At 43.5% G+C, this 142,139-nt stretch overlaps 9 protein-coding genes and 1 long non-coding RNA gene across 20 annotated transcripts in view; 5 read left to right on the forward strand and 5 right to left on the reverse strand.

The window, feature by feature from the left end:
• Positions 1 to 1,484: 1,484 nt before the first annotated feature.
• Positions 1,485 to 3,145, forward strand: LOC139563872 (ankyrin repeat domain-containing protein 9-like). The gene has a single exon (XM_071382852.1). It carries the CDS (start codon positions 2,041 to 2,043, stop codon positions 2,905 to 2,907), a length of 867 nt encoding a protein of 288 aa, XP_071238953.1. The 5' UTR covers positions 1,485 to 2,040; the 3' UTR covers positions 2,908 to 3,145.
• A 364-nt stretch (positions 3,146 to 3,509) lies between these two features.
• Positions 3,510 to 45,172, reverse strand: LOC139563867 (tectonin beta-propeller repeat-containing protein 2-like). Of its 2 annotated transcripts, XM_071382843.1 has the most exons (20): positions 44,999 to 45,172; positions 44,328 to 44,571; positions 44,024 to 44,152; positions 43,310 to 43,441; positions 42,325 to 42,482; positions 37,432 to 37,738; positions 36,937 to 37,069; positions 36,262 to 36,732; positions 35,297 to 36,054; positions 34,864 to 35,047; positions 32,959 to 33,132; positions 26,423 to 26,609; positions 25,885 to 26,026; positions 22,985 to 23,225; positions 22,608 to 22,697; positions 22,126 to 22,359; positions 15,249 to 15,397; positions 10,601 to 10,742; positions 10,268 to 10,417; positions 3,510 to 5,190 (listed from the first exon to the last, which is right to left on the reverse strand). In XM_071382843.1, exons 2-20 carry the CDS (start codon positions 44,547 to 44,549, stop codon positions 5,039 to 5,041), a joined length of 4,155 nt encoding a protein of 1,384 aa, XP_071238944.1. In that variant the 5' UTR covers positions 44,550 to 44,571; positions 44,999 to 45,172; the 3' UTR covers positions 3,510 to 5,038. The 2 variants fall into 2 exon arrangements, with proteins under 2 accessions (XP_071238944.1, XP_071238945.1); XM_071382844.1 differs by lacking the exons at positions 44,328 to 44,571; positions 44,999 to 45,172 and adding an exon at positions 43,767 to 43,933 and having other exon boundaries at positions 44,024 to 44,148.
• A 1,735-nt stretch (positions 45,173 to 46,907) lies between these two features.
• Positions 46,908 to 52,121, forward strand: znf839 (zinc finger protein 839). Of its 2 annotated transcripts, none has more exons than XM_071382845.1 (8): positions 46,908 to 48,018; positions 48,243 to 49,163; positions 49,424 to 49,627; positions 49,828 to 49,920; positions 50,170 to 50,316; positions 50,554 to 50,664; positions 50,815 to 50,908; positions 51,025 to 52,121. In XM_071382845.1, the coding sequence occupies exons 1-8, from the start codon at positions 47,182 to 47,184 to the stop codon at positions 51,711 to 51,713; spliced, it is 3,096 nt and encodes a 1,031-aa protein (XP_071238946.1). In that variant the 5' UTR covers positions 46,908 to 47,181; the 3' UTR covers positions 51,714 to 52,121. The 2 variants fall into 2 exon arrangements, with proteins under 2 accessions (XP_071238946.1, XP_071238947.1); XM_071382846.1 differs by having other exon boundaries at positions 48,246 to 49,163.
• On the reverse strand, positions 51,896 to 61,323 carry LOC139563873 (cyclin-dependent kinase 2-interacting protein-like). 4 transcript variants are annotated; one of them, XM_071382853.1, is made up of 5 exons: positions 61,112 to 61,323; positions 53,385 to 53,568; positions 53,070 to 53,202; positions 52,692 to 52,821; positions 51,896 to 52,476 (listed from the first exon to the last, which is right to left on the reverse strand). In XM_071382853.1, exons 1-5 carry the CDS (start codon positions 61,116 to 61,118, stop codon positions 52,274 to 52,276), a joined length of 657 nt encoding a protein of 218 aa, XP_071238954.1. In that variant the 5' UTR covers positions 61,119 to 61,323; the 3' UTR covers positions 51,896 to 52,273. The 4 variants fall into 4 exon arrangements, with proteins under 4 accessions (XP_071238954.1, XP_071238957.1, XP_071238958.1 ...); XM_071382856.1 differs by having other exon boundaries at positions 51,896 to 52,473; positions 61,112 to 61,262; XM_071382857.1 differs by having other exon boundaries at positions 51,896 to 52,473; positions 53,385 to 53,565; positions 61,112 to 61,248.
• Positions 57,372 to 61,101, reverse strand: LOC139563874 (uncharacterized). The gene is made up of 2 exons (XR_011672659.1): positions 57,918 to 61,101; positions 57,372 to 57,720 (listed from the first exon to the last, which is right to left on the reverse strand). It is a non-coding gene; the product is annotated as an uncharacterized lncRNA (long non-coding RNA).
• Positions 61,324 to 61,360: 37 nt separating the features above from the next.
• LOC139563871 (ADP-ribosylhydrolase ARH3-like) lies at positions 61,361 to 69,503 on the reverse strand. The gene is made up of 6 exons (XM_071382851.1): positions 69,070 to 69,503; positions 68,700 to 68,796; positions 68,392 to 68,599; positions 67,922 to 68,115; positions 62,094 to 62,197; positions 61,361 to 61,907 (listed from the first exon to the last, which is right to left on the reverse strand). The coding sequence occupies exons 1-6, from the start codon at positions 69,254 to 69,256 to the stop codon at positions 61,552 to 61,554; spliced, it is 1,146 nt and encodes a 381-aa protein (XP_071238952.1). The 5' UTR covers positions 69,257 to 69,503; the 3' UTR covers positions 61,361 to 61,551.
• Positions 69,504 to 69,980: 477 nt separating this feature from the next.
• On the forward strand, positions 69,981 to 99,455 carry LOC139563866 (zinc finger MYM-type protein 4). 2 transcript variants are annotated; one of them, XM_071382841.1, is made up of 27 exons: positions 69,981 to 70,498; positions 71,052 to 71,535; positions 71,682 to 71,786; positions 71,939 to 71,988; positions 72,099 to 72,263; positions 72,394 to 72,457; positions 80,614 to 80,926; positions 81,083 to 81,260; positions 81,405 to 81,617; positions 82,455 to 82,602; positions 83,456 to 83,571; positions 83,856 to 84,200; positions 84,623 to 84,773; positions 87,377 to 87,537; positions 87,825 to 87,987; positions 88,129 to 88,245; positions 88,362 to 88,553; positions 90,441 to 90,586; positions 90,852 to 90,978; positions 91,237 to 91,422; positions 92,834 to 92,928; positions 93,349 to 93,505; positions 93,859 to 94,013; positions 97,658 to 97,772; positions 97,895 to 98,137; positions 98,317 to 98,440; positions 98,636 to 99,455. In XM_071382841.1, exons 1-27 carry the CDS (start codon positions 70,463 to 70,465, stop codon positions 98,865 to 98,867), a joined length of 4,581 nt encoding a protein of 1,526 aa, XP_071238942.1. In that variant the 5' UTR covers positions 69,981 to 70,462; the 3' UTR covers positions 98,868 to 99,455. The 2 variants fall into 2 exon arrangements, with proteins under 2 accessions (XP_071238942.1, XP_071238943.1); XM_071382842.1 differs by lacking the exon at positions 71,682 to 71,786.
• Positions 99,456 to 108,246: 8,791 nt separating this feature from the next.
• On the reverse strand, positions 108,247 to 114,058 carry gjb9a (gap junction protein beta 9a). Of its 2 annotated transcripts, none has more exons than XM_071382536.1 (2): positions 113,899 to 114,058; positions 108,247 to 112,734 (listed from the first exon to the last, which is right to left on the reverse strand). In XM_071382536.1, the coding sequence occupies exon 2, from the start codon at positions 112,723 to 112,725 to the stop codon at positions 111,916 to 111,918; it is 810 nt and encodes a 269-aa protein (XP_071238637.1). In that variant the 5' UTR covers positions 112,726 to 112,734; positions 113,899 to 114,058; the 3' UTR covers positions 108,247 to 111,915. The 2 variants fall into 2 exon arrangements, with proteins under 2 accessions (XP_071238637.1, XP_071238638.1); XM_071382537.1 differs by having other exon boundaries at positions 113,894 to 114,058.
• Positions 114,059 to 114,917: 859 nt separating this feature from the next.
• On the forward strand, positions 114,918 to 118,250 carry ptp4a2a (protein tyrosine phosphatase 4A2a). Its single transcript, XM_071382200.1, has 7 exons — positions 114,918 to 115,069; positions 115,571 to 115,699; positions 115,942 to 116,464; positions 116,637 to 116,729; positions 116,949 to 117,079; positions 117,250 to 117,324; positions 117,882 to 118,250. The coding sequence occupies exons 3-7, from the start codon at positions 116,369 to 116,371 to the stop codon at positions 117,991 to 117,993; spliced, it is 507 nt and encodes a 168-aa protein (XP_071238301.1). The 5' UTR covers positions 114,918 to 115,069; positions 115,571 to 115,699; positions 115,942 to 116,368; the 3' UTR covers positions 117,994 to 118,250.
• A 900-nt stretch (positions 118,251 to 119,150) lies between these two features.
• Positions 119,151 to 142,139, forward strand: part of ppp1r13ba (protein phosphatase 1, regulatory subunit 13Ba) — a 45,500-nt gene continuing 22,511 nt past the window's right edge. Inside the window, exons 1-4 of one of the 4 annotated variants that reach the window (XM_071382156.1) lie at positions 119,151 to 119,460; positions 129,145 to 129,292; positions 131,624 to 131,743; positions 133,401 to 133,471. In XM_071382156.1, coding sequence (XP_071238257.1) covers positions 119,452 to 119,460; positions 129,145 to 129,292; positions 131,624 to 131,743; positions 133,401 to 133,471 — 348 coding nt within the window. In that variant the 5' untranslated portion in view covers positions 119,151 to 119,451. Of the gene's footprint in view, positions 119,461 to 129,144; positions 129,293 to 131,623; positions 131,744 to 133,400; positions 133,472 to 141,312; positions 141,871 to 142,139 lie in introns of those variants that run through there. The other 3 variants (XM_071382158.1, XM_071382159.1, XM_071382160.1) reach the window with 3 other exon arrangements.

The following is a 142,139-nucleotide window of genomic DNA, read 5'->3' on the forward strand; positions in this document are numbered from 1 at the left end:
CATTGAAAAGGGTACTCTAAAATATTATGTGCATGTATTCATAGCAATGTGGCAATGCAGTTGCAAACTATGCCCTCCAAAAATATCTGGCCAGGGAAGTCAAACAATATTTGGGGAGCTCAATAGCCTACTTGAGCTAGACTCATATTTTGCTAAATGGGGGTCCTCCCATAGGTATAGGATATACTTTCTATAGGCTAATTCTTTACCTGATCTTAATTTATCTCATTTTTTTTTACTTCACTGGCCAAATACTTCTGGAAGGCACTGTATCTGTGCAGATACAAGAATAAGATACGAAATGTGTTTGTTTTTTCCTCTGCTCTTATGCTTTTTCCATTGTTATTCCCACACAGATGTGGCGATAACAGATTCTGAAGTATTTCATTCTCCGCTTAACATTAATTTAATCAAAAACTCATCCATCATGCTTCTTCTGAACTGTAACGTGGCCTATTTTATACAGTATAGCCCAGCCCTATCTAGCTGCAGAAGTCATGCTCACATCTATACACTAAATCTAAATATTATCGTCAGTGATCTTCAATTTCTCATTACATAGGCTACACAGATTACCCATGCCATAATGTCATGTTAGTAGGGTTGGGTTTATGACTATGGAACATCACTGTGTCTGTTTGCATCGTCACTGGGACATAGTCACTGGGAAATGAAGATTGCTATTACTCAAAACCATGCTCAAGTAGAATATGGAGAACAGTAGAAGCCCATGCAACTCCACACCAGTATGGGCGGAAGGTAGCCTAGTGGTTACAGCATTGGGCCAGTAACAGAAAGGATGCTATAATAATATATTTTACTACATATTTTAATTAGCTGATTCAGAACCAATTTTACACTGATTTCCCACGTCATAACCCATTTTAAAGTGCATTTACACTTCTGCATGGCTCATAATAAATAATGTCAACAGGTCAGATTTGATCATACCATGATGTATGGACATATTGTAAGCTGTATGTTTGAAAATTAATTTAAATGGGTGAAGAGGTGAAGATGATGAAGATGAGCATATGCTACTTTGTCAATTCAAGGTTATTTATGACATGTAATTACACGTATTCACCAGACAGGTGGCGTGGTGGACTATCGAAAATACGCCTATAATTGTCTGTCCTATACTGAAGCTACTAAAACTAATACGTTATATAACACATACATTTGACTTTTTCACGAACCTACAAGCTGTTACACAATTTGAGGTTAATTTGAATGTCAACGTTTAAAAAACACTTTCAAAAACCTACATTGTTGCCTGTCTAGACCTGTAGTCCATGTTATTGATGTGGTATATCTTGTTTTATAGGTCTACAGTCGATAGATTTAACCTAATCCTGACGACACAACACGACCTAAACAAGATGTAAATTCCTTGAAATTATGAAACCAAGGCGGCGCGTTGCACCAGACGCTCAATTACATAATGCACTGCCGACCCACAACCTAACGTGCGTCCTGTACACCGGACGGTTCTGTACGCACTGGGGACATTCGATAGGGGGGCGATAGCACGTTGCCCAAACAAATCGCTCACTAAACACATACTTTAAAGTTAACGGCACTTGGAACTGAGGACGTCACATTTCATCTCACCTTGGAGTCGTCATCAGACAGCCAATGGGGATATTTGTTGACGCAGTGAGCGACCAACGAGGGCAGTCGTGAAGGAAGTTCCACTATCGTTCGTCACCAGCAAAGGTATATAAACTGCCGATGGAGTCTGAAGAGGGTTTGAAGCAAGTCAATAACAGCGGAAACATACTGAACACAGACTCCAAGAGCAGCGAGACAGACCGTTACGTTTGCTATAGGCTTTCATTTTTATTTGAAAAACTTTTTGCCGTGTGTAATACAAGTTCCCTAAATTCAGCTATTGATTATTTTATATATTTATAACTGTTGAGAGAGAGAGGGCGCATCCTGTGTTGATGTTAACAGAGCTGGCACAGAGGTGCTAGGCTATACCTTGCAAAAAAAGGTATATTCAGAAATTAAAGGAATCTGCCGAACACAGTAGCAATGCCTTACGATCTAGGTGTGTTTGACAGCCGAGCCGATTATAAATCAGAGAAACAGTGCCAAAGAACCTCCTTTGCCTTCTACCAAGCAGTGCGGGACCTGTTACCAGTATGGGTGCTCGAGGACATGCGGACAATGGAAGTGTTTCATTGGGAAGAAGGGCGGGCGTGCTCTTTTACTCCACCCGAGGCTTTTCTGTATGCACTTGTTCACGACCATCAACAATACGCCAAATTCCTCCTCAACAGATACTCTGTCGGTGCACTGGAGATGCCCAGTCAAAGCTTCTGCTGCTGCCAAGCATCAGCAACACCGCATCTCACAGTAGCTGTCCGCTATAATCGTATTACTATCCTGAAAATGATCATGGACTCCCTAAAAGACTTCTCTCATAGTGAGCGCCAGAGCTACTTGAACACCCGTGGATGTTTTCACATGCAAGGAGGCAAAGACGCATTGCATCTGGCGTCCGAACTGGTGCGCCCTGAGTGTTTGATTATGTTACTAGGACACGGTGCATGTCCTTATGTCACAGACCGAGATGGGAACACCCCCTTGGACTGCCTCCTAAATCAGATACGCCAGGGCGAGCCTGACATGCGTAGCAAGCACGTCTGCCTTGGTTACCTCATTCTCTTCATGCCAAAATTCAATTTTCAAATGAAGGGACAGTTGCAGAAGAATCCAGGGCTGTGGCAGAGTCTTATTGGAGAGCAGGCGTTCCAGTGGCTCTTAGAACTATCGCCTCCCTCTCTTTTTGTTCAGGCTATGCATAAGATGACCCAGTCTATACCTGTTAAACAGTTGGACTCTCTGCCAGACTTTCTGAAACCACTGGACTTCAGGCTACACCAGTATGCCAGATAAAGATTCTCTCAGACAAAACTACCTGACTGACTACAGGACTCAAAGGTTTCTTTTTGGCTATGGTGTGAACGATTTAATAAAATGCAGTATGCAGCTTTGTAAATAGCAACAACTCAAAAGGTTTTCATTTTGATGTTTAAAAACAATGCACTATAGAATACACATCTTGACTTGTCATACTTTAAAGTAGAGTGAATTGAATGTTGCAATGTAAATAAGAGTATTATTGTGTACACAAGAGAACATGTTGCAGTTGTTTTCTTTCATCCAGAATATACCCTCGCCATTATCTGGTGGTTGTGGAGTGAAGCAGTGCAGAGAATGTTATTACACAGGCAACTGAGAAGTGTTGTGTTAGACCTACAGAAACAATAGTAGACTAGGTCCAAAACTGAACGTTTCACAGCATGGTATCACCCATAACATGGCACAATGGTTTGAATGTGCTTTTTGCGCACGGCTCATGGTCAGAAGGAAAACATTCTCAGCTCCAGTCCTGTCCTAGGCCCCCACAATTTTGTTCCAGATCAGCACTGTGTTAGTGATGGGCTAAAGTACAAATTTGCAGTCCTATGGAGGTCATACAGCACCATCAGGCAGAGTCACTGTAAACACCTTTATTAAGGAAGTTCATTCATTACTGAGGAGAGGCATGGATTCATACAACAGGATTCAGTGGACTTGCAGTGCTCTATATCCCATGGAATCCCATATAGACACACAGAGGGGATACTTCAACTCGATTTTTGGGTTTTCCTGTCTAGTGTAAAACATCTGTCATTCAATCTGGTTTTTCATCTCAAATGGCACCCTATTCATCTATATTGTGCACTACTTCTGGCCCGGACTTTGTCAATCTGAATTGAACTGGCAAACTCCTAAGGATTAAATAGCACAGTATTCAGAAGCAACAATATGATACCATTAAATGCACGATTCCCTTAATTATACAGTAACTGTATTAAGACTGAATAAATTATTTGGTTCGTTTCCCTTTCTGGTAGTTATACAAAATACACGTGTTATAAATCTCCCAGAACAAACTCCTGCAAATATCCCTTCCTTAGTGAGCACAGTATTCCACAGTAAAAAAGGAAGCATCAATCAATATGTGCACAGTAAGCACCTACACTTATATGCTACCCTTGCACTGTGACTAACATGATACATTTCTCCATTCAAGTACTTCCAGTCACGTTACATCTGTGTTATTATAAACAGTAAAAAAAACTAAATGGATCTCCTTCATACTACCATCGTAGTTTCCTTTAAAACAACATGAAAACATAATTCAAAGACCATGGCCCTATATAACTCCTGTGATAGTGGTTCAACTGGACTAGAGGTATGACAGATCTAAATATTTAATTGAAGATACCCTTTTGGAAGGCTCTAAGTGTGTTGTGGTACGTACAGTATTCATCGGAATAAATCGATATGTAAAAAACAATACAAGAGCTACAGTAAGTTCTTTGGGAGAGGACGTTTTCTAAGAAAACAACAGACTGTCTTAGGGTATAAAGTCTAGACTAACGCTGTGTACGGTCTCAGGGTAGCAAGTCTTGACTAGTGCTGTGTATTGGGAGTGCAGTTACCTTCCCACTTCAATTAAAGTGCAAACTAACTAAAATGAAGGAAAAAAATTGCCTTCCTAAAACGTCACCAATAAAAAAAATATTAAAACGAATATAACAATTCATTCCTTAAATTAAATTCAATAGGGATTGGTTGGGTTAGGTTAAAAGTAAACACTGGTTGTACACAGCATGAGGTGGTCTGGGAGACACCCCGTTCCCTTGGTAACACCAATTATCCCATCCTGTCTGTCCACAAAGCCATTGTGCAATCCGTACTGATTCATAAGCACCAAGCAGTTGCCTTAGAATCTACTGTGTACATAGGATGATAACATTAAAAAGACATACAGTAGGTAAAGTGCCCACCAATAAATGCAATGCAGCCCATTTCAGTAGTGAAAATGAATATTAATAAAGAGTGGTTGTTTCAGTTGGGGAAAGATGTGAGAAATAGTACCCTATTCCCTTCATAGTCCATGACTTGACCAGGGCCCTATGGTCCCTAGTCAAATGTAGTGCACTATATAGGGAATAGAACACAATTTCAGTCTTCTTTAGATGACCTCCCACTCCTCTTCCAGGTCCTCTCCGCTCAGGGAGCCTGTGTTGACATGGGAATTGATGGTGTTGTGCACCAGGGTCTCGGTGAGCCGGTGCCTCAGACCTCCAGAAACACTCACAGCCCACAGCTCGTCCATGGGTGTCACTGTGGGACAATCAGCATGTTGGAGGTGATCAGTTTGAGCAAGGCGAAGCAGAGGCACACAATTTTCTAATGTTGATCCCCTAACAAGTAGTTATTTGGGATGATTTGTATATCAGTATTCTGACTGCAATGTAGTAGATCTCAAATGTGCACAATGGAATAGCAAGCCAAGCATTAACAATGCCTCTCATCACTCACCTATCACTTTCTCTCTCTCTCTCTCTCACCCACCTCTGGCGCGCTCTCTCTCTCACCCACCTCTGGCGCGCTCTCTCTCACCCACCTCTGGCGCGCTCTCTCTCTCACCCACCTCTGGCGCGCTCTCTCTCTCACCCACCTCTGGCGCGCTCTCTCTCTCACCCACCTCTGGCGCGCTCTCTCTCTCACCCACCTCTGGCGCGCTCTCTCTCTCACCCACCTCTGGCGCGCTCTCTCTCTCACCCACCTCTGGCGCGCTCTCTCTCTCACCCACCTCTGGCGCGCTCTCTCTCTCACCCACCTCTGGCGCGCTCTCTCTCTCACCCACCTCTGGCGCGCTCTCTCTCTCACCCACCTCTGGCGCGCTCTCTCTCTCACCCACCTCTGGCGCGCTCTCTCTCTCACCCACCCCTGGCGCCCTCTCTCTCACCCACCCCACCCACCTCACCCACCCCTGGCGCACTCTCTCTCGCTCTCTCTCTTGCACTCTGTTTCCCTCTCAATGCTCTCTCCCTCTCCTTCGCGCTTCCTCCCTCTCGCACCCTCTCCTTCGCGCTCCCTCCCTCTCGCGCTCCCTCCCTTTCTCTCTCTCTCCCTCTCTAATCACTCACCTCTCTCTCCCTCTCTAATCACTCACCTCTCTCTCCCTCTCTAATCACTCACCTCTCTCTCCCTCTCTAATCACTCACCTCTCTCTCCCTCATCACTCACCTCTCTCTCCCTCATCACTCACCTCTCTCTCCCTCATCACTCACCTCTCTCTCCCTCATCACTCACCTCTCTCTCCCTCATCACTCACCTCTCTCTCCCTCATCACTCACCTCTCTCTCCCTCACCTCTCTCTCCCTCACCTCTCTCTCCCTCATCACTCACCTCTCTCTCCCTCATCACTCACCTCTCTCTCCCTCATCACTCACCTCTCTCTCCCTCATCACTCACCTCTCTCTCCCTGGGCCTAGTCAGGCTAGAGAAGGTGGTGTAGCGGAGGCTGGGTCTAGTCAGGCTAGAGATGGTGGTGTAGCTGAGGCTGGGCCTAGTCATGCTATGGATGGTGGTGTAGATGAGGCTGGGTCTAGTCAGGCTAGAGATGGTGGTGTAGCTGAGGCTGGGTCTAGTCATGCTATGGATGGTGGTGTAGATGAGGCTGGGTCTAATCAGGCTAGAGATGGTGGGGTAGTGGAGGCTGGGTCTAATCATGCTATGGATGGTGGTGTAGCTGAGGCTGGGTCTAGTCAGGCTAGAGATGGTGGTGTAGCGGAAGCTGGGTCTAGTCATGCTATGGATGGTGGTGTAGATGAGGCTGGGTCTAGTCAGGCTAAAGATGGTGGTGTAGCGGAGGCTGGGTCTAGTCATGCTATGGATGGTGGTGTAGATGAGGCTGGGTCTAGTCATGCTATGGATGGTGGTGTAGCTGAGGCTGGGTCTAGTCATGCTATGGATGGTGGTGTAGATTAGGCTGGGTCTAGTCAGGCTAGAGATGGTGGGGTAGCTGAGACTGGGTCTAGTCATGCTATGGATGGTGGTGTAGATGAGGCTGGGTCTAGTCATGCTATGGATGGTGGTGTAGCTGAGGCTGGGTCTAGTCATGCTATGGATGGTGGTGTAGATTAGGCTGGGTCTAGTCAGGCTAGAGATGGTGGGGTAGCTGAGACTGGGTCTAGTCATGCTATGGATGGTGGTGTAGATGAGGCTGGGTCTAGTCATGCTATGCATGGTGGTGTAGATGAGGCTGGGCCTAGTCAGGCTAGAGATGGTGGTGTAGATGAGGCTGGGCCTAGTCAGGCTAGAGTTGGTGGTGTAGCTGAGGCTGGGTCTAGTCATGCTATGGATGGTGATGTAGCGGAGGCTGGGTCTAGTCATGCTATGGATGGTGATGTAGCGGAGGCTGGGTCTAGTCAGGTTATGCTAGTGGATGAGGAGAGTATAGTGGGGAAGTGTAAGATACTGGGGGGGAGGAGGAGGGTATCAAGCGGAAAAGGAAAAAGGGGAGGAAGGAGGTTGGAGGGGAGAGGCTGGGGTGGTCAAAGGCACCATGGAACCTTTTCCTGGTGCTGGGGGGGAGGCCCTGACCAGAGAGGAAGGGCAGGTGGTCAGGATGGGAGATGGAGATGAGGAGGAAAGTGAGGAAGAGGATGATGAGTTATTTTTTTCAGACTCCTCTTCAATGCATCCGGAGCTAACAGCCAGTCAAAGCAGAGGGGTCAAATTACACGAGAGAAATGACAACGTTCCTGAATGAGACCAAGGGGAAATAAGTCGATCTTAATTCTGATCCGAGAAAGTTTGTAAGATCAGTACAACATGCTATGAAAAATGAGGGGCATGGTGTCCTCTCACCCAGGAAACGGTTTAGGAAGTGGGTCACAACAGTGTGTAAGGGTCTACCTTCAGACACTGTTTAGATGTATAGTTTCCTTCTGGCACTGGGGCTGTTTGAGCTTTGCTATTGGTCTCTTTCTTTGTTGGCTTTCCTCTCACTTCTTATGGAGACTTCGGGTAGGATCGCTCAATATAAATCGCGCCAGAGATGCGGGAAAGAGGAGTGTGTTGGGTGAATATGTAAAACCAAAAAAAGTACAGGCGTTGTTTCTGCAGGAGACGCATAGTGATGTGGTGAATGAAGTCGATTGGGGGCTCTGGTGGAAAGGCACAAGTGTGTTGAGCCATGGGACAAATTTTAGTGCAGGGGTGGCAGTCCTTTTTGTACCGGGTCTGTCTGTAAAAATTTGCTCCTCAAAGGAGGTGTGTACAGGTAGGCTGCTTGTTGTAAAAGCAAAAATTAACAACATGGGTTTTGTCTTTATAAATGTGTATGCGCCTAACACAGGGAGAGAGATGGGGGTTCTATTTGGGAGTCTTAGACAGGAACTCTCACAGGTAGCGCCTGAGGAGACGCTGGTGGTCGGCGGGGACTGGAACTGTACAATGGATTTTACGAAAGACAGAAATGGGGAAGAGCCTCATTCAGTGTCAGTGGGAGTGTTAAGGGACATCATTAATCAGTTCGACCTAGTGGATGTTTGGAGAACTAAACATCCCAACACAAGACAGTATACATGGGTGAAGGTTTTTGGGGTTAAGGTGTGTGCAGCACGACTTGATCGTTTTTACATGTCCAGGAATCGGAGCAATAGGCTGTTAGACACTACCATTCTCCCGGTGGGGTTTTCGGATCACTACATAACCATGGCTCAGCTGTCTATTTCATCAGGGCCCCGGCAGGCATCCTATTGGAAGCTTAATGTAAAGCTCTTACAAGATGCCACTTTTTGCTCAGGTTTACAGACCTTTTGGGAAAGGTGGGGGCAGCGAAGAGAGGAGTATGAGTCTCTGAGTCAATGGTGGGATGTGGGGAAAGTCCAAATTTGGCTTTTCTGTCAACAGTATACAGCTCTCTCATCCTCAGAGGCTAGGAGAGTATTGGGGGAACTAGAGCATAGTATCAGTGAGATGGAGGTAGAGATGGTGGGGCAAGGCAATGTAGGCCTCCAGGCTAATTTAGCTGAATAACGTAGGGACCTGGGCAGTTTTTTCCAGGTTAAAGCAAAGGGAGCATTTGTAAGAGCTAGGTTCTCCATGCTCAAGGAGATGGATGCTCCCAGCTCCTTCTTTGGTTCGGAAAGACAGAGCGGCTGTCTGATGGGCTGGTGACCTCTGTGGTGGGGGAGATCCGAGAGCGAACTGTGGAGTTTTATACTGAGTTGTATAGGGAAGAAATGTGTGATCCTACGTGTGCTCAGGTCTTGTTCGCAGGACTCCCTAAGCTATCTCTGGCACAGAGGGATGAAATGGACATTCCTCTGTTGTCCCATGAACTGGCAGAGGCCGTAACCCAGATGTCCCCTGGTCGTGCACCGGGGATCGATGGACTCCCAGTGGAGTTCTATAAAAAATTCTGGGAAATAATTGGCCTGGACTTCTTTTGCGTGAATGCGTCGGGGTAGGAGAGTTGCCGCTGAGCTGCCGTCAGGCTCTCCTGCCCAAAAAAGGGGATTTGTGTGAACTTATGAACTGGAGGCCTGTGGCATTGCTCTGTGCGGACTACAAGATATTTGCCAAGGTCCTCTCTAACAGACTGAAGTCCCATCTGGACCCGATAGTACATAAGGACCAAACATATTGTGTACCGGGATGCTCAATCACGGACAACTTGTTCTTAAATCAGGGACATGTTGGACCTGTCGAGAGGTTCTAATGTGAAATTTGGACTGGTCTCTTTAGATCAAGAGAAGGCTTTTGATAGAGTGGAACATGAGTATCTGTTTAATGTGATGTCTGTGTTTGGGAAGAGTTTTTTGACCTGTGTGAAGCTGTTGTATGCTGGGGCGTCATGTATGGTCAAGGTGGGAGCGGGGCTCAGTAGGCCAGTCTGGGTGAGACGGGGCATTAGACAAGGATGCCCTCTATCTGGGCAGTTATATACACTAGCCATTGAGCCTTTTTTGGGACTGCTACGCAGGAGACTGCAGGGAGTGTGCTGGACAGGCAAGGATGTGGTGATAGGCATAGTAGTGTCAGCATATGCAGATGACATTTCGGTGATGGTCAGGGATGGTCAGGATATGCAGGCACTAGAGACCTGTCTAAAGGTGTACGAGGAAGCTTCGTCAGCTAAGGTAAACTGGGCAAGAGCAAAGCTCTGTTATGTGGGGCATGGGGGGGAACAGAGCCCCTCTACTTCCAGGGGGTTTGCAGTGGGGTTGTGAAGGGCTTAAAGTGTTGGGGGTGTACCTGGGCTCCCTCATCACTCACCTCTCTCTCCCTCACTCACCTCTCTCTCCCTCATCACTCACCTGTCACCCTCATCACTCACCTCTCTCTCCCTCATCACTCACCTCTCTCTCCCTCATCACTCACCTCTCTCTCCCTCATCACTCACCTGTCAGCCAGTTGAGCAGGCCTGGTATCTTCTTCCAGTAGTCCCCTGCTGGGTTCTTGTCAGTGATACCATAGCGCCTCGCCACCTCCCCGTTGGGGCAGCGCACCCAAACAGTCTTCACACTCAGCACCAGCTGATTGGCCTGCAGGCCTGGGAATAATTTGGATAAACGAAAGGAAAAATTATGATCTAGTCTTTGGACAAAGGTTTTATGAATGGGTGTCTGATCTTCCGCTTATGAATATGTAGATTACAAAGTCTTTGAAGTCGGACAAAGGTGTTATTAATTATCATTGGGTGTCTGACTAGTCGGTCAATCGTCAGGTAATTTACCTGGAATGTGTTCCCAGTCTGTGCCGATAGGCATCTCGTCTGTGATTCCCGTGCGGACATGTACGTTCCCTCTGTTGTCCATGGCCCACAGCATTCTGTCGTTGGGACTGGTGTGGATTCTAATAAAATGCACTCCTAGTGGCTGATGGAGCAGGAAACCATGACGGTGTCAACAACACAGCACAACAGGAGATATCATGGGCTGAACTATAAACTCAGTGTGAGGGTCAAATATTTTTGTCTGGTATGTCTCCAGAATTACTTTATCATCAATATCTATAGTAAAATGCTAAGACTATTTTCTTAAACATTCTGAAGATATGAGGATTGACTTAAAAATAAAATACATAAGCAACCATCACTGTATTAATCAAATGCAGGCAGATGTACAATGTAGGCAATCATATTGGTCTTTCTATAAATAAAAGGGGACAATTTGTGACATCAGGGTCAACACTTCAAAATGGTTTGATATACATTTAAATATGATTTTCTTGCAGCTTCACATGTAAAAGGAATATGAGTGTATGAAAGGCACAATGAGACCATAACTCCTAGCAACAACAAAACATCTACATGTAATTCAAATGTCACATCTAACATGGATACTGCATGTTTTTTTTGTCATGCCTAGTAGCCAGGTCTGTTTGTGCTTTAGTCAACTTCTCTATCATTTATAGCCATGCTTAACCTTCCATTAGAATGAAAAAGATAAACAGCATCTCTATTTTCTAAAAGTCGATATAATAATATAATACAGTGGGTTCTGTAAACAACATAATTGACAATAATTATATCCAATAACTAAATCATTATAATTAGTAAACTCTTCAAGAAGTGTGTGAAAACTAGACATCCCGTTCTTGCTTCCTCTATCCTTATTCCCTCCACTTCTTGTCTCTCCTTGAAAGTGCATTGAAGCCTAAGAGGAAGAACCTTCCCTCCTCTACCCCAATGTGCTTTGAGAGGATGGTGAGGAACGGAGGAAACATCCCTCACCCATCACTCTCTAACATGAGCGGCACAGCGGTCTAAGGCACTGCATCTCAGAGCTAGAGGCGTCACTACAGACCCTGGTTCGATTCCAGGGTGTATCACAACCGGACGTGATTGGGAGTCCCATAGGGTGGTGCACAATTGGGCCAGCATCATCCGGGTTTGGCCGTAGTAGGTTGTCATTGTAAATAAGAATGTATTCTTAACTGACTTGCCTAGTTAAATAAAGGTTAAATAAAAACAAATTTTAAAAAACTGTTGCATCACTCACCTGTCACACTCTCTCGGTCTCATCACTCACCTCTCACACTCTCTCAAGTATTTGACAGCTATTACATGTTTTTGACAGTGCCAGACTGACTGACTGAGCTACCATAACACCCATAGCCTGTCCAGAAACAACCCATAGCCCCGACTGCCCAGAGTCTAGACACTTGTGGAGATCTGAGAGGGATTGATGGGTGGTGACATGGTGAGAGCTCCACCTAACCCTCTGATAGGCTTGGTGGAATTTTGGTGGTATAGCTTACACCTGTCCAATTCTCTGGGGCTAGGGGTTGTTTCTGGACAGGACCCCACAACCCTCTGCGTGTGTGGTGGATCTACAGAACAACTCCTGAGGCATTGGTTGGATGTTTAATTCCATTGTTATGCACACAGATTTGCACAGGTGTAAGCTGGACACACCCACAGCACCCTACCAGGCTGATCAGACAGGTCTGGGTAGCTGGACACACCCACAGCACCCTACCAGGCTGATCAGACAGGTCTGGGTAGCTGGACACACCCACAGCACCCTACCAGGCTGATCAGACAGGTCTGGGTAGCTGGAGACCAGCTGTAAACAGTGATAGGATATGTTTACACCCTTGCTTCATTCCTGCTAGTGAGATGTGCAACCAAAGACTAACTATAGCTTGGGGTATATCTCTAGTCTAGCAACATATACTGTTGTTTTGGCTCCATAGCATCATTTAATAAGATTACCAATGGTTAGCTAGGATATATCAGTACACTAACCATTTACAGTAACATCAGTTCATTAATAAGTCAATACACACTAAATCGTATGCAGGAATGGAGAAATCTTACTTTATCTTGCCATTGTGGCACGGTATGGGCAGCTGTTAAAACTTCTTTGGGATAGGGGGTAGCATTTTCACTTTTGGATGAATTGGTGCCCATAGTGAACTCCCTCCTACTCTGTCCCAGATGATAATATATGCATATTATTATTACTATTGGATAGAAAACACTCTGAAGTTTCTAAAACTGTTTGAATTATGTCTGTGAGTATAACAGAACTCATATGGCAGGCAAACTTCCAAACAGGAAGTGAGAATTCTGAGAAGGGCGATGTGAAAGTCATCGCCTATTCAATTCCCTGTAATATATGGATCTGTTTGCACTTCCTACGCCTTCCACTAGATGTCAACAGTCAGGAGAACGTGGAATGAAGCCTCTAGTGTGATGTGGGGCTGGATGGGAGCTATTTGAGTCAGTTGTCTGGCAGAATGCTAGTTCCTGGTCATGCGCGCTAGTCATGGAATGGCCATGTGTGCCATTACTTATACAGACATGAAGAAATGCTCCGGTTGGAACGTTATTGGATATATGATAACAACATCCTGAAGATTGATTCTCTACTAAGTTTGACCAGTTTATTCGACTTGTAATATAACTTTTTGAAGTTTTCGTCCGACGTTTGCCTGCATCCGCGTCAGCGTTTGGACACGTGTACTACACATGCTAGCTAAAGTTTCTAATTGGACATAAGTAATGGACATTATCGAACAAAAAAAAAACGATTTATTGTGGAAATAGGATTGATTATCTTCATTGCATTCTGATGAAGATAATCAAAGGTAAGGGAATATTTATGATGTAATTTCGTATTTCTGTTGACTCCAACATGGCGGAGAAATGTTGTTAAATTGAGCGCCGTCTCAGATTATTGCATGGTGTGCTTTTTACTAAAGTTAAAAAAAAATCTGACACAGCGGTTGCATTAAGAACAAGTGTATCTTTAATTATATGTAAAACATGTATCTTTCATCAAAGTTTATGATGAGTATTTCTGTTCTTTGACGTGGCTCACTGTAATTACTCCGGATATTTTGGAGGCATTTCTGAACATGGCGCCAATGTAAACCGAGATTTGTGGATATAAATATGCACATTATCGAACAAAACATAAATGTATTGTGTAACATGATGTCCTATGAGTGTCATCTGATGAAGATTATCAAAGGTTAGTGATTAATTTTATCTCTATTTCTGCTTTTGTGTGACTATCTTTGGCTGGGAAAAATGGCTGTGTGTTTTTTGGATTTGGTGGTGATCTAACATAAATATATGTTGTGTTTTCGCTGTAAAACATTTAACATTTAACATGTAAAACATTAATCTACCCATCGGACACGATGGGTAGATTAACAAGATGTTTATCTTTCATTTGCTGTATTGGACTTATTAATGTGTGAAAGTTACATATTTCAAAAAAATATTTTTGCATTTCGCGCACTGCCTTTTCAGCGGAATGTTGGGGGGGGTTCCGCTAGCGGAACGTGCGTCCTAGAAAGGTTAATCAATGAATTAATAGATTTACAGAAGTTAGAAGGGTGACTTACTTTGAAAGGACATAAAGTGTTGGCTGTGCACTTGACCAGGCATTCTACATTAAACTCCACCCAGATTTGAACATCAAAATATCAAGTTGTTTTTGAGGTTTATATGCAAAAAAATACAGTTAACTATGGAAAACAAGAGATCAAAACGTACATGGACCGTAATCTTAACACAGGTATCTTGATTTAATGTTGTCCACGAATTAGGCTAATTATATTGACCACCATAACAACATAGACACAAAAATGTTCTGTCAATCCTTGAAATAAACATTAATTCCCACACCTTGGCAGTTGTTAAATCACATGCAGTATCACACAAGCTCTTTACCACTTGAATGTCATTCAAAAAATCCTTTCCTGAATCAGCTGATGTTGCACGATAATGTCCCCATGTAACTAAACAGCTAGATATCAAACGTGCATCAAATAGCTATTGTGTAATTATTGAAGAACCCTGTTAATGACAGTATCGATTTTTGCTTTATTAATCATATTAAAGTTACTCTTTCTGTTTGAAGCATTGGATTTTGCAATCACATACATCATTTTGGATATGTGTGCCCATGAAACTGTTTTCACACCATAACATAGAGATACGAAATGATACCAGGTTACAGTACACTTCCGAGATCTCCATACAAAACAAAAGACAGCAATATCCAGGAATTTCACAGGATCAGGGTCAAAGTGTAATTCAATTCTTAAAAGCTTACAATATAACAAACAATATCATAAATGTAAGGAAAGAAAGGTAGTGTTTTATGTCACATGATTTTTGCCAAATCTGTGAAGACTCCAAGAATGAGAAAGGGTTTAAACATATGTTTTAATTCAATTTATGAATTATATTGAATGTATCCATGTTCCTCCTTTATATCTTAATGCATTCACATACATTTTATTTATTTATTAATGACTTTGTAAAAGCTCCAAACAGTTGTCCAATAAAATAAATGCTCACTGGTACCCTAGTTCATAGAAAAACCCATATAAACTATGCACTGTGGTTAGACTGGCTTTACCTGCTCTGGTGGTTCGATACAGATCCAGGCAGGAAGCATCATGCTGGGGTTGAGGGGTTGCGTACCGACGCGGAAATAGACCATCCCATAGCCATCACACGCCCACACGTTCTGGCTGCCACAAGATACGCTGACCAGCCTTACCTGATCTGCAAGACAAAGCAAACCAAAGTCAGTTCTTCAGCTTCTTGGAAGTCTTTCTTCATGACATTGAAGAAGGCACTACTGTGCAGAAACATTGGTTCAGACATCTAATAATAGCAAAGATATTTTACATAATGTTGTAACCGGCTTTGATAATAGGCTAATTTTAACTGGGAGTAATATAGAGTGTATGTACAAGTCTCTATTACTATTGTTTAGTAAGCAGCGTAACACAGCAACCACAGCCATGGCTATTGCTTTTGCAGCACAACACAACACAGCACAATAAGCCCATGTGACAAAACACTATTATGTCACAGTAATCTCACACAGATTACAGAATCTGACTATTGGGATGAGCGACCTCTAAACAAACAATGACCTAGCTACGTCTACTTTAAACATTCTGTGAGTGACGTACATTGCCCTGCCATTGCAGGCCTTGAAATGTACGTGACAAATGTATAGGTCAAGACCTGTCACTGGACCATTCTTACAGCACAGCCAAGCAGAATAACTCCTGGAACTCGTACCTTGGTCTATTTTTCCTCTGTAAATAAACTCCCAAACAGGGTTTCTCTCTTACCAATAATTTTCAATAGCTCACATTTGCATAAAACAGCCAGTGGAGAAGCGTGATATGATTTACCTTTCCCAAACTTAATAGGGCATGTGATGTTGCAAAGAGGATATGGACATAGGCATGCAACCCAGAGAGGAGGTCAACATGTCTGGATGTACTCAAAAATATATATATACTCACAGACAACTCAGGGCAGGAAGTTGATTAATTTAACTGGTTTGTTAAATTGTCATACTAACCTTGATGCTCCTCTATGATATCCTATCATATTGATGACATCTGTTGGGCAGTCCTTTTAATCTAAACACATCGCTTAGAACAGGAGGAGGCATATTGATGATGCAAACACTTCAAAGAGTTATCTGAATGGGAGTGATGTGGACGCCAAGGAACTAGAAGCTCTCAATCTGCTCCACTACAGCCCTTGTCGATGAGAATGGGGGCGTGCTCGGTCGTCCTTTTCCTGGAGTCCACATTCATCTCCTTTGTCTTGATCATGTTGAGGAAGAGGTTGTTGTCCTTGCACCACACGGTCAGGTCTCTGACCTCCTCCCTATAGGCTGTCTCATCATTGTCGGTGATCAGGCCTACCACTGTTGTGTCATCAGCAAACTTAATGATGGTGTTGCAGTTGTGCCTGGCTATGCAGTCATGAGTGAACAGGGAGTACAGGAGGGGACTGAGCATGTACCCCTGAGGGGCCCCCGTGTTGATGATCAGCGTGGCGGATGTGTTGTTACCTACCCTTACCACCTGAGGCCGGCCCATCAGGAAGTCGGATCCAGTTGCAGAGGGAGCTGTTTAGTCCCAGGGTCCTTAGCTTATTGATGAGCTTTGAGGGCACAATGGTGTTGACCGCTGAGCTGTAGTCAATGAATAGCATTCTCACGTAGGTGTTCCTTTTGTCCAGGTGGGAAAGGGCAGTGTGGAGTGCAATAGAGATTGCATTATCTGTGGATCTGTTGGTGCGGTATGCAAATTGGAGTGTGTCTAGGGTTTCTGGGATAATGGTGTTGATGTGAGCCATGACCAGCCTTTCAAAGCATTTCATGGCTAAAGACGTGAGTGCTACAAGTTATTTCATAGTTTTGATGTCTTTACTATTATTCTAAACTGTAGAAAATAGTAAAAATAAAGAAAAACCCTTGAATGAGTAGGTGTGTCCAAACTTTTGCCTGGTACTGTGTGTGTGTATATACAGTTGAAGTCGGAAGTTTACACACACTTAGGTTGGAGTCATTAAAACTCGTTTTTCAACCACTCCACAAATGTCTTGTTAACAAACTATAGTTTTGGCAAGTTCTGTTAGGACATCTACTTTGTGCATGACACAAGTCGTTTTTCCAACAATTGTTTACAGACAGATTATTTCACTAATAATTCACTGTATCACAATTCCAGTGGGTCAGAAGTTCACATACACTAAGTTGACTGTGCCTATAAACAGCTTGGAAACTCCCGAAAATTATGTCATGGCTTTAGAAGCTTCTGAAAAGCTAATTGACATCCTTTGAGTCAATTGGAGGTGTACCTGTGGATGTATTTCAAGGCCTACCTTCAAACCCAGTGCCTCTTTCCTTGACATCATGGGAAAATCAAAAGAAATCAGCCAAGACCTCAGAAAAAAAATTGTAGACCTCACAATCTGGTTCATCCTTGGGAGCAATTTCCGAAAGCCTGAAGGTACCACGTTCATCTGTACAAACAATAGTACACAAGTACAAACACCATGGGACCACGCAGCCGTCATACCGCTCAGGAAGGAGATGTGTTCTGTCTCCTAGAGATGAACGTACTTTTGTGTGAAAAGTGCAAATCAATCCCAGAACAGCAGCAAAGGACCTTGTGAAGATACTGGAGGAAACTGGTACAAAAGTATCTATATCCACAGTAAAACGGGTCCTATATCGACATAACCTGAAAGGCCGCTCAGAAAGGAAGAAGCCACTGCTCCAAAACCGCCATAAAAAAGCAAGACTACAGTTTGCAACTGTACATGGGGACAAAGATGGTACTTTTTGGAGAAATGTCCTCTGGTCTGATGAAACACAAATAGAACTGTTTGGCCATAATGACCATTGTTATGTTTGGAAGAAAAAGGGGGATGCTTGCATGCCGAAGAACACCATCCCAGCCGTGAAGCACAGGGGTGGCAGCATGATGTTGTGGGGGTGCTTTGCTGCAGGAGGGACTGGTGCACTTCACAATATAGATGGCGTCATGAAGAACGAAAATTATGTGGATATATTGAAGCAACATTAGTCAGGAAGTTAAAGTTTGGACGCAAATGGGTCTTCCAAATGGACAATGACCCCAAGCATACTTCCAAAGTTGTGGCAAAATGGCTTAAGGACAACAAAGTCAAGATATTGGAGTGGCCATCACAAAGCCATTACCTCAATCCTATAGAAAATTTGTGGGCAGAACTGAAAAAGCATGTGTGAACAAGGAGGCCTACAAACCTGACTCAGTTACACCAGCTCTGTCAGGAGGAATGGGCCAAAATTCACCCAACTTATTGTGGGAAGCTTGTGGAAGGCTACCCGAAACGTTTGACCCAAGCTTAAATTGTTTAAGGCAATGCTACCAAATACTAATTGAGTGTATGTGAACTTCTGACCCACTGGGAATGTGATGAAATAAATAAGCTGAAATAAATCACTCTCTACTATTATTCTGACATTTCACATTCTTAAAAATAAAGTGGTTATCCTAACTGACCTAAGACTAGGATTAAATGTCAGGAATTGTGAAAAACTGAGTTTAAATGTATTTGGCTAAGGTGTATGTAAACTTCCGACTTCAACTGTGTATATGTGATGGGATGTATAGACATTATGGACAGTATGTGATTAGAATATGTAGCATATAGGTAGGATAGAATAGTATATGTATAGCAATAGTTTAATAGGATGGCCTTGAATAGAATACAGTATGTAAACAATATTAAAGTGACCAGTGTTCCATTATTGAAGTGACCAGTGTTTGATTATTAAAGTGACCAGTACATAGGGCAACAGCCTCTAAGGTGCAGGGTTGAGTAACCGGGTAATAGCCGGCTAGTGACAGTGACTAAAGTTCAGGGAAGTGTACTGGGTGAAGGCCAAGGGGTTTTAACCAAGGCAAATAAGCCAAATTATTTCAACTGAACATAAAATGGCTTCATCCCTCATCCCTTAAAAACATCGTAATTTCATCTTTAGGTAAGGTTGCGGAATCAAATTAAGTGAATTGATTTGTGAAGAAGGCTATGGAAACAGAGGCATCAAAGTTGCTTGTCTTTAGTTATTTTGTGGAATGGTTAATGGACAACCCTTCCTGAGGCAAGTCATTGCTCTTTCCATGTATCACATTATCACTATTTGATTAAGCTATTTGACATTCTGTAACAAAAGTCTGTGTGGGGAGAGACTGGGGCAGGGGGCAACTTCTAAACTGTAGATAGGTAGCTGTCATATGTGCTGGGACTTCTTTAACCATCATAACCCGTGCTAATATCATACTTAACCAGCCTGTCAGAAGATCGGGATTTCCACCTCTCCAAATACAGATAACCCAGGAAGACCTCATATGTTAATCATTGATAACGTATAGAAATACTCCTGGAACTTCTGGGCAGAATACATTCTAAGATTAGTCCTAAACGTTCCCTGAGTCAAAGACTATAGACACATGGACTTCAGCCATGTCTCAGGGCAAGGCCTAAACATGTCTTTGTATCTTTCTGAATAGTGTATATGGTGTTGCAGCTTCTATGCTTGGCTGCTCAGAGTGGTCTTCAAAGCTCAGGTCAAGGACTAATGTTTTCTGGACATTCATGACCTTGGACATCACCCTTTCAACTCTGACCTCTATAATGGAAATCAACCTTTTATAATAAATGTTCTACACCCAATGAACATCTTACGTAAAGAAGCTACACTTTCTAAACTACCCTTCATGAACTATAATGAACTGTGAAAGGTGTCAAAAACACTATGTCCCTGTGCAGCGTTTTAGTATGGAGACTTAGATCATGTGTTCAATGACACTAACAGAACAGGGCTAAAAATGAGTGCACTCTCAGCTCCTTCCCCGCTCATGTTACATTGTGATGCACACAGAGCCCAATAGGACCTGGCTACAGCTGTCTGCTGTCGTCACATGGCTGTCTATTTGCACCCGCCACTTTCCAGCAGCAGAACATATACAACCTGAACCACTTCAATAAACAAACACTGAAGCTTCTACCAAGACCCTGGTGGATCTAGCCAAGGGTAGAAACCTATCTGCTATTAGATCATTTAAAATCCATGGAAAGCAAGCTAACACTGAACTCTAGAAATGGAGGGTTGGGACTAGGGTTGGTTGGGCGATATTTGGGTAGACCTATTCCAAGGTAATGCTACTTCCAAATATCACTGGAATCCGATATCGTTTTGCGCTGTTAATGAGTAGTAAATCATTCCAGACTGTGCAATTTTTGTGCTTATTTGTGACCTTATAGTTGCCTTCTCATAAATAAATACATAAAAAATAGATAATTCATTAGACTATGAACATTGATACAGCCTAACTGATAAAACTGCCCCCTTTTGATTTGTAAAGTTCAAATATAGTATCGTCTTGCACATCACAATATCTCAACCATATATCGTCAATGTCAAAAGATCCCTGATACTCGATATTATCAAGCCTAGTAGGGACTGAGTTGATAAAGATTAGGCCGTCTGCCAAATGAGAGTAACACATCAGTCCAATATCTGTTTAGGATCATGTGTTTTCTGCAGACATGTCAGCTTACTGCTTGAGATGTGGTGCAAACAAACAAAATCTAAAGGCCATGTAAACAACACTTCAACCTAAAATCAGATTAGGTCTTTTTCTTTGGTGAACTTATCTGAGTATTGACAGGTCAGTCTCAGTGATTGTACCCTTGACTTGATAATTTCCATACCTAGCCTGAACTTTGACACCTTGCTAAAGGAGGACCTTAATACAAAACAAGTCTTATGTGAGTACCAGCTGCCAATACCAAGAAAATCAACACCTCCCTCGTAAAAGTGGGGAAGCGAGTGACATCTGACACCAGCCTGTAGAATCTGTCCGCGGCCAATCAAGAGGACGACAAAACGGGTCTTCATACACTGTTGTAAGACAGTCTTTCTACCTACCTGGATCGTACCTTTAAAGTCCAGATCCTCTGCTTCAGGTGTGCTAGTTTATTGCTCTCCCTGCATTGCCAAAGGATGTGACTAGGACTAGAAAGACAACCGCATATAGACCCCTTTCTGTGTTTACAAACATTGTCGCAAGAGGGCGATGTGCACAAGTTGGTGGCAGAACAAGGGGAAGTTCTTACAGAAGGCCAGCATAAAAAGCGTCTCTTTACATGTTGCTTACGGGTGCATTTCACACTACATTTGGATTATAATTGGATTTTAAGGCTTGTATGAATGTCCTGCTTAATATAATGTTTGTTTGTTGAATGTGCACAGATGGAAATGGCTTTCTTATTGCCGCCAAGAGTGGCGCGAATCTGTGTGTGACGTCAGTATGTCGTGTACTGGAAAAGGGTCAATAGAGACGTGAATTAGGTCAGAGTCAGACGGTCGGCAGCTAGGAGGCGTCAGAATCGTAGCCGACCGGGGGACACAACCTGAGCTGGTAGGGACACTAAGATGGCCGTATGAAAGTATGCAGCTACACGCAACTGACACCAAAAGACAGGCTGACATTTGACAGACTAGACTAGACATACAACATGTGCTAGATACAACATGTACTAGAAACGCATGTGAGACTAGGAACAGATGTCCTAGCCTGATCAGTTATGTAATGGCTATAAAAAATTATGCATTTTGCCAATATATACACAACTAAATGTTCCTTTAATATCTGCAGACCAAATTAATGAGTTACTGCAGTATAATGAAATGTGGCAAACATTTTGTTTTCCCACAAAACAGAGAGGAAACACCACAGAACTACTGCAATCAACCTCCCTGTGAGGGAACACAATCACCAATGCGCCAAACAAAATCATAAAATTATTTCTGCATTGAGCATCTAGCAGAGCCATGTATTAGCAGAGCCATCTAGTCTACACTTAGCTACCCTAGCTTGTGATCTGCCCAGTGTTATTTCTAAATGTGAAGAGGGTGGCCTTACCGAGCTGGCTGAGGTCCAGTAGGTTCCAGTGCATGCCGGTGGGGCAGCTAGTGGAGAGGGTGCGGATGTGGACGCGGCCGTGTTGGTCCAGTCCCCACAGGGCATCGCGGCAGGCAGAGAGCTGGACCATCTCTGTGTCCTGGGGCAGTTGGACTGTGGTGGGGTGCATCTGACCATCCTGGTCCCAAACACAGAACAGGTCTTTCCTGCTCTGGCCCAGCCACAGGAAGCTCCCTGCAGAGACACAGAGACAGTCAGTCACATATTGGTGATGTACAACACAGACACAGATAACAGCGACAGATGTCACTACACAGAGAGACACAAATAACAGCGACAGATGTCACTACACAACAGGGAATGGAATGTAAATGTGGTCTTCCTTATTTCTGTTAATATATTTGAGATGGGTTGTTGCCATCAGGTGGAAGGTGGGTAGGGCGTGTTATGTTTGTATTACAATATTGTGTTTTGTGTATTACCTTCTTTACTGAGTACAGCCGAGGAATAGACGAATGCCCACTTGGTGGCTGAGACGGTTCCTCTGGGTACCACACCCTGCCAGAACGTACCTGTGGGGTCACAACACATCACTGTCACACTGAACACACTGCAGTATTCACACAAAAGTCCCTGTCCACCACACTGACTTAAAACAGAGAAGGTGCCAATAAAGCAATGCTTAGCTGATTAAGTTCTGTGAAGTGTAGTCATGTCAGAAAGTGCATTCCATAAATTGCATTCCAATGCAGAAAACAAAAATTCCTCATGACTGAGCATCTGTGTTAACCCACTGAGCTAAAGCCTTGGCATTAGCTTGGAAAGCTAATGCAAGTCTTGATGTTTCATAAATTCATACCGCTGAGGCTGCCCTTGGCGACATGGAAGTTGTTCCTGCCGGATGCAATCCAGACGCCGCTGGTGTTGGAGGAGACCAGGCTGGGCTGGCACTGGAACTGCTGGGACAGGAAGGCCATGCGGAGGCACTCTGCAACCCGCACCACCGGGGCCTTGGTGGCTGTGGCCATGTTCTGAGTGGCCTGGATCAGAGTCTGGAACAGACTGCCCTGATCAAACACCACATAGTCTGTGATGCTCACCTGAAAAGGAGGGGTGGGAGGAAGGGAGAGGGAACAAAAGGCCAGAAATGTATAAGCATTAGAAGTTGTGCCATGGTTAGCAGATGTTAATCTGAGTGTAGCGAAAAGCTTGGGCTTCTGGTTCTGACAGTGCAGTAATATCTAACACGTAATCTAACAGTTCCCCAACAACTACCTAATACACACAAATCTAAAGGGATGGAATAAGAATATGTACATATAAAAATATGGATGAGCAATGGCCGTGCGGCATAGGCAAGGTGCAATAGATGGTATAAGGTACAGTATATACAAATGAGATGAGTAATGTAAGATACGTAAACAATATTAAAGTGGCATTATTTAAAGTGGCATTGTTTAAAGTGACTAGTGATCCATTTATTGGGTGTCAATGTAGGCAGAAGCCTCTCTGAGTTAGTGATTGAGGTTTAGCAGTCTGATGGCCTTGAGAAAAAAGCTGTTTTTCAGTCTCTCGGTCCCAGTTTTGATGCACCTGTACTGACCAGGCAGTGGTGGTTGTTGTTCTTGATTATCTTTTTGGCCTTCCTGTGGCATCGGGTGCTGTAGGTGTCTTGGACGGCAGGTAGTTTGCCCCCGGTGATGCGTTGTGCAGACCGCACCACCCTCTGGAGAACCTTGCGGTTGAGGGCGGTGCAGTTGCTGTTCCAGGCGGTGATACAGCACAACAGGATGTTTCGATTGAGCATCTGTAAAAGTTAGTCAGGGTTTTGGGTGACAAGCCAAATTTCATCCCTCCTGAGGATGAAGAGGCGCTGTTGCGTCTTCTTCACCACACCGTCTGTGTGGGTGGACCATTTCAGTTTGTCTGTGATGTGTACGCCGAGAAACTTGAAGCTTCCCACCTTCTCCACTACTGTCCCTTCGATGTGGATAGGGGGTGCTCCCTCTGCAGTTTCCTGAAGTCCACAATTATCTCCTCTGTTTTGTTGACGTTGAGTGAGAGGTTTTCCTGAGGGCCCTCACCTCCTCCATGTAGGCTGTTTCTTCATTGTTGTGTCGTCTGCAAACTTTATGACTGAGTTGGAGGCGTGCATAGCCACGCAGTCATGGGTGAACAGGGAGTACAGGAGAGGGCTGAGCATGCACCCTGTGGGGTTGAGGGTCAGCGAAGTGGAGATTTTATTTCCTACCTTCACCACCTGGGGACGGCCCGTCAGGAAGTCCAGGACCCAATTGCACATGGCGGGGTTGAGACCCAGGGCCTCCAGCTTAAAGATGAGCTTGGAGGGTACTATGGTGTTGAATGTGGGGCTGTAATCAATGAACAGCATTCTTACATAGGTATTCCTCTTATCCAGATGGGATAGGGCAGTGTGCAGTGTGATGGAGATAGCATCGTCTTTGGACCTGTTGGGGCGGTATGCAAAATGAAGTGGGTCTAGGGTGGCCGGTAAGGTAGAGGTGATATGATCCTCGACTAGTCTCTCAAAGATTGAATATGTCCGTAAACACACCAGCCAGCTGGTCTGCTCATGCTCTGAGGATGCGGCTTGGGATGCCGTCTGGGCCAGCAGCCTTGCGAGGGTTAACACGTTTAAATGTCTTACGTCGGCCATGGAGAAGGAAGGGGGCCGCAGACCTTGTTAGCGGGCGGCGACGGTGGCACTGTGTTTTCCTCAAAGCGGGCAAATTAGGTTTTTAGTTTGTGTGGAAGCGTGACATCGGTGTCCGTGATGTGGCTGGTTTTCTTTTTGTAGTCCGTGATTTACTGTAGAACCTGCCACATACGTCTCATGTCTGAGCCGTTGAATTGCGACTCCACTTTGTCCCTGTACCGGCATTTCACTGGTTTGATTGCCTTGTGGAGGGAATAACTACACTGTTAATATTTGGCCATATTGCCAGTCCTCTTTCCATAGTTAAACGTGGTGGTTCGAACTTTCAGTTTTGCGTGAATGCCGTCATCCATCCACGGTTTCTGGTTAGGGGTCTTCTTCCCAGAGACGTGTTTATCTCTGTTGGCGCGAGGTCTGCGGCCCCCCAGTGGCTGAACCGATTCCGACAACGTCTCCCGAGAGCCATGTTTCCGTGAAACAGAGAATGTTGCAATCTCTGATGTCTCTCTGTAAGGCAACCCTTGTCCTAATTTCGTCTACCTTGTTGTCAAGAGACTGGACATGGGCGAGTATTATACTCAGAAGCGGGGGGGCGGTGTGCACGCCTACGGAGCCTGACCAGGAGGCCGCTCCGTCAGTCTCTTCTGCGGCGACGTTGTTTTGGGTCGGCTTCTGCGATTAGATCCACTGTCCTGGGTGGTGGTCTGAACAAAGGATCCGCTTTGGGAAAGTCGTGTTCCTGGTCGTAACGTTTGAAAGTTGACGTCGCTCTTATATCCAATAGTTCTTCCCGGCTGTATGTAATAAGACTTTTAAGATTTCCTGGGGTAATAATGTAAGAAAAAATACATTAAAAAAAGGTTAAAATAAAATACTGCATAGTTTCCTAAGGACTCGAAGCGAGGCGACCATCTCTGTCGGCACAAGACCCATACTCATCTCAGGGTGAAGTCTGTAATGCAAACCATCCTAAATTTGACTTTAATAATACATGCTCTTAAAAAACGATCATAGTGCAAGATAGACGACGTATGGAAATTATGGGTGTGAGTAACATTGAACACAGTCTGTAGGATACCAACCTGCCACCAGTGGTCATCTTCCCCTTGGGGCTTCCTGGCAGTGACTCCAGTCCTGAACCACAGACTGCCGCTGGTGTCCAGAGCCCAAGCCGTGTTGCTCTCTCCCAGGGCTATACAGATGGGCTCCAGACCCTGACTCTCACTTTGGGAGGAGGAAAAACACATTCACACGAATATGTAATGATCAGCAAAGAAAGCTAACATTGCCTGAGTCCCGAAGACTTGCATTAGCTCCCCAAGCTAATGCCTAAGAGGCTTTAGCTCAGCAGGCTAACACAGTCCTGTGGCGTGCTGGAGATCTGGATTTGAACCCTGGTCGGTCATACTAACTAAACGTTCACTGCTACTAGGCCTCTATGACACACATCTTCATTCCTCTTTTCAAAAAAGGTGAAAGAATCCCTGTTGAATTACAATTATCTGGAATGACCACACCACAACCCACAGGGGTGTCACAAGAACCGAGCAGAGCTAACTCGACTATCACTGTTACTGGGGCCTACGACACACAGGTTATCTTTTTCAGAAAAGGTCCTACCTGATTTTGTCATACTTCCACATTTCCCCCTCAGAGCAGTAGCTGCTGAGGCCATCGCCATCTCTGTAGAAGACGGCCCTGTGTTGGCTGAGGGCCCACACCACCCCGCCACGCGCTGCGATCTGGGCCATAGGACACGGGCAGTCCACCTTCACAGCTCGTGCACACGGACGGTCCACACTCAAACCTGCAGAACGGGATCACAACCACACAGTCAAGTTTCACGGTCTGTGAGTTAAGGCATTTGTTGTATTTGTTGTTTTTGTGAGTTAGTGAGGGGCCGGGAATGTCTGTATGTAACAATGTTAATCATGCTAAACAATAGCAGTATAGCAGTCTCACATTAGTTTCTTAGTTAATCATATCGAATTCAAATTTAATGTATATATCTCACATACATACAGTGCATTCGGAAAGTATTCAGACCCCTTGACTTTTTCCACATTTTGTTATGTTACAGCCTTATTCTAAAATAGATAAATACTTTTTTCCCACTCATTAATCCACACACAATACCACATAATGCCAAAGCAAAAACAGGTTTTGAAATTTGTGCAAATGTATTAAAAATAAAAAACAAATACCTTATTTACATAAGTATTCAGACCCCAGGGCCTCCCGGGTGGCGCAGTGGTCTAGGGCACTGCATCGCAGTGCTAGCTGCGCCACCAGAGTCTCTGGGTTCGCGCCCAGGCTCTGTCGCAACCGGCCATGACCGGGAGGTCCGTGGGGCGACGCACAATTGGGCTAGCGTTGTCCGGGTTAGGGAGGGTTTGGCCGGTAGGGATATCCTTGTCTCATCGCGCTCCAGCGACTCCTGTGGCGGGCCGGGCGCAGTGCGCGCTAACAAAGGGGGCCAGGTGCACGGTGTTTCCTCCGACACATTGGTGCGGCTGACTTCCGGGTTGGAGGCCGGCGCTGTGTTAAGAAGCAGTCAAATCAAATCAAGTTTATTTTAAATAGCCCTTCGTACATCAGCTAATATCTCGAAGTGCTGTACAGAAACCCAGCCTAAAACCCCAAACAGCAAGCAATGCAGGTGTAGAAGCACGGTGGCTAGGAAAAACTCCCTAGAAAGGCCAAAACCTAGAGAGGAACCAGGCTATGAGGGGTGGCCAGTCCTCTTCTGGCTGTGCCGGGTGGAGATTGCGGCTTGGTTGGGTTGTTCTTCGGAGGACGCATGGCTTTCGACCTTCTTCTCTCCCGAGCCCGTACGGGAGTTGTAGCGATGAGACAAGATAGTAATTACTAGCGATTGGATACCACGAAAATTGGGGAGAAAAGGGGATAAAATTTAAAAAATAATAAATAAATAAAAAATATATATTTTTTTTTTAAGTATTCAGACCCTTTGCTATGAGACTCAAAATTGAGCTCAGGTGAATCCTGTTTCCATTAAACATCCTTGAGATGTTTCTACAACTTGATTGGAGTCCACCTGTGGTAAATGTAATTGATTGGACATGATTTTAAAAGGCACACACCTGTCTACATAAAGTCCCACAGTTCACAGTGCATGTCAGAGCAGAAACCAAGCCATGCGGTCAAAGGAATTGTCCATAGAGCTCCGAGACAGGATTGTGTCGAGGCACAGATCTGGGGAAGGGTACCAAAAACTGTCTGCAGCATTGAAGGTCCCCAAGAACACAGTGGCCTCCATCATTCTTAAACGCAAGAAATTTGGAACCACCAAGACTCTTCCTAGAGCTGGTCGCCTGGCTAAACTGAGCAATCGGGGGAGAAGGGCCTTGGTCAAGGAGGTGACTAAGAACCCGAAGGTCACTCTGACAAGAGCTCCAGAGTTCCTTTGTGGAGATGGGAGAACCTTCCAGAAGGACAAACATCTCCGCAGGACTCCACCAATCAGGCCTTTATGGCAGAGTGGACAGACGGAAGCCACTCCTCAGTAAAAGGCACTTGACAGTCCACTTGGAGTTTGCCAAAAGGCACGTAAAAAGACTCTCAGACCATGACAACAAGATTCTCTGGTCTGATGAATACCCTGAATGCCAAGCATCACGTCTGGAAGAAAACTTGCACCATCCCTAGTGTGAGGCATCGTAGTGGCAGAATCATGCTGTGGGGATGTATTTCAGCGGCAGGGACTGGGAGACTAGTCAGGATCGAGGCAAAGATGAATGGAGAAAAGTACAGAGAGATCCTTGATGAAAACCTGCACCAGAGTGCTCAGGACCTCAGACTGGAGCGAAGGTTCACCTTCCAACAGGACAACAACCCTAAGAAAACAGCCAAGACAACGTAGGAGTGGCTTCGGGACAAGTCTCTGAATGTCCTTGAGTGGCCCAGCCAGAGCCCGGACTTGAACTCGATCAGACATCTCTGGAGAGACCTGAAAATAGCTGTGCAGCGATGCTCCACATCCAACCTAACAGAGCTTGAGTGGATCTGCAGAGAAGAATGGGAGAAACTCCCCAGATACAGGTGTGCTAAGATTGTAGCATCATACACAAGAACACATGATGTAATCGTTGCCAAAGGTGCTTCAACAAAGTACTAAGTAAAGGGTCTGAATACTTTTGCAAATGTGATATCTGTTTTTGTATTTTTAATACATCTTCAAAAATTTCTAAAAACCTGCTTTGCTTTGTCCCTGTGTGGTATTTTGTGTAGATTGACGAGGGAAAAAAACGAATCCATTTTAGAATAAGGCAGTAACATAACAAAATATGGAAAAAGTCAAGGTGTCTGAATAATTTAAGAATGAACTGTATATCCTTCAAACACCGGTTTTGAGGGCATTATCACTTTCACAGTTTACCAATATATACAGTTGAAGTCAGAAGTTTACATACACTTAGGTTGGAGTCATTAAAATTTGTTTTTCAACCAGTCCACAAATTTCTTGTTAACAAACTATAGTTTTGGCAAGTCGGTAAGGACATCTACTTTGTGCATGACACAAGTCATTTTTACAACAATTGTTTACAGACAGATTATTTCACTTATAATTCACTGTATTCCAGTGGGTCAGAAGTTCACATACACTAAATTGACTGTGCCTTTAAACAGCTTGGAAAATTCCAGAAAATTATGTCATGGCTTTAGAAGCTTCTGATAGGCTAATTGACATAATTTGAGTCAATTGGAGGTGTACCTGTGGATGTATTTCAAGGCCTACCTTCAAACTCAGTGCCTCTTTGCTTGACATATGGGAAAATCAAAAGAAATCAGCCAAGACATCAAAAAAAAAATTGTAGACCTCCACAAGTCTGGTTCACCCTTGGGAGCAATTTCCAAAAGCCTAAAGGTACCACATTCATCTGTACAAACAATAGTACGCAAGTATAAAAACCATGGGACCACGCAGCCGTTATACCGCTCAGGAAGAAGACGCGTTCTGTCTCCTAGAGATGAACGTACTTTGGTGCGAAAAGTGCAAATCAATCCCAGAACAGCAGCAAAGGACCCTGTGAAGATGCTGGAGGAAACAGGTACAAAAGTATCTATATCCACAGTAAAACGAGTCCTATATCGACATAACCTGAAAGGCCGCTCAGCAAGGAATAAGCCAAAACCGCCATAAAAAATACAGACTACGGTTTGCAACTGCACATGGGGACAAAGATCGTACTTTTTGGAGAAATGTCCTCTCGTCTGATGAAACAAAAATAGAACTGTTTGGCCATAATGACCATCGTTATGTTTGGAGGAAAAAGGGGGAGGCTTGCAAGCCGAAGAACACCATCCCAACCGTGAAGCATGGGGGTGGCAGCATCATGTCAACCATTTTGAAAAGAAGGTCGACGACATCCGATCCTCGTTTGCTATGTCAAACGACACCGCTGGTTCTGCTCACACTGCCCTACCCTGTGCTTTGACCTCTTTCTCCCCTCTCTCTCCAGATGAAATCTTGCGTCTTGTGACGGCCGGCCGCCCAACAACCTGCCCGCTTGACCCTATCCCCTCCTCTCTTCTCCAGACCATTTCCGGAGACCTTCTCCCTTACCTCACCTCGCTCATCAACTCATCCTTGACCGCTGGCTACGTCCCTTCCGTCTTCAAGAGAGCGAGAGTTGCACCCCTTCTGAAAAAACCTACACTCGATCCCTCCGATGTCAACAACTACAGACCAGTATCCCTTCTTTCTTTTCTCTCCAAAACTCTTGAACGTGCCGTCCTTGGCCAGCTCTCCTGCTATCTCTCTCAGAATGACCTTCTTGATCCAAATCAGTCAGGTTTCAAGACTAGTCATTTAACTGAGACTGCTCTTCTCTGTGTCACGGAGGCGCTCCGCACTGCTAAAGCTAACTCTCTCTCCTCTGCTCTCATCCTTCTAGACCTATCGGCTGCCTTTGATACTGTGAACCATCAGATCCTCCTCTCCACCCTCTCCGAGTTGGGCATCTCCGGCGCGGCCCACGCTTGGATTGCGTCCTACCTGACAGGTCGCTCCTACCAGGTGGCGTGGCGAGAATCTGTCTCCGCACCACGTGCTCTCACCACTGGTGTCCCCCAGGGCTCTGTTCTAGGCCCTCTCCTATTCTCGCTATACACCAAGTCACATGGCTCTGTCATATCCTCACATGGTCTCTCCTATCATTGCTATGCAGACGACACACAATTAATCTTCTCCTTTCCCCCCTCTGATAACCAGGTGGCGAATCGCATCTCTGCATGTCTGGCAGACATATCAGTGTGGATGACGGATCACCACCTCAAGCTGAACCTCGGCAAGACGGAGCTGCTCTTCCTCCCGGGGAAGGACTGCCCGTTCCATGATCTCGCCATCACGGTTGACAACTCCATTGTGTCCTCCTCCCAGAGTGCTAAGAACCTTGGCGTGATCCTGGACAACACCCTGTCGTTCTCAACTAACATCAAGGCGGTGACCCGTTCCTGTAGGTTCATGCTCTACAACATTCGCAGAGTACGACCCTGCCTCACACAGGAAGCGGCGCAGGTCCTAATCCAGGCACTTGTCATCTCCCGTCTGGATTACTGCAACTCGCTGTTGGCTGGGCTCCCTGCCTGTACCATTAAACCCCTACAACTCATCCAGAACGCCGCAGCCCGTCTGGTGTTCAACCTTCCCAAGTTCTCTCACGTCACCCCGCTCCTCCGCTCTCTCCACTGGCTTCCAGTTGAAGCTCGCATCCGCTACAAGACCATGGTGCTTGCCTACGGAGCTGTGAGGGGAACGGCACCTCCGTACCTTCAGGCTCTGATCAGGCCCTACACCCAAACAAGGGCACTGCGTTCATCCACCTCTGGCCTGCTCGCCTCCCTACCTCTGAGGAAGTACAGTTCCCGCTCAGCCCAGTCAAAACTGTTCGCTGCTCTGGCACCCCAATGGTGGAACAAACTCCCTCACGACGCCAGGTCAGCGGAGTCAATCACCACCTTCCGGAGACACCTGAAACCCCACCTCTTTAAGGAATACCTAGGATAGGATAAAGTAATCCTTCTAACCCCCCCCCCCCCCCTTAAAAGAGTTAGATGCACTATTGTAAAGTGGTTGTTCCACTGGATATCATAAGGTGAATGCACCAATTTGTAAGTCGCTCTGGATAAGAGCGTCTGCTAAATGACTTAAATGTAAATGTAATGATTTCGACTGGCTGACAAAAGCTGCCTGCCTGTCTGTCTCTTCCCGACTCCCGTCCGACACGTTCAATATTATGGGACAGCTGGAGATCGAATTTCAGTATAGGAAAACATTGCTGTAAATGTCAGAGAGACAGACAAGGTTTATACAAATCTCCCCTGTTGAAAATCAAACGCTAGTCTAAAAGAAGTGGGAGATAATGTCAATATGCTTTTTACAGAGTAGATCAAGTTTATAAATTGCCTGGCTGGGCTGTTGAGACAGTGGATTGCGCAGTGAGATGAAACAGAGTAAATAGGCATTTCAACATCATAGCTTTAGCCGGTGGTAACTTGTGGAATAGACATCGGCTGGAATGCGGTTTTAACCAAACAGCATCCAGGATTAAACCCACCCATAGTATAATAATATAATACTTGTCATGACCAGCAGGGCAGGGCCAGCGAGTGTGTTACAATCCATCACAACACCAAAGGTTAAATATTACTTTCTAAAAGCATGTTTTGGATTTACTAGGCTTCATTATTTTGATCCTTAATATGCCATCCGTACAGAATTATGATTACCTCTAAGAAGATTTAGCCAGTGACTGATGATACTATTTACTATGGGCCTGAACAGCGCCATCTAATGGAGAATGGTTAAACTCAGGAACTGATTTGCTGAATTGAGAGTTCAGACTTTGCCAATAAACAGGATTGTGATATAATATTCTTAATACTCTGAGGCCACCTGGGGCTGAAATCACAAAGTCTTGTTAAAATAGAGTGAATCAAGCCATTGTGCAAAAAGTACATTAACAATACTTACATTAAAGAAGCATTCAAATAATGTGCCATCAAAATCTTGAAGAAACTTTATTTTTTTTACATGAATTTGTCTAAATGTGTTTGATCTAATCAGGTCTGTTCATCTATACTCCATTGATAGTAAAATGACATACAGTACTGAATAGTCACCAGTAGCTCACCTGTCTGCAGGTAGAGGTCCCCGCTGGTTCGGATGATCCATGCTGTGTCTTCACCAAGTGCCACAAAGGCAGAATCCTCCAGGGCCTTGTACCAGTGCCTCTTTCCTTTGATGGTGACTTTACCACATGCATACGCTGTCATGGTCTTCTGTTCCACCTTCCATAGCAGGGACCCTAAAATAAAATGAAACTTTAATGCATCTACTAATATGTACACTACCGTTCAAAAGTTTGGGGTCACTTAAAAATGTCCTTGTTTTTTAAAGAAAAGCAAAAAAAAATTGTCCATTAAAATAACATCAAATTGATCAGAAATACAGTGTAGACATTGTTAATGTCATTTGTGGGTTTGATTACAGGCTCAAAATGGCCAGAAACAAAGAACTTTCTTCTGATACTCATCAGTCTAATCTTGTTCTGAGAAATGAAGGCTATTACATTTGAGAACTTGCCAAGAAACTAAAGATCTCGTACAACGCTGTGTACTACTCCCTTCACAGGACAGTGCAAACTGTCCCTAACCAGAATAGAAAGAGGAGTGTCAGGCCCCGGGGCACAACTCAGCAAGAGGACAAGTACATTAGTATGTGTAGTTTGAGAAACAGATGACTCACAAGTCCTCAACTGGCAGCTTATTAAACCCGCAAATCACCAGTCTCAACATCAACAGTGAAGAGGTGACTCCGGGAAGCCGGCCTTCTAGGCAGAGTTACAAAGAAAAGCCATATCTCAGACTGGTCAATAAAAATAAAAGATTAAGATGGGCAAAAGAACACTGGACAGAGGAACTCTGCATAGAAGGCCAGCATCCCGGAGTCGCCTCTTTACTGTTGACGTTGAGGCTGGTGTTTTGCGGGTACTATTTAATGAAGCTGCCAGTTCAAGGCTTGTGAGGCGTCCGTTTCTCAAACTAGACACACTAATGTACTTGTCCTCTTGCTCAGTTGTGCCCCGGGGCCTGACACTCCTCTTTCTATTCTGGTTAGAGACAGTTTGCACTGTTTGCACTGTCCTGTGAAGGGAGTAGTACACAGCGTTGTACGAGATCTTTAGTTCCTTGGCAATTTCTCAAATGTAATAGCCTTCATTTCTCAGAACAAGATTAGACTGATGAGTTTCAGAAGAAAGTTCTTTGTTTCTGGCCATTTTGAGCCTGTAATCAAACCCACAAATGAAAAATAAGGACATTTCAAAGTGACCCCAAACTTTTGCACGGTAGTGTACATCCAAAGATGTAATTTTGGTAATCAAACTAACCAACTCCGAAAAGTAAAGATCTATCTCGATGATAGTGGTTGCAGTCTGTCTCCCTCAACTACAGTGCCTTTCATCTCTTCCACAATATATACACATGATAGACCCTAACAGACCCAGTCACTGAATAAAAGTTAAATAAAAGCTTAAAAAAGGTACAATATGCAGAAATCACCCGCCATTTCCTGGTTGCTTAAATTCTAATAGTTCCCTTAATGTCAGTTTATATGATAAAACAAGCAAATATAGTGTAGATAATCACAACCATTTCGCTACACTCGCATTAACATCTGCTAACCATGTGTATGTGACAAATACATTTGATTTGATCATTGTACCATCTAAACCGCAGTGGAACAACTTTTCAATACCCCCAAAATATTGTATTTTCAGCTGGTGTTCAAAACCGATAGTCAAAGTTGCAAAAATTAAACTTAAGAACGGGAAGCATAGAAATAGTGTATATAGAACATATCTACCACTTCTTAGATTTGATTTTAATGATAATGACAGATCTATAACTCCCATTTCTATGTGAATTTGGTCGTGTCGCCTAAAAGGTTACATATTGCAGATTTAGAAATAAAAGCATCTCACAATAGATTAATAAAAGCTTCTGCTAAATGACCATATTACAGACATCCTCATCACCTGAAGGTGACAGTGCCACCTGCTGCACATTGTCCTCAAACTTCTGCCAGCTCAGGCCCCTGTCTGGGAGGGCACTACAGTACAGGCCTCCTTTAAAGTCCAGACACCAGATGTATTGGTCAGTCACAACCAGGTTGAGGATGCCACAGCCTGGCCCTGTGTAGCCCATCCAGCTCTCTGCCAACTACAGGAGAGAAGGTTCAAACCAGACACAGCATCCTACAGTAATGGTTTGTGTGTTATAAATGTACCATAAAATGACTAATAACAATCAAATGATCCATTGCTTTTCATTTTGATGCAACATTACTAACCACATGGTATCCTATTGAAATGGAATGTGATGTACTGTAGCACACACAGTGAGGAAGGTGCAATATGCAACGTCACATGTTGTGTGTGATATAACTGTAACCACTAGTATAACTATTACTGTCTTGTCTTGGTCCTGCTGCCCGATGTTGGACCCCTGGAGGTTGAGGGCGTTGAGTCTGTCTCCCAGGCTGGCGCTGGAGGCTGAGTACGGAACTCCGTGGACAGCGTAAATGTCCTCCTCGTCACTAGAGTGGCACTGCTCAGGCTCCAGGGAATAACACATCTGATCAACACAGCTAGGAGGCTCCAGATCCAGCAGACAGTGCTGGTGGTGGGGGTTGTCCTGGTCCAAGTCATCCAGCCCAATGAGGGGGCTCAGGAGATCATCCTCCTGCTCCTCCATGGGGTCTTGCTCCTTCGAGGTCTGCATGTAGGCAAAGGTGCACTCAAGTAATAGGTCTACGTGTCGGGTGGGAGCCTCCCCCTCTTTGTTAGTGATGGAGGGTCTGTTTTCATTCTTTGGGTAGGACTGGCACTCCATGTCCTGGGAGGGCAGGGACATGGGGCAGGAGGGAGGCTGAGTCCCAGGGGGTTGAGTCTGAGTCAGAGGGTCCTCTCTCTGGTCACCACCCTGGCTCTGAGCTCCAGAGGCAGTGAGTTCTGGAGAGGCCCTAGTGATGGAGCCCTCCTGGTCGGGGGATCCGCTGCTCCTGCTCTGTAGGTCCAGACTGCTGCACGGGAAACTTGTGTGGTCGGAAGCTGAGGAGGGCTCACTGATAGAGGTGCTGGTCCCCCCGTCGCTGCCCCCTCCTCCATCCTGACTGTAAATGCTCTCGGACCAGCTGTTGTGCTGCTCACCGATGCGGTTTCCACTTTCTGTAAAGAGAAAAAGAGAGCGGGATAACATAGCAGCAAGAAGTTTCAACATTAGTGGCTTGAATCATAAGAGAAAGGTAATTATAAGACAAGCTGTTAGTTTTTTTATCTATTAAAAAAGCAATTTGCAGCTATTTTTTTTTAAACATTTTGTGATCAACCACAGCATAACACACTAGATCTCAAATCACTACAACTGCCACTCGCCTTGCCTCCTCCTCCTCTTGGCATTCTTCTTGACTTTGATGGCCTGGACCACTAGCTCATGCTGAAAGTCCTCCTGGTTGATGGCACTGTATTGGCTGGAGGAGAGCTCTGACTGCTCCATGGTGCTGGTGGAGAGCATCATGCCCTGAACGCTGTCGCAGGACGTGATGGAACTGCTGCGGCTATGAAAATCACTGGTGCCCCCTACACTGCCCCCTCTCTGGTGGTCCAGTCGCTCCCCCACCTCAGGCCTCTCCATCAGGGCTCCGGCCTTCCCCGCCTCGGGGATGTTACTCAGCTGGTTCTGCTCCAGCACCTCCTCTACCTCCTCATCCACCAGCCTCTCCCGCTCCCCCTGCTCTGTGATGGCCATTGTCCTGATAGGCTGGACTGTTTCCACGGAGCCGGAGGGAGGGAGCAGGATGGTAGGAGTGGTCAGGGGAGAGGTCAGACGGAAGGACAACTCAGAAACTGGGCGGGAGAAAGTTAAGAGCAGAAGATTGTTATATATCTGGGAATGACTATACAAGAATTCAAAATTAAAGTCTAGGAGTAAAGAAAGTGTTAGCTGGAGATCATGATTCTCTCTCTTTCAACTCTCTATGGTTGGTTTGAAATGAACAAAGTGCTTCTGATATATTATGACATGACGATGTACTATGTATGACATCGTACTGTTGGAAGCCAAGTCCTCAGGAGCATTCGAGATGCGAACAATGTCCCGATCTCCTTTCAGGATGAAGATTTCATTTTCGGTGCATGATACAGAGACGATGTCCCCACAGCTCTCCAGTGCACCGATGATCACCTAGAATGGCAGCATAATTTTTTACAGAGATAGACCTGTAACATGACACCCTGACAGGACACAGGTTTAAAGACTCTCACAGGCTAGATTCACCTACCTGACTACTTTTTTCTCTATCAAAATATGATTTGTGACACAAGTGATTCAAAAGTGATTACCTGGTTGAGGAAATACATAAGACAGCTAAAATCCATGTATTAATGTTTCCATTAATCCAGATATCCATGTAAAATATCCATTCCTTTGTATTAAGTGAATGATGCAAATGTTCCTGCTTGTCTACCCTTTTGTTATGAAAACAATATATACAAAAATATTTCAACAACTAAAAAGTATCCATTCCTGCCTGAGGACATCTTTACCTGGTTGAGGCAGTCCAACACGTAGACACTATATTCATTCCAGCTGAGGACCCAGCCCTCTCTGAGGAAGCAGCTCACCACACCCAGCTGCCTCTCGTGGGGCCGGCAACCCCCCGTGGGGCCCGGCCTGGTGAACAGCTCAAACTGTGGCACCTCCTGGTTGAACAGACGCTTGAGGACCAGCGTGTCCACCACAAGCCCTCTTACATCCGTCCGCCACAGCCGGAGGCCAGGCCTCGCTGCATAGACTAGCAGGTCACTCTGCTTACACAGGCCTGGCTGGAAGCACGCACCAAACTTCCCATTGCTTTGAGGAAAAACAACAGTGCAAGATAAATATATTACACTGAACAAAAACATGCTAGATTTTATTTTTTTATTTTTTTACTGCGTTTACAGTTCATGTAAGGAAATCAGTCGATTGAAATAAATAAATTAGGTCCTAATCTATGGATTTCACATGACTGGGAATACAGATATGCATCTGTTGGTCAAAGTCAGTGTCATGACGTTGGCCTGGGGGTAGGTTTATGACAGTCATAAATACCTCTTCCCTCCTTTTTCCTCTCCCTACTCTACTTATGTGACATTAGAAAACCCCTTGGTTAACATAGAGATTCTGGGAACATCATAAATTGGGGGGAAATTAACTATATTCTGGTAATCCGACCAATTGAACATATGCGGTGGTACTTAAGGTATATTATGTCAGTTCGGTTGTCATCTGGCACATTCTCATCAATGATAGAATGACATAAACTCTACTGTGGAAAGTCTACACATCAGAGTTATCGGATTCACATGGAATTGTTGTTCAATTCAAATGTTTGAATATGAAATTATTCGTGATGGGATGAAATGTGATTTTAGCTTCTAAAATGTGAGAATTGGGTTTTCATGAGTGAATTAGGCCCGACTCAGTGGCCCGCCCACGTGAAGAGACCTAGGTTGTAAATTATGAAACACACCCCTTTTCTCCCTCCACTATATAAACCCTTGACGAAAATGTAACCTCCTGTTCCGGGTACATTAGGATGACGATCCGATGTCAGAATGGTTCAGATAACAACTACAGAACTAAGCCAACCTCAGCGTGAGCTTTGGTTGCGAATGGTATGAACGTTGAACTCTTATTCACTACAGAAGTGATACCGCCTAGCCGTTGAGTTAGCAACAGCAGCTGCAAACGTAAATTAGGGCAGACAGAGTATCCCGTTTACCACACAACGACGTTACTAAAACTATCCAATTGACCACCAGAGACATTCTTCAAAGGACAAAGGACTCGGTTTGGCAACACGGCCTTCCATCTACCACCAACCGACTGGAGCGCAGCTCAGAGTAAATATTTATTGCATTTTCCTTTTCCAAATGGGCGGTAATTTAGAATGCATAAGATATTGTATTTACGATAGCACAGCTTCGCCCTTTGTTCCTCAGTCTTCCCGCTCTTTCAATCAAACCCAGCCCCTTTTCCTTTGTGTAAGCAGCTGTCATATCTGTTCCGCCCGCTAGGGACGTTTTCCTTTATGACGTAATTTGTAATCAAGGTATGATTCATTCTGTGTATATGTAATTCTGTGTGATTAGTTAGGTATTTAATAAATAAGTAATTAAACCCAATTTTGTATTGCTGATTCAACTTGTTACCCAGGGTTCGTGAAGATAACCAAGAATTTACAACTTTCAGATGAGACTGAAATAAGGTGACGATTAATATTGACTGCTATTGATGTAAAATATTACTAGGTCTTTATTTATTTATGTATTTATTTATATAAGAGTTTATTCGGAAGATAACAGCTCTATAAATATTATTTCGTGGTGCCCCTCTAGTTAATTACATTTACATGATTAGCTCAATCAGGTAATATTAATTACGGAGAAAGGATTTTATAGAATAGAATGTCATATCACTTAATCCGGCATAGCCAAAGACACGACATCAGATACCTTAATTTTAAAAAAGGTAGGGGCGTGGATCAGAAAACCAGTCAGTATCTGGTGTGACCACTAGGGCTGTGGTGGTCATGGCATTTTGTCAGCCGGTGATTGTCAAGCAAATAATTGCCAGTCTCACGATAATTTTACGTTAATTAACAAACACATTTAGCATCTCCTGGCTTCCACGCATAGCCTACAAGTCACTGATGCAGACCTTTGGATCATCTATCAGAATAGCATACTCTGTGTTGTTCTTGTTAGGCCCTGATCTGGTTATGCCTTTTAGCTACACTAATTCATTGAGTAAAAAATATTTACTTAGAATTCCATGGCATTATTTTATAGTATGAAGAATACAAGTGAACATAGCTGAATGAAATAGAAAGGTTATTTCTCCAAACGATTTGAGGGAGTGCTCACATACTGTGTTAAGCGGTTAAAGAAACAGGTCCTCCTATATACGTCATTTAGAGTTCCTTATGTAACTTTAGTTGTGAAATAAACGTTGGGCTATATGTTTGGATTTTTTATACATTAAGGCTACATGAGGTGACTAATGATGATTTGAAAAAAGTTGCATGAAAAGGCATGAGCTCTGCTTTGTTTTTTTGCGCAAGCTGTACACACTTCATCAGTCTGATTCACAATTTGACAAGCACTTGATAATCCCTAGAATTTCCCGGCGGCAGCCATAATGCACCCCCAAAAAATACATGCCTGTTGCGACTAGTGGCCGTTGTGCCCTTGGGCTGAATATAATAATTACAATTCCCTTCTCACGTCTGCGTGCTCCGAAACACCTCTCACTCACATGGGTTTCTCAGATTTCTCAATTTGTATTATTCCAAACATAGTCTGGGACAGATGTGGGATGCCATAGATCCCAAATTAATACAACGACTAGCATCAACAAAAAAACGTTTAATTGCAATGAGGCTGACGCAGCAGATCAGAACGTTTAGCTAAAAATGTTAATAAATTATTAGGCTATTTCTTCACATTATAAGCGCAGCAATGAGCATACAGCAGTAGGCTATACGGGCAAATGTTCCAAAATGCAATCAATTAGCAGGAAAAAAACATTCTCAAAAGTGACCGCAAATGTGATTATGCATGTAATGCTTTTATTATAATTTTTATGGTGAAAATCTTCCCCAAACTTGAAACTCATGCGCTGCGTATGTATGCCAGTTAGGCTCTACACCTGTTGTAAAATGGATTAATGTGCTTCATTTTAAGTAGTTATTTGGCCACTTCAGTTGTGATATAAACCTTATCAAAACATATAGGCCTATGAGCTAGGCTACTTGATGTGTGTGACTATGACTTGAAAAAGTTGCAACAAAAAAAAGGCATGTGCTGTTTCTTGCCTTACTACACACAAACTGGGCATTATTCACAAGTTATATCATTCACAAGTGATAGGCTAATATTGTCACCCATCAGACTATTCTTAATTTAATTTTGTCTTTACATATACTAAATAATAGTGTGAAATTTGTTTTGATTTAGAATGGACCATTATCATGCACCTGTCTCAAAAAATACATGTCATATATGCACTTAAATAGTGAATGGAGGATGCTTTTCCTGTGGTTCATTTCCATGCTCCTGTGGTAAAGAGAAGCAATGTGATGAATAGTTGAGAAATAAAGTTGAGAAATAAATATACTAGACCTAGCCTATAGAAAGCTGATGGGATCCTCTGTTTTCTCACGCAATTGCATAGCTTATAGAAATGTTGCATTAGATTTTCGATTACATTTGCATTAATGTGAGTGATTAGAGGCACAATAGAGTGCTGAATACAAGGAAGTTAGCAAGTTCGGTAGGCTGCTAATGACCATCAGCAGCATCAGAGTTGAGAAGCCTAATTACCGTGACTAATAGGTTACGTGGAATTTGACTGTCGTCATGACTTGTGACTGCCGGTGTTGCAGTAATACGGTCACCGTAACAGCCCTAGTGACCACGACTTGCCGCATGCAGCGTGACACATCTCCTTCACATAGAGTTGATCAGGCTGTTGATTGTGGCCTGTAGAATGTTGTCCCACTTCTCTTCAATGGCGGTGCGAAGTTGCTGGATATTGGAGGGAACTTGAACACGCCGTCATACACGTCGATCCAGAGTATTCGCAAACATGCTCAATGGGTGACATGTCTGGTGAGTACGCAGGCCATGGAAGAACTGGGACATTTTCAGCTTCCAGGAATTGTGTACAGATCCTTACGACATGGGGCAGTGCTGAAACATGAGGTGATGGTGGAAGATGAATGGCACGACAATAGGCCTCAGGATCAGTAGGCCATCGAAGGTGAGCATTTGCCCACTGAAGTTGGTTATGATGCCGAACTGCAGTCAGGTCAAGACCCTGATGAGGATGATGAGCATGCAGATGATCTTCCTTGAGATGGTTTCTGACAGTTTGTGCAAAAATTCTTTGATTGTGCAAACCCACAGTTTCATCAGCTGTCCGGGTGGCTGGTCTGAGAAGAAATCGAATGTGGAGGTCCTGGGCTGGCGTGGTTACACATGGTCTGCGGTTGTGAGGCCAGTTGTCTGGATGTCCTTTGGGTGGTGGACCATTTGCAATACATATGGGGAACTGTTGAGCGTGAAAAACCCAGCAGCGTTGCAGTTCTTGACACAAACTGGTGCGCATGGCACCTACTACTATCCTACTACCTACTATATTCCGTTCAAAGACACTTGTCTTGTCCATTCACCCTCTGAATGGCACACATACACGTCTCAATTGTCTCAAGGCTTAAAAATCATTTAACCTGTCTCCTCCCCTTCATCTACACTGATTGAAGTGACATCGATAAGGGATCATAGCTTTCACCTGGATTCCCCTGGTCAGTCTATGCCACGGAAAGAGCAGATGTTCTTAATATTTTGTATACTCAGTATAAGTTGTGGTACTTTTAATTAATAAGTGGCTACCTCTTCCTAGGCTTGGTGCCCAGCTGCTGCAGGGTCTGTTCCTGGGTGTAGAACAGCAGGGATCTCTGATAAGAGGAGATGAGCAGGACCTTCTGACTATACTCCAGGTGGACTATGGCTGAGAGCTCCTCAACCAGCAGCACTGGGTTACACACACCCTAAGGATATGAGCATACAACACACGTCAAAGCTCCAACCGCAATACTGGGTTACATACACCCTGAGCATTCTGGGTTACATACACCCTGAGCATTCTGGGTTACATACACCCTGAGCATTCTGGGTTACATACACCCTGAGCATTCTGGGTTACATACAAACTGAGCATTCTGGGTTACATACAAACTGATGATTCAGGGTTACATACAAACTGATGATTCTGGGTTACATACACCCTGAGGACACTGGGTTACATACACCCTGAGGACACTGGGTTACATACATCCTGAGGACACTGGGTTACATACAAACTGATGATTCTGGGTTACATACACCCTGAGGACACTGGGTTACATACACCCTGAGGACACTGGGTTACATACACCCTGAGGACACTGGGTTACATACACCCTGAGGACACTGGGTTACATACACCCTGAGGACACTGGGTTACATACACCCTGAGGACACTGGGTTACATACACCCTGAGGACACTGGGTTACATACACCCTGAGGACACTGGGTTACATACACCCTGAGGACACTGGGTTACATACATCCTGAGGATACTGGGTTACATACATCCTGAGGATACAACACATGTGAGAGAAGTGAGTTAATAAACAAACAGCACAGTGTGATTGATATATTTATAGATAACTGTTATTGGAGGATATAAGGGAGTATAAAGGGGTAATAAATGCTTATGGCAAGTCTCATTATAACTGCATAATACATTATACATGTAGGCTTTAAGTAAAGTGCTACCGAAAATTCACACAAAAAAGACCTTGACCCAAAATGAAAGAATGAAAGCTGCTATACCTGATCCAGGTCCACAGTAGAGTACACAACCTTTCCTTTGTCATCACCAGAGAAGAGCTTCATTCCATTAGCACTCCAGGCCAAGGCAGTGACTGTGCTTTTGTGCAAACCAACCACATCAAATCGCCTTAGCTACAGAAAATAGAGGGACCTCAGTGTTTTGCTACAGAAATGGACACATTTACTAAGCATTTACATCTGTGCTATGTTTGCACCTGTTCATTTTAGAAGGGAATAAAAAAGGGTTGGGTGGTATATGAATGTTTATACCGTCATACTGTTCCTGTACCATAACATACTATAGTTTTCTAAACGTAAAAATTAATAAATACAGCTAGCAAATTACGAGCGAAGTCCCATAGCAGACGCTTGCTTAATGCTAACAATAGGCAAGCGAACATAAACTAATTGCAACCCAGCTCATAAAGTTATACAACAATCACAAAGGGCTACTCACAGTTTGCTGCACGCAAAAAACAAATATTTAACAGCAGGGATCTTGATCCAGAAGAGGATTGATTGTCTTTGCTCTAACCAATAAGCATGATCTTGCCACCACAACGTTTTTTTTTATCATACTGTAGGTATTTCTAAACACCCCGGTATACAGTATATTACCCAAGCCTAGAATAAAATACAACAAAAGAAACTGCTCAAAAACACTATCTTTAGTCATATCAACAGTTCAGTTGATTGATTGGTTTGTTGGCATACCTGTTTGTTCCTGCCTGGAAGTTGAGACACCAGTTGAAAGACAGCAACCCGACCAAACGCCGTGCCCACTGCCACCAAGTCATCAAAACAACTGAGCAGCTTCACCGCTGTGATAGCTTCGGATTTCCCCTGGAAAGGTAACATGTTAAGAATGACATACTTACTTGGGGCAAAAACATTTACTTAAATTTTTATTTATTTTTTAATCGCTAATATTTGGATGTTTGTTACCAAATTTGCTTTGGGGTGAAGGTGCAACCTAATTAAATCAACTAAGCAATGCCTAAAACAGTGGCATACTCACCTCTATGCTGTATTTATTAATCTGGCTGACCCGCCTGCAGTACAGATAGAGCATCCCAATACTGCTCCCCACAGCAATGTAATCGCTGTTGGTGTCCAGAGCAGTCAGGTAGACCACTACAGAGCGGAAGCCTTTCTGGACCTTGGCAGGTATTGCATTAAGCAAGTAGTATAGGGGAGAGAACTCCCTCAGGGTGCTCTGTGGAGGAGTTTGGGCTGCCATAGTGCACAGGCAATGCTCTGCTCTGTTGACAAGAAAATGAGGCACGGCTATCAAACATGTGTGGAACGCATGGTGATAGACATGACATGTATGGCATAGAATAATATAATATTTGGCTAGAGTACATAGTGTGGTACCAGGCTTGGTATTTAGCTTGCTAGTTGCTGCAGTGGTTATCCTCAGGTTTTTCACACCTTCTACTAGCTAACAACAATCCACATGAACTGAAACTACCAGCTAGTTACATTACTTGGGCAGGTCAAAATTGAATTTGCCTGCAACCGAAAATATTGGATAGCTAACGAGCTTAGAATGAGCACAGCCAGGCCAGGAGCTTTTTATCAGCAATTTTGACATTTCACTTTGAGACATGAGCTAACTAGATAATGTTGACTAGCCTAGCTATCGTTACCTACAAATACAAAACACAAGTGTTTACACAGACTTACATTATATTATGTCCCTATATCCTGTTATCATATAGATGACACAAACGTTACGCTAAACTCATGTATAAAAGACAGCGCTGGCGACATTGCTATCGCATCCTTCTATGATTTATTATTCGAGAACGTCAAGAGCTATGGTTGTCAACAATCCTACGACTTCCTAGTCTCGCGGGAATACAATGATGCATGGCTGCCACCTACTGTGCCATATGAGAAGTTTATTCTCATAAAACATTTTTTTTACAGGTTATCAATATTGTTCATTTTTCTCTGTTGTGTGTCAAACTAAATAGGCACCTTGATATTACGACCAACATTTGTGTATTCATGGACACATACAGTAATCCCAGTGAGTGACCTGCAGCATCCAGCTATGTGTATTGGCATTTCAATATGATAGACAAAGCAAATATTTGTTGGATCCAGAGCTTGAGGCTGGTAACTCTAATGAACTTATCCTCTGCAGCAGAGGTAACTCTGGGTCTTCCTTTACTGTGGCGGTCCTCATGAGAGCTAGTTTCATCATTGCGCTTGGTTTTTGCGAATGCACTTGAAGAAACTTTCAAAGTTCTTGACATTTTCCAGATTGACTGAGCTTCATGTCTTAAAGTAATGATGGACTGTAATTTCTCTTTGCTTATTTGAGCTGTTCGTGCCATAATATGGACTTGGTCTTTTACCACAAATTAACTTTTAACAAGGCACACCTGCTAACTGAAATGCATTCCAGGTGACTACCTCATGAAGCTGGTTGAGAGAATGCCAAGCGTGTGCAATGCTGTCATCAAGGCAAAGGGTGGCAACTGAAGAATCTCAAATATAAAATATATTTTGATCGGTTTAACACTTTTTTGGTTACTACATGATTCCATATGTGTTATGTCATAGTTTTGATGTCTTCACTATTATTCTACAATGTAGAAAATAGTACAAATAAAGAAAAACCATGGGATGAGTAGGTGTGTCCAAACTTTTGACTGGTACTGTACATCATTGGGTCGTACAGGAGCAGGCGGTTACATCCCTGAATTTGATGTAGAGATATGTCGAAACTAACAAGATTAACTGTCAGTATATTTAGTTGAACCTTTGGCAATAGTACATGCTCCAGTGGGTGGAGGATGCTCCACCAGTCAGAAATGTAGTATGGTCAGATTCCCTGTCTGTATTGAACAGTTTATCATCTGGAAAATCTAATAGGAGTGACCTACTATTGGAGGCATTAATGTTATTATGGAGAATCAAGAGACTGGGAGTAGTAGTGCGATTCTGCTGGGTCCCAGCCCACCTGGGAGTGAAATAGTAGACCAGGTAGCCAAAATGGCTTTAAAACTAGATATAATTGATATTTGTGCTCCACTGGGTAGAGATGTGTGGTAGAAGAGGTAGGACTCAGAGCCCAAGGGTCAGCATTTATATGCCCTCCAAAGAACGGTTGGTGGACCAAGATTCAAGCGTCAGATTAAGAAGGAAGAAGTGGTGTTTGCTCAGTTGCGTCTAGGACTTTGTACATTGAAATCGGCATTATATCTGGTTGGCAAGCATGCAAATGGTTTGTGTACAGAGTGTATAATTTATGAAACAGTGAAGCATTTGTTGATGTATTGTTGTAAGTACCGGTATGTGGAAGAGAGAAATATTGACGTGTAGGGTTATTGAGGTTGAATGGGGATCAGGGTGTTGAAAGGGATTTTGGGGATAGGTTGTTAGAAGTTAGTAGGGCTGTTTTTATTTTCTTAGTAGTACCGTATTATATAAGAGGGTTTAATTTATCTTTATTACTGGTTTCTTTATTCAGTCTGTGAACTGTGATTGACTACACACTCCAGGACAGTAGGCGGTGGCATGCACCTCTAACATTTGTTTGCGGACCGCTATAATAATATAGAATACGAAGAACGGATACGGAAACGGCATATCAACGCTGGAGAAAAAATATGATAGCTACAGCTAGCAGTCTCTTAGCTCACGACGTGAACTGTTTCCTTCTGTAGCGTTTAATGATTGCACCGTTTCACAATATTGCAATAACAACAAATTGGGACCATTGCAGTAACCTTTGTAGAAATATATTTTTAGAAACGTATTGGTCTGTAAAAATTTATCGAAATTCAAGTTACCTAACCTATCGATTGGTTCAGGATTGCACATGAATATCTAGCTAGCTAGCTACAACAATCAAAATGGCCGACAACGAGAGCAATATGTCAAGTACAACAACAGGGGCAGATCATGTTACAGTATCTCAAGTTCCATGTGTTTCTGGATTGCAAGTTAACCAGAAGCATGTCGGCGAGAAATGCATTGAAGCAAATGCACCAGAGATCACCGAAGCGCAGGGCTTGACAGATTTCCTGCAAAGCTGCACAAAAGAGGAGACATTCGTTGCAAAGGACTCCCAGGAGGTTGTCAGCCAAACTGAAGACAATGAACAACAACCTGAACAGAACATAATAACTTCTATTGTTGAGACCTCAGGTATTGCAACGGGAGCAGAGTATTCTACAGTCAGTGCTGACTTTGTAAATGCTCTTGCACCTGGGACCACCATCATTTATGTGCAACCAGATGGTAGTTTTGTTGAGGGATCAGGTCTGACTGAAGAGGAGCAGCAACAGCTAGTGGAGCAGTTGTCCAAACAACAGCTTATCACAGTGACTGAGAATGAGGCTGCTCGTCTGTTTGAACAAAATCAAGGCATCAAAACAGTCCCTACTACTTCGTCACAGATACAGTATACTATTCCCAGTACAGCACTGGCTCCCAACGAACTGCAACAAGTGATAGAGCAAGTTACCAAATCTCAGCAATTCATGGCCCAGACACCCAAGGGATCGGAGCAGGTTGTGACCACATTGGATCCCACAACTGGCTTGTTCACGACTGTAGCATCTTCAGAGATTGCAGTAGCAAGCCCACAGCCACTGGTCACTATGCAGAATGCATCACAGAAGCTGAAGAATGTTGCGAAACAAGTGGCACTTCAGTCCCACAATGGTACACGCCTGGTTCAGAAAAAGGTAACAACTTTTGGGATTTGTTTATGTATTCTATGTTATAATTTAGTTAGTAATACAAATTATTGATTGTGACTTTCACTGATATGTAGTATGCTTAATTGTCCAATTCTGTTTTTTAAGGAGAAAAAAGCTAATATTCGATCATTGCACTTTAATCAGCTGCATGAAATCTGTCTGGCAATTATGACCGCCACTGACATTTAATATTGTTTATATTTTACCAGCAGGAAACCATCAGAATCCAAGTCCAGATACCCTCTGGAAAGCAGGAGGGGAAAGGACCTACACAGACTACCATTTCAATCCCTCAACAGAAGAACTTGGCTGTGGCCAGTCAAGGCCAGCAAGTCAAAGTGTCTACGAATGGCAGTGTGAGCAACAGCCCCCAGATCATCCACATCACACCCATAGTTGGACAGCAACAGTACTTCCTACAGCAGAACCCTGGAGACCCTCCTATTCAGCTGCTACTGCAGAGCTCAACACCTGTGGTTGGGAGCCTGGTTCCCGTTGTGCACAAACTGCCCATACCTGTTCAGACCCCTGTCCAGCAGCCTTCAGGTAAGGCCCCGGTCAATGGCACAACAGTCACAGCAGTTAAACCTGCCACGTCTGTCTCTGTCCCCACAGTGGAAAAAGTCAAAAGGGTCAAAACCAGAATGAAAAAGGCACCGAAAATCAAAACGCGTTCCGGGAGGGTGTCCAGACCGCCCAAGTACAAGGTGAAGGACTATAAGTTCATCAAGACAGAGGATTTGGCCGAGAGCCATCAGTCAGATTCTGACGACTACTCTGAAATCAGTGTGGAGGAAGATGAAGATGGTGAGGATGGTAAAAAGGGAGCAGCATCTATGATTTACAGTCACAAGCAGAAGGCCTTTCAATGTGATACGTGCGATAAAGCTTACATAGGCCATGGAGGTCTGTCCAGACACTACAGGCTGAACCCCTCCCACGGTGAACTGAAGTCACTTCCTGAAGGGACCTCTAAAACAGACAGCCCTGGTAAAAGCGCAGACGCTGGGCCCGAACATAAGAAGCCGACTGAAGAAAGTAATGCAAGCAGTGTTAAAAATACATCAGGTCCTGAGAAAAGTGAGGCCACAGAGAAAACAGCTGCTGCAATGTCAACCACTCAACAAAAAGTAAGACCCTAGAAAGTTACCGTCTCAACCAATGTTGACAAAAAATGACCATTGGTATGTTTACAACCCATAGCTAATTTAGCCTAAAGCTAATATGGTTATGTTTGTCTGTTATAGTGCCAGTTTCTTGGACACAGACTAAGCCTAGTCCTGTTCTAAAAATACAAATCTCTTGAAATAGCTTTAGTTCAGGACTAGGCTTAATCTGTGTCTGGGAAACCGATCCATAGTGTTTTACTGATTCTGTTGTACATCCACAGGCGGATACCACAGCAACCCAAGGAGTAGCAGCTTCTACCAGGCAGGCTGTGGTCCAGACTCGGGGACCAGGGAGGCCCAGAGGACGAGGCAGACCACCTACCAAAGCACACCCAGCGGTGAGACTGGGGCGACCTCCAAAGCTAGGAGGGGGAGCTGCCAGCGTGGAGCAGCAGACCCAGAGTAGGAAAGCATGGCTCAAAGAGGTACATCAAATTAAGCGTCAGGATTAGAAAACGTTACTACCATAAAAAAATGTGCTCAAAAGCATTTTGTTCTGAGAATGCAACACGTAGCGATGCTGTGAGTATCACATCTGAAAATCATACCTACCAATGGTGCTAATGACAAAGGATAGGAATGTGTATATACTAGTACTTTAATATGTCACTTGTCCCCTGTTTAGGTGACACACGAATGTGACAATGAAGAACTAATGGAGACTGTGCTCCCTCGTCTGGCTAAGGTCATGACTGTCTGGGAGTTCCTCCTGATGAAGGTACGGTCACCACCTGAAAAACAATGCAATAAAAAAGAAGTTACGCAATACATGGTTTTTGCTACACAATGTTTGAATGCATTGTGATATAGTGGGAAAATTGGATGATCACATTTTAGGCTTGATATGGAAGCTAATTACCTCTGGACAAATGGTGGATTTTTTTATCATATTTTTAGCAACAGTCAAATAAAGAATAAGATGTTCTGTTTTTAGTTTACTGAATAAGTGTATCCCATTTAACCTAAGGTGGAGAAGGGGCGGCAACCCAAAACCCAGTTTTCGGATGTGTACCGGGAGTTTGAGAAGCTCCACAGTCAGGTGAAGAAGATGGCCCAAGACTACATCAGTAACCCTCAGGGTGTCCACATGGCCTTGGAGGTCCACAATGTAGAGGTAAAAATTAATACATAATATTTTCCTACTAGCACTGACTTTGCTGATAACTACTTTGAGGGAAAATGTACTTGCCTACGACTGTGATATGTGGTTGTCTCACCCAGCTATCTTAAGATGAATGCACTAATTGTAAGTCACTCTGGATATGAGCATCTGCTAAATTACTAAATTGTTATTCCATCGTGGAATCAAAATGTAGAGTAAAATGTTCATACTGTACATCCTGTCACTTAGGTTGCCAAATCTCTTGGCATCTTCGATGAGGTGAACAAGTTCAAAGTTCTGAACCCTCCAACTCAGCAGAATGTCACCGACATGGCAACCAAGAATGTCCACTACATGGAGGTAAGGAGAGCACTATTTAATTTAGACCACACACTTCTCTACACTTATGGAATTATGGCATTATTATGGATTCTTTTCATAATAATGAATTGTTATGAGATGCTCAGACTTTAGTAATTGTTAGATTGATGCAAGTCTTTCTCTACCTAGAATTCTAAAATGTTACCTCCAACAAAGAGGTTTAAAATGGAAAACCAGGCTGGTGTTCAGATCCATCAGAACGGCATTAAGACTTTCACAAAAGGTATGTTGTATTTTTATACCTGATGCTACTAACAATTTGTGGATAGATATTTGCTATATGTCCAAAGCAGATCACTTTTCACTATCTTCTGCTTTATTTTCCCTGTATCCTCTCAGAATCAAGTGAGGCCAAAGTAGAGAACACCGCAACAACAAGCATGAAGTACATTTCACCACATACTGAGGTGGCCACCAAGAGCTCCGTGGGCCCTCAAGTCACTCAGACTGCTACCATCACACCACAGGTCATCTCATCTAACCCTGAGACGAACATAACACCCATGGAACTGATCCAGGATCACTTATCCAACAGCATGACAGAGACCGTTGACTCAGTAGGAGGAGAGGAGGCCATGGAGACAGATCAGGGTGTGTCTGGTACAGAACCTACCGAGGTCCTGAGCACCAGTGACATAGCGGATCAAATGAAGGAGCTAGAGAAGGCCTTGGCCACAGACCCAGTCGCAGTTGATCAGCAGCCCAGGAGTATTCAGCCGCAGCAGTCCAACCCTACCCCAGTCCAGCAGAGTGGCCTGACCCAGGCTGCCTCCACCTCCAGCGGACTAGGCCAGGTGGTGGTTCAGGAGGCCCAGGGCTGCCAGGAGGTCCAGGAGATCTACATCCAGACGGAGGGGCTGACCATGCACCTAGCAGAGGGCCTGGAGGGCGAATTGGCCTCGGAGCGCATCGTCATCGTCAACGGGCCTGACGGCACCACTATGCACATCCGCGCCCCTGAAGGAGTCCCTATGGAAGCAGTCCACGCTCTGCTTGGTATTGAGGCTGAGGGGAAAACACAGCAGTGATGATTTGTTTTGTTCCTCCACACCCGGCCACATCTCTCTTTTCCATCTGGTGGATTTTAAGCGTATTCCTGGTATTCTTTGTAAATTTGTAAACGTTCTTTTCGTTGTGGTGTTTTCATCCTTTAACAAGTGCTTAGTTTGTGATATGTTTATATGTAGATAAATATCAAAGCAGTACAAAAAAAAGTTGCACTATTTTATTACTTTTTATATATTTGGGTGTAACATTTTCCAAAAATAGGTTTCTAATACCATTGGAAATGAATGCAAATGAGGGGAAATAAAATCAAAAGTTAAGAAATTGTGGTTATTAATTTCCATGTTTCATTTGACTCATTGTTGCAGTACAACCATTTCATATGCTGTACAGTTGAACTCATTTTCCTAATAAAGGATGCGAGAACCAAATCATTCTATTATTTCATGGAGTTGAAACCAGCAGCATTGCTGTGCATGAATTCCTTTGTAATGGCCATACAGTAGTTGTCATCTATTTATGGACTTGTTAGTACAGCAGCCATACGTCCATAAACAGAATAGAATGTTCCAACTGAAGTTCGTTAAATTGGCCTATGCCCTGTCTCTAAAAGAAGACCCTCTAACAGTAACTTTGCCCTGTCATCTGTGTACGGCTGATACAGCCAGCAGGAGAGGTACACCATTGAAAGGTCTGGGTTAGTTGTGTGAGCTAGTTCCTGAAGAATAGCCTGTTTCAGAGTCAGTTCTTGCTTGTAGGCTTCATAGAGCTTGGAGGAGACGTCTGCTGCAATGAAAAGAGACATATTTCATAAAACATAAATGATCCATACTAAAAACACCTCAAGGGCCAGATACAAATTAAGCCTACCATAGAACTAAAACGCAATTGAGAATCTCCATTGAAAGTGTTTTTTAGTCTAGAACTTGGTGTAGTCTGGGAAACCGGTTCAATGTGTATTTTCAAAGCACAGGGCATCTAAAACTGATTAATAGTCTCACCGAACTGTGACGTAGGCCAGGTCTGAAACAAAGGAGTTTGTCTTCCTCCTGTTCCATACTGGAATGTCTCCAGATCGATGATCCCCTTCTCAGAGGAAACTAACTTCTCCATTTTTGATACAATACGAGTCTGATGGAAATAAAAACAATTGTCAGTAATGACACCGACAGCACAATTGTAGCCTGGTCCCAGATATGTTTGTGTTGTGACAATGACCATTGAGTTTGCAAGACAGTACAAACAGATCTGGAACCAGGCTACAATTGTTGGTGTTTCCAGAGAGAAAAAGAGAAGGTGGAACCATCCTCAATCAAGATTTGGCAGATTCTTCCACAATCTTTGGTTCTGTTCAATAATGGCACAAATGATCGACTCACCATTTTGTCCACGACACTTAGCAACTTGTCACACTCCTCTTCTAGTTCTCTACTGTTTTCAAATGCATTCTCTGAATTGGAGCTGGCAGAGGTGTCCTGATCCGCCATCATGACTTGCATCTCTTTCTGTGAACTGATTTTAATAAAGGGATAAGGAGGGGTGCACTTTAAGAGGTCTCTCACATTGGCATGACTTTCCTCCCAATTCTGTCTAATAATCCATGGATTTATACATGTATTATTATCCTACTACAAATCTTACAACAACAGCTTCATTGGTAGAAACCACACATTGCAGAACATGGATTGACTTACCTTTTATTGAATCCTAAATTGACTATCTTATTTGCCATGGTGGATCCTTCATCATTCATTCGGTCCCATTTCAGAATCAGATTGTGCCAGTCTGCTGCGTTGTCCTTCACTTTCCTTGCACTGCCAGTCACTGCAGACTGGAACTTTCTGCCAGGAGTGGTCGTCTCTGATCCTTGTAGGCCTACTGGGGAAAAGACAGAAACACTTCTATGTGTGGCCTAAGAGAGTGTGCCTGCCTGCTAGTGTCTTTGGTGTGGCCAAAGATATGGGAAGAGGTAATTTACTGACAACCAGGTAATGGGTAGATGAGTATATTAAATTAATTTGTATTGCATAGATAGAAGATGAAATAAAACATAGCAAGTGATTCACCAGCTGACACAGGGCGTCTTACTAACTACCATTATGATTCTAAGGATGTAGCCAGAGCCATATATTTCATATTTAACAAAAATATAAACGCAACATGCAACAATTTCAATGATTTACAGAGTTACAGTTCATATAAGGAAATCGGTCAATTTATATAAATGTATTAAGGCCCTAATCTATAGATTTCACATGACTGGGCAGGAGCACAACCATGGGTGGGCCTTAGAGGGCCCAGGCCCAGCCAATCAGAATGAGTTTTTCCCCACAAAAGGGCTTTATTACAGACAGAAATAATCCCCAGTTTCATCAGCTGTCCGAGTGGCTGGTCTCAGAAGATCCCGCAGGTAAAGAAGGCGGATGTGAAGGTCCTGGGCTGGCGTGGTTACAAGTGGTCTGCGGTTGTGAGGCCGGTTGGATATACTGCCAAATACTCCAAAACGACATTGGAGGCAGCTTAGAGTAGAGAAATTCATATTCAATTCTCTGGCAACAGCTCTGGTGGACATTCCTGCAGTCTGCATGCCAATTGCACGATCCCTCAAAACTTGAGACATCTGTGGTGTTGTGTGACAAAACTGCACACAAAAAAATTGTCAGAGATTCCAGTCACCCAAGTCATAGACTGTTTTCTCTGCTACCGCACGGCAAGCGGTACTGGAGCGCCAAGTCCAGGACCAAAAGGCTCCTTAACAGCTTCTACCCCCAAGCCATAAGACTGCTGAACAATTAATCAAATGGCCACCAGACTATTTACATTGACCCCCCCTCCATTTGTTTTGTACACTGCTGCTACTCGCTGTTTATTATCTATGCATATTCACTTTACCCCTACCTACATGTACATTGACTCGGTACCGGTACCCCTGTATATAGCCTCATTGTTGTTATTTTATTTACATTTACATTACATTTAAGTCATTTAGCAGACGCTCTTATCCAGAGCGACTTACAAATTGGTGCATTCACCTTATGATATCCAGTGGAACAACCACTTTACAATAGTGCATCTAACTCTTTTAAGGGGGGGGGGGGGGGTTAGAAGGATTACTTTATCCTATCCTAGGTATTCCTTAAAGAGGTGGGGTTTCAGGTGTCTCCGGAAGGTGGTGATTGACTCCGCTGACCTGGCGTCGTGAGGGAGTTTGTTCCACCATTGGGGTGCCAGAGCAGCGAACAGTTTTGACTGGGCTGAGCGGGAACTGTACTTCCTCAGAGGTAGGGAGGCGAGCAGGCCAGAGGTGGATGAACGCAGTGCCCTTGTTTGGGTGTAGGGCCTGATCAGAGCCTGAAGGTACGGAGGTGCCGTTCCCCTCACAGCTCCGTAGGCAAGCACCATGGTCTTGTAGCGGATGCGAGCTTCAACTGGAAGCCAGTGGAGAGAGCGGAGGAGCGGGGTGACGTGAGAGAACTTGGGAAAGTTGAACACCAGACGGGCTGCGGCGTTCTGGATGAGTTGTAGGGGTTTAATGGCACAGGCAGGGAGCCCAGCCAACAGCGAGTTGCAGTAATCCAGACGGGAGATGACAAGTGCCTGGATTAGGACCTGCGCCGCTTCCTGCGTGAGGCAGGGTCGTACTCTGCGAATGTTGTAGAGCATGAACCTACAGGAACGGGTCACCGCCTTGATGTTAGTTGAGAACGACAGGGTGTTGTCCAGGATCACGCCAAGGTTCTTAGCACTCTGGGAGGAGGACACAATGGAGTTGTCAACCGTGATGGCGAGATCATGGAACGGGCAGTCCTTCCCCGGGAAGAAGAGCAGCTCCGTCTTGCCGAGGTTCAGCTTGAGGTGGTGATCCGTCATCCACACTGATATGTCTGCCAGACATGCAGAGATGCGATTCACCACCTGGTTATCAGAGGGGGGAAAGGAGAAGATTAATTGTGTGTCGTCTGCATAGCAATGATAGGAGAGACCATGTGAGGATATGACAGAGCCAAGTGACTTGGTGTATAGCGAGAATAGGAGAGGGCCTAGAACAGAGCCCTGGGGGACACCAGTGGTGAGAGCACGTGGTGCGGAGACAGATTCTCGCCACGCCACCTGGTAGGAGCGACCTGTCAGGTAGGACGCAATCCAAGCGTGGACCGTGCCGGAGATGCCCAGCTCGGAGAGGGTGGAGAGGAGGATCTGATGGTTCACAGTATCAAAGGCAGCCGATAGGTCTAGAAGGATGAGAGCAGAGGAGAGAGAGTTAGCTTTAGCAGTGCGGAGCGCCTCCGTGACACAGAGAAGAGCAGTCTCAGTTGAATGACTAGTCTTGAAACCTGACTGATTTGGATCAAGAAGGTCATTCTGAGAGAGATAGCAGGAGAGCTGGCCAAGGACGGCACGTTCAAGAGTTTTGGAGAGAAAAGAAAGAAGGGATACTGGTCTGTAGTTGTTGACATCGGAGGGATCGAGTGTAGGTTTTTTCAGAAGGGGTGCAACTCTCGCTCTCTTGAAGACGGAAGGGACGTAGCCAGCGGTCAAGGATGAGTTGATGAGCGAGGTGAGGTAAGGGAGAAGGTCTCCGGAAATGGTCTGGAGAAGAGAGGAGGGGATAGGGTCAAGCAGGCAGGTTGTTATTGTTATTGTGTTACTTTGTTTTCTTTTTTACTTTAGTTTATTTCGTTGTTCTTGAACTGCACTGTTGGTTAAGGTCTTGTAAGTAAGCATTTCACGGTAAGGTATTAACTTGTTGTATTCGGCGCATAAAACAAATAATGTTTGATTTGATTTTAGAGTGGCCTTTCATTGTCCCCAGCAGGTGCACCTGTGTAATGATCATGCTGTTTAATCAGCTTCTTGATATGCCACACCTGTCGGGTGTAACGTCAATTTGAATAGTTTACTTCGCTACTTGAGTCATCTCTCTCACTCGCTCCCTCCCCGCCACCCAATGAGAGCATTTGTTGTTCCTCGACCACGAGACACTTGCATTCGGTCTGCATGGTCAATGCAGCATATGCAACAATGTTGATGACAACGATGATGTTTGCACTTTGCTTCTTAATATAAATCCACTAGAGTTATATAATTAATATTAGTTTGTGTTTCTTACATCTGCAAACAGCTTGTTTGTCTTTTATTCGCAAGTTGGGTCTAAATTTTGTTAGCCGCTAATGCTAATCACTAGTTAGCTGGCTAACTAGCTAATAAATGTACTGAATCAGAGGACACATAATTAGCTATACAGCCTAATAATACCAGTGATGGTGTAGACCTAAATCAGCATGATGTTTGTATAACAGCATCTTCTATCAACGAGGAACACAAAGCATGAAGTAGCTAAGAGACAACCTTCAACGTAGCCAACGATTATAGGGTCCCCAAGGAAACAACACTTTTGTTCCTACCTTGTCACAATAACTCCTCCCTGGCATTTTAATTCCTTGTCATGTCAAACAACACTGTATTCAAATTGTCAACTATTATATTCTAACTATAGAATTAGAATAATCATATTTCCATGATTCCAACAGTTCACACAAGTGTTTTAATCTCAATCACTAGCCAAATCGCAATTGTAACATTTGGTGAAAAATAAGGCCGAGATGATTTGCCCATATCGTGCAGCCCTATGTGGCAGTATGGAAATGATCTCAAATGAGTGCAGGAAATGCAAAAATGTATAAATGCTGAAAAGTATTTTTATTTTAAGTTAAATTGAACAGTATAAAAGAATCAGAATGGAGAACGACCCATTGAAATCCCTTAGAATATAGGTGTTGCCACCCTAGGGTTACGTAGTACTAAGCTAATTTAACCAGATGGCGCCGACAAAGATGGTCATCTCGCTTCAAGCCCTTAGATCATGGAGAGGTCCAGGGCTCTCTTGAGCCTGAACATCCTGTCGTTGTACACTTTCTCTGGGAGACGCCGCAGGGCCTCTTTCTTCAGCTCAGGATGAGATAGCAAAAGCTCAGGATTGCCAGCCCGGCGGAGATACAATCTTCTGCAAAATCATTCGCAAGGAGATTCCTGCAAAAATATTATTTGAAGATGGACTTGAAGCGAGACTTGAAGTATTTCATTGCAGTATTTCATTCATTGCAGTCCTATGCAGTATTTCATTTTTTTTATGTATTATTTCTTACATTGTTAGCCCAGCAAATCTTAAAAGTCTTATTACATACAGCCAGGAAGAACTATTGGATATAAGACGGATGTCAACTTACCAACATTACGACCAGGAATACGACTTTCCCGAATCGGATCCTCTGTTTGGACCAACACCCAGGACAATGAATCTAATCCCAGAAGCCGACCCAAGACAACGGCGCCGCAGAAGGGGCAGACGGAGCGACCTGGTCAGGCTCCATAGACATGCACATCGCCCACCGCTTCCGAGTATACTACTCGCCAATGTCCAGTCTCTTGACAACAAGGTAGACGAAATTAGAGCAAGGGTTGCCTTCCAAAGAGACATCAGAGATTGCAACATTCTCTGTTTCACAGAAACATGGCTCTCTTGGGATACGTTGTCGGAATCGGTTCAGCCACCGGGCTTCCCCATGCATCGCGCCGACAGAGATAAACACCTCTCTGGGAAGAGGGGGTGTATGCTTCATGATTAACGACTCACGGTGTAATCATAACAACATACAGGAACTCAAGTCCTTTTGCTCACCCGACCTAGAATTCCTCACAATCAAATGCCGGCCATATTACCTTCCAAGAGAATTCTCGTCAGTTATTGTCACAGCTGGGTACATACCACCTCAAGCAGACACCAAGACAGCCCTAAAGAAACTACACTGGACTCTATATAAAGTGGAAACCATATATCCTGAGGCTGCATTTATTGTAGCTGGGCATTTTAACAAAGCAAATTTGAGAACAAGGCTACCTAAATTCTATCAGCATATTGATTGCACTACGGGTGGGGTTCTTGACCACTGCTACTCCAACTTCCGCGATGCATACAAAGCCCTCCCCCGCACTCCCTTCGGCAAATCCGACCATGATGCCATCTTGCTCCTACCGTCTTATAGGCAGAAACTCAAACAGGATGTACCCTTGACTTGAACCATTCAATTCTGGTCTGACCAATCAGAATCCATGCTTTAAGATTGTTTTGATCACGCGGACTGGGATATGTTCCAGACCAGCCTCAGAGAATAACATCAACCTATACACTGACACGGTGAGTGAATTTATAAGGAAGTGCATTGGAGATGTTGTACACACTGTGACTATTAAAACCTACCCTAACCAGAAACTGTGGATGGATGGCGGCATTCGCGTAAAACTGAAAGCGCGAACCACCGCATTTAACCATGGAAAGAGGTCTGGGAATATGGCTGAATTTAAACAGTGTTGTAGTTATTCCCTCCGCAAGACAATCAATCAAGTGAAATGCCGGTACAGGGACAAAGTGGAGTCGCAATTCAGCGGCTCGGACACGACATGTATGTGGCAGGGTCAACAGGAAATCACAGACTACAAAAAGAAAACCAGCCATGTCACAGACACCGACGTCACGCTTCCAGACAAACTAAACACCTTCTTTGCCCGCTTTGAGGATAATACAGCGCCACCGTCGCGGCCCGCAAACAAGAACTTCTCTATGGCCGACATGAGTAAAACATTTAAAAGTGTTAACCCTCGCTAGGCTGCTGGCCCAGACGGCATCCCTAGCTGCGTCCTCAGAGCATGCGCAGACCAGCTGGCTGGTGTGTTTACGGACATATTCAATCGCTCCCTATCCCAGTCTGCTGTCCCCACATGCTTCAAGGTGGCCACCATTGTTACAAAACCAAAGAAGGCAAAGATAACTGAACTAAATGACTACTGCCCCGTAGCACTCACTTCTGTCATCATGAAGTGCATTGAGAGACTAGTCAAGGATCATATCACCTCCACCTTACTGGCCACCCTAAACCCACTTCAGTTTGAATACCGCCCTACCAGGTCCACAGACGATGCAATCGCCATCACACTGCACACTGCCATATCCCATCTGGACATGAGGAAAACCTATGTAAGAATGCTGTTCATTGATTACAGCCCCACATTCAACACCATAGTACCCTCCAAGCTCATCATCAAGCTGGAGACCCTGGGCCTCAACCCCGCCCTGTGCAATTGGGTCCTGAACTTTGATGGGCCGCCCCCAGGTGGTGAAAGTAGGAAACAACATCTCCACCCCGCAGACCCTCAACACTGGAGCCCCACAAGGGTGTGTGCTCAGCCCCCTCCTGTACTCCCTGTTCGCTCACGACTGTGTGGCCACGCACGCCTCCAACTCAATCATAAAGTTTGCAGACGATACAACAGTAGTGGGCTTGATTACCAACAACGACGAGACAGCCTACAGGGAGTTGAGGGTGTGTGGTGTCAGGAAAACAACCTCTCACTCAACGTAAACAAAACAAAGGAGATGACTGTGAACTTCAGGAAACAGCAGAGGGAGCACCCCCCTATCCACATCGAAGTGACAGCAGTGGAGAAAGTGGAAAGTTTTAAGTTCCTTCGGCATACACATCAACGACAAACTGAAATGGACCACCAACACAGACAGTGTGGTAAAGAAGGTGCAAGAGCGGCTCTTCAACCTCAGGAGGCTGATGAAATTTGGCTTGTCACCCAAAATCCTGACAAACTTTTATAGATTCACAATCGAAAGCATCCTGTCACAGCCTGGTACGGCAACTGCTCTGCCCTCAACCGCAAGGCTCTCCAGAGGGTGGAGAAATATATTGAAGGCATTTTGACATGGTTTGATGTGATATAACTATCGGCCATATTTAAATTGTATTTATGTTAAGATGCACAATGCATCACCGGGGGCAAACTACCTTCCCTCCAAGACACCTACAGCACCCGATGTCACAGGAAGGCCAAAAAGCTCATCAAGGACAACAACCACCTGAGCCGCTGCCTGTTCACACCGCCACGTATACTGTATACTGTATTTTATACCATATATTGCACCTTCCCTATGCCGCTCGGCCATCGCTCATCCATATATTTATATGTACATATTCTCATTCACACTTTAGATGTGTGTATTATGTAGTTGTTGGGGAACTGTTAGATTACTTGTTAGGTTTTACTGCAGTCGGGAACCAGAAGCACAAGCATTTCGCTACACTCGCATTAAAATCTGCTAACCATCTGTATATGAAAAAAACAATTTGATTTAACTTTTATTATTCAAAAACATAAAATAACGTCATACCGTCATTTTTTTTTTTTATACCGTGATATATTTTCTCCATATCGCCCAGACCTAGTAGCTTGCTACCTCTGGTCCAGGGCATCGTTCGAAGCTAGCTAGCTCGCTCAGCGGTGGTCCAATCAATCAACATTGAATTTGTTAACACCATCCACCTTATTCGCTAACACAAGACTGGAGTTGTTGCCTTACCTTCCATTGTTATTGTATATCCATGGTTTATACTATTCAAGTGAAGTTAGTTTATTGAAATACTCTTGTACTTTCTGAAACACACATTTCTTCCAAAGTCAACTTCCGCATATTTCTTCTTCTGGGTCTGACAGACTGTCAGCACCAGTGAAAATACTGCCACCTACCTCAGAGTACTGAATTACAAGGGATTTCAGTGTCTTGCACCTCCCAGTACATTCTCAGTAACACACACACAAATACATCATAAAGCTTCTGACATTAAAAACTGTTTATTAAATACTTTTCTCCATCAAAAAGATGACATACAGTAACTCATGTTAAATCCATAATGGGGGTTTTCATGACAGACTAATTTGTTCAACAGATGACAGGAGGACCACAGAATAAGATGATGTATGAAATAGCTATCAATGTATGTTTATCTCTGTCAAAGTCATTTATTGGTTGGGGGGGTCATGTGCTGCTGTGTGTGGCTGACTGTCGGTCCCAGAGTCTCCCTCAGCCGGTGCCTGGTGGTACAGAGTGTGTAGGCGCTCAGCATTTATATCAGCATCCTCTGCCCCTTCACAACACCGCTGCCAGATTTGGGGGATAGCATCGATTCCATAGTGTGCCCCTGCAATGGCCCCTGCCATGCAGGCAATGGTGTCTGTGTCTCCCCCCAAGGCCAGACTGTACGCCATTGTCCTCTCCAGGCCACCATAGCGCTCAGGCAGACCCTCCCGGGGTTCCAGGCAGTGCAGCACACAGAAGATGGCAGTAGGGACAGAATGCAGGGCTGCAATGCCATTGCCTGAGTACAAACACAGAAAGAAGTACATATTTAGAGTGAACTAAAATTGCTAATCTATCATACTAGCTAGTGATAAGTGATAAACTAGTAAATTATATTCCAAGACCAGTAGAGAATAACACAATTCTAGAGGGATAATGCCACCATTGAATATAGATTGTATTTACCCCATAAGTCAATACTGACCTAACTCAGATATGACCTCTTCAATGCTGACACTGTTGTTCCTTTCCATCAGATCCTTGACTCTGTGCAGTCGATCACAGAATGGGAACTCTGACTCGCTGAAGCTGGAGATACAAAACAGAACAAGAAAAGTTGAGAACCAAAAACTCTCCTCCATGCAACAGTTATTTCTTCAAGCACCCTAGAAAAGGCGTACCCTTATGTTAGAATTCGTCATTGGGCAATTCCACGACAGGATAGCCCAGAGTCCACTCTGGAAATTTGACGTGTTTGTTTATTGTTTCAAACAATATGTCTAAAAATAAGCCAAATCAAAAAATGGGATCTTAATAATATTTTAAATTGTTGAATAAATTAATGTAATTTTTTTTTAAATATAAATTATTTAGACACTCCATATTTTAGCATATACAGTTCACAGATCATAGGATCTTACAGGAGGCACGTATAGGTCTACCAAGTGCCTAAAATTGCACCTTTCATCATCACATTCTCAAAAATAGTCAGTGATACAAATGTGAAAAGCATATCAAACATCTTTCCTCCCAATTAAGTTTCAATGTGAGATTCTTTATTTTTACTATTTTCTACATTGTAGAACAATAGTGAAGACATCAAAACTATGAAATAACAAATATAGAATCATATAGTAACCAAAAAAAGTGTTAAACAAACCTAAATTTATTTTATATTTCAGATTCTTCAAAGTAGCCTCTGTTTGCCAGGATGACAGCTTTGCACACTCTTGGAATTCTCTCAACCAGCTTCATGAGGTAGTCACCTGGAATGCATTTCAATTAACACATGTGCCTTGTTAAAAGTTAATTTGTGGAATTTCTTTCCTTCTTAATGCGTTTGAGCCAGTCAGTTGTGCTGTGACAAGGTAGGGTTGGTATACAGAAGATGGCCCTATTTGGTAAAAGACCGAGTCCATATTATAGCAAGAGCAGTTCAAATAAACAAAGAAAAATGACAGTCCATCATTGCTTTTAGACATGAAGGTCAGTCAATGTGGAACATTTCAAAAACTTTGAAAGTTTCTTCAAGTGCAGTCGCAAAAAACATCAAGCCATATGATGAAATTGGCTCTCATGAGGACCGCCACAGGAATGGAAGACCCAGAGTTACCTCTGCTGCAGAGGATAAGTTCATTAGAGTTAACTGCACCGCAGATTGCAGCCCAAATAAATGCATCACGGAATTCAAGTAACAGACACATCAACTGTTCAGAGGAGACTGTGTGAATCAGGTCTTCATGTTCGAATTGCTGCAAAGAAACAACTACTAAAGGGCACCAATAAGAAGAGACTTGCTTGGGCCAAGAAACACGAGCAATGGACATTAGACCGGTGGAAATGTGTCCTTCAGTCTGGAGTCCAAATTGGAGATTTTATTTTTTTTGCGACGAGGTGTGGGTGAAAGGACGATCTCCGCATTTGTATTTCCCACCATGAAGCATGGAGGAGGTGTAATGGTGCTTTGCTGTTGACACTATCTTATTTATTTAGAATTCAAGGCACACTTAACCAGCAAGGCTACCACAGCATTCTGCACTGATACGCCATCCCTTCTGGTTTGCCTTTAGTGGGACTATCATTTGTTTTTCAACATGACAATGACCCAAAACACACCTCCAGGCTGTTGTAAGGGCTATTTTACCAAGGAGACTGATGGAGTGCCGCATCAGATGACCTGGCCTCCACAATCTCCTGACCTCAACCACATTGAGAAGATTTGTGAGGAGTTGGAACACAGAGTGAAGGAAAAGCAGCCAACAAGTGCTCAGCATATGTGGGAACTCCTTCAAGACTGTTGGAAAAACATTCCAGGAGAAGCTGGTTGAGAGAATGCCAAGAGTGTGCAAAGCTGTCATCAAGGCAAATGGTGGCTATTTGAATATATATTTTTGGTTACTACATGATTCCATGTGTTATTTAATAGTTTTGATGTCTTCACTATTATTCTACAATGTAGAAAATAGTACAAATATAGAATAACCCTTAAATGAGTAGGTGTTCTAAAACTTCTGACCGCTAGTGTATATTCCTGCTACCAGTCACTTTTCAGCCCTGTTTACATTTATATCCTACTACGAGTCATGTTTTATGTATAAACCTACCTCAACCACACCAGTCTACTGCACATTGAATAATGCATAAATATCATACCCCCCAAAAAATGCTAACCTCCCGTTATTGTAATGGTGAGAGGTTAACACGTCTTGGGGGTATGATATTTGTGCGTCTACAACTTTATCACTCATCATTATTCACAATTAATTCAGGACTATCCGTAATCATGGTACCATTCTCATTAATGTATAAGTGTTTTGAAACATATTGTATTCTTATTTACAATAAGAGACTCCAAAATGACACGCCTTATTCACCATTTCTATTGGGCACAAAATAATCTGAAACACAACCAAAACAAACAGCAAATGCATGCAACAAATTTGTAGAATAACAAGCTCAATGTAGTCATTTCGTGCTATAAATATGGGACCAAATACTAAACTTTTGACTACTTTAATACACATATACACCACCGTTCAAAAGTTTCGGGCCACTTAGAAATGTCCTTGTTTTTGAAAGAAAAGCAAATTTTTTGTCCAGTAAAATAACATCAAATTGATAAGAAATACAGTATTGACATTGTTAATGTTGTAAATGACTATTGTAGCTGGAAATGGCTGATTTTTAATGGAATATCTACAGTTGTAGTTGGAAGTTTACATACACTTAGGTTGGAGTCATTAAAACTCGTTTTTCAACCACTCCACAAATGTGTTGTTAGCAAACTATAGTTTTGGCAAGTCGGTTAGGACATCTACTTTGTGCATGACACAAGTCATTTTTCCAACAATGGTTTACCTACAGATTATTTCACTTATAATTCACTGTATCACAATTCCAGTGGGTCAGAATTTTACATACACTAAGTTGACTGTGCCTTTAAACAACTTGGAAAATTACAGAAAATTATGTCATGGCTTTAGATGCTTCTGATAGGCTAATTGACATCATTTGAGTCAATTGGAGGTGTACCTGTGGATGTATTTCAAGGCCTACCTTCAAACTCAGTGCCTCTTTGCTTGACATCATGGGAAAATCAAAAGAAATCAGCCAAGACCTCAGTCTGGTTCATCCTTGGGAGCAATTTCCAAACACCTGAAGGTACCACGTTCATCTGTACAAACAATAGTACACAAGTATAAACACCATGGAACCATGCAACCGTCATACCGCTCAGGAAGGAGACGCGTTCTGTCTCCTAGAGATGAACGTACTTTGGTGCGAAAAGTGCAAATCAATCCCAGAACAACAGCAAAAGGACCTTGTGAAGATGCTGGAGAAAACAGATACAAAAGTATCTATATCCACAGTAAAACGAGTCCTATATTGACATAACCTGAAAGGCCGCTCAGCAAGGAAGAAGCCACTGCTCCAAAACCGTCATAAAAAAGCCAGACTACGCTTTGCAACTGCACATGGGGACGAAGATCGTACTTTTTGGAGAAATGTCCTCTGGTCTGATGAAACAAAAATAGAACTGTTTGGTCATAATGACCATCGTTATGTTAGGAGGAAAAAGGGGTAGTCTTGCAAGCCGAAGAACACGGTCCCAACTGTGAAGCACAGGGGTGGCAGCATCATGTTGTGTGAGTGCTTTGCTGCAGGAGAGACTGCTGCACTTCACAAAATAGATGGCATCACGAGAAGGAAAAGTATGTGGATATATTGAAGCAACATCTCAAGACATCAGTCAGGAAGTTAAAGCTTGGTCGCAAATGGGTCTTCCAAATGGACAATGACCCCAAGCATACTTCCAAAGTTGTGGCAAAATGACTTAAGGACAACAAAGTCGAGTTATTGGAATGGCCATCACAAAGCCCTGACCTCAATCCTATAGAAAATGTGTGGGCAGAACTGAAGCGTGTGCGAGCAAGGAGGCCTACAAACCTGACTCAGTTACACCAGCTCTGGCAGGAGGAATGGGTCAAAATTCACCCAACTTATTGTGGGAAGACAGTGGACGGCTACCCAAAATATTTGACCAAAGTTAGACAATTTAAAGGCAATGCTACTAAATACTAATTGAGTGTATGTGAAATTCTGACCCACTGGGAATGTGATGAAAGAAATAAAAGCTGAAATAAATTGAATTTTTACTAGGATTAATTGTCAGGAACTGTGAAAAACTGAGTTTAAATGTATTTGGATAAGGTGTATGTAAACTTCCGACTTCAACTGTACATAGGCCCATTATCAGCGACCATCACTCCTGTGTTCCAATAGCACGTTGTGTTAGCTAATCCAAGTGTATCATTTTAAAAGGCCAATTGATCATTAGAAAATCCTTTTGCAATTATGTTAGCACAGCTGAAAACTGTTGTGCTAATTAAAGAAGCAATAATAGTGCAGGTGCTTCTACACCTGCATTGTTTGGGGTTTTAGGCTGGGTTTCTGTACAGCACTTTGAGATATCAGCTGATGTAAGAAGGGCTATATAAATACATTTGATTTGATTTTAAACTGGCCTTCTTTATAGAGAAATTGAGTATCTGGAGCATCAGCATTTGTGGGTTCGATTACAGGCTTCAAATGGCTGGAAACAAAGAACTTTCTTCTGAAACTCGTCGGTCTATTCTTGTTCTGAGAAATGAAGGCGAGAAATTGCCAAGAAACTGAAGATCCCGTACAACGCTGTGTACTACTCCCTTCACAGAACAGCGCAAACTGGCTCTAACCAGAATAGAAAGAGGAGTGGGAGTTCCCGGTGCACAACTGAGTAAGAGGACAAGTACATTAGTGTGTCTAGTTTGAGAAACAGACACCTCACAAGTCCTCAACTGGCAGCTTCATTAAATAGTACCCGCAAAACACCAGTCTCAACGTCAACAGTGAAGAGGTGACTCCGGGATGCTGGCCTTCTAAGCAGAGTTGCAAAGAAAAAGCCATATCTCAGACTGGCCAATAAAAATAAAAGATTAAGATGAGCAAAAGAGCACAGACACTGGACAGAGGAACTCTGACTAGAAGGCCAGCATCCTGGAGTCGCCTCTTCACTGCTGACGTTGAGACTGGTGTTTTGCGGATACTATTTAATGAAGCTTTTTAATCAGAACAACAGTTTTCAGCTGTGCTAACATAATTGCAAAAGGGTTTTCTAATGATCAAGTAGCCTTTTAAAATTATAAACTTGGATTAGCTAACACAACGTGCCATTGGAACACAGGAATGATGGTTGCTGATAATGGGCCTCTGTACGCCGATGTAGATATTCCATAAAAAAATCAGCCGTTTCCAGCTACAATAGTCATTTACAACATTATCCATGTCTACACTGTATTTCTGATCAATTTGATGTTATTTTAATGGACAAAAAAACGTGCTTTCTTTGAAAAACAAGGACATTTCTAAGTGACCTCAAACTTTTGAACGGTAGTGTAAGTGAATTTGTCCCAATACTGTTGGTCCCCTAAAATGGGGGGGACTTTGTACAAAAAGAGCTGTAATTTCTAAAACGTTACACCCGATAAGGATGGATGAAAATACCCTGAAGCTGACAGTCTGCACTTTAACCTCAGTCATCATATAATTTCAAATCCAAAGTGCTGGAGTACAGAGCCAAAACAACAAAAAATGTGTCACTGTCCCAGTACTTTTGGAGCTCACTGCATATTATTATTACTACTACTACGATCACTGCATTGTTGGGAAAGAGCTCTCAAGGTAAGAATTTCACTGTACTGTTTTCACTGGTTGTATCCTTTGCACTTGGTAAATAAACGTTGACACTTTTTTACTATCTGTTTAAGTACTTACACTCTTGAGTCACTGCGAGCAGCATCTTCTGCTTCCACCTCCTCCATCTCTGAGATGAGTTTGTTGATAAACGTAGGCCTATGTGGCAGTTCCAAACCCCCCTGTAAAGAAAGGTGGACCGCGAGGGCCTGGAGCACTGCTCCATTGTAACCCAGAGAACAGGAGTGGGTCAGCATCGCACCAAGCCTGGAGTACTGGGGGCAGAGAGGGAGAGAAATAGAAGATACAGAGATAACAGAGAAAGCGAGAGCAGAGAAAGAGAGAGAGGATTTAAGTATGGCAGTGCCCAGCAAGATAAACAGTCAAATTGGAATGGTTGTTAGGGTGACAGTAGCCTTATATCCTCCTCAAACAGAAAATCTGTTGAGTTTCTAGCTGGTTTTCAATCTGAGGAGGATGCAACCAGCAAGGACGGCCAGTAATGGTAGCCATTGTAGCCACTCGCCCCCACCACACATTCTATCACTAACCCTCCTAATGTCAACTGGGTTACTGAAAGCCAGCGCAAAAGGTGCAGCCCTCATCGCACCACCATTCCCAAAGGAGCCGTGGCCACTGAACTGAGCCCGAGCCGGCTGAAAGACATCATTAAGGTGTGGAGATGCAAGCTTCCTCAACACCTGGATCACACCTGCCCCGTACCCCCGCCCTGGAGAATGGCTGTATTCCTTTGCAAACCTGCAGAGAAAAAGCACCCAAACAAAATATTTACATTTTATAGATACTCAATACTACTGAAACTGTAATACACAGACAGACCGCTAACTGTCTACTTTACCTGCGTGCCATGTCTTGCTCATCGAACCCTGCCCTGGTCAGCAGAGACTGGACAACACAGCGCGTCATGGCAGTGTCATCACTGTACTGCAGAATACCTGGACACACACACACACACGATGACGACGATATGGTAGTGTGGTGGTGGGTGTCTGATATTAGGCTTAGAGGCACATTCACAGAAGACTGCTATAAATGTGTAGCCATTTCCCATTAAATATAGGTTATTGTTGCATTGAACAATCCACATATTTTATAGAGATTAGGATTAAGCGGGGAGGGGGGCTGAGGTAGATGCATGGTGATAAATGTGAGTATTTGTACTGAAATCTATTGTTTTTCAATATTAGTAGTGATCAATCTTGTCTCACCATCGCCGCGACTCTCATCCTCCAATCCGTTCAAATGCTGCAATACACGGTCCATGGGCACCTCCTCTGCACCTTCAAATTCTCCACCAACGCAGTCTCCCAGCACCGCAGCAACCAGTGCACCGCGGAACCGAGACAAAGAGGCTGGTCCTCCCGCTCCCCCTGACCGCACCGCAGTCATGGCCATGTTGTAACTTGTGAATGACTTTTGCTTGCTAAATTATCTGTACCCCCCTCTCTGTACAAGCGATTGATCTCCAGTTCGCTGACGATAGCTAGAACAAATCAACAACAATGTCGAGTCTCCTTTCCTGCTTCCTGTTGACGTTTAGTTGACTATTTGACCTATGAGAAACGTTGAGCGTTGCAGCTGGGAATAAACGATTTCGCTATAACAATAACTAACCCAAGATAGTTCATCTGTGTCGTTTTCAATGGTATAAAATGAAGCATAGTGGGCAGAACAAGCAAGGAGGTGGGCACGAACTATCGAGATTCTATTGGTGAGTTCTAGCATTATTTGCATATTTTCGTTAGGGAACGCCTTCTCTGTGAAGTGCGCGTGTGTAATAACTAAATTCACCCTTGTACTCCTTGTGAACAACTTCACGTCTACAAAGCTTAATGCACTCTATTCGTAACATATTTTAGTTTTGCGAACAGAAAACTGTATTGATATCGGGGTTTTCTTCGATTACAAAATTTGCAAAATGTCGGCCCAGTTCCATCTCGCTATATTACTGCAAGCCACTTGGCTTCCTCTCTTCACCATATTTGGGGAGTGGACATTCCAACCGGATGCTTCAGGTTTCTATATCCGGTGTGAAAATCTGTCTTCTTGTTTTATCTGTAATATTACCCATCAATCTACACTTAATTTTGATCTGCAACGTCAATGCTAAACTACCTAGTAGGGTGCCGGACTAATCCAAATATGCGGGATTTTAGCTTGGAAAGCTAAATAAGGTGTCCACATTGGCTATCTAGCCATAGAAAGGAGTACGAATTCAGATAATATGTACCATGTTTATCTACTGATTGGTTACATTTTAATGTATTGCGTTATTGATTCAAATTACCAGACCATAAACAGAGGATGCGCAAATCTATGGCGCTTTACGGTACAGCCATACCAACAGAAAGGGAGAGTTCGATGTGCATGCAACTTCCCATTGAAAAGCTAGCTAGCAGTTAATAACACATATTAGAATGCCCTCTCCATGAAAATTATTTAATACACATACTACAAATAATAATCTACCTCATGCACAGTGTGAAGTCGCTTTTGCACTGTCTCAAACAATAACATTGTGAAATAGTGCATCCTAGCTAGCTAGCGTTAGCTGCAAAGCCAAAGGAAACTCCCCCGAGAAGAACAGCGCGCAACAAAAACATGGCGGAGTCAGAGGAGGCTAAACAAAAATCTCAGGTGAAAATATGTGAACAAATAATTAAGACATTATCTTATTAACTAGTTAGCCATCTGTTTCTGTTCAGCCTTGTTACAGCCAGCTTCATATATGTCCCTCTTCAACTGCATTAGTAGCTAACGTTAGCTAAACGTCACAGTCGAGCTAACGTTAGCTAGCTAACTATTTAGCTAGCTAACGTAGCAGTGCTCGTAGAACAACCAACCCTCATATTAAAGATGGGCCCACAGTTCTGTCAAAAGAACGTTATGAGATTGTATTACTGTGTAAGTGTACAACGGCCTATGTCAAGAGGTCCGAAACTGTATGGCAGACAGACCATAACCGCAGATCAGGGTCGCTGTTGCAAGCAAGGGCCACTACGGCTGTGTACCTACTACAGTAACTGTTCAGCGGTATGGACCCTCATGGCACAGGCAGTAGTGTGCTTGTTCTGTATGCAATATGGTTTCTGGTTCAAACCCCAGTCAGAACATTCCTCCTCAATATGCTGCACTATTAATACTATAGGTACAAAGTTGTAACTTAAACTGGTTGTCTTCCTCCCCACAGCATGAACTACGGCTGTCCAAGGCTTTTGATGAGGCGGTGAAGCTCTCAGCCCCCATGGCTGGTGAGTCCCAGAGGCAGCACACTCCCCTCTCAACCAGATCTCTCTGGAGCAGCATCACAACCGGACCAGTCTTTGATGCACCAGGACCAATCCAACGTCCTGACGTCGACCATGATTTTAGCAGTGACGATGAGGGGCATGTATTCCCTCACATCTCTCACCCTACCAGTGCCACCTTCTCCCTGGCTGGTCTAGGGGTGGTCGAGCCAGAAGACGAGCTGGATGGGGTTCCTGTGTTTGGGGTAGATGAGGAGGAGGAGGAGGAGTGGAACATAGCCCTGCCCAAGATGGCACTGGGTGATGTGGAGTCTGACAGAGAGTCAGCCGGACGGCCTGACACACAACATGCAGAGACTCAGGATGATGATCAAAATTCGACTGACAGATTCCTTGATGCAGTTTCACTTTCCAAAGTTAGAACAGGTGAGAATGAAACCATGATGTCTAACCTGAGTTGTCCTGTGATGTTCCTCCTCAAGCATTTCTTACTTCTGAACATAACCTTTACATTTCTTACTACTTAGGCCTACTTCTTGTGCAATGATTAACAACAGTCATTCTTTTGACAGCTTCTGAGGAGGCTAGTCAAACTGCTGAGTACAGACTAACCATGCAAGGAGAAAGTCATCTTTCAACTAACCACTCTCTGTCCCCTTTACCAGAGAACAGCTTGGGTAAGACTGCAAGCAACCTTGTCCTGCTAGTTATAACTCATTTTAATAAAAAATATTAATTTGCAAATTTTTCCGCTTCATGCACATGCTATGCACATTATTAGAGCTTTGATGATGATTCCATTAAATTGCCTTTTCTCCATTTCTGTCAGATGAAGGAAGTCTGAATCGGTCTACGGCTGGGGGATCCAGCCGTCAAGAGGTCTGTTACTGTATGACTTAAGTATACAGGTAGTGTAAATGCTTTTATGAACATTACATTTCTTTTGTCACCTTCATTAACCCATTTCGTCCCTTTTACCTGACCTCCAGAGGTCAGAGAATGTGTTCCAGAACCCAGCGATGGGGGACAGAGAAGAGCCCCCCATCTCTCCCCTCATGAACATCAAGGATGAGCCCATAGATGAAGGATATGACTGTGCCCTTCTACCCTCAACACGGAGTATCAAGGAGGAACTGGACAACACAACTCCGGAGGTCAGCCAACGCTCCCATGCCCTGCCTTCAATCAATCTTCCCCCAGCTTTCACACACTTGATTTGATAGTTCTATGATACTGTGTTTTTATTATTATTATACAGACTCTGCTCTGTGTTGTATGTTACAGGAGGAGCTGAGAATCAGTTCTGTCTTTTCCGTTGGAGGAGGAAACTCCTATGGCTCTCCCACTGGTGAGAGAATCAGCATATTACACTGCCTTTAGAAAGTATTCATACCCCTCAAATTATTCCACATTTTGTTGTGTTACAGCCTGAATTCAAAATTGATTAAATTGATTTTTTTCTCACTTATCTACACATAATACCTCATAATGACAAATAAAATAAAAACATATTTTTAGAATTTTTGCTATTACTCTCTAAATTGAGCTCATGTGCATCCAATTTCCTTCAACCATCCTTGAGATGTCACTACGACTTGGAGTCCACCTGTGGCCAATTCAATTGTTTGGACATGATTTAGAAAGCAACACACCTGTCCATATAAGGTCCCACAGTTGACAGTGCATGTCAGAGCAGAAACTATACCATGAAGTCCAAGGATCTGTCCGTTGATCTCCGAGAGAGAATTGTGATGAGGTATTTATCTGGGGAAGGGTATAAAACAATTTTGAGTGTTGAAAGTTTCCAAGAGCACAGTGCTCATCATTGGGAAATTGAAAAAATGTGGAACCCCCCCAGACTCTGCTAAGAGCTGGCTGTCTGACCAAACTGAGCAACTGGGCAAGAAAGACCTTGGTGAGGGAGGTGACCAATAATTTAATGAACACTCTGACAGCTACAGAGTTCCTTGGCTGAGATGGGAGAACCTGCTGGGAAACAAGGTCTACTTGCGTTTGATTTTGTGTAATAAGGCGGTACAAACAGTAGACGTTTTCTTTATTTTTGTGGTCTAGCATGACTGCGCTGTGACTGTGGTCAGCATTGCAGGTGCTTCACGTAGTTAGCAGTAGTGAAATTGATTTTGATTGTGATACCACCTCTGGCCTGCTCGCCTCCCTACCTCTGAGGAAGTACAGTTCCCGCTCAGCCCAGTCAAAACTGTTCGCTGCTCTGGCACCCCAATGGTGGAACAAACTCCCTCACGACGCCAGGTCAGCGGAGTCAATCACCACCTTCCGGAGACACCTGAAACCCCACCTCTTTAAGGAATACCTAGGAGAGGAGAAAGGAATCCTTCTAACCCCCCCCCCCCCCCCCTTAAAAGAGTTAGATGCACTATTGTAAAGTGGTTGTTCCACTGGATATCATAAGGTGAATGCACCAATTTGTAAGTCGCTCTGGTAAGAGCGTCTGCTAAATGACTTAAATGTAAATGTAATAATGATGGGATCAACCTTTTACACCTGTTGTAAGTAGGAAAAGAGAAACAAAAGGGATCGTGATGGAAGTCTGAATACTGCTGGGGAATTGAGTGGTGTTGAAATTAGGCTCTAGAACAGGACACTGTACTGTAGAAGAGCGCTACAAAATGTTTTTTTCCCTGAACCATCAAATTAAAACATTCAGAGAATGATAGGGGTGTTTAAGGACGCCAAAGTTTTGGTATTTGGCAAATTATTGATTTATGCAAATGGTAAAATGATACAGGAGAAAATTCTGACCCTTAATGAGGATCGGGTGAAATGCTATATCCCCGGTGCTAAGGCCAAATGGGGGTAACTGCTGGGATACCACTAACAGTAACCATAGAAGAAGTTATGACTTCCTTGAAAGGTGGGAAAGTAACTGAAGCAAAAAGGATGTTGAGCGAAAAGTGGTAGTCGAGTGGATCCCACAATGGTACTGTTAAACTTTGAAGGGATATTGCCAATCAGGGTACAAATCAAATTTTAAAAATCAAATTGTATTTGTCACATGCGCCAAATACAACAGGTATAGATAGACCTTACAGTGAAATGCTTACGTGTTAAAATATTTACTAAAATAAACTGAAGTAAAAATATTAAATAAAAAAAATCAAGTAGCAATAAAATAACAGTAGCGAGGCTATATACAGGGGGTACCGGTACAGAGTCAATGTGCGGTGGCACCGGTTAGTCAAAGTAATATGTACATGTAGGTAGAGGTAAAGTGACTATGCATGGATAATAAACTGAGAGTAGTGTAAAAATGGGGGCTGGGTTGCCATTTGATTAGCTGTTCAGGAGTCTTATGGCTTGGGGGTAGGAGCTGCTACCGCTTGCCGTGTGGTAGCAGAGATAACAGTCTATGACTAGGATGGCTGGAGGCTTTCGCAGTTTTTTGGTCCTTCCTCTGACACCGCCTGGTATAGAGGTCCTGGAGGGCAGGAAGCTTGGCCCTAGTGATGTACTGGGCCATACACACAACCCTCTGTAGTGCCTTGCGGTCGGAGGCCGAGCAGTTGCCATACCAGGCGGTGATGCAACCAGTTAGGATGCACTCGATGGTGCAGTTGTAGAACTTTTTGAGGATCTGAGGACCTATGCCAAGTCTTTTCAGTCTCCTGAGGGGGAATAGGTGTTGTCGTGCCTTCTTCACGACTGTTTTGGTGTGTTTGGACCATGATAGTTTGTTGGCGATGTGGACACCAAGGAACTTGAAGCTCTCAACCTGCTCCACTACAGCCCTGTCGATGAGAATGGGGGCGTGCTCGGTCCTCCCTTTTCTGTAGTCCATGATCATCTCATTTGTCTTGATCACATTGAGGGAGAGGTTGTTATCCTGGCACAACACGGTCAGGTCTCTGACCTCCTCCCTATAGGCTGTCTCGTCGTTGTCGATGATCAGGCCTAACACTGTTGTGTCGTCGGCAAACTTAATGATGGTGTTGGAGTCATGGGTGAACCGGCAGTACAGGAGTGGACTGAGCACGCACCCCTGAAGGGTCCCTGTGTTGAGGATCAGCGTGGTAGATGTGTAGTTACCTACCCTTACCACCTGGGGGCGACCCGTCAGGAAGTCCAAGATACAGTTGCAGAGGGAGGTGTTTAGGCCCACGGTCCTTAGCTTAGTGATGAGCTTGAGGGCACTAAGGTGTTGAACGCTGAGCTGTAGTCAATGAATAGCATTCTCACGTAGGTGTTCCTTTTGTCCAGGTGGGAAAGGGCAGTGTGGAGTGCAATACAGATTGCATCATCTGTAGATATGTTGGTGCGGTATGCAAATTGCGGGTTGTCTAGGGCTTCTGCGATAATGGTGTTGATGTGAGCCATGACCAGCCTTTCAAAGCACTTCATGGCTATAGACGTGAGTGCTACGGGTTGGTAGTCATTTAGGCAGGTGACCTTGGTGTTCTTGGGCACAGGGACTATGGTGGTCTGCTTCAAACATGTTGGTATTACAGACTCGGTCAGGGACAGGTTGACAATGTCAGTGAAGACACTTGCCAGTTGGTCAGCGCATGCTCAGCGTACACGTCCTGGTAATCCGTCTGGCCCTGCGGCCTTGTGAATGTTGACCTGTTTAAAGGTCTTACTCACATCGGCTACGGAGAACGTGATCACACAGTCGTCCGGAACAGCTGATCCTCTCATGCATGCTTCAGTGTTGCTTGCCTCGAAGCGAGCATAGAAGTTATTTATGTCTGGTAGGCTCGTGTCACTGGGCTGCTCGCGGCTGTGCTTCCCTTTGTAGTCCGTAATAGTTTGCAAGCACTGCCACGACGAGCGTCGGAGCCGGTGCTAGGAATGCTAAGTTATCGTGTTAGAGAATATGTGCCACCTCCACTTCACTGCTTTTATGCCAAAGGACAGAGCATATTGCTAATGTGTACAAAGGTAAAATTAGATGTGCAAGGTCTGGTGGGGATCAAGTGTACGGAAAATGTAGATCTGATACTAAATTAAATGTTGCAACTGTGAGCGTGTAGTGCAGAATACTGGTGATGTGATGTACAATACAAGCCATGGAAGCGCAGAGGTACAAAGTAACGAATAATGTATCCCTTGAGGAGGCTGTTTGGAATATGAACAAGCCTTTTAATCTAAATGCTCTGGTTTCAGTACATTAGCAGTCAGTGGTGGCTGCTTCTAGGATGCCCATAGCACCGAGGGGGTCCATGGCACCTCGGACTAGTGTTAATGTGACACGCGAGCATAAATACATGGTAACAGAGAAATCCATGGTTGTAAATCGTATAGACTGCATAGCCTTCTTGTGTCGAGCAATCAACATCGGCCATATGAAAAAGAGCAGGACTGCACGAATAATGGAACGAGTGAAGGCATTCCAAGAAATACTGAACATTACTGAAGTTTCAGTACCCTTGATACATCAGATGATCGGGAACAGAATAAATTGTTGTATTATGTGTTTTATCATCTTCCTTCAATGGAATGCTAGAAGCTTTATTGCTAATTGATTTAGAGATGAAACCTGATGTGATATGTCTTCAAGAGACGTGGCTTAGACCACATCTTTATTTTATTATTCCTGGTTATTGTTCAATCAGATCTTGCTAGAACTGGTCTTGCATATCGTAATATACAGTATTTGTTCCACCTGAATATGAATGCGTGATGGTGCAAGTCTACAGTACAGGTAGTCATATTAAGCTGTTCAATTTCTACAGTGTTTGTCGACAACAATCAGTAGCGATGCTTGATGAAATATCAGGATGCTTGGGTTCTAGAGAGATATGGTGTGGTGACTTTAATACACTTATTAGTTTGTGGAAGCACACATACAGATAGATGGTAATTGTGTGATTGTCGAAGATATGAGGATAGCAAGAGCTTTAGTATGTCTTAACGATGGATGTGGTACGAGAATAGATGTTGACAGAGGGGTTACATCCTGCCTGGACCTCACACTGGATTCTAACTCTATTACAGCAATGTGTGAGTGTAATGGATGATTCTACTGTTGGGAGTGGCCATTTCCCAGTTTGATATACCATTTACATTTTACATTTTAGTCATTTAGCAGACGCTCTTATCCAGAGCGACTTACAAATTGGAAAGTTCATACATATTCATCCTTATTCATCCTGGTCCCCCCGTGGGGAATGAACCCACAACCCTGGCGTTGCAAGCGCCATGCTCTACCAACTGAGCCACAACTGAGCCACACGGGACCACACACCATGAAGTGTGATGTCACTATTCCAGATAAGACACCATTCAGAAGATGGGGCTTTCCTAAAGCGGACTGGGAAACGTTTGGATAACATTGTTTAAACTCTGTTGCAGAGTTGTCTCTAGAGAGGCGTGTTGATGTTGATGCTGCCTAGAGGCCATCTCTTATTTTGAATGCAGAGAACTTACCAGTGGGTAAGGAAAGAAAGGTGGTTCCTTTGTGGACTGAAGAGTGCTCTGCGGCTATTCGAGGAAAGAAATATGGCCAACAGAGTATTACGTAGGACTTTGACTCCTGAAAATCTGGTTAATTTCCAAAGAAGAGAGCTTTGGTGTATAGGGTCGTTAAGTCTTCCAAGAGAAATGCATGGAGACGGTTATGTTCTACAATAGGCAGGGGTACGGAGCTGGAAGATGTTTGGTCCATGTTGAAGAAGATGACTGGAAGAAGCAAAAGTACTCGAATTCCAGTTTTGGTTGATGGTGATAATCTCTGTATCAGATTAAGATAAAGCTTACCTGTTGGGAAAGAAATTTGCTAATGTACATTCGTGGCCAAAAGTTTTGAGAATGACACAAATATTAATTTTCACAAGGTCTGCTGCCTCAGTTAGTATGCTGTCAATTTGCATATACTCCAGAATGTTATGAAGAGTGATTTGCTATGCAAATGAACTGAATCCCCCAAAAACATTTCCACTGCATTTCAGCCCTCCAACAAAAGGACCAGCTGACATCATGTCAGTGATTCTCTCGTTGACACGGGTGTGAGTGTTGTCAAGGACAAGGCTGGAGATCACTCTGTCATGCTGATTGAGTTTGAATAACAGACTGGAAGTTTCCAAAGGAGGGTGGTGCTTGGAATCATTGTTCTTCCTCTGTCATCCATGGTTACCTGCAAGGAAACACGTGCCGTCATCATTGCTTTCACAAAAAGAGCTTCACAGGCAAGGATATTGCTGCCAGTAAGATTGCACCTAAATCGACAATTTATCAAATCATTAAGAACTTCAAGGAGAGCGGTTCAATTGTTGTGAAGAAGGCTTCAGGGCGCCCAAGAAAGTCCAGCAAGCGCCAGCACCGTCTCCTAAAGTTGATTCAGCTGCGGGATCGGGGCACCACCAGTACAGAGCTTGCTCAGGAATGGCAGCAGGCAGATGGAAAAAGATTTTCAACGGACTGTCTTATTTATTTGAACACAGATGTTTATTGAGTCAATGTCAAAGTCTGTTTGACATTGAAAAGGCATACAACACTATGTGGAGAGAAGGCCTACTGATTAACATGGAAAGACGGGGTATTGGTGGGGGGGTTATATAAATGGGTTCTGGTCTTCTTATTTATCCGTTCTTTTCAAGTTAAAATAGGATCCAATTTGTCTGATTATGGAGTTGTTGTATTCTTAATTGTATTCCTCAAGGCATTTCTATCAGTCCTATTCTGTTCAACATTATGATTAACAATGTGTTTACGAATGTGGTTGGGACATTGGGGCTTCCCTATATGCTGACAATGGAGCTATTTGGAAGAGGGTAAGGTATGTCTCGTGATCAAATTGATTCAACAAGCTATACAAAACAAAAATATAAACGTAACGTGTTGGTCCCATGTTTCATGAGCTAAAATAAAAGATCCCCGGAATTTTCCATAAGCATAAAACACTTATTTCTCAAATTGAGTGCACATTTTTTTATCCGTCCGTGTTGGTGAGCATTTCTCCTTTGCCAAGATAATCCATCCACCTTACAGGTGTGGCATATCAAGAATCTGATTAAACAGCATTATTACACAGGTGCACCTTATGCTGGGGACAATAAAAGGCCACTAACATGTGCAGTTTTGTCACACAATGCAAGTTTTGAGGGAGCGTACAGTTGGCATGCTGACTGCAGGAATGCCCTCCAGAGCTGTTGCCGGGTAATTTAATGTTAATTTCTTTACCATAAGCCACCTCCAATGTCGTTTTAGAGAATTTGGCAGTATGTCCAACTGGCCTCACAACTGCAAACCACGTGCAACCATGCCAGTCCAGGATCTCCACATCTGGCTTTTCTTCTTTCTGAAACCAGCTACCGTGACGGCTGATGAAACTGTGGGTTTGCACACCCAAAGAATTTCTGCACAAACTCTCACAAACCATCTCAGGAAAGTGTGATCTTCACGGATGACAAGATCCTGAGGCCCATAGTCGTGCCATTCATCTGCCGCCATCACCTCATGTTTCAGCAAGAGAATGCACGGCCCCATGTCGCACGATCTGTACACAATTCCTGGAAACTGAAAAGGTCCCAGGTCTTCCATGGCCTGCATACTCACCACACGTCACCCATTGACCATGTTCGGATGCTTTTGATCGATGTGTGCGACAGCATGTTCCAGTTCCAGTTTTTTAAGGTATCTGTGACAAACCGATGTATAGTTGTATTCCCAGTCATGTGAAATCCATAGATTAGGACCTAATGAATTTATTTCAATTGACTGATTTCCTTATATGAGCTATAACTCAGTAACATTTTTGAAATTGTTGCATGTTGTGTTTTATATTTTTGTTCAATTGGCTGTTTAAAGATGGTTTGTTGACTGGGGATTCAAATGATCAGTGCCAAAGTCTTTGCTGTATGTTCTTCTCATGAAAGTTGCTGATAATAAACTGTTTTTGTATGGACATCCTATTGGTAGGGTTTCTACGTTGAAATATTTGGGTCTATTGTTCAATGAGAGAGAGACATGGAAAGATCATAAATGTTGAAACAAAGTGTTAGAAGGCGGTGAATCTTATGCTCTCTGGTTATGGTAGAAGCTTTTATAGTTTTTTTACCAATATTTACAGATGGTTCCAAGGAGCAGGCATTTACATTCCTCAATTTGATGTGGAGAAACAGTACTTGTGTCATGTTGTTTAAAATCTCTTACATACAGTACCAGTCAAATGTTTGGACACATCTACTCATTCAAGGGTTTTTCATTATTTTTACTATTTTCTACATTGTAGAAAATAGTTGAGAGAATGCCAAGAGTGGGCAAAGCTGTCATCAAGGCAAAGGGTGGCTACTTTGAAGAATCTGAAATATAAAATACATTTTGATTTGTTTAACACTTTTTTGGTTACTACATTTTTCCATATGTGTTATTTCATAGTTTTGATGTCTTCACTATTATTCTACAATGTAGAAAATAGTAAAATAAAGAACAACCCTGGAATGAGTAGGTGTGTCCCTACTTTTGACTGCTACTGTATGTATTCACAATAAAATAAATAGGTGCTTGATTCTGCCCTGTCTCCTTCAGGCTCTATGGCAGCCTCCCAGAACACCACCTCCATATTTGGTCCAGGAAGAAGTCTAGTTCCACAGGGGCCAACAATGACCCTCAGGAGCCTGGCTCCAGTGCCCCAGCCACCCCAGCCTCAACCCCAGGCCCCCAGCAGCTCCAACCCAGCCAATGCAGTGCGTGTGTCCTGCTCAGGCTGCTCTAAGATCCTGCTGCGCGGTCAGACTGCCTTCCAACGGAAAGGATCCACCCAGCTCTTCTGCTCCACCGTCTGCCTCACTGGGTTCACCCTGCCTGCCATCAAACTGAGAACCTGTTACCAGTGCCTCAAGTGAGTCACTCAGCCACTGTCATCCAAGTCCCAGCTGAACTGTGGTGGTGCTCCAAATAACATTAATTTTTTTTGTCTTCCCCATTACTGTAAAATTCTCTTAACTTTATTGCTGTTTATAACTATTTATCTCTTGTCTATAACTCATATCTTCAGGGAGATCGAGGACCCCAAAGATGTGATCAGTGTCATTACAGACAATAACCTGAAGGATTTCTGTAGCCAGTTCTGCCTCTCCGTGTTCAACCGCAGGAGGAAACCAGGGCCTCTCTCCATGCCTTCTGTCCAAGAGCCTGCCACCCTGAGGTGCAGTATGTGCAAGAAGAGCGACACGGTAAGGGACATGACTGACAACCACTGGTTCGACTAGTTCACTTCTAGTTCTAACTCAATCGCAGGTGAGGTTACATGAGGAAATGTTTTATTTGACTTGATAATTTAGCCTGATTTGATAATCCTCCATCCACCTCTCTCTCAGATTCAGCACGAGGTAACTCACCAGGGCTCCTTGCACAAACTGTGCAGTGATGAGTGCTTCATGCGCTTCCGCTCCTCCCACAACCTGGTCATAAACGTCTGTGAGAGATGTGGCGAGTACTGCGCCAGTGCTGACAGGAACTGCCGGAGACTCCGAGTAGAGGGCGTCACCATAAAGTTCTGTAGTCCTACCTGCATTAGCACTTATAAACAGGTAAGCACGTACAGTCAAGTAGTACACACAGACAGTCCCACATAGAAACCGTACTCCACTTTTGAAAACTGTCTGGCCTTGGTCATAGATGGTCATATTGTCTTCTATCACAGTGGTTCCTAAACTTTGGGGCACGCGGGGTCGGCTGAGTTCCCAAAAAAAGGAACTCAGTTCGGCTTTAAACTTACTCTTGAAAGTTGTAATAGTAGAATGCACATTAGGTACTGCATTATCAGTTCCTCTTGTCATGTAAGTCATTGAATACCTTCAAGAGCTGTTTATAACTTCTAAGAAATGTTCAGATCAACTAGCCCATGTCAGCTAATGTTTTTTTATTTAGTCTTTTTTTTAGCCCATAGATATTATTGTAATTTTTTTTGTCACTCAAATAGCACATGAATACACTTAAGACGTGGCAAAATGTTTACAATTGCAAGAAATTATTTAAAACTGCTAAATTTGCTTTGCAACCCATGACAAAATGTGTAGAATTGCAGGAAATAAGCTTTAACCCAAAATTCTCTCCACCAACAAGAGGGGTTGAACAGTTTGTGTCATGAACAGTGCTTGTGCCCATAGAAATAGACATGGCGTGGGTGTGCGCGCGTGCCCGGGGGGGGGCCCAGGGGGGCCCAGAGTGAAAAAGTTTGGGAACCGCTGTTCTATCAGGTAGTCGGAGGATGGGCCTCCCCTCTGAGGCTCGTTCCTCTCAATGTTTCTCTATAAATAAATTATTGCTATTATGCACATTTATCTCACTGAGTCCCCGTCTCATCTTGTCCATCATCAAATCTCTCCTAGTTTTATCCACTCTTTCCAATTGTTCCTGTATGACAGACAACCACCAAGGTGATGCCGTGCGGACGCTGCCGTGACCTGAGGCTCATGTCTGACATGTTGGAGAGCACCGACTCGGAGGGCAAGGTGGAACTCTTCTGCAACTCCATCTGTGTCAATAAAAGCTGGCCTCAGAACGAACTGTCAGGTAGCATTGACTTTACCATGGTATAAGCGGAAGTCTGCAAATGTATTTTATTTATCGATATTTTAGGCCTTGTGTTGTCGGAAAGGTCTGAAATCTGTTTCTGACTGATATAATTTTTTCTGGGATGCGTCAGCATTTCCATTTAGTACAATAATTATTAGTCAGAGAGTGGAAAAACCCTGCAATGGCTTCTGGACTAGGCTCGGTCAGCAGATTTCCCCCACAAGCCAGGAAACAATTGAGCTTTTCAACCAATATTTCACCATGAAATTGGTATTGAGATGTATTTGCAGTGGTATTAACAAGTAATTTCTCTACCATAAGCCGCCTCCAACGTCGTTTTAGAGAATTAGGCAATACGTGCAACCTGCCTCACAAGCGCAGACCATTTGTAACCACGCCAGCCCAGGACCTTCTTCACCTGCGGGATCTGGTGCGGAGGAGTATTTTTGTCTGTAATAAAGCCCTAATGTGGGGAAAAACTAATTCTGATTGGCTGTGCCTGGTTCCCCGATGGGTCGGCCTGGCTCCCATGGCTGCGCCCCTGCCCAGTCATATGAAATTCATAGATTAGGGCCAAATGAATTTATTTCAATTGACTGATTTCCTTATATAAACTGTAACTCCGCAAAATCGTTTAAATTGTTGCATGTTGCTTTATATTTTTGTTCAGTATACATGATTGTACTGAGAATTGTATTATTATTATGGAATCCGATTTAGATATCTACAGTTTATTACTGAACTGTTTTAATGATGGCTTACGTTGGTAGACTTGATCATCTGTGACCTTGCTGACTAGTATGTAAAAAATTGCCATTCTATAATAACGTCCCCCTGTTGTCACACACAGGAACGGCATTCCCATGTACCTACTGCAAAGTGAAGGCTGTCTCTCAGTACCACCTGGCCATGGTGGACGGTAGCATCCGCAACTTCTGCTCCTACACCTGCGTCAAGACCTTCCGGGTGCTGCTCATTGATTAATTGGTTAAATGGATTGAAACAGATTGTATATTACATATGATCTGTGCTTTCTGTGTGTGTATATTAAAGACTGTTCGGTCTCTGTTAGGTAGATTTTAGAGGGATTTAATGTATTTTCTAGCATGCATTTAGGTATATTTTACATAATTATACATTATGCAGAACCATACATAAAAATAAGATGCCAATCAGCCTTTAGAATACGGATTTTACAGAATACATAATATGGCTCTTTTAATGTGCTCTCCTACGATGTAATCTGGTAGGAGGCCGAAGGCAGCCAGCCTCCCCCCCAGCAGGGCCAGATGAACGGCTCCTCATCCACTGGTCCTCCCCCTCCAGCACCACCCCAGGGCTACTTCCGTCCTTATCCCCCGTCCTGGGTCCCCACTACTGGCCACCCATACGCTCCAGCCCAGACCTCTGCTCCACCTCTACCCTATGGAGCCGCCCCAGACATGGCTAGGGCCTATGGAGCAGGGCAGCATCAACCAGGGCTGCCCATGCCCCCCCCCCCCTCCTCTATCTCCACCCCCAAGGGGCATGTGAAACTCTCCTGCCATCAGTGCCCTCAGCAGTTCCGCTGGAAACCTGAGCTCTACGAGTACAATGTAGGTACCTCCCTCTCGTTCCTGAACCTCGTTGTTCATTTCTGATGTGTCATGGCGATTGTAAAATTTGTGGGGGGTTTTTTTCAAAATTTTTAGTTTAACCTTTATTTAACTTTAGTTTTGTGATGGGGATTTTTTGTTTATGCTCTTGTGATGGGGGTTGTAGTTTTGTCTAATGTTCTTGTGATGGGGGTTGTAGTTTTGTCTAATGCTCTTGTGATGGGGGTTGTAGTTTTGTCTAATGCTCTTGTGATGGGGGTTGTAGTTTTGTCTAATGCTCTTGTGATGGGGTTGTAGTTTTGTCTAATGCTCTTGTGATGGGGGTTGTAGTTGTATCTGTCTAATGCTCTTGTGATGGGGGTTGTAGTTGTATCTGTCTAATGCTCTGTGTCCTCCTGGGCTCTTGTGTTGTGTTCCTTCAGGGTCGCACCATGCAGTTCTGTTCCAAACCTTGCTGTGTTGAGTTTAAGAAACAGAGTAATGTCATAGTGAGGTGTGAATACTGCAAACTGGAGAAGTTGGTCAAAGAAGTCATAAAATATGACTTCATCGATCGGCCTTTCTGCAGCGAGAGTGAGTACCGAATCCCCTTTCTCTCCCTCTCTTTCACCCTGTCCTTCCCCTCATTCAGCTAGTCCTTCCCCCCGTTCAGCTAGTCCTTCCCCTTGTTCAGCTAGTCCTTTCCCTCGTTCAGCTAGTCCTTTTCTCTCTTCAGGGTTTAAAGTTATCCGTCTCTGTGACAGATTTTTGTCATATTGATTCTGAAGCAGACGTTTTTTTTTTTTAATGACAATAAATGTATTCTCAAAATATATATGTACATACATACATACATACAGTGCATTTGGAAAGTATTCAGACCCCTTGACTTTTTCCACATTTTATCACATTACGGTCTTATTCTAAAATGTGTTTATTTTTAATGCATTTGGAAAAAGGTCTAAACCTGTTTTTGGTTTGTATTTTGTGTAGAATGATGAGGGGGGGGAAACTATTTTATCAATTTTAGAATAAGGCTGTAACCTAACAAACTGTGGAAAAAGTCAAGGGGTCTGAATACTTTCCGAATGCATTGTATATTAAGCTGTGTGCACTGAACTGACATGCATGATTGTTGCTAACACTCCGATGTTCAGATGACGGGAATTAAATAATCTATAATGCACAACACCGCGGTAGAGCGGTGTGTAGCCTACTGTAGCTGCTCAGAAGTAATTCAAAGCCTCTACTTTATCACTCGGGTTAAGATGCAACTTTCCAGTGCTTATATTTTTGCAATGTAATGATGTAGGGGAGGGAAACGTATTCTGACAAGCAGTCCGTGCACAACAATTCTTAATGGAACAGGAAAACACTTTTGAAAGTAGGTTTGGCAAATGTATTTTTAAAGCAGTGTTGGCCTTTGTTTAAAGAGTTGGGTCCCAGTTTTCCATTGCTAACTTTATTTCTTTACACTTTCAATTGCGCGAGTGGCATCGTTTTACGAATGCAGTTTTACCACCGGAGTTTCAAGCATGGTTTAGGAGAGGGTGCGCAACGATAATGATCGGTCGTTCGCAACAACCATCAATGGTTATTTTTGGAACCGTCTGGAACCGAATCGTGAAAGCCGTCGATTTGTCTCCCTGGGTTTCAAACTGTTAGCTACTATAGCTTTTTAAGCTGCAGACATAAATTATAAAAACATTCTCTGACGATGGTTGTTCCTCATTACATGAACAATATAGTTAGGAGACAGCCTCATTCTGGTCCAGATTAAATTTTGTCAACATTTTTGTTGTTGCAGGCCATATAATAATTTGGTAAGATAAAAATGTATTTTAACTCACATTTCACGATCTGACAATGGTAGGCAATGTTTCAGGCTTTATATTTGAGATTTACATTTTTTTCGTGGGCAGAGAAGAAGAGGAAGAGTCCCAACTCTGTTGAAAATATCTCTCTCCAGCAGGTGGCGACGTTCCGTCACCAAGCAAGGAGTTTTTTAATGGAGTGTCGATTTTGGTCAACAACAAAAAATGTATGGCTTATATGCTACGTGAGTTTTATTTGATCAAATGGAAGTTTCGTAATGCTTAAGTTGTTACGAGTGTACTGATATACGTAGGACACGTGACATCCCGGCAATTTTGAGAAAAACACTTTAGCGGAGTTGGCTATGCATATTCATGGTGTGAGGCTCGTAGCGTAGCATCTCTCTCCATGGAATACAGGCGATTGACGTCAACAATCCGCATTGAATATTCAAAAATGATTATAACAATGAGATGTATCCACCAATACAATGACTCCCATTGTTAAGGAATGGAGATACAGTGCATGTATCTTGTCAGTATATCCATAATCTTTGTTTTAGTTCAATTTCCACGTATTATTGAACGAAGAGCCGTTTGGGAGCCAAATAAACAGTTATTTTAGGTGAATGTAGCCAAATGAATCGGCTGACAGAAAAGCCTCGGAATGACCATCACTACACAACAGCTCAAAGGGAACAATGCTGTCTTAAAAGGGCAATGACATAATTTGTAATACATTTGAGTGAATAATAATTAGTAAATATGTATAGATATTTATTATAAAATAATAATAATAATAACTAACAACAATCTAAATGCAGATAGACAAACCCCATGCTTCAGCCTATGTACATTTTATAGCCACTATGCTGCATCAGTTGGGCTCCAGATGATAATGCATATTGCTAATAGCACATCTGATAATATAGACCATGCATAGGCTATATGCATGGTCCAATATGTTTTAATAATTTTCACCAATATGTTTTTGGGTTCATTTCTGGAGGTGGAAATTATATTTTATGTTGTCAGCATTTTTATTTTCATTCATTTTGGAATAGAAGGTGCTTTTATGTATATCAAAATTGTCCCTGGGAGGACCCCACACCCCCTAAACAAGGGGACTGGAATTGGTCAAACACGCAGTCTAATGCATGGACAAAATGATCCTCTTTCCCTAAAATCATGATGATCATGACTTTCTTACATGAAAGGGGAGGTTAACGTGGCCCCAGACCATCCATTCTGATATCAACTTAAGTTTGTCATTGGATTTCTTTTTTTTCAACCCGTCGTTCACGTAGTCCTTTTCTCTCATCCCGTACACCAACTAACCTCATCATATTTTTCTCTTTGTGTGTGTCTGTGTGACTGTAACAGGCTGTAAGCTGCTCTTCAAGCACGACATGAAGGGGCCATGGCGGATGTGTGCCTACTGTGCCAACATCAGCCCCGATATGATCCACAACCACTTTGGTGGCAAGATGCAGGAGTTCTGCAGTGAGGCGTGCATGTCAAATTACACTGTTCTTTTCTATGAGGTCAGAGCTAAAATCATCTTTATGCATGTTGACCTCTGGGTTGTATGTAGCAATCATCTTAGAGTAGGAGTGCTGATTTAGGATCAGTTTTACATGGACAGCAGGCACCTGATCCTAGATTAGCACTCCTACTCTGAGACGCTTTCTGAATTCGGGCCCTGGTCTCTCGCTCTCTTGATTTGATTACCTTACAACCACTTCCTGGTTTGATAACTGGGAGCTGTCTATTTAGTCCACAAATGGTTGAAGTCCTTTGAATTGCTGACCTGTTGTCGTTCCCTCCCCAGATGGCTAAGTGTGAGTGCTGCAGACGTCAAGGGAAGATGAAAGAGCAACTGAAGTGTTTTGGGGCTGTGAGGCTGTTCTGTACCTTGGAGTGTGTCATTCAGTACTGCTATCAGACCTTCCAACAGCACCCTTGGACTAGCAACGGCACCACTGCTACACAGGGTACTACTCAATTAAATTCCTCTTGAAAACGACTACCTGGTTGTCTGACGTATTGCTACATTTCCTTTTTAATGACGGATTTAGGCATACTACTCAACATGTCTCTCATCCCTGCCCTTCTTTCTCTTTCTCCCGCTGTAGGCCCATCCCAAACTCCATTCCCCTTCTCCAAGCCAGCTCCTGTCATTGCTGATGTTGTATCGTTGGCCACCTCTCCTGCTGACCAGCCCCATACTACGGCTGCCACAGCCCTGACTGGTAGCTAGCAAACTCATCTAGAACACTGTGGAACACCAAGCACGGTTAAGACATTGTGAAGAAGAGGTCTAGTAATATAAGCTTGGAGTTAAGACTGTTTTTTGTTTTGCTTGCAGGAGCTCTTCCGACATCTAACTCTCATGGCAAGAGCCTGGGCGATGCGAGCACCCAGACGGAAGCCATGAGGATCTCAGCCCGCCGGAGGATCATGAAGAACAAGGCCATCATCTGTAAACCCCTCATGCTGGACCAGCAGACCAGCTGCCAGATTCAGACGCAGACCACAGAGAAATCCATGACATCAATGGGTACAAAAAACACCATGCAATTCTTATCATTTGCAACTTTTTAAAAACATACATATATATATATATCTATATATATACAGTGGGGAGAACAAGTATTTGATACACTGCCGATTTTGCAGGTTTTCCTACTTACAAAGCATGTAGAGGTCTGTAATTTCTATCATGGGTACACTTCAACTATGAGAGACGGAATCTAAAACAAAAATCCAGAAAATCACATTGTATGATTTTTAAGTAATTAATTTGCATTTTATTGCATGACATAAGTATTTGATACATCAGAAAAGCAGATCTTAATATTTGGTACAGAAACCTTTGTTTGCAATTACAGAGATCATACGTTTCCTGTAGTTCTTGACCAGGTTTGCACACACTGCAGCAGGGATTTTGGCCCACTCCTCCATACAGATCTTCTCCAGATCCTTCAGGTTTCGGGGCTGTCGCTGGGCAATACGGACTTTCAGCTCCCTCCAAAGATTTTCTATTGGGTTCAGGTCTGGAGACTGGCTAGGCCACTCCAGGACCTTGAGATGCTTCTTACGGCGCCACTCCTTAGTTGCCCTGGCTGTGTGTTTCGGGTCGTTGTCATGCTGGAAGACCCAGCCACGACCCATCTTCAATGCTCTTACTGAGGGAAGGAGGTTGTTGGCCAAGATCTCGCGATACATGGCCCCATCCATCCTCCCCTCAATACGGTGCAGTCATCCTGTACCCTTTGCAGAAAAGCATCCCCAAAGAATGATGTTTCCACCTCCATGCTTCACGGTTGGGATGGTGTTCTTGGGGTTGTACTCATCCTTCTTCTTCCTCCAAACACGGCGAGTGGAGTTTAGACCAAAAAGCTCTATTTTTGTCTCATCAGACCACATGACCTTCTCCCATTCCTCCTCTGGATCATCCAGATGGTCATTGGCAAACTTCAGACGGGCCTGGACATGCGCTGGCTTGAGCAGGTGGACCTTGCGTGCGCTGCAGGATTTTAATCCATGACGGTGTAGTGTGTTACTAATGGTTTTCTTTGAGACTGTGGTCCCAGCTCTCTCCAGGTCATTGACCAGGTCCTGCCGTGTAGTTCTGGGCTGATAACTCACCTTCCTCATGATCATTGATGCCCCACGAGGTGAGATCTTGCATGGAGCCCCAGACCGAGGGTGATTGACCGTCATCTTGAACTTCTTCCATTTTCTAATAATTGCGCCAACAGTTGTTGCCTTCTCACCAAGCTGCTTGCCTATTGTCCTGTAGCCCATCCCAGCCTGTTGCATGTCTACAATTTTATCCCTGATGTCCTTATACAGCTCTCTGGTCTTGGCCATTGTGGAGAGGTTGGAGTCTGTTTGATTGAGTGTGTGGACAGGTGTCTTTTATACAGGTAACGAGTTCAAACAGGTGCAGTTAATACAGGTAATGAGTGGAGAACAGGAGGGCTTCTTAAAGAAAAACTAACAGGTCTGTGAGAGCCGGAATTCTTACTGGTTGGTAGGTGATCAAATACTTATGTCATGCAATAAAATGCAAATTAATTACTTAAAAATCATACAATGTGATTTTCTGGATTTTTGTTTTAGATTCCGTCTCTCACAGTTGAAGTGTACCTATGATAAAAATTACAGACCTCTACATGCTTTGTAAGTAGGAAAACCTGCAAAATCGGCAGTGTATCAAATACTTGTTCTCCCCACTGTATATATGTGTGTATGTTTATTTTTCACAACAAACCAGCCTCGTCCATGAAGTTCTAATAATATGTGTTCGTTATATTTCTTTGGCCTCGCCCTGCCGCTGAATTTGTAAATCAGACCTTGCACTACATGTACATAGTGGTTTTAAAGGTTTAGTATTGACCTCTGTTCATCATCCTCTCTCTCGTTGATGTTATTGTTTTAGGGTTCGCAGAGACTGGGTTCACGTACACAGAGAACGGGGAGAAAGTGCGGGTGATTGTGATGCCTGTTCCTGTGCCTGTCTTCATCCCAGTGCCTATGCACTTGTACAGCCAGTACACTCCTGTGCCCATGGGTATCCCTGTGCCTGTACGTCTGCTCTGTGTCCTCTCCTCATGCCCACATCCGCTTTCTCTTTATATGCCTCAGAGTAGATACTTTATTTTTCAACGGGAATTACTAGGAAGTACCCATCCCTGATGTCCTTAACACTCACAGGCCCCCACAAACACCCTCATGTCTTGGATTGATATATTTCTGAGAACCCCACCATGTTACATGGTGCATTCTTTTAATGGTCTGTTAACTTGGCTGGTTAAACCATATTGTTCTGTTCTTTGTGCCCCCTGTCCAGGTGCCAGTGCCCATGGTAATACCCCCCTCGTTAAGCCGTTCAGAGCTCAAGGACAGAAAAGACAATGTTCCATCTCAGACCATGGCCGAGGAGGAGGAGGAGAAAGACAAACCTGTCTCCCATGGAGGTGAAGAGAATAGTTTTTACTCTGAGCTGTGTATCGTGTATGAGAACGTTACTGTATCTTTATTGTTGCTTGGCATACCAGCTTGAACAGGTCTCTCTTGCAAAATACATGTTACCTCCATAATGAGATGAACCTGTATTAATAGATAGGCATTGTGTTTGAAAAGCAACTTTTTAAATGAAAATCTCTCTGTGGTGGAGGCTCTTACTGAATGCTTACATAACATGTTGTCTGTCTGTCTGTGGTGTTTATCCACAGATCAAGGCAGCGCCTACAGTGGGGACCTGGAGTCGGAGGCCGTGTCCACCCCCCACAGCTGGGGTGGAGAGGACGAGTCCACCTCCACAACCAACACCCAGAGAGGGGCAGAGAAGCCTTCCGAGCACCCCAGCACAGCTCCCTCCTCCCCTCAACTTTTGGACCTGGAGGCTGACTACCCCCCTGGTGAGAGAGGCTCTGAGAAAGTCAACATGCATTTATGTTCCCAGACATTATTTATACAGTTAAGTCAGTTAAGAACAAATTCTTATTTGCAATGATGAACTTGCAAATTCCCACATATCACATCTGTGTCATCTGTATACTGTCATTATAAACTGGGTGGTTTGAGCCCTGAATACTGATTGGCTGACAGCAGTGGTATGTCAGACCGTATACCAAGGGTTTGACAAAACATTTCTCTTTTAATGTTCTAATTACATTGGTAAGCAGTTTATAATAGCAATAAGGCTCCTCGGGGGTTTGGGATATATGGGGGTTTGGGATATCTGTAACCAAGAACAGCCTTTAGCCGTGGTATATTGGCCATTTACCACCCCCCCAGTCCTTATTGCTTAATTATACAACGGGTGGGTCTAATTCTGGATGCTGATTGGTTAAAACCGCTTTCCAGCCGGTCTATTCCACAAGATACCACCAGCTAAAGCTTGATCTCAACTGTAAAAAGCATCTAGATATTTTCTTTTAGACTAGCATTTGGTTTTCAATATAGGAGATTTATATAAACCTTGCTGTCTGTCTCTGACATTGGCAACATTGTTTCAATATTGAAATTCGTTCTCCAACTGTCCCATTGTAATGAACGTGTAGTGGTCGGGACGAGACAGACAGGCAGCTTTTCTCAGCCAGTCGAAATCATGAATCTGAGTAGTTTTTATGGATATATACAAAGACATGTCAATAGAAAACAGGTAAAATGAAACAAAATGCAGCTAGTGTGCTGTGTTTCGAGCTTCAGATTTAAGTGATTGTGTTAGCTGTGTTGTTGGCTAGCTCCTCAGAACAACAGTGTCCTGACGAGAGAGCACATTTTCTATGCCAAGAGAAATCGCGCATCATTAGCTCATTGTTATGGAAGTCTCCAAACAAATACAAATGCGCTTACTTTACTGTTATTCTGGCTGCACTGTTTGACGTGACTGTAAGTTAGCCGTAGTTGGCTAGCTAGCAAGCAAGGGATAAGAATGTTGCCAGCCAGCATGGCAATAGAACATTTAGAACGAGCGACTGGGTTGCGTCCATAGGTGCAGAACAAAAAGACTTGTCTCTGGCAACCGGACCGATAGAACAAACAACCAGCCAGGTTGGGTAGCAACCGTAGATGTGTGTCGGGACTATATCTCGGGGAAGGATGAACTAGTATGACTAAATTCATCTAAATATAACGTTTTAAATTAAAATATGTCAGTCATTATTTGACCATGTTGGTAACCTGCATGAAAGTGATAATGCACTCGAAGCCAGTGTTTGGAGGATATATTTGCACAGTTTGCAATAACACCCGTACCTCCAAATATCCTCCAAACACCGGCTTCTCGGGGATTTTCACTTAAATGTGTATTCCATGCTGTTTCAGATTTGTTTGATCCTGCTGCAGTGAAGGGGCAGAGACTGACTGTGAAGATTAGAAGACGTAAGAGACCCAGAGAAGGCTTCCCTCCCAGTAAACGGGTATGTCAATGATATAAGTACGTCCCAAATGGTACCCTATTTCCTTTTTATAGTGCACTAGTTTTTGACTAACAGTAGTGCTCTATAAAGGGAATAGGGTGCCATTTGGGTGCAACATAGTCTACTGGTCACATGGGTGCAACAAGTCTTTTACTGGTCACATGGGCTAGGTGATAGTAATATAACACTTGTAATAAAGTAGTCATACAGTATAGTAATATAATGGTAACAGAACTAGTTAGTTAGGTAGTATGGTCTCTGTCACATCAGCGCCATTATTACTTTTGACTGCAATAGGGTTGTATTATTAAATAAAACCAAAGATATTATACAGTAGAAGTAAGTGGTTTCTACTCCTACTACGTTGTTGGTCCAAATGTTTTTCTCTTTCCCTTTCTGTGGGCGCTTTCTGTATTGCAGAGTTGTAAGCGAAGTGGGAGTATTGACATGGTGGAGCCCACCGTTTCACTCCCTCCTGCCAGATCAAAACTCCATCACAAGTACGGGGTGAAAGCCTGGAAGAATTGGGTCCTGCAGAGGAACAAACAGATTGACTGTGAATTTTCCAAAGATGCCTGTGAGTCAAACCTAACTGCACAGACCATTTTTAGATCTTTGCTTATCATGTAAATTGACTCTAAAATATGCTACCGGTGTTCATGTACCTTTTGTGGTGTTCTGTGTCCATCTTTCTCCCTATGGCAGCTAAATCCATGGTTCCCTGATCTGGTTTTCTGTGTCCATGTTTCACCCTTACAGCAGCTAAATCCATGGTTTCCTAATCTGGTTTTCTGTGTCCATGTTTCACCCTTACAGCAGCTAAATCCATGGTTCCCTGTTATGGTTTTCTGTGTCCATGTTTCACCCTTACAGCAGCTAAATCCATGATTCCCTAATCTTGTTTTCTGTGTCCATGTGTCACTCTTACAGCAGCTAAATCTATGGTTGTGAAGGAGAACGTGTTGCAGTGTAACTCCTCTGAGCTTAGTTACGGCCTCTGTCATTTCATCAGTGAGGTCCGTCGCCCCAACGGCCAGGCCTACCCTGCTGACAGCATCTTCTACCTCTGTCTGGGCATACAGCAGGTATTGAGCCTCCACGTTACTCCCTAGTATTTAATTTTTATTCAATACTTTATCCAAGATACTTCCAGTTAATCCTTATACCTTATTCCGTACTATGTTATCCACTACGGTACCACCTTTTCTGTCTGTCAGTGGCCATACTGGTTATAGTGACGTGATGGCAGCTAATACTGTTTGCAGATGTGTGATGTGACAAATTGACAATTTTTCTTAATGTTTAAACAGCCATTTTTGTTCTCTTTGGTTTTGCTTGAAAACAATAAGAAAAATGTATACAATTCCATGTGAATTCACAATGTAGCTGCACTGCTGCCAGCACTGTTTTTTTGTTTCACTGTGAGTCCTTTTCAGATGGTTAAGCATTGCGCCTGTACTCTGGGTCCCATTGCGCCTGTACTCTGTGGGTTCCGACAGATCATTGTGGCGTGGTCGGTCAGACAGACGACTTTAGGATAAAAAATATATATTGTCCTGCCGATTATTTGGAAACGGTCGTCTTTCTGCTTTGTATGTCTTAGCCTACCTGTTGTATTGAAAGCACATCTTTGTCGCATTATTCAAACACTCAGAATTTGCTGCTTCAACTTCAGTAGCCTACCTCTCCTCTTCTACTTGGGCGTGTCAGATCAAGTGTGCCTATTGTACAGTGCATTCGGAAAGTATTCAGACCCCTTGACTTTTTCCACATTTTGTTATGTTACAACCTTATTCTAAAATTGATTAAATAGTTGTTGTTTTTTGTCATCAATCTACACACAATACCCCATATTGACAAAGCAAAAACCAGTTTTTAGAAAAAATGTCAGACTCTTTACTCAGTACTTTGTTGAAGCAAATTTGGCACAATTACAGCCTCGAGTCTTCTTGGGTATGACGCTACAAGCTTGGCACACCTGGATTTGGGGAGTTTCTCCCATTCTTCTTTGCAAATCCTCTCCAACTCTGTCAGGTTTGATCTGAAGCGTTGCGGCACAGCTTTTTTCATGTCTCTCCAGAGATGTTCGATCGGGTTCAAGTCGGGGCTCTGGCTGAGCCACTCAAGAACATTCATAGACTTGTCGCAAAGCCACTCCTACGTTGTCTTGGCTGTTTGCTTAGGGTCAATTTCCTGTTGGAAGGTGAACCTTCGCCCCAGTCTGAGGTCCTGAGTGCTCATGCTTCACCGTAGGGATGGTGCCAGGTTTCCTCCAGACATGACGCTTGGCATTCAGGCCAAAGAGTTATTGGTTTCATCAGACCAGAGAATCTTGTTTCTCATGGTTTGAGAGTCCTTTAGGTGCCTTTTGGCAAACTCCAAGCGGGCTGTTGTGCCTTTTTACTGAGGAGTGGTTTCCGTCTGGCCACTCTACCATAAAGACCCGATTTCGTGGAGTGCTGCAGAGATGGTTGTCCTTCTGGAAGCTTTTCCCAACTCCACAGAGGAACTCTGGAGCTCTGTCAGAGTGACCATCAGGTTCTTGGTCACCTCCCTGACCAAGGCCCTTCTCCCCTGATTGCTTAGTTTGGCCGGGCGTCCAGCTCTAGGTAGATTCATGATGGTTCCAAACGTCTTCCATTTAAGAATGATGGAGTCCCCTGTGTTCTTGTGGACCTTCAATGCTGCAGAAATGTTTTGATACCTTTCCCCAGTTCTGTGCCTCGACATAATCCTGTCTTGGAGCTTTACGGACAATTCCTTCGACCTCATGGCTTGGTTTTTGCTCTGACATGCACTGTCAACTGTAGGACCTTATATAGACAGGTGTGTGCCTTTCCAAATCATCTCCAATCAATTGAATTTACCACAAGTGGACTCAATCAAGTTGTAGAAACATCTCAAGGATGATCAATGGAAATAGGATGCACCTGAGCTCAATTTTGACTCTCATATCAAAGGTTCTGTAAACTTCTGTAAATAAGGTATTTTTGTTTTTCTATAAATCTGCAAACATTTTGAAAGACCTGTTTCATGCTTTGTCATTAATGGGTATTGTGTGTAGATTGAGAAAATGTTTTTATTTAATCCATTTTAGAATAAGTCTGTAACGTAACAAAATGTGGAAAAGGGGAAGGGTCTGAATACTTTCCGAATGCACTGTATGTGTGGTTTCTCTGAAATAGTATGCATGGCCGGCCAATCATTGGCAGTTATCTTTCCAAGGAAATGTACTTGCTAAATATAATTAGGCTATAGTTTACTTCATTGCCTAGAAATAAATATTGATCTCCAAACCAAAATCATCCCACTCCTAAAAGGTAGGCAGAAAAAAAATAGCTAAAGAGAAAGTGCAAGTCTCTAACTTGGCTCTCTTCAAGCTAGCATATTGGCTGATTTAGCCCAGTAATACGATAGCTTAATATAATTTATTTCTTAGGTTATTTTTGTGCATTTTGATATTGCCTATAGGGCGCAAAATTGGCTGGAACCATGGCTTGTAGGTGTACTGCGTCAAATACGCCTAAAATAACATTGTGGGACTGCTGTTAAGTTCGGATCAGTTCTTGATGTAGAGCGTTGTAGTCGGGACAGAACCAGCAGGTGCGGTATGAAAAGCTGCGGGGGTGGGATGAAGAAATCAGTCCCTTGCAAACCTCTTACCTGCACTGCCCTTACTGGGGCTCAATTCCACTTCGCAAACGTTTGCATTTCCTTCTCATTTAACTTCTCAAAGTATTGCCATACAGGTATTCGCAGCTGTCGCTTGCCTTTCTCTCCCATTTTTCCAACTGTTAATGAAGATGGCGTAGTTGTGGAGAGTCTACTCCAAAATAATTGATTTCTCGACTCCAATTTCTGAGTGTCAAGATACAATATTTTTGGAACGGAGGAGACTGATTAGTTGCCATACTTCCGACAACACAAACACTTGCATCTTTCATAGCGATCTATCAAAGGACGGAGGGGGGGCAGGGGCACAGTATAGGCAGTTCGGCCTCCAGGCAGCCAGAACCGTGCACTAGGCCTATATATGAAGCCTATATATGGGGCTCCCGAGTGGCGCAGCGGTCTAAGGCACTGCATCTCAGTGCAAGAGGCCTGTTTCGAATCCAGGCTGTTTCACATCCGGCTGTGATTGGGAGTCCCATAGGGCAGCGCACAATTGGCCCACCGTCGTCCGGGTTTGGCCGGAGTAGGCCTTCATTGTAAATAAAAATCTGTTCTTAACTGACTTGCCTAGTTAAATAAGTAAATAAAAATATATCCGCAATCAAAAGTTGTATATCGCAATTTCTTGCGTTGCAATGTCTCTTCAGTAAAGCAGGACCTATCATCAATGAATAGGCTAGGATATTGAGATGAGCGAGATGCAACACTTTGCTCAGTGTTGCACAGGTTGTTCGCAGCGTGGTAGCTAGGGTACCAAAACAGCGGAGAAGTTGAGCCTCGCACTTCAAAGCTTTTGGTTGTTAAGGAAATTGACCCACTATGCAGTTTACTTTCTGCGTCTACGTAACAAAACACAATTTTTCGGTTATGAATTGAACATTAAGGATCCAAATTTTGTTTTAAATGTTCACACCCCTACTAGTAACATCAATATTATCTGCACTTTTGCTATAGTAACTACTGCCCCAGGGACATCTATTGTATTTGCCCCTCTGCCAAATATGATATACAGTACCTAATGCCTCTCTCCCTCACCATCTCTCATTTGTCTCTACAGTATCTATTTGAGAATGGAAGGCTAGAGAATATCTTCACTGATGTGCTCTATCATAAGTTCAGCATGGAGATTACTATGATGCTACATTACTGGAGTCCTACCCTGCTGCCCAGCGGTAAGAATGTTTCTAGCCTTCTCCTCTTCTACGCCTGTCCTATCCCTTTAATATCGTTGGACCATTTGAAACACGTACACAAGGATGACACATCCCTCTGTCCCTCCACTGTTTCTATTTAGGCTACCTGCATTCCCGTGTGGAGGAGGAGTACCTGTGGGACTGTAAACAGCTGGGAGCCTACTCCCCCATCGTGCTGCTCAACACCTTGCTCTTCTTTGGCACCAAGCTGTTCCAGTTCAAGACCCTGGGCCAACACAGACGTCTGTCCTTCACCAACTTCACCCGCTGTACCAGGGTCACCAAGAACGGCAAGAGCTCCTTCCTAAGGTTTAGGCCTGGTCAGGATGTGTCAGACACCCCCGGTGAGTTGAGTTCCAACCTCAATGGTGTTCAAGACTATCACATTCTATTTTATTTTATTCTACTTTATCCCATTAGGCGCAATTAAGAAAGCATTGCCATATCACAAGCATTAACATCCTCCACGAGTTTCATAATGCGCTAGGTTGTGAGTTGTTTTTTCTTTTGTGTGCATATCCAGAGCTGCTAGCTTTGCCTGCCAAGAGAAGGCTGGATGAAGAGGAAGGTGACATGGAGATGCCTGAGAATACTGAGAACCCACTACGCTGCCCTGTCAGACTCTACGAGTTCTACCTCTCCAAATGGTGAGATTACATAGTACATCTTTATTTCTGTTATATTCCACTCTAATTTTACTGTAGCTATATGACTTGTTTGTGATATTGACAATGTTTTAATGCCTCAATGTTTTGCAGTCTGAAAAACCGAAATTGAGAATATTTCTGGAATTGCTGCCTTTCGATAATTCTATAATCCTCTTCCTTTGTCTCTACCTGCAGCTCAGAGTCTGTGAAGAATAGACCACACCTGTTCTACTTGCAGCCAGAGCTCTCCTTTCACTCAAACAGCCTGCTGTGGTATTCTGCCCGGCAACTAGAAGGCCCTGCGCTGGAAAGCATGCTCACACGCATCCTGGCAGTACGGGAGGTCCACCTGGATGAGCTTCCGCTGCATAATCACTATACTGAAGCCTCCGCAGCCTCCACAGATGATGACAATGACCATTTGTAGTGGGAATAACCTACTCATGGAATGGCACACTATTCCCCATATAGTGCAGTGCACTACGTTTCAACAGGGCCCATAGGGCTCTGGTCAAAAGTAGTGCACTATATAGGGGTTAGGGTGCCATTTCGGACACAGCCATGGACATGCCGCAAACATGCACAATCATGTAAAGACAATAAGATACTGTCTGACACTTCATTTAGTTTTTCATTACATCTTTCTTTTTAGATTCTAGTTTTAGATGATGAATGGAATTATGGCTAACAAAACATTAAAACTATTCATGTTACATTCGTTTCTGTTTGTTTTTCTAGTTTGTTAATATAGCTGAAAATGTTGTTACTTTCTACCAATCTGCCTTATTCTGGGGGCCCACACAACTAATTCCATAGTCTTGATCATCCAAACTACTAACTAAACCAAGGTGATCACATAATGTTGTACATAGTTTTGTTGTTTTAGTTTTTTGTATGAATCCCTCTGTTGTGGACTTGAATAAGCAACATGATTATGCAAAGGACATTTCTGTCTGCTCTGCTGTCTGTTGTCTGAAGTGATTAAAAGAACCTGACTGAGAATACAACTCATAAACCAAATGGAAATGTTCCTTCACTGTGAAAGTGATCATCAGTTAGATTTGTGAATAATGTTATGGTAAATTACCTGTATGAAAATCTGAGTGGAGTTGAAGAGTCGTTCTCATCTGCTTGACTGCATGATTTACTAATTGATGGTTCAAAGGTGGGGTGATGTATCGTGCTTTAGCAATGCAGAGTATTGTTATTGTACAGCACATGATGTGTTGTTGGACAAGTAGAAGAGAGAAACCACGTTCTCCTTGCATGTGCGAAAGGGCATGAGTGGGAGGGAAGAGGGCACTGTACTGAGAGAAGTGGTACTGGGGGATTGAGTGTGCTGAGCGAAGAAGAGTTTGTGTGGGAGAGAGAGAGGCAGGTGAAAGAAACTGCAGGCTTTATCCTCATGTATCTCTCAGCCAAGCCAAACACATTGAAAGTGGTTATATAACAGAACATGTTTTGTTTGCTATACCCGTTTCAAATTATGTCATTTCAAGGATATCATTATGTCAATGTCACATGCATCACCTGTGTGAGACGGAGATGATGAAGCTGTGACTGTCTTTCTTTTCACCACGTCTTTAGAGCCGTCTGATTTCCCCTGCTGATTCATGTCTGGGGAGGACATCAAAGCCCACAGAGGTCATACCTAAATGGAGTGAAAAGAGGACGGAGAGAAAGAAAAAAGAGAAAAAGTTTGTCTTTAATAGAAATCTCTGAAGCAGCCTTAAAAACATGGGGGAGGGGAATCTGCAAGTGTGTGAGGGCGAGAGATGGAGAGCGGGTGAGAGAGAAGAGGGGGGTGGCTTGCGTTGGTGTTCAAATAAGAGACCATTTGTCAAATAATCAGTGCCTCTGAGCAGATGGATGCTTTACATGGTTTCTTAAACCTTTAGTTTCTTCATTTCAGAAATGATGTATTCTGGAGCGCAAGCAAGCAAAGAGATGGATTAATCAGCTGCCATGGCAATGACAAGTTTTTGACTAATTTATTGATGGGGACAGTTGAAATTGATGACAGCAGAGACTAGTATGAGGAGAAGGCGATGCGGAGATAGACAAAGGGAAATACTTTGGGGGTTCTGAATGGACCAACACAGAGAGAACAGTGAGTTACCCAGCATCATGTTGAAGTCGTGTGTTATTTTTTTGAGGCTGCAACTCTATTCAACACCTTTGCAAATCTGTTTTTGTGTTGTTGGCTGCAGTTCTGTCAGAGCAAGCGAGCAAAATTGTTCTTGAATATGCCTCTATGACAAAAATAATTTATCCAAGCTCCTCTACTGGTATTATTGAGCGGAGAGAGAGAGAGGCAGTTTTAATAGACTTTACAGATGGCACTCAATCTGAATATTTCTCATATTTGTAATTGACTATTGCATGATGAAAAGGAATGAGCTGACATGCATCATACTCATTTTTAAGTTGTCTCACTGCACTTCTTTTATATCTAGTATATTTCAATTACCACCTCTTTTTAGACTACTCTTTTTGGAACATTTACTGACAGTAATTTTTGCTGGTGGTGGATAGAACACTATGGGGAAGCCTCTTAGTCGACCGGGTTGCTTCAGGCAGAGCTCCTGCTGCCTGGAGAAGAGTGTGGACGGGGATGGCTACAATGAGGACGGTTACATCCCCCAGCGCTCCATCTACGACACCATGTGTATCAATGAACAGATTGACCATGGCTCTGCTCAGAGCACCATAACCTCCAGGGGAGGCCAGGACAACAACTTCTCCAGCAACGGCAACCTAGGGGTAGGTGCTTGCGGGGACATGATCACGTTCGAGGCACGATCCAAAACTCCCATACCTTCCATGGGTAGGAGGCTAGACGAAAGGGTGATATTTGACCAGCTGAAGCTGGTTGAAGCTGGCCAGAGCAGCCGTTCCCCAGGGGGGTTTGGGGGGAGGTCCGTGTCCCCCAGTGTCTCCTTGATGTCAGCCCCTGGGGGAAATTCCTCCTCCAGTGGCAAGAGACATCAACACCAGCATGACAGCGGCAAGAGAGGGGACAGCGGCCAGCGCTCCTGGAAAGTCCTAACACCCCCCAAACATCTTGAGCATCTAGAACTCTCATCTGGAGATGTAATGGAGAAGAATTTCTTAAATCCTTTCTACTCACAACACAACATGACCTCCCCTCTGATCTCACCCTTCTCTGGGTCACCCCTTTCCTCTGGCTGTCACACCCCTGTGTTCTACTCCCCAGCCAAGCCCCTTCCGTTTCAGTATCAGAGCTTCATCTTCGAAGAATCACCCCCCTCTCAGCCTCGTCACCCCCCTCCCAAACCCCCTCTCGCCCAGCTCTCTGTCACGGCCCTCCAATGTGTTCAAGAGGATCTCAGAAGGATAGGAGGAAGAGACAGAGAAACAGAAAGAAAGAATGAGAAAGGGGGAGAGATTGAGAAAAAAAGGGCGGTATCCCACTCAGTGGGCTCTTTGTCTCAAGAGGAGAATGTTGGGGTTTTTGGTTTTGCGCCGAGGACGAAGGCACTGGACTCAGCCATTGACAATGATTCTCCCTTCTCCCCAGAGCCACCCCGTGACACTACCCCCCTCTTGCTCGATCAGATTTCCCCAGGACCTGCCCCTGCTCGTGCTGTGAGCCCCCAGCCTATGGAATCCACCTGGCCTCGCAGGCTGATTGTAAGGAAGAGAACTGTTAGACAAGGTGGTGCAATCCATAACTTTCCTATCCTTCCCCCTCTGCCCTCCCTGGTGGTGCTTAGTGCCATGGAGAAAAAAAATCTTCCCCACCTCACCCCTTTCTCTGAGCACCAGGGTAAATTGGTAGGGTTGATGGGTAGGGTGGGTTACTCCTTGAAGGAGCAACACTTGGAAAATTGGAGGGTCTTCTCTGCAAAAAAAACTCTCCAAAAACCAGAGAAGGAAGGGAAAGGAGGGGAGGAGCCAGAATGTAGAAGCAGCAATGGCACTGAGTCATGTATAAAGGAGGGAGATCCAGAAAGCAAGGAGCAGGAGGGTGGAGAAAGAGGTGGCGGTGCTGAGGGGAAGGAGGTGGAGGAGTGGGACATGGTGCTCGGTATGGTGAACACACTGTGGGATGAAGGCTGGGGGGATGCAGAGTCTTCCACTGGCTCTCTGAGGCACTGGCCTCTGCTCAAACCCCCTTCTGGGTTTGGAGGATCTCACCCACCCTCTAGTGCTGCTTCTGAACTCTCCCTCCTGGAGCTGGAGAAAAGGGCTAAGGATGTAGAAATGGAGCTTGTAGCAGAACAATGTCTGACAGATTCTCTGAGAAAGAAAGCTTCACAGCTCACAGCAGGGCAGTCTGTTGTTTCTGGAAGTGTCTCTGAACCTGAGCAGATCAGGACCAAACCCAGCCTGGAACTCTTTGCCATGGGTTGTTCAACAGGGACAAAAAATGTCAAGGAAGATGGTTCGCCTGATTTCAACCTGACCTTGGAGTCAGACTCAAGTGGAGTCTTCATGTCGAACCCCAGTCAGACCAGCCAGGAAGACAATGCCTCAGATGGTAGTGACAGACCCTTGACTGAGTCAGACTTGGGGAGCAACACATCTCTGGACCAGGATAAAGACGAGGTGGCATTTAAAGACTGGGGGAGGGAGGAGAGCACCGAGCTTCAGTGGTGCTACCCATCACTCTTAAAGATCTCCTCTCACTGTGAGGGATATGGAATTGAGGAAGAAGCACCTTTGATGAAAGACACTGAAATGGGTGACATGCAATCCACCAACAATGAAGGGCCTGATAATCCAGATCTACATGATGGTTTCACCCCTTTAAACCAGGCAGAATTGAAACCAAGGAACAAGAGTGTTAAGATCATATCTGGCACTGACTCCCCACTCCCCTTGTCCCCCTCCAGACATGAGATACCACGGAAGAAGTCAGGCCTGGACAGCAGTGACCTGGATCCGTTTGTCACTACAGATAGTTTTGTATACCTGGCTGTGTCTGTGCTCCCTGATGTCTCACTAGCACAGAAGGAGCCCCCCTCTCTCCCCACTGAGTCTACACCCCCAACCTCCCTTTCCAGACCCCTCTCCCCCAACGTTGAGGAGAGTGACTTCCTCTCAACAGATAGCTTTGTGTATCTGGCGGGTCCTGAGTGTCATCTGCTTGCCACAGAAGGCCACTCTTCCTTTATTCGTTGTTCCAAGGGGTCCGACTCCTCCGATGACAGCGGGTCCGGAGTGGACTTTGTGCTCGGCTCCATGGTTGGAGACAGTGACTGGGATTCTGATGAGTCCGAGTCCGGCTCTAAGTCTAAACCAATCAAACAACTGACATGGGATCTGTGGGAGGAACTAGAGCAGGAAGTGTTGTCTGATCTATTCTGTGAGGAAGTGAAACCAGTGACAGAGCCAGTGACAGAGGAAATTACAGTCCCTGTAACCGATCAACCGAGGAAGGTTACCTGGCAGTTCAGGGCTGCTGAAGGTTCCACTCGTCAGACGAGTAAAAAAGACACGTCATCCTCTTCATCTTCGTCTTCATCCTCTTCATACTCCTCAACCCACACAGAGGTGTGAGAGGAGAGACACACTGGCTGCGTCTCACATGGCACCCTATTCCCTACATAATTCACTGCTTTTGACCAGGACCCATTGGGAATAGGGTGCCATTTGGGACACATCCAAAGTCTGAGTCTGGTTCATAGTTGTTGATCTCACAGTGATTAAGGCAGCCTGTGACATTCTTTTGATTAAATTATAAATTAGTTTTTAAGGTTTTTAACACCATAACCAATTGATTCAGTCATACGTTTTGGTATTCATGCTTCATTTAAGTAAAGATAGTTATAGTAAATACAACCTTAATAAGAGCTTCATTCTTCATAGATTTCTATTACCATATAAGCAAAATTGAAGAATTCTCCTTCTACAGTTGCTTTATTTAATAAATTTTCTGTTGCATCAAATAAGTTAAATATAATTTGTCAAGTTGATTGATATTGAAATACTGTTGGATTTTCATTTACAGTATTTATGTTTAATCTGATTGTTAGACATGCCTACACATTTGCTATATACACTGAGTGTACAAAACATTAGGAACACCTTCCTAATTTTGAGTTGCGCATCCAATTTTGACCTAGAACAGCCTTAATTCGTCGGAGCATGGACTCTTCAAGGTGTCGAAAGCGTTCCACAGGGATGCGGGCCCATGTTGATTCCATTGCTTCCCACAGTTGTGTCAAGTTGGCTGGATGTCCTTTGGGGGTAGACCATTCTTGATACACATGGGAAACTGTTGAGTGTGAAAAACCCAGCAGCGTTGCAGTTCTTGATTATTTGTCTTTACCCATGCAGCCTCTGAATGGCACACATACACAATCCATGTCTCAATTGTTTCATGGCTTAATTTAACAAGTGACACCCATAAGGGATCATAGCTTTATCCTGGATTCACCTGGTCAGTCTTTGTCATGGAAAGAGCATGTGTTACTGTTTTTCAGTATATTTAATTTATGAAAAGTGTTGATTGGGTCTTGTATAAATGAAAATCATGAGTGAATGTGGTATATTTTATCATTGGTATATTTGGTATATTTTATCATTTCCCAGCGTCGCCCAGGTAAGGGTTTGGCCGGGGTAGGCCGTCATTGTAAATAAGAATTTGTTCTTAACTGGCTTGCCTAGTTAAATAAAGGTAAAATAAACATTTTTTGCCAAATATATAATAAAGTGCTCTGAAATAAATGTTGCATTGTAAAGCTTTGAAGATTTCTTGCAGTTAACTATTGATCTACAGTAGCCTACCTTGCCTGGTTCTTGATGGTGTATAATACTAAGTGATGCATATACATAAAGGGAGCTATTGTAAAGCTTTTATGTACAACTTGTTGTTGAAATGCATAAATGTGCAAATAAATACCTTGACTTAGTGGCTCTAATGGGGATTCTGTGTCACCTGCATTTTGTCTGTTGGGAAAAGTAAGCCCCACATTTATTTTTTCTACATTTTTCTTTTACCACTGCAAGTGAATACATCCAAGGGCGACACCCCTCTATTGCAGAAATGTAGGGCTCTGTCTATCTATTTCAGGCAAAATTAATTAGATCATTGTGAACCAGGCCAGTGAGGTGGCAGTGGATGTGATAATGGGGTGGGGGCTGTCGTAATTAATAGTTAATTTGTATGTCAGCTATAATTCACATGAGGATCAATACCCACATTAACTGAGGAGGCTGACAGACAAACTGTTGTGTTTGTGTCTGAGTAGTAGTTCATTGGGTTTGTTTGTGCCATCTTGCCACTCCTTGTCATTCCAAACATGACAAGGAGTGGCAAGGAGTGGCATGATTGCACAAACAGACTAGTATGGAAAGAATTGAAGGCCGGAACACTCATCTTTAAACCTTGCTTGAATATTACAATGCATTTTTAATGTTGAGCGAGCTTTGCTCCTTTTCCTTTTCATTGAACAGACTAGTACCCAGGCTAATAGTATACGAATGGCCTTTCATCACAGCCACAGTGTTTGTCTGGGCGACTAACCTCTCAATACCATTACTGTGTCACTCACTCATATGCACCACTGTTCTTTTTTTTGAGTCTTTTTGTTTGAAGAAGGAATCATTGTTCCCCCAACCCAAATAAGTGGCACAGTTGACATTGAGCTCTGGCGCATTGAATGACAGAGATGACATCAACCTTTTGTTTGAGCATCTTGAGGAAGGAGACTTCTCCAGTGTACGTTTGACAGGGCATGACATTAAAAAAATACACAGCACATGTTCATGCAATGAGGATCTCTCATAATCATGAATATTGTGGCTTCGGTGTGCTTCAAACACACCAGACGTGGTTATTGCATAATTGATTGATTCTGCTAAGGATTATTATTGAGAATATCTATTCTACAGTGCCTTCAGAATGTATTCACACCCCTTTACTGTTTCCATTTTGTTGTGCATGAATTTAAAATGAAATACATTGAGATTTTTGTCACTATACACAATACCCCATAATGTCAAAATGAAATTATATATATATTTTTCAAATTAATTAAAAATGAAAAGCTGAAATTGTCACGTTCTGACCCTAGTTCTTTTGTTATTTCTTTGTTTTAGTGTGGTCAGAGCGTGAGTTGGGTGGGTTATGTATGTGCGTTTTTCTATGTTGGTTTTTTCGTTTGGCCTGGTATGATTCTCAATCAGAGGCAGGTGTCGTTAGTTGTCTCTGATTGAGACTCATACTGAGGTAGCCTTTTTTCACCTGGGTTTCGTGGGTGGTTATTTTCCGTGTCAGTGTTTGTCCCACACGGAACTGTTTCAGTTTGTATTTCACGTATCGTTTTGTTTCTGTGTTCGTTTGTCTCATTAAAATATATTATGGACACATACCACGCTGCGCCATGGTCCGACATTTCTTACTCCTCGTCAGATGAGGAGGACGAAGAAAACCGTGACAGAAATGTCTTGAGTCAATATGTATTCCAACCCTTTTTCATGGCAAGTGTAAATAAGTCCAGGAGTAAAATTTGCTTAACAAGTCACATAAGTTCCATGGACTCACTCCATGTGCAATAATAATGTTTAACATTATTTTTTATAACTACCTCATCTCTGTAACCCACACATACAATTATCTGTAAGGTCCCTCAGTCGAGCAGTGAATTTCAAACACAGATTTAGCCACAATGACCAGTTAGGTTTTCCAATGCCTCGCAAAGAAGGGCACCTATTGGTAGATTTTTTTTTAAAGCAGACATTGAATATCCGTTTGAGCATGGTGAAGTTATTCATTGCACTTTCGATGGTGTATCAATACACCCAGTCACTACAAAGATATTTCTGTATTTCATTTCAAAAAGTTAGCAAACATTTCTAAAAACATGTTTTCGCTTTTATTCTGGCTGTAACACAACAATGTGGAATAAGTCGAGGGGCATGGATACTTTCTGAAGGCTCTCTATATTAGCCTGGTCCCAGATCTGTTTTTGCTCTTGCCAAGTCCATTGGCATGACAACCCACATGAAAAAATACTATAGTATACTATGGTATACGGTGTATTCAGACCCCTTGACCTGGAGCCAGTGGGTTTGTCGACGAGTATGAAGCGAGGGCCAGCCAACGAGAGCGTACAGGTCGCAGTGGTGGGTAGTATATGGGGCTTTGGTGACAAAACGGATTGCACTGTGATAGACTGCATCCAATTTATTGAGTAGGGTATTGGAGGCTTTTGTAAATGACATTGCCGAAGTCGAGGATCAGTAGGATGGTCAGTTTTACGAGGGTATGTTTGGCAGCATGAGTGAAGGATGCTTTGTTGCGAAAAAGGAAGCCAATTCTAGATTTAACTTTGGATTGGAGATGTTTGATGTGAGTCTGGAAGGAGAGTTTACAGTCTAACCACACACCTAGGTATTTGTAGTTGTCCACATATTCTAAGTCAGAACCGTCCAGAGTAGTGATGCTGGACGGGCGGGCAGGTGCAGGCAGCGATCGGTTGAAGAGCGTGCATTTAGTTTTACTTGTATTTAAGAGCAATTGGAGGCCACGGAAGGAGAGTTGTATGGCATTGAAGCTCGTCTGGAGGGTTGTTAACACAGTGTCCAAAGAAGGGCCAGAAGTATACAGAATGATGTCGTCTGCGTAGAGGTGTATCAGAGACTCACCAGCAGCAAGAGCGACATCATTGATGTGCTATATATTTACAGGTAACTATAGTATAAATACTGTGGTAAAAGAATACTGCAAAAGAATATCGCAAAAATTGCGATATGGAGGAATGGGTAAGGTTTATGCAAATAAAATACTGTAGTATTTACTATTATCATTAGCGAATAAAGAAATTACATTTTTTCAGATTAAACATTTATTTTCTCACAAAATTTTTTTCAAGGAGTATGTGGGGATGCATGCTGTGTGCTTGTTTCTACAGTGTGATATGTAGCCAACTAGGACACTGCATGAGTGGGTGTAGCCGAGTGGGTGAATCATGCAGTAGAATATCTGCCAGGTGCTACACTTGTTGAATCGACATTGTTTCCACGTCGTTTCAATGAAATAACGTTGAACCAACGTGGAATAGACATCTGTGCCCAGTGGGATCAGACCATACTAGAATGAGGGACAATAAGCATGGCAACGAGAGAGCACTAAAGGAAATTGTTATTGTGGTTAGATGACAGAGGGAAGAATAGAGTGAGGGAGAGGGTGTGTTGATAATGGAGAAAGGGAATTGTAGGAGGGAAGTACAAGTAAAAGGGCAACAGGTGTCACTTATGTAACGTTAAGGCAGGCAATGTGCTGTGCTGTGGATGGAGTGTGCTATTTTAAAAGGCGTTTTAGCTGAGAGAGAGAGACAGTGTGGGCTGAGGCTTTAGAACGCAGACGGGGATAGAACCAGTGAGAGAGAGAGACAGTGTGGGCTGAGGCTTTAGAACGCAGACGGGGATAGAACCAGTGAGAGAGAGAGACAGTGTGGGCTGAGGCTTTAGAACGCAGACGGGGATAGAACCAGTGAGAGAGAGAGACAGTGTGGGCTGAGGCTTTAGAACGCAGACGGGGATCGAACCAGTGAGAGAGAGAGACAGTGTGGGCTGAGGCTTTAGAACGCAGACGGGGATAGAACCAGTGAGAGAGAGAGACAGTGTGGGCTGAGGCTTTAGAACGCAGACGGGGATAGAACCAGTGAGAGAGAGAGACAGTGTGGGCTGAGGCTTTAGAACGCAGACGGGGATCGAACCAGTGAGAGAGAGAGACAGTGTGGGCTGAGGCTTTAGAATGCAGACGGGGATAGAACCAGTGAGAGAGAGAGACAGTGTGGGCTGAGGCTTTAGAACGCAGACGGGGATAGAACCAGTGAGAGAAAGAGTAAAAAGAGAGGATTTCAGAAAAGGGAGAGCTTTTAAATTGATCTGTTTAATAATTTTTGTTGTAGCTTTTGAACCGTGCAAAGATTGTTGTGACCTTTTGAATTGTATAAAGGTTGTTGCCTTTATATCGTGTAAAGCATACAGCAGGAAAAGGGTATTGAATTGTCTGTGGTGGCAATGCAAATTCCTTTTTGTAGAAGAGTGAGAGGTGATTTCATTTGCATGGTGTTCTGAGTGAGTGAGGTGAACAATGCACATTTCAAAATGACTGAGAGTGGGTGTCGTTGCCTTTGTTATGGCCATCAGCCTTTGAGTCATGCGCACAATAAATATTCAATTGAATAGGTTGGAAACAGGTTTCCTTTGATATTCTATACTTCAATTTTCATTGGGGACTAGACCTGACCTAGCCTACTACTAAGCCCTCTACATAGAGTTAGGGGTTATGGACAGTGCCTTAATTATTACAACAACAAAAAATATACTGCATATATATCTTAAAAAATACACACATTTTCACCCCTGTATGTATTTGGACAGTGAAGCTAAAATTCTAAATCTGACTCTATACATATTGGTCATATTGGCGACAGTACAAAATGTCACCTCATATTTGAGGGCAGTTTCATACATGCAGTATCTGTTTTACCATTTAGAAATGAAAGCACTTTATGTACCCACAGTAGTCCCCCCATTTGAAGATGTCATATGTATTTGGACAAATTCACTTAAAGTGTATTCAAGTAGTCAAAAGTTTAGTATTTGGTCCCATATTCATTGCACACTATAACTACATCAAGCTTGTGACAACAAACTTGTTGAATGCATTTGCAGGACCGGATTAAGAAATCATAGGCCCCGGGGTTACAAAACCTTCTATGGATTATATGTTTAGGGCCACAACGCAACAAGCTGTAGCCTATATTTGGCGCACATGCTGCCCAAACTGCAGCTTTCCTGACACTTTATGTTGGTGTTTCCTTAATTTTGGCAGATACCTGTATGTGCTTGTGATAAAAAAAATGTTTTATAAACTATTGATCGTCTGGGTCTAAATTATATTTTGAACATTTAGAGCGGGCTTCTGTGGATGCTTTTCCAACAGTCTTGAAGGAGTTCCCACATATTCTGAGCACTTGTTGGCTGCTTTTCCTTCACTCTGCGGTCCGACTCATCCCAAACCATCACTCTCCTTCTTGGTCAAATAGGGTGTGCAAAGCTGTCATCAAAGCAAAGGGTGGCTACTTTGAAGAATCTTTGAAGATTATCTTATCTATAATCATGAATGAATTGTGAAGTATCCTGCTTGTCATCTGAATGCAAGTCGTTACAGAGGGTAGTGCGTATGGCCAGGTACAAAACTGGAGCCAAGCTCTCTGCCATCCAGGACCTCTATACCGAACGGTGTCAGAGGAAGGCCCTATAAATCGTCAAAGACTCCAGCCACCCAAGTCATAGACTGTTCTCTCTGCTACCACATGGCAAGCGGTACCGATGCACCAAGTCTGGAACCAATAGGACCCTGAACAGCTTCTACCCCTAAGCCATAAGACTACTAAATAGTTAACCAAATAGCTACCCGGACTGCATTGACCCTCTTTGCACTAACTCTTTTGACTCATCACATATGCTGCTGCTACTGTTTATTATCTATCCTGTTGCCTACTTACTTCACCCCTACCTATACAGTATGTACATATCTCCAACAATAACCCCGTACCCCTGCACATCGACTTGCTACTGGTACCCCGTGTATATAAAGCTATTGTTACTCATTGTGTATTTATTCCTTGTGTTATTATTTTTATATATTTTTCTCTCTGCATTGTTGGGAAGGGCCTGTAAGTAAGAATTTCACTGTTAGTCTACACCTGTTGTTTACGAAGCATGTGACAAATAATATTTGATTTGATTTCATCTTGGGAATGGTGAGTAGTTAGCATGTTTTGTATAGCCTCTGTAATTTTCTCACCTGTAAATTTTCATGATTCATTCATGATTTTTGTTAATCATTGCATTATCAGGATTCATTTAGAAATGTTCAGAAACATCTCATTTACTCACTTAGAAATACAATTATCATTCACTATTAAGTTTCTATTGGGAAAAACATAACACACAACCAAAACAAACTGCAAATGCATCCAACAAGCTTGATGTAGTCATTGCCTGCTGGTAATATGGGACCAAATACTAAACTTTTTACTACTTTAATACACTATAAGTGAATTTGTCCAAATACTTATGACGTCTTCAAACGGAGGGACTAGATATATAAAGAGCTTTCATTTCTAAGCGGTACATTCTGTACTGTCGCTTCATATAAAATACTTGATCTAAAATCCAAAATGCTCCAGTATAGAGCAAAATGTACAGTTAGTGCATTCATCTTAATATATCTAGGTGGGACAACCATATATCTCAGTCATAGTAAGTATATTTTTCCTCCATAAAGTAGCTACCCCCAAAGTCAGTGCAATATGGATTTACATTTTAGTCATTTAGCAGACACTCTTATCCAGAGCGATTTACAGTTAGTGCATTCATCTTTAGATAGCTAGGTGGGACAACCACATATCTAAGTACATTTTTCCTCAGTAAAGTAGCTCTCAGCAAAGTCAGTGCTATATGCACCAAAATCAAACAGATCAGGACTACAGACTTGTGGCAGCAGCCTCCTCTGCCTTCTTCTGTCTGCTGATGTTCTGCTGGCTCCCAATAGTTGGATCTACCCTGATATACAATGACCTCGGCGGAGCGATGTTGGTCACCTCATGGCACTCAGCGAAGAGAAGTCTCTTGTTGGCCTGCCGTACTTTGAACACCTTTTGTAACCGCTTGCCCAACAGATAGAACATCTCCAGGATGCACATGAAGATGCAGACGGCTGAGGAGACCACCATGAAGATGGTGAAGATCTTCTTCTCCGTGGGCCTGGATATGTAGCAGTCCACTGTGTTTGGGCAAGGCTCCAGGGCACACTTGGAGAGACGTGGCATGTCATAGCCATGGTAGATATAGTAGAGAATGTAAAGGAAGGCTGCGTCAACCACGGCCTTGAAGATCAGGCTGACCAGGTAGGTCCACCACAGGCCTCCACGTTTCTTTCCTGGGTTGGCGTACAGGTGAGAGCCCTGGTGCTGGGAAGCATACTTTGAATCCTTCCCCTCGCGATACTTGACGTGAGCCATGACCATGAGAGATGGACAGGTGACGAAGATGAGCTGGAGGGCCCACAGGCGGATGTGTGAGATGGGGAAGATGCTGTCGTAACAGACGTTGGTGCAGCCGGGCTGCCTGGTGTTGCACACAAAGTCCTTGCTCTCGTCTCCCCACACACGCTGGGCGGCAACCACGAACACCATGACACGGAACACAAACACCATGGACAGCCACACACGGCCAAACACGGTGGAGTACTTGTTGACCCCGCTGAGTAGGCTCTCTAGTGCTGACCAGTTCATCCCTGTGGCCTGTCAAACACAGAAGTCAGTCACAAGGCAATATGGTCACACACAGGGTTAAAACAAATCTGTCATAAATTAAATAAATACATAGACTAATCCTGACCACAAAGACACTGACATGGCCAATCTTCAATCCTTTTCAGTGCAGTTAAACACATTATTTTCTGTGTGATGGCATTAGTTCTCGCTTGCTACTCTGTGAGTCTTCACAAAGCAGTGTAGGCATTGACATTACTAAATTCAACACTAAAATGTCCATGAAGAAACCACACCTAGTTTATTTACAATAGAGGAAGTCCATTTATTGTAAAACCAGCACACTTTCAATGAAGGGAAGTTAGATAATTAAATTCTTGACTCATCATTTCATGAATCTAACAAGACCTAAATGGCCTACGGTATGTGTATATGGTTTTGTGTTATGTCCTCTTTAATTGGTCCATGGAGATTAAACTAATCTACCTTCTGATAGGATTTATCCGCTCTAAATGCTTTTAGAGCTTCGAAGCACAGCAATCAATTTTGAAACTGTAGGCCTTACGTAAATAAAATAAATGGAACACGTACTTTTCCATTATGTCAGTAATGACGCCATCATGTAAAATGATACCATTGTATTTTATGTCTCCCACATCCACTCAGACTATTCATTATATATTTACTGTTTGAGCGTAGGCCTGTATTTGACAAGTATTCAGTATTCCAGATCGTGATTGTATTTTATTTATTGATTCATTATTACTAAAGTCTTTGCAACAACAGTACTTGCCAGTAAATGGTCATTTAAATGTGTACAGAGGTATTGCAATGTTGGTAGAAAGCAAAAGTGCCTTATCACTACATTCACATCACTGAACAAACAGACGGTGATTGATTTGATGTACTTATAATATAAGGTGTCTTTCAGCGTCCTAAATAGCTATGTCAAATAAAATGTATTATTATCATTATTAGTAAAGACACGTTAAGCACCTTGAGTATAGAACACCTAATGTGTAGAGATAATAAACATACAGTAGGAAACAGGAACGTCTCTTTTGTACAGAGCCTCTACTGTGTCAGGCCTTTCGTACCACTGGATCTCTGAATGTTAAGTTAATTTCTCCTCAATTCCCTAAGACAATATAGTTAAGACATGCATTCATTAAAGTAGGCTGAAAATTACCTTACTTGGGATATGAACTGGGATCAGAAAAATGTAAATATTCCAGCGGAACAAACACAGCAGGAATCTATCCTCAGGTATCTCTCTTTCCTTTCTCAGAAATCCTGCCTGTGTCACATGGAAAACTACCAAGCGCAAACAGCCTAGCCTACCAGCCCCAGGTGTGTGAGGAGTGAGGACTGTATATTATTGGCAGTGGTGTAGTTTTTTTACCTGCTAAACAAAGGGTGTGTGGGTGTGTGTTTATCTATTCATGAGGACTCAAGGAAACCACACAAGAACAGACCTGTGAATCCAAGCCCACTACCTGAGAGAGAGAGAGAGAGAGAGAGAGAGAGAGAGAGAGAGAGAGAGAGAGAGAGAGAGAGAGAGATGGCTGTGGACTGTGAGAGCATCATAGGCCTACTGTAAGCAGTAAGACTAATATGGCATTTCACACATGTGGAATCCTAAGATTCAGTGGAGGCTGGGGGGAGAAGCTATAGAAGGATGGGCTCATTGTAATGGCTGGAATGGAATTAAATTCAATGGTATCAAACACATCAAACATATGGAAACCACATGTTTGACTACATTTCATTTGTTCCATTCCAGCCATTACAATGAACATGTCCTCCTATAGCTCCTCCCACCAGCCTCCACTGTTAAGATTGGGTAACACAGAATGATGACCTCTATGGCATTTTTTAAAATTGTTTAAATGTAATCTTTATTTAACTAGGCAAGTCAGTTAAGAACAAATTCTTATTTACAATGATGGCCTATTTAGGCCTATTTCATTATGGCAAATTGCTATGGCAATTAATGCATCTACTAGATTTCTTGTCAATGCAGACTTTTTTTGTAGAGTGTCTTTGCCGTCAGAATTGGTCAAACATGCAATATCCTCTATCACCATCAAGGTCTATTATTGAATTAACATGGAATAATCCCTAAAACTATGTTGTATTCTTTCTCCAAATAACTGTGACTCCCTCTAGTGTTGAGAATCTGAATGAAAATGCTCACTGTATTTTTTTCCAATACACACGTTGACGTCACGTACGTCACGTGGTATAATACCAAGCCGCTAGCAAGCTAACGCTTTTTAGCACTGCTGTCAACAAACGGATATGTTGCTTTTTTCAACCAGTCTTTCATCGAATTTTCATTGAAGACGTCAATCATCAGCTTTTTGTAAGTAACTAGATAGTTGCCTAAACATCTGGCACGTCATTGTTAGCTAGCTAACGTTAGTTTTATCTGCTGCGTTGCCAACGTGCTAGCTAACCTAGCTTGACTCCCAAATACTGTCGCCATCTATGGCAAATGGCTAGTTTATTAGATTAACCTCTAGCAAGCTAATAACTAGCTCGCTATGATGGCTAAATGCAAGTGCTTCTGCAATAGCTACGTGTATAGCTATTATTGCATCGTGTATAATATGTAATCATTGCATTTACTGTATTGAACTATTCTTGCCAGAGAGACAGACAGTGATAGAGGGACAAAGAGAGAGAGCTGTAATGTTTGTAAATAAATGGTATTGTTCCTCTTCTATGAGCTGAATGAAACTTTAATGTAATGTAAAAAATGTATTTTATATTGTTACTACAGTACGTTTAGGCATCACAGCATTGTTCCTAAACGTGGCTTTAATGTATACGCTATGATTTAGCCAAATGCTTTGTTTTACAGGTCAGGAGTTCTTTGTGAGCAGCAGGAGCCCTAGGCTGTGCCACTGTAGAGAGAAGAATCAATGGTGTGCAGAGTTGCCACACCGCCTTGTGCACGCTGGATGAACGCAACGTTACTCAGCACACAACGGTTGGTTTGTTTCACTCATTGATTTTCTCAGTGTTATTCAACATGTTAGACCTATTTCATTATCGCAAATCAAAATTACATGAGACGTGTAGTACAACGTGACAGACATGACATTGTATGGACTCTTTTATATAGCCTGAATTGGTTCAGGCTATCCTACTTTGCAGCTAGTCTATTACGTGTTAGTAATTGGGCTGTGTTGCTGATAAAACCATTCCTCCCTGTGAACTATATGTTTTCAGGCAGCACATTTATGGCGTTTGTGAGGGTGCCGCACTGTGGAGACTTTTGCCAGGCACAGCACCAGCACCTGTGAGCAGCCTGCAGCCAAACATATGAAGAAATACCCCACCAGAAGTCGACCAGTACTCCTGGAGAGAGAGGGGCTGATATTTATCCAAGTATATGGCTTGGATTGAGCTAATCCAGCCACTAACAACCACTAAATAATTCCTGAATGGGCTAGTTGGGATTTAAAATCTAAAGGGATACCCCTTTTCTTTCTTTTGTTTCCTTTTCATATTCCACTTTTTATTTACTTTTGCCCCATTCTCCATAGCCTATATCTTTCAATAACCACCTTTATACTCAATCTAGCTACCATTTTGGAGTACTTTTCTCTACTACTGTACACCCTCTCCTGGAAGACTGCCTTCTCTGTCTGTCAAGATGAATCGCCCCGCCCCTGTTGAGATCTCCCATGACTGTATGAAGTTTCTGATCACCCACAATCCCACCAACTCCCAGCTGGTGAAGTTTATAGAGGTACGGTATCATTGACTCCTACTAATACATATCCCTTATGCTTTGCATTTACATGAAGCATTGTGTTATTTGGTTTATAGAGTTCTTATATGTTAAACCATATTTGGAATGAACTGAAAAACAAGTGTGTTGAATGATTACTTGCTAAACTAAAATCACTTATCTATTATAGGATCTGAAGGCTTTTGGAGTGCAGACACTGGTCAGAGTGTGTGATGCCACTTACGACAAAACCCCTGTGGAGCAGGAAGGCATCACTGTTGTGGTGAGACAACTGCTCTGTTCTGCCGCTATCTTAACCTGTTAGACCTTCAAATTTGGTTGGAGTTGATTCAGGCATTTCTATTGTATCTGCATGATATCTAGGCCTGTCCTTTTCCTAATGATGGAGGTAGCATGAAAGCATTAGGCCTATCAATTACCCTACCTAATCAATTAATCCTTTAACAGAGCCTAATTCCAACCGTATGTTCTCTCCAAACAGGATTGGCCCTTTGACGATGGTTCTTCACCCCCTGAACAAGTCGTTGATGACTGGCTCAACCTCCTGAAGTGTAAATTCAGAGAGGAACCCGGTTGTTGCATTGCAGTGCATTGTGTGGCGGGGTTGGGTCGGTGAGTTGTCTACATATTGTATCTTCTCCTTCCTTCGAATGTCTGCTAGCCACCAACTCAAAGCAGTGTTTAGTGAATGTGGTTATTTAGTGAAGGAGGGGTATTTTATATTACACCAACTTTCCCATTTCTACAGTACACTTGATGTGATTGATATCATTTCTCCCCAGAGCCCCAGTCCTGGTAGCGTTGGCGTTGATTGAGTGTGGGATGGAGTATGAAGATGCTGTTCACTTTATAAGACAGTAAGTTATATAATAATTTGGTGGGTGCTTATAATTTGTTCTATTTCATACATGTTCAAGTGTGTATTATGCATGTGTGAATTGAAAATAAGTTTTTATGCATACCCCATTCCCCCTGAGACACCCTTGGAGAGTGGGGCCACGGCCAGGGATCAGCCGTTATTGACGGCGACCCTGGAGCAATTAGGGTTGAGTGCCTGGCTCAAGGGCACATTGGTAGGTTTTTTATCTAGTTGGCTCTGGGATTCGAACCAGCAACCTTTCGGTCACTGGCCCAACGCATTTAACTGGTAAACTACCTGCTGCCCACAAGTTCTCTACATTGATAATATTTGGATACTTCAAACATTTTTCTGAATACTAATAATGGATAATCATTTTCATAAATTATCAAATCTTCTCGCTACTGTGATTTAAAAATGAAGATGATATAAATTATGATGAGGTGATTCCTGAATACGTCAGTGTGACATTTAAAATGCCATCAAAATGCCAAATCATCAAAACCATCAGAAATCATCAAAATGCCATCATTTTGTCTGTGTTTCTTCTCTCAGAAAGAGACGTGGAGCCTTCAACTCAAAACAACTAATGTACCTCGAAAACTACAAGCCCAAGATGCGTCTCCGCTTCAAAGATGCCAATGGACAAAATTGCTGCATTCAGTAAGAAGATAAGCGGTATTGGCAAGATTTACTCAACAAAGAAACTGACTACTATAAGAAAAGTTATTGATTATACTCAAATAATAAAAAATATATACTGAAAGAAAAAAAACGTATTGATTACCAGTCTAAATAGTAACATTTAATTTGATCAAAGTAAACAATGTGAAAAGACCAGTTAGAGATGATTCTGAGTTGTTAGCACTGCTGTTTTCCTAAACTACTGTAGTGATTCATTAAAGCAAGATGTTTAAAATTGTTCCTTGTTGTTGTTGGTGTGATCATGTATGAGTTGTGCAAAGGCTGAAATGTGTTTTTGTTTAACAGCCTTTGATAGTATTACATATGTTTAAAAATAAGATCATCAAGGATGAGCACAAATCTGCATAAATACTGTATTTACCTGGTATTTCCTACGAAATTCTGTGGTAGAAATGAATTATAACTTATCTCAACATATTTGGGTAACTGCCTGGTACCAAATGGGGATTGCTGTATTTGAATGACTCATGAATCAACATGTCATTTAGGCCTATAGGTATTACCATTTAATTTCAGAGTAAATACCTTAATTTTAGTTCAGTTTTTGTGCTGTAAATAAGAGTAACGTGATCATGTTTTGGATGATGAGCACCACCACTACAATATGTAGGCCTACACACATTAGAACACCTCAATAAATAAAGTTAATACAATTCATTTGATGAATTCTTTTTTTTGTTGTCAGACCTGAACGATCCAATGAATCGTTTCCCGTCCCCTGCCTGTCATGCCGTTTGTAGCTGCGGTTGGAAAGTAGGTTGCATTATCTTGTGAATTTAAAACTGTTCGCTGTTCTATTTTGATTAAGCTTGTCAAATAAACGAGGACGAGACCAGGGGCTGATAATAACTACATAGATTTAGCACCGAACGTCATAATGTGGCTATCCAGGCTTGAAAATCAAAGTAACATTGTTGCGGTTGGAATGGATTTGATGTCACATTTTCTTGATATGAAGCATACATTACTTTAGAGCGTTTGGGTTAACATTTGCAGTATTATTTCACCGATAACCATGTAAAAGCAGCCGTCTTTGCTACAACAGCATTTTAGCGGTCTTGTCCTGGCCTTGGATTATACTATTTATTCGAGCGCGCGGGCGGTCGAACCCTCTAAAGGCAATCGGCGAATTATTTGTGGCATGAACTTTCAGTCACTCAGCAGCAAACTCGCCGAAACAACATGCCTCCCAACTACGCTGAGTGATGTTCAGTGACTATTGCGTGCCGTGACCCACTTCGCCCTCGGCGTCTAGTTATGCCTGCATCGCTGTGGGACCAAGTGTCGTTACTTTAGGACCATTACATCCGATTCTGGAGAGGGACGCACTCGACCATACCGACCAGTTATTTGGGGCAGAGAGAGAGAGAGTTTCTCCAAGAGATTGGCTGGGATAAACATTAAATGACTGACTAAAATCATGACGCCGGTAAGTACATTTTTAAAAATTTGATAGTTTTAGAAGTCTTGGAAAAATATATTGTGGATAGAATGAACAGATACCTGTGGATAGCTTCGAACAAATGAGCTCGTGTATAAAATAAAACCCGTTAATTTGAATAGAATTTACATATGGATTTTGAGTGGTGGGTGAGCTACAATACTCCCATCAATGAGAGAGATGAATATGAAGCGGAATAATGCAGACTTTTAGGGTAGCCTAGGGAAGATCCCCACACAACAGTGACAGGCAATACTTGTGGTCACCCACCCAGTGACGCACATTCACCAAGACCTGTAACCTCCCTGTCAGTGTCAGTCGACCAGTATCTGTTGTCAGTTTAGGGAAGTACACACACACGGCTCCAACATGGATCTCCTCATGCTTGTTAACTGGCTTTTGCTCATTGTCCTATTTTCGACTTCTATAATTAGCGAGGCAGTGTAGTGGGTTGAAAGTTTCACAACTGCTTTATTCACACACACGCACATATTCCATTTGTATGTTCTTTATCATGTCTAGCAGGGCAGTCCTATTTCTCCCTCAACCCCCTTTTGTCTTCCCTGTACTACAGAAGCCTCTTTTCGATCCTTCACCTCTCCCATTACCTTTATTTCCACCCAGATTTGATACAACTGCTCTCATAGCTATTTAAGACACCGGAGTTTAGAATTTGGGTGGAATAGTCAGGAAAGACACTGCTAATGGACTGTGTTGGACATTCATTATCATTGGGAGTGAGAGTGTTTTAAACATCACAGTTATTAGCATATACTCTACTGTAGTACAACGCTGGTGTTTTTGAGCCAAAGATCAAGTTCAGAGCCCTCTATTCACTCTGCTCAGACCAAGTGGAGTTAACTGACTGATATTGATTGTGAGCCATTTTGTACTCTCCCATCTCATGACTTGACCAGTAGCCAGTTGTAAGCTTACAAAGACTTAGCCTGTTTAATTTACTGACTTACTGTTGTGGTTATAGTGAGAGTCCTCCTCCTCAGTTCTCATTAGTGGAAGTGAAGCCTTGCATCACTGTGTAGTCGAGCTGCTGTTGTTTTTATGAATCCCGCCATGCCATTTGTATTGATGTGCCTTTCGGTGTTAGAGTCAATTACATTTCAATTCAGTCAGTTCAGGGAAGTAAAGTGAAATTCCCAATACAACAGAGGAAAATTTTGTTTTGAATTGGAATTTCAGTTTACTTCCTGAACTTACTGAATCGAAATGGAATTCAACCCAACCGTGATCTCTCTAGACTAGAGGATAAAATTAGTGGCAGAACATGGATCAGACAGTGCTGGTCTCTGTGAGCTGCTCCAAGGCAGGGTCCCGTCACATCTCAGAGCTATAAATCTGATCCAGAACATACTGGGTTCAGATCCTCCCATTCAACCTCTTGCCTTTATGGTAAACACTCCCCCCAGTTCCCTGTCTATGTGCAAACCCACTGGGCATGTATGTCAGCAGTGTGAATGGGAGGCTGTCAGCTCCATTGAATAGACTACAGATGAAGTGCAGTGTTTACAGCTATGTCCTGCGTTTAACTTCAAAAATCTCTGGAAGAACAGGATTTTAGCTCTTTTAGTGGTGCCAGGCAAGCCCGTTCCCCTACACAGTGGTTGCTTTTGACAATTTATTGACTGTTCTGTGCTGCACAGGGGAGCCAGCTAGCCAGGACACTAAATCAGGTGTTGGTTGGTCCAGAGTGTGTCTGACTCTGAAACATCAAACTGTCTGCATTCTGGTTTCTTATCTCTGTTGTCTGTCATGGAAGTATGGGCTCTGTTAAAAGTTTCACATTATGTCTTCCACCCAACAGACACGTTGCAAATCCATCCACTGATAAAGAGATACTTTATCTGAAAATCTCTTGAATGATTTGTATTCCTGTTCATTTGGTTCATTCGATGCCCCAGGAGTATTCGTTTTAAAGGGAGCTTAAAATACACTTTGTTTATAACTAACACACACACAGAGAGAGAGAGAGAGAGAACTGTCTTTCTCTGTCTGCCTGGTAGATGAGGTCTGAGTGACAGGGTAAACTGTGCATCACAGGCTCTCCAGGCAGTGGCTCATCAGTCAGCCTAGCTCCAGGCCCACTGCGACAGCGCCTGGTTTGTGTCCTCAGATGTATTATTGACAAGGCCCGGAGTGTTGCTGGCACAACCGTTAGATTTGGGCTTCATTGGAATCAGTCAGCACAGATCCATCTCGTCACTCCTCAAACCGAATATCAAGTGCATTCGAAAAGATGGGATGGCATCATTTTGTTTTCTACAATGGAATAATTTCCTATCAGCCTGTCTGAATGTTTTTTCTCCTCTCAGCAGGTTTTAGTTGTGTGGTTGCTAGGTTGTTTCTGTTTTGAATGGTACAGATGTGGGATTTGAACTTAATCTGTTTCTCACAGCAGTAAATAATCCTGCAGCAATAGGAAATGTGAATTATTGTGTGGATTATAATTAATGGACATTTTTGTAGGACAAATCCAGTCTGACATTTTATAGTAAAAATTACAAACTTTAGAAGCCTTTTTAAACCTTGAATGCACTACAAGTTTGCATTTCCTGGAAATTTCCTGCAACAACAGGGTGATCAAATGTAAGACACCTGTTGTTTGAACAAGAAGTGTGTGTGTGTCTGTGTGTTGTTTAGCTGGATGCTTATGTGCCCGTGGTCAGTGAGTGTCCTGTTCCTCCTATAGGTGCCCTGTCACAGTGACATCCTGGTCTGATTAGTGTCACCAGGCGCCTCTTGTCTCTCTCTGCCTCACACAGCCTGTTCCTTGGGAATCTAATTCTGAAGATGGGCGGCCTCATGAAGTTACCCCTGGCCTGGCTCTGGCTGCATTTACCAGCACACACACCATCACCCTGGCTCCGCTCCTCACGTTCACTCACTGACACCCCAACCCCTATCCTTCTACTGCCTGGTGTCACACACACACACACACACACACACACACACACACACACACACACACACACACACACACACACACACACACACACACACACACACACACACACACACACACACACACACACACACACACACACACACACACACACACACACACACACACACACACACACACACACACACACACACACACACACACACACAGAGAGACAGTGAGTGAGTCTCTTAGCCCTGCCTGTCCGTCTGTTTGCCTGTGAAAATCCTCTCCCTCCAGCTCTATGAAGAGGTTCTTCAGCATGGTGCAGCACAGCCTGGTCAGTGTGACCAAGGCCTGGCTCCACCAGACGGTATGTCCCGGGCCACAGGAGAAAGAGAACAGGAAGGCGCAGGGCAGCTAAGGTGAACGAACGGGCGGACAGACAGGGCTATAGCAGTAGCACTGGACAGACTGGAGCCTGACTGGGAGGTGGGCGCTGCCGCTGCCCTGGCCTGTCTTGCCCCTGTCCTGTCCAGCCGCTGCCCTGTCCTGTCTTGTCCCTGTCCTGTCTTGCCGCTGTCCTGCCTCTGTCCTGCCCCTGTCCTGTCCAGCTTTGGCTCTGACTGCCCTTATGTACTACACACCACTGCGACCTGTATGCTCTCGTTGGCTGGCTCTCGCTTTATATTCATCGCCAAACCCACTGGCTCCAGGTCATCTATAAGTCTTTGCTAGGTAAAGCCCCACCTTATCTCAGCTCACTGGTCACCATAGCAGCACGTGCTCCAGCAGGTATATTTCACTGGTCATCCCCAAAGCCAACTCCTTCTTTGACCGCCTTTCCTTCCAGTTCTCTGCTGCCAATGACTGGAACAAATTGCAAAAATCACTGAAGTTGGAGACTTATATCTCCCTCACTAACTTTAATCATCAGCTGTCAGAGCAGCTTACCGATCATTGCACCTGTACACAGCCCATCTGTAAATAGCCCACCCAACTACCTCATCCCTATACTGTTATTTATTTTTTGCTCCTTTGCACCCCAGTATCTCTACTTGCACATTCATCTTCTGCACATCTATCACTCCAGTGTTTAATTGCTAAATTGTAATTGTTTCGCCACTATGGCTTATTTATTGGCTTACCTCCCTTATCTTACCTCATTTGCACAAACTGTATATAGACTTTTCTATTGTGTTATTGACTGTACGTTTGTTTATCCCATGTGTAACTCTGTGTTGTTTGTGTCGCACTGCTTTGCTTTATCTTGGCCAGGTCGCAGTTGTAAATGAGAACTTGTTCTCAACTGGCCTACCTGGTTAAATAAAGGTGAAATAAAAATAAATAAAAACATTTGTTGTTGCTAAAAATAGCAAATGGCATCCAGAGCTGGCTAGGAGTCATTTTGGGAAGCTGGACAGTGTGATTATATGTTTTTAAGGTGTTATGTGTTTGCGAAAGTTTAAGAGTTTGGTGGGCTGTTGATGTTTTTTGTTAGTTAATGAGTGTAGTTCGGGTGAGGAGACCGGAAAGGCACAGTATGTATGTGGTTGAGGACAATGTTTCTGGTGCATATGAATGCGTATTGTATCTTATTGTACTGTAGGCATGTGTGGTGTCTTTGTAGATTTGAAAAGTTACCTGACTGTGTGGGATTTTGTTATGAATGTTAACATGGAGTAGGCTGTTCAGTGTGACTGAGTGTATAATACTATTCGGCAGAGGCTAGTTTAGCCACTCTAGCTCTTTGTGTCTGGTTTTTGACCTTTCATTGAGAGACAACAGCAGCTCTGAGCAGGTTATGTGACGCAGGACAGAGGAGGTCAGAGATGCATTGCTTTTTGGAAACAGAATCTTTAGCAGTGATGATGATTTCAGGACTGGTTTGGGTTTTATCACCCTTGGTTGGTTTTTGTTTGATTCTAAGCAGCCCCTATATAGTCAAGGCTACAGGCCAATCCCTAGGGAGAAAAAAATACATGATCCTTTTCCCTCACAGTGAGGGGACAATAACCTTACCTTCCTGGATTAGTTTTTGCTCTCTCTCTCTCCTGGTGTATGTTTTCTTTTGTCACCCTGTGGACACACGCACACGTTTACAACCACCATAATCATATTATTATAGCTCGCTCAGGGTTGTAAACTGAGCCTTACAGAATTCCTCCTCTCAATCTGTCTATCCCCGTCCTTGCGTGTGGCAGGGAGAGATTACCTTACATCGTGGATGGGACGTGCAGCTCCGTTTCAGGGCTTGTCTCGGTCGGTGTGTCTGTGGTTTAGACATGTTTATGGGGCTGAGCCTTCCACAGAGGGCTCAGTGGTTTATACAGGCCAAGGAACCAGTGTCAGGCAGCTGTTGTGTATAAATACCTCTGTCTATGTCTATCCTAGTGGATGATTCTGTTGGACAGGGAGGAGGGTGTGGTGACATTAAGAGAGAGACATTTTTTAATTCTGCCACCCAAATTTGCAGATTAGCCCACATTTCCGTTTACAACAGATTGTCAATCTGTAAATGATGACGTCACCGCCTAATTTAACTGCAAGTTATATTTATAAATGTGAGCAACAACATGTAAAAGGACCCATGAGCAACAACATGTAAAAGGACCCATGAGCAACAACATGTAAAAGGACCCATGAGCAACAACATGTAAAAGGACCCATGAGCAACAACATGTGAAGTTCATAGGAGCATTTCAAATGTGGTGTCAAATGGAAGATGGGAGGCTATGTTTTTTTAAATTAAGGCATATATACATTTTTTTACCATTTTCCATCCTAAAAATGTTGAATAAGCAAAGGCTTTGATTTATTGTCAGACAGATGGAAAGGGAGTCTTCCAAAACATCTACCAGAAAAAGTCTTACGGTATTAGAAATGCATCAAAGCAACCTATGAATAGGAGGAACAGGACACTGACCATGGACACATTAACATCCAGCTAAACAATAGACATTCTGTAACGGTCTTTCTCCTCCTCTTCGCTTGAAGAGGAGGAGTAGGGATTGGACCAAAGTGCAGCGTGGTTATAGGACATAAATGAATTTATTTAACAAGACGTAAACGAACACTAACACGAAAATATACTTGATAAATTACAAAACAACAAAACGACGTAGACAGACCTGAACACTTACATAGACACGAAGAACAGGAACAGACTACATACACGAATGACAAAACGAAACAGTCCCGTGTGGTGGACATACAGACACGAGATACAATCACCCACAAACAAACAGTGAGAACATCCTACCTTAATATGGTTCTCAATCAGAGGAAATGTCAAACACCTGCCTCTAATTGAGAACCATATCAGGCAACCCATTTAAACCAACATAGAAACACATAACATAGAATGCCCACCCCAACTCATGCCCTGACCAACTAAACACATACAAAAATAAGAGAAAACAGGTCAGGAACGTGACATAACCCCCCCCCCTCAAGGTGCGAACTCCGGACGCACCAGCATAAAGTCTAGGGGAGGGTCTGGGTGGGCATCTGTCCACGGTGGCGGCTCAGGCTCTGGGCGTGGTCCCCACCCCACCATAGTAAATTCCCTCTTTTGTAGCCCCCTCCCAATGACCACCCTCCAAATACACCCACCTAAAATAAGAGGCATAAGCGGGACAAGGGGCATAAGCGGGACAAGGGGCATAAGCGGGACAAGGGGCATAAGCGGGACAAGGGGCATAAGCGGGACAAGGGGCAGCACCGGGACAAGGGGCAGCACCGGGACAAGGGGCAGCACCGGGACAAGGGGCAGCACCGGGATAAGGGGCAGCACCGGGACAAGGGGCGACAGCTCCGGACTGAGGGGCGACAGCTCCGGACTGAGGGGCGACAGCTCCGGACTGAGGGGCGACAGCTCCGGACTGAGGGGCGACAGCTCCGGACTGAGGGGCGACAGCTCCGGACTGAGGGGCGACAGCTCCGGACTGAGGGACGACAGCTCCGGACTGAGGGACGACGGCTCTGGCTGCTCATGGCTGGCGGAAGGCTCTAGCGGCTCCTGTCTGGCGGACGGCTCTAGCGGCTCCTGTCTGGCGGACGGCTCTAGCGGCTCCTGTCTGGCGGACGGCTCTAGCGGCTCCTGTCTGGCGGACGGCTCTAGCGGCTCCTGTCTGGCGGACAACTCTGAAGGCTCAGTACAGACGGGCGGCTTTGAAGGCTCGGGACAGACGGGCGGCTTTGAAGGCTCGGGACAGACGGGCGGCTTTGAAGGCTCGGGACAGACGGGCGGCTTTGAAGGCTCGGGACAGACGGGCGGCTTTGAAGGCTCGGGACAGACGGGCAACTTTGAAAGCTCGGGACAGACGGGCAGCTCTAACGGCGCTTGGCAGACGGGCAGCGCAGGCGGCGCTTGGCAGACGGGCAGCTCAGACGGCGTTGGGCAGACTGCAGACTCTGGCCGGCTGAGGCGCACTGTAGGCCTGGAAAGTGGTGCCGGAACTGGTGGTACCAGGCTGGGGACACGCACCTGAAGGCTAGTGCGGGGAGAAGGAACAGGGCATACTGGACCCTGGAGACGCACATTAGGCCTGGTGCGTGGTGCCGGAACTGGTGGTACCGGGCTGGGGACACGCATCTCAGGGCTAGTGCGGGGAGCAGCAACAGGACGCACAGGACTCTGGAAACGCACAGGAGGCTTGGTGCGTGGAGGAGGAACCGGTGGTAATGAGCTGGAGACACGCACCACAGGGCTAGTGCGTGGAGGAGGAACAGGGCTCTGGAGACGCACAGGAAGCCTGCTGCGTGGTGTAGGCACTGGTGGTACTGGGCTGGGGCGGGAAAGTGGCGCCGGAAATACCGGACCGTGCAGGCGTACTGGCTCCCTTGAGCACTGAGCCTGCCCAACCTTACCTGGTTGTATGCTCCCCGTCGCCCGACCAGTGCGGGGAGGTGGAATAACCCGCACCGGGCTATGTAGGCGAACCGGGGACACCATGCGTAAGGCTGGTGCCATGTATGCCGGCCCGAGGAGACGCACTGGAGACCAGATGCGTTGAGCCAGCTTCATGACACCTGGCTCAATACTCAATCTAGCCCGGCAGATACGAGGAGCTGGTATGTACCGCACCGGGCTATGAACACGTACAGGAGACACCATGCGCTCTACTGCGTAACACGGTGTCTGCCCGTACTCTCGCTCTCCACGGTAAGTACAGGGAGTTGGCGCAGGTCTCCTACCTGACTTCGCCACACTACCCTTTAGCCTCCCCCCCCCCCCCCCCAAATTGTTTTTGGGGGTTTCCTCTCGGTTTTCCAGCCACGTCTCCTTGCTGCCTCCTCATACCACCGCTCCTGGGCTTTCGCTGCCTCCATCTCTTCCAGAGAGCGGCGATATTCTCCAACCTTAGCCCAGGGTCCCTTACCGTCCAATATTTCCTCCCATGTCCATGAATCCTGCGATCGCTGTTGCTTTCTCCCACGCCGCTTGGTCCTAGGTTGGTGGGTGATTCTGTAACGGTCTTTCTCCTCCTCTTCGCTTGAAGAGGAGGAGTAGGGATTGGACCAAAGTGCAGCGTGGTTATAGGACATAAATGAATTTATTTAACAAGACGTAAACGAACACTAACACGAAAATATACTTGATAAATTACAAAACGACGTAGACAGACCTGAACTTGAGCACTTACATAGACACGCACGAACAGGAACAGACTACATACACGAATGCCAAAACGAAACAGTCCCGTGTGGTAGACATACAGACACGAGATACAATCACCCACAAACAAACAGTGAGAACATCCTACCTTAATATGGTTCTCAATCAGAGGAAATGTCAAACACCTGCCTCTAATTGAGAACCATATCAGGCAACCCATTTAAACCAACATAGAAACACATAACATAGAATGCCCACCCCAACTCACGCCCTGACCAACTAAACACATACAAAAATAAGAGAAAACAGGTCAGGAACGTGACACATACCAAATCACTGTCTTACTCTAAGCATGTTGTCTTGGCAGTCTGTGCTCGTAATATCTCTCCTCTAATGTCTATCGCTCAGCTATGTCATCAATAGTGTCTCTCCCTCTTGACTGCCTCTGACTTTGAGGCAAAGCATCTGATGGAAATGTATTTAGGCTAGAGGACAGCCAGAGTTAAGGGGACATTTCCTGTAATACAAGAGTTTTCCTCTCTGGGTTACATTTTTACATTTTAGTCATTTAGCAGACGCTCTTATCCAGAGCGACTTACAGTAGAGTGCATACATTTTATTACATTTTTACATACTGAGACAAGGATATCCCTACCGGCCAAGAGCAGACGCTCTTATCCAGAGCGACTTACAGTAGAGTGCATACATTTTATTACATTTTTTTTTTATTTTTATTATTTACATACTGAGACAAGGATATCCCTACCGGCCAAACCCTCCCTACCGGCCAAACCCTCCCTAACCCGGACGATGCTATGCCAATTGTGCGTCACCCCACGGATCTCCCGGTTGCGGCCGGCTGCGACAGAGCCTGGGCGCGAACCCAGCCCATCCTGGGCGCGAACCCAGAGACTCTGGTGGCGCAGCTAGCACTGTGATGCAGTGCCCTAGACCACTGCGCCACCCGGGAGATTCTGCATGCATTAACATTTCTGCCATATGTATGTTGTATAGTTGCTAATCCGATATTACCAGTAGTCTGGTATTACTACAATAGAAGAGTTTGCTAGGGCAAATAAGTATGTGACTAGGCTATACCTTGTCAGAGATGTATAGTATGTTTGACAAGCTATATCTCTATGTCTCCCTTCTGTAGATGATCTTGACAGTGTACCTGAGCGACAGCCAGCAGATGCTGACAGAGGTGCCCATCTCCCCAGAGACCACCTGTAAAGACGTGGTAGAGTTCTGTAAGGAGGCCGGAGAAGGTGGCTGTCACCTAACTGATGTCTGGAAGGGCAACGGTATGTGACACTTTCGGCTTTAATCTCTGACTTTAAACCTCACCTTCAACCCATAACCTTTGGGTTTAAGTCACTGGTTTAATGGTTCCCTGACTGACTGGTGTTGAGCTGACAAGTTAAAAATCTTAGCTTTTCAGATATTTAGGAAAGCACTATTTTATAATTTGCCTCTGCTTCATGACTTTTTTACGAACATTTTAGTGATCTCCAAGTTTTAGATTCATCTATTTAACTGAATGTCTTGGTATATACAGGCAAATAGACATCATTGACAGCCAGACATCATTGAGATCTCTTACTTGGGTAATCACTAACTCTCCTCCCTTGACAAATGTTTTCCATGGCCCAGCTCCCTCCCTCAGGCAGCCTAAAGGGATTTATCTGCCATTGAAAACCTTGGGCGGGACAAACAGTGTAAATACATTTTTGTGATGGAAAAACACTTTTAGTGTAAACTTAAACAACTAAAACCAGATATAAAGTTAATGACCTATATACAGTACCAGTTAAAAGTTTGAACACATACTCATTCCATGGTTTTTCTTTATTTTTACTACTTTCTACATTGTAGAATAATATACATCAAAATTATGAAATAACACATGGAATCATGTAGTAAACAAAAAGTGTTATAAAATATATTTGATTTTGATTTGTTTATTCTTTGAAGTAGCCACCCTTTTCCTAGATGACAGCTTTGCACTCGCTTGGCATTCTCTCAACCAGCTTCACGAGGTAGTCACCTGGAATGTATTTCAATTAACAGGTGTGCCTTGTTAAAAGTTAAGTTGTGGAATTTCTTTCCTTAATGCATTTGTGCCAATCAGTTGTGTTGTGACAACATAGGGCTATATTCTGTATACCACCCCTATCTGGTAAAAGACCAAGTCCATATTATCGCTAGAACAACTCAAATAAGCAAAGAGAAATGACAGTCCATAATTACTTTAAGACATGAAGGTCAGTCAATCCGGAAAATTTCAAGAACTTTGAAAGTTTCTTAAAGTGCAGTCGCAAAGACTGCACTTTAACAAGCACTATGATGAAACTGTCTCTCATGAGGACCATCACAGGAATGGAAGTTCATTAAAGTTACCAGCGTCAGAAATCGGCAATTAACTGCACCTCAGATTGCACCTCACATATTTCAAGTAACAGACTCATCTCAACATCAACTGTTCAGAGGAGACTGCGTGAATCAGGCTTTCATGGTTGAGTTGCTGCAAAGAAACCACTACTAAAGGACACCAATAAGAAGAAGAGACTTGCTTGGGCCAAGAAACACGAGCAATGGACCTGTGTAAATCTGTCTTTTGGTCTGAGTCCAAATTTGAGATTTTTGGTTCCAACCGCCGTGTCTTTGAGATGCAGAGTAGGTGAACTTTATATTTTGATTTGTTTAACACTTTTTTTTGCTTAGTACATGATTCCAAATGTGTTATTTCATAGTTTTGATGTCATCACTATTATTCTACAATGTAGAAAATAGTCAAATTAAAGAAGAACCCTTGAATGAGTAGGTGTGTCCAAGCTTTTGACTGGTACTGTATATATTTTTTATAATCTTTGAGAACTAACCATCACCAAAATGAAAGCTAAATAGTCAGGGGGAATTGAAACATCCCAAAACAATGAATTTAGCAGTATTGATTTTGTTATTATGTTTGAGCAAAATAAAACACTATTAGCCATGGCAAATGCATAAAATTGCAGGAAATGTGCTTTCAAACTGAAACAATTGCTCACAACTCCATGGAGAAATGTGTAGGATTAACATTAAAAGACTATAAAAAACAAGACCCCCCCCCACCTAAACACATTTTTGATCCAGGAAAACCCTGGCCTGTACATCCCAGACAGACAGTGAATCGTGTGTTCTAGTAATTCTATTTCAATGACTTCACAGGTGAGGGGAAAATATAGTAACTAGCTATTGGCAAGGTTGTCCTGACTGTCATGGGTTCTTCTCTCTTCATCACAACACAATACAGTGCTTCAGTACCAGAGTTTAGCCATGGGGGCTTATGTCGTTTATCCATTCTATTAATAGAACGCACTTATTTCATCTCTAATGATGATCAGGGCTGAGGGGCAATCAACCCACCATGTCACTTTACAATCACCAATAGATAATCACCCAAGTCTATGTATCTAACAACAACTCCTGTTTTCTTTTCCCGCCCAGAGAGAGTGAGACAACTGTTAGTATTGTATATAATATAACTATATTCTAATTCTGTTCTCCTTGTCCTCCACAGAGAGAGTTTTCCCCTTATTAGTATTGTATATAATAGAAATATGTTATAACTCTGTTCTCCTTGTCCTCCACAGAGAGAGTGATCCCCTTTGACCACCTGATGTATGAGCACCTGCAGGAGTGGGGTCCCAGGAGGATGGAGGTCAGGTTCTATCTGAGACACGAAGACTCCCCCTCAGAGAGCAGCGACCAGGGTGGGTGACTTGGCCTTGGTAGACCTTGCCTGGTCCCAGATCTGGTTGTGCTCTTGCAAACTCCGTTACTGTCTCTTTCCAGGTTTCCATCCAATTTTTTTACGCAAGTAATGTTGTATAAAAAATGTCATGACAGGCCTGATGGAAACAGAACATTTGTCGGTAAATTTTCTAAATGTCGACAAAATACGCTAGACAAGGTTGGATTTTCTTGTGTCTGTAAAATGCATTATGCGAGAAATGTCGGTGGAAACACTTATGTGCAAATATTGATATAATAACCATCATATAGAAGTAAACTTGGAGTCACACGATAACATGTTGTGTGATCCTGACTGTGGCCCAATCAGGGGTGGAGGGCAGGGAGACTGGGATCTGACTGGGGCCTGACTGGGGGTGTAAAAAAGGCCTGGGAAGTTGGAACTGGCCTCTGTGAATGAATTAGCCTGTAGTAAAGAGAGGAGCTTTACCACTGTTCACTATTTCTTATCACGTTAGCTATCTATACTGTAGACCAGGTATTCCCAAACTGGGGTACGCGCAATGCCGTCGGGGGTACGCCAAATATAAATGTGATTCATATTTTTACAAATATATATATATATATATATTCTGTTGCACAGTCACTTTATTCCTCGTTATACAGTTGAAGTCGGAAGATTACATACACCTTAGCCAAATACATTTAAACTCAGTTTTTCACAATTCCTGACATTTAATAAAAAAATCCCTGTCTTAGGTCAGTTAGGATCAACACTATTTAAGAATGTGAAATGTCATAATAATAATAATAATAATAATAGAGAGAATTATTTATTTCAGCTTTTATTTCTTTCATCACATTCCCAGTGGGTCAGAAGTTTACATACACTCAATTAGTGTTTGGTAGCATTGCCTTTACATTGTTTAACTTGGGTCAAACGTTTCGGGTAGCCTTCCACAAGCTTCCCACAATAAGTTGGGTGAATTTTGGCCCATTCCTCCTGACAGAGCTGATGTAACTGAGTCAGGTTTGTAGGCCTACTTGCTCGCACACGCTTTTTCAGTTCTGCCCACAAATTTTCTATAGGATTGAGGTCAGGGCTTTGTGATGGACACTCCAATACCTTGACTTTGTTGTCCTTAAGCCATTTTGCCACAACTTTGGAAGTATGCTTGGGGTCATTGTCCATTTGGAAGACCCATTTGCGACCAAGCTTTAACTTTCTGACTGATGTCTTGAGATGTTGCTTCATTATATCCACACAATTTTCCTTCCTCATGACTGCCTTTGAACAGGTTATGGTAGTAGGTGCCAGGCTCACCGGTTTGTGTCAAGAACTGCAACGATGATGGGTTTTTCACGCTCAATAGCTTGTTTCAAGAATGGGCCACCACCCAAAGGATATCCAGCCAACTTGACACAACTGGGGGAAGCATTGGAGTCAACATGGCCCAGCATCCCTGTGGAACGGTTTCGAAACCTTATAGAGTCCGTGCACCGACGGATTTAGGCTCTTCTGAGGCCAAAAGGGGGTGCAACTCAATATTAGGAAGGTGTTCCTAATTTTTTGTACACTGTGTATATTTTTAATGCTGTACTGCTATGTATCCATGCTGTGTTAGTGACTAGTTGTCTGCACAGTGTCTGATGTGCTTGTCCTTGTTTCCAATGCAGGGAGCCAGCTCTCTCAGGAACAGTCCAACAGAGGCAGTAGAGGGAGCTCAGACCAGCCTTGTGAAGAAAGGGTAAGTCCTCACAACACAAACAAACAAAAAAACACACACACTGCAGTAAATCACCTAGCCAAACACACTTCCTGGCATAATGCCTGCCTGCGTGTGTGTGAATGGGAAGGAAGGCTGTATGACGTCATGATTTGGCATTTCAAGTCCTAATAATTCCTATACATAGGGCCAAATAGGCACCAGAGAGTTTTTACTGTAATGCCAAGGACTTCCTTGGTCACTCACTCCTAGAGATTTCATAGTGGGTCACTAAAACTCTGTGTGTTTGTGAGTGTTACACGTGTTCTGCGGTTGTGAGGCCAGTTGGATATATTGCCAAATTTTCTAAAACGATGTTGGAGCTGGCTTATTAACATTCAATTCTCTGGCAACAGCTCTGGTGGACATTCCTGCAGTCAGCATGCCAATTACAGCCTCCTTCAACTTGAGACATCTGTGGTATTGTGTTGTGTGACATACAATAACTGCACATTTTAGAGTGACCTTATTGTCTCCAGCACAAGTTGCACCTGTGTAATGATCTTGATGTTTAATCAGCTTCTTGATATGCCACACCTGTCAGGTGGATAGATTATCTTGGCAAAGGAGAAATGCTAACCAATAGGGATGTAAACAAATTTGTGCACAACATTTAAGAAAAATAGCTTTTTGTGCGTATGGAACATTTCTGGGATATTTTATTTCAGCTCATGAAACATGGGACCAACACTTTACATGTTGTGTTTATATTTTTGTTTAGTATATACAGAAAGTATTCAGACCCCTTGACTGTTTCCACATTTTTTTATGTTACAGCCTCATTCTAAAATGGATTCTATTGCTTTTTCCCCTCATCAATCTATTCACAATAACCCATAATGACAAAGTAATAACATGTTTTTATAAATTTATAAAAATGTATTATAAAATATAAACTGAAATATCACATTTTCCTAAGTAATCAGACCCTTCACTCAGTACTTTGTTGAAGCACCTTTGGCAGCGATTTCAGCCTCGAGTCTTGGGTATGATGCTACAAGCTTGGCGCACCTGTATTTGGGGAGTTTCTCGCGTTCTACTCTGCAGATCCTCTCAAGCTCTGTCAGGTTGGATGGGGAGTGTCGCTGCACAGCTATTTTCAGGTGTCTCCGGAGATGTTCGATCGGGTTCAAGTCCCGGCTCTTGCTGGGCCACTCAAGGACATTCAGAGACATGTCCCTGTCACGTTCCTGACCTGTTTTCTGTTAGTTTTTGTATGTGTTAGTTGGTCAGGATGTGAGTTTGGGTGGGCAGTCTATGTTTTCTGTTTCTATGTTGGTTAATGGGTACCTAATATGGTTCTCAATTAGAGGCAGGTGGTTTTCATCTCCTCTGATTGAGAATCATATTAAGGTAGGTGTTCACATTGTTTGTCGTGGGTGGTTGTCTTCCGTGTCTGTGTTTGTTTGCACCATACGGGACTGTTTCGTTCGTTCATCGTTTTATGTAGTCATTTTTCCTGTTTGTGCGTTCTTCGTGTTATATGTAAGTTCGTATGTTCAGGTTTGTCTACATTCGTTTTGTTATTTTGTAAGTATTCAAGTGAAGTTCGTGTTTTTCGTTTACACTTAAATAAATTCATTATGTCTAAATACAACGCTGCAGTTTGGTTCAATCCCTGCTCCTCCTCTTCGGATGAAGAGGCCGTTACAGTCCCGAAGCGAACCTTCGCCCCAGTCTGAGGTCCTGAGTGCTCTGGAGCAGGTTTTCATCAAGGATCTCTCAGTACTTTGCACCGTTCATCTTTCCCTCGATCCTGACTAGTCTCCCAATCCCTGACGGCAAATTTTTATTTTTTTATTTAAAAAAAATCATATTTTGTAGTGGCGGCAACGATTTGGTGTGTTAGAGTGCTCGAGTGAGTGTGTGTGTGTGTGCATGTTAGAGTGTGCTCGAGTGTGTGTGTGTCTGTTTGTAGAGTGTAGAGGATTAGAAAAAGGCTTAGTGACAGGCATGATTACAGTTCCCTTAGAATTTGTCCATGTGTAAGCAGGAGATAAACTTACTACTGTCTGGCATCTCTGACCCATGCTGGAATCCTTACTGCTTTCTTTGGTATTATTTTGTGTCAAATGTGAATAACTTCTGCTAGATACTGTCCCCAGGCAGTGCTCAAAAGCAATTAAATTTAGTTTCACAGTTTATGAATTGTTCCATTACAATTTACTATATAACAACTACATGATTACTGCTGCTTGGAAACATGTGATTTGTTTCTCCACTTTTGATGTAGTTTTATGCCTGTACTGTAGTTTCTTCCTGGTTGGGTTTTTCTGATTTATCGAATGACCTTTTGACCTGGTTTTATGTCCCAGTACCTGCTATCTTCTGGTGTTCTTAAACTCTCATCTTCAGATTGAGTCCTAACCTGACATACTCATCCATCACTCACTGTGTAATCTAAAGGTAGTTACACACGCATATGTCCGAGTTCAGATTCAGCCATGAATGTTTTAAAAGAAGCAGATAACTTTCATTTAGCATAGTAACTGTAGCACTTTTAGCAACAGTGCATCTACCTTTAGTTATGAGTGAGTGCTTTTATTCAGGATTGGTTATCTCAGTCAGTCAGTCCTCATGGATTACAATAGTCTTATGACATAACTGTGTTAAGAGGATTCTTGGTTTGTGTCCCAAATGGCACCCTATTCTCTATGTGGTCCACTATGTAGGAAGGGAATAGGGAGCCATTTGGGATGCATTCTTTGGTCTCATTATTCGTGGGCTGTGGCCATGCAGCCAGACTCTCCTGGTCTGTCACTGAATTCACCCATCAGTCTCAACAGTCAGTCCTCTTGTGGAATTGGCTTTGTTTTTCCCTTCTGTTTATTGGCAAAGGAAGGTGTGAATTCATTCTAGGGGTAAGTTGTGTATCCGAGATATGACTATGATTTCTGTGTGTGTGGGTGTGTGTATACGTGGCTGTGTGTGTGTGGTGTGTGTGGGAGGGTGGGAGGGAGGGAGGGACACCCATGAGCTTGTGGTGGAGGGCTATGTGTTAGTGGCACTGCTGTATTACTGTATACTCTACTGTACCGTGTTGATTCTTAGCACTTTCATATTTCTCTGCATCATCAGTGTCTCACAGGGTGGAGTAGTACACTGTCAGGAAAGTGTGTGTCTTGTCATTTATATGTAGGCCTACTTTATGTGTTACCGGCCTCAGACAGTCAGCCTGCAGATCTTGCTAAAACTTCAGAAAGCGGTTAGAATAAATGTTTATCACAAGTCCCGTGTGAAGTTCAGCTAGTGGAGAAACAGGCTAGTGGAGAAACAGGCTAGTGGAGCACCTTTTTGCTCTTCTCATTATTTCTCTTTCAGTGTCTCTCCCTTCGATTCTTTCTACCCCCTCTCTATCTCCCTCTCTCCCTCTCTCTGGAATACAGAGTCTGTATGTCCAGTCCTACCTTCCTTAGACATAAAGTGTGGAGAGCTTAGTTTGGTCATGGCAGCCATTGGACCGTCTGGCTCTGTGTGTGTTCACAGCTGTGCTGGGTGGGATCTTGGGCTGTTCTGGGGATGAGTCTGATCATTGTCGGCGTGGTCAGAATTCCAGTGGATCTTGTTCATAAGGCCAGAAGTGATAAAATAACAGGTGGTCTTACTGGACAGTGGACACTCCCTGCTTTATTTTTCACATACAGTAAACTCCGATTGGATTGAAGTCCCCACTTGCACCTGCTAGTGGATGTATTCAAAAGCTTGCTGCAGTGTTCACAGCAGAGGAGACAAAATAGTTGTGTTACGTTGTAACATGTGTCCATGCCTCGATAAGAGTCAATCAACTGAGGTTTGAAAATATGTCATAATGGGCCGCCTGGACTTTAATGGCTCTCTGGCTCTGAACGCTGAATTGAGCTTTATGGTCATTACTCCTGCTGCCTCCAAATGCACCTGCTACTGGATGTGCTGTGTTGTAAGGGAGTGAGCTGTGGCTACAACAGAGCAGGGCTCAGGCAGGGTGGGCCAGATGGATGGGTTTGTGACAAGAGCACAGAACCTTCTGAAGATTCTGGAGGAAACAGGTACAAAACTGTCTATATCCACAGTAAAACGAGTCCTATATCGACATAACCTGAAAGGTCTCTCAGCAAGGAAGAAGCCACTGCTCCAAAACCGCCATAAAAAAGCCAGACTATGGTTTGCAACTGCACATGGGGACAAAGATCGTACTTTTTGGAGAAATGTCCTCTGGTCTGATGAAACAAAAATAGAACTGTTTGGCCATAATGACCATCATTATGTTTGGAGGAAAAAGGGGGAGGCTTGCAAGCCGTAGAACACCATCCCAACCATGATGCACAGGGGTGGCAGCATCATGTTATGGGGGTACTTTGCTGCAGGAGGGACTTGTGCACTTCACAAAATAGATGGCATCATGAGGAAGGAAAATTATGTGGATATATTGAAGCAGCATCAGTCAGGAAGTTAAAGCTTGGTCGCAAATGGGTCTTCCAAATGGACAATGACCCCAAGCATACTTCCAAAGTTCAATCCTATAGAACATTTTGTTGGAGGAACTGAAAAGGCATGTGCGTGCAAGGAGGCCTACAAACCTGACTCAGTTACACCAGCTCTGTCAGGAGCAATGGGCCAAAATTCACCCAACTTATTGTGGGAAGCTTGTGGAAGGCTACCCAAAACGTTTCACCCAAGTTAAACAATGTAAAGGCAATGCTACCAAATACTAATTGAGTGTATGTAATCTTCTGACCCACCACAAAATATATTTAAAGTATACTTTCAAAAACGCACCAACAGTCACGACTTCCGCCGAAGTCGGTTCTTCTCCTTGTTCGGGCGGCGTTTGGCGGTCGACGTCACCAGTCTTCTAGCCATCGCCGATCCACTTTTCTTTTTTCTTTTTTTTCTCCTTTTTTATAAATTTTGCCCCCTTTTCTCCCAAATTTCGTGGTATCCAATTGTTAGCAATTACTATCTTGTCTCATCGCTACAACTCCCGTACGGGCTCGGGAGAGACGAAGGTCGAAAGCCATGCGTCCTCCGAAACACAACCCAACCAAGCCGCACTGCTTCTTAACACAGCGCGCCTCCAACCCGGAAGCCAGCCGCACCAATGTGTCGGAGGAAACACCGTGCACCTGGCTACCTTGGTTAGTGCGCACTGTGCCCGGTCCGCCACAGGAGTCGCTGGTGCACGATGAGACAAGGATATCCCTACCGGCCAAACCCTCCCTAACCCGGACGATGCTAGGCCAATTGTGCGTCGCCCCACGGACCTCCCGGTTGCGGCCGGCTGCGGCAGAGCCTGGGCGCGAACCCAGAGTCTCTGGTGGCACAGCTAGCGCTGCGATATAGTGCCCTAGACCACTGCGCCACCCCTGAGGCCCTACACTTTTCATTTTCCATTTGTTTTGTCTTGTTTTCCTGCACACCTGGTTTACATCTCATCATCATTACTATGTGTATTTAGCCCTCTGTTCCCTCCATGTCTGTGTGGGGTATTATTTATTTGTCAAGGTTGGCACGTTTCCGGCTGGTTTGCGCCGGGTTTTGTTTTATACCCGTGCTTTGTGGCAGCCGGTACTTTGTACTTGGGTTTTCTACTTTGTGCCACCTCACTTGTTCTTTGGGCATTTGTGTTGTGACGAGGTTGCGTTCTGTATTATGATTGCCTAAGTAACATTCTTGTCCATTCATCTCTGCTCTCCTGCGCCTGACATCCATGCACCAGCTACACACCATTGACATCAAAATGTACATATTACCCAGCATCCTTTTCTGCAGCTAAAGTTTTGATTTAGAATATATTGTTCCTGACATTTAACTTATTCAAATGTTTTCATTTTCAAACTGAATAATGTTGTACTTTTAATTACATATTGCACATTTTATTGAAATGGTAATTTATTACCTTCATGTGAACAACTAAATTGTGAGATCCCAATGCTGCACAGTTCTCAAAAGTGTTACTTGTATATTGCTGCTCCAGCAACAACTGCCATGTACTGGAAATAGCATGTTAACATTGGCTGAGAAGATTCCTTGGTCAATCAAGGTAACCTGTACATTGCTAATTACAATAGCTGATGTGGTTAGTTGGTAGGAGTGTATTTGTAAAAGTATACTTGAAACACATAACACACTTTTTTCTTTTAATGTAAAGGCCCCGGTGCACAACCGAGCAAGTAGATGTTAAAGGAATTTCATTCCTATATGTTCATCAACCAATTCAATTAAAACACTCTGCCCATTCATAAGACTTTGTAAGATACTTATTTGCATAAAATGGACAGAAACCAGTCTCAAAATCAATCAATCAATAGTGTTTATTCTCGAGAGTACTCCCCATAGTACAATTTACATCAGGTTATATAATAAAAATGACGTCATAGGTTTTAAAATGTCCTTCCTCCTCTCGGATACAATGGCAATACAGTTCACAGCCTTCTTACATTGTCTGCCACCTGTTAAACAATCTACAACCAGCCCAAGGTCTCTCCCCTCCCTGGGTAGAGACAGAATGTCCTGTAAGGAACACATCATTCCAGCCTGTCTGATGATAACTCCATTCGTTTCTAACAAGGAACAGACAGTCCTTGTTTTAATTCTTGATTAAAATTACACACATTATATTCAGCATTATGATTATAATAAGATTCATACATCCATACAGTAACATAGTAGTATTCTGTTTAGTTATAATACTAAGTCAAATGTATACATAATTTAGTCATTATTCATAAAAATCCCATAACAGTAGACAAGTACATGGGAGTGTCTAGTTTGATAAACAGCGCCTCACAAGTCCTCAACTGGCAGCTTCATTAAATAGTACCCGCAAAACACCAGTCTCAATGTTAACAGTGAAGAGGCGACTCAGGGATACTGGCCTTCTAGGCAGAGTTGCAAAGAAAAAGCCATATCTCAGACTAGCCAATAAAAATAAAATATTAAGATGGGCAAAAGAACACAGACACTGGACAGAGGAACTCCGCCTCGAAGGCCAGCATCCCGGAATCGCCTCTTCACTGTTAACATTGAGACTGGTGTTTTGCGGGTACTATTTAATGAAGCTTCCAGTTGATGACTTGTGAGGCGTCCGTTTATTAAACTACTTGCTCAGTTGTGCACCGGGGCCTCCCACTCCTCTTTCTATTCTGGTTAGAGACAGTTTGCGCTGTTCTGTGAAGTGAGTAGTACACAGCGTTGTACGAGATCTTCAGTTTCTTGGCAATTTCTCGCATGGAATAGACTGAGTTTCAGCGGAAAGTTATTTGTTTCTGGCCATTTTGAGCCTGTAATCGAACCCACAAATGCTGATGCTCCAGACACTCACCTAGTCTAAAGAAGGACAGCTTTATTGCTTCTTTAATCAGCACGGCAGTTTTCAGCTGTGCTAACATAATTGCAAAAAGGTTTTCTAATGATCAATTAGCCTTTTCAATTATACACTTGGATTAGCTAACACAACATGCCATTGGAACACAGGAGTGATTGTTGCAATTTTGGTCCCTCGCCCAACGCCCGAATGCGCATCTCCTGGCAGTTGGAGAAATTGCTTTTTGGACTATGATAAAGCCTTGACTCTGAGGCTCTATTGAGAATTACATTTACATGCTAGAAGTGTAATCAGTGTGCCTATTCCTGAGATCACAGCAATTTTAGAATATGATGCATGAAAGCTTGTGAATGATACAAGGTTTCCCCTAAATCCCTGTGCGCATCTGGAGGGTCCCGGATTCTGTCTGCCAGACAGCTGTGGCGCAGGGACTTTATGGCAGCAGGAGCTTGGAAGAGGGAGGGGGGGTGTACTCGTCCGGCAGTCTGGCTCCAGCAGCAGAGAGAGGAGAGGGAGTAGTGGAAAGAACTGCTGGCACGTCAAAATTGGAACAAAACCTGCACAGGGGTGAAAAATGTATGCTGTCACAAAGTCACGTCAGCGACGAAGAATGGGCGCTTTTGATAGGCTACATGTTTTAGATGTTCTTAGCCTACGTATTTTTTTACATTGAGATAGGGGTTTTTGTTGTAGAAACATTTGGGACATACAGAGAAAGACAAATACGATCCGTTATCCGCCAGGCCTAAATAGATGTGACAACTATCCCGTTGATTCTCGCCCCCTCTGTTTACTGATTTGTAGATCAGCGTGCGAACGCTTGTAACCGGGACAGCAGGGGACTAACCAACCGCGCTCCTCGAGCCAGAGGAAGTGCATTAGTGCATTGTCATTCAGTGCATTGTCATTGTCATTCAGTGGCGCCAATACGGCGCTACATTTTCTGGATTAGCAGGGGAACTATTTGCTAGAAAAAATGGAGTGGAAACATGTTGAGGCTGTACAGGAATTTACAGTTGAAGGACAATGCAGCAAAATGAAGGTGCGATCTTGCAGAATTACATGGGACGCCCACCAGGTAATAAAACCTATTTAAATTAAATAGCTTTGATGTTTTGTCATGGTGTGAAGTTTCTCGGTGCAGGTCAGTCACATCGTTGTCTCTGCCTATAAGGCTTTCCATGTGGTGTTATTGATTTGTATAGCATTTCATTGTATATATCCTGAGCGGAGAAAAGTATATGTTATGTAACATAAGGATGGAATAAAAAGCAAATAAGAGAATATTTTGAATATCAGCATTTTTCATGATTTTAATAATCATGTAATGCCATAATTGCATAATTT

This window comes from Salvelinus alpinus, chromosome 34 (genome assembly GCF_045679555.1).
Source record: "Salvelinus alpinus chromosome 34, SLU_Salpinus.1, whole genome shotgun sequence".
In the NCBI taxonomy this organism is placed as follows: Eukaryota; Metazoa; Chordata; class Actinopteri; order Salmoniformes; family Salmonidae; genus Salvelinus; species Salvelinus alpinus.

Bases quoted from the DNA above. Each gene is read 5' to 3' on its own strand.
- LOC139563872 (XM_071382852.1), top strand. From the start codon at position 2,041: ATGCCTTACGATCTAGGTGTGTTTGACAGCCGAGCCGATTATAAATCA.
- LOC139563867 (XM_071382843.1), bottom strand. From the start codon at position 44,549: ATGGCAGCCCAAACTCCTCCACAGAGCACCCTGAGGGAGTTCTCTCCC. The intron at 36,055-36,261 runs GCGAGTGGCAGT...TTCTCTTTACAG, and splicing joins CAAGAGGAGGAGGAGGCAAG to AAAGTGGAAACCGCATCGGT. The intron at 10,418-10,600 runs GTAAATTACCTG...AATTATTCCCAG, and splicing joins AGACTGGGAACACATTCCAG to GCCTGCAGGCCAATCAGCTG.
- znf839 (XM_071382845.1), top strand. From the start codon at position 47,182: ATGGCCGACAACGAGAGCAATATGTCAAGTACAACAACAGGGGCAGAT. The intron at 48,019-48,242 runs GTAACAACTTTT...ATATTTTACCAG, and splicing joins CACGCCTGGTTCAGAAAAAG to CAGGAAACCATCAGAATCCA. The intron at 49,164-49,423 runs GTAAGACCCTAG...GTACATCCACAG, and splicing joins TGTCAACCACTCAACAAAAA to GCGGATACCACAGCAACCCA.
- LOC139563873 (XM_071382853.1), bottom strand. The intron at 53,203-53,384 runs GTAAGTCAATCC...TATTAAAATCAG, and splicing joins AATTTAGGATTCAATAAAAG to TTCACAGAAAGAGATGCAAG. The intron at 52,477-52,691 runs GTGAGACTATTA...TTTTCATTGCAG, and splicing joins CTGGCCTACGTCACAGTTCG to CAGACGTCTCCTCCAAGCTC.
- LOC139563871 (XM_071382851.1), bottom strand. From the start codon at position 69,256: ATGGCCATGACTGCGGTGCGGTCAGGGGGAGCGGGAGGACCAGCCTCT. The intron at 68,600-68,699 runs GTAAAGTAGACA...TTTTCTCTGCAG, and splicing joins GAGCAAGACATGGCACGCAG to GTTTGCAAAGGAATACAGCC. The intron at 61,908-62,093 runs GTCAGTATTGAC...GTTTGTACTCAG, and splicing joins AGAGGTCATATCTGAGTTAG to GCAATGGCATTGCAGCCCTG.
- LOC139563866 (XM_071382841.1), top strand. From the start codon at position 70,463: ATGGCGGAGTCAGAGGAGGCTAAACAAAAATCTCAG. The intron at 70,499-71,051 runs GTGAAAATATGT...TCCTCCCCACAG, and splicing joins AGGCTAAACAAAAATCTCAG to CATGAACTACGGCTGTCCAA. The intron at 71,536-71,681 runs GTGAGAATGAAA...TTCTTTTGACAG, and splicing joins ACTTTCCAAAGTTAGAACAG to CTTCTGAGGAGGCTAGTCAA.
- gjb9a (XM_071382536.1), bottom strand. From the start codon at position 112,725: ATGAACTGGTCAGCACTAGAGAGCCTACTCAGCGGGGTCAACAAGTAC.
- ptp4a2a (XM_071382200.1), top strand. From the start codon at position 116,369: ATGAATCGCCCCGCCCCTGTTGAGATCTCCCATGACTGTATGAAGTTT. The intron at 116,465-116,636 runs GTACGGTATCAT...TATCTATTATAG, and splicing joins AGCTGGTGAAGTTTATAGAG to GATCTGAAGGCTTTTGGAGT. The intron at 116,730-116,948 runs GTGAGACAACTG...CTCTCCAAACAG, and splicing joins AGGAAGGCATCACTGTTGTG to GATTGGCCCTTTGACGATGG.